Genomic DNA, 108,341 nt, shown 5'->3' with positions numbered 1-108,341 from the left:
TGAATTGTAAAGTCATCTTTACCAAATTTTGGTAGTGAGTGGTGTGTGCAACAATCGATTTTGTTTACATCAATTATCTCTGTTGTCAATTGTTTTTATTTTAATTGTATGCACTTGATCAAAGTTAAACTCAGCACTGATGCTTTGCGGAGATTGCAAACTGGATAAAAGCAGAGTCTATTTACAGCTTTCAGGTAATGCATATCTATTTTTGTTCAATGATGAACGAATACACGCATTATACTAAATTAATTTTGCATGTGGCCTTTAATGTTGTCTTCAACAGTAGCAATGGAGCTGTGTGAAGAATGCAAACTGGCCAGAAACAGAATAAAATTTTCATAAAGTACATACCTGCATAAAACATTATATTTATGGTTTAGGCTAAAACTGTCTTTATTATATATAATGTTAATGTTTAAAGAATGAACAAATGCAATGAGTAAAACACGTTTTTGATGATGCATTTTTCATAAAATATGAACTAATGAATAAATATAAGTATTGGTCCCTGTGGCTTTTCAGCATTGGTTCAGTATCTTATTTTCATTACATTTAATAGAATATACAAATGGTGTGCATTGTTAATAGAAAAGTATTTTAAATATCAGGTTTTTCTGGGCCTCAAGGTTACAAAGAGTGATAATGAGATGCATTAGTTCATTTATTATTTTCATAGCTTACTTTAAAAAATTCTAAGACAAAATGGTGTTTGCTGATTTTTTGAGTCTGTGTCTGTACAAGAAAACTGTTGTATATTGTATGGCCTGGATTATTAGACTAACTTTTTATTTTCAGATCTCACATTTCTGCTACATTTAATTTATAATCGAAATTTGTTTTATGTATGGTGTTTTGGTGCAGGATATAACAGTCTTAGGGTTTGTGGCTTTCAATGTTTAATAAACTGATAATAAAGAGATTTGAATTGGGTGTCAAGTCATTTGTCTTTTTCCATTGTACCCTGTAGTCTAGTCAGAACAATAATAACCTTTTTGTTTGTTTTTTTAAATTCATTTTTACCACACCTTTTTTTCTCCTGGTCTTTTCTGAACTGCTCTTTTTCAGGCACAGTAATAAAGGCATGTGAAAGCAAAATGTTATGATTAGAAAGCATGTTAGAAAAAGTGTCTCTAAAGAAAGTTAATTTATACTTAATTAAGGTAGCTGGATATGGCACAACAGACTATTTTACAATAGAAAAGTCATAAAGAGCTGCACAGACTACGCATGTTAACTTGTGAAAATGTAACCTTTCAGAGAAAGGTAGAAATACATTGATGAATTAATTCCATTATAAAGAGTTGTAGTTGAAAATACTGTATATGGGGGCTTTCTAGCTGGCGTGGGAGATACATGAAGGAATCTTCACACACAGTAGCTTATAGTAATCATTGGATTACAATAGGCTTAGACTGGGTATTCAGATACTACAGACACAGAAGGACAGTAGGTATAATAAATTATGTCAAAGTAGTGTAAAATATTATTTATATGTTTAAGAGCGAAAAATTAAAAAGGTCACCTCAAAACTGTAGAAATAAAACCATTGCAGTATCAGTTATGTTTGATGTTTGAATTCATAAAAACCTCCTTCCTTGATGGCTTATATTTGAAAGAGATGCTGTCTACTTCAAAAATATAATATAAAGTTAATTGGCTGGCCTGTGCAACAATAAAGAATAGAAGGAGTTTGCGAAGATGTCCCTTTAAAAGACAATAAGAACCCCTCAAGTGGCCCTGTAAGAGACTCTAGCCCAAGGAGCTAGAGAGTCAGCAGTTTGCTAAACCATGCAGAGTTTGATGGTGACTCTAGATGGCTAGATAGGATTGGAGATCTCTAGAACGTCAACTCTGGAGTCTTTTAAAACCAGCAAACCTCCCTGCCTTTGTGATATGCTGCTGCACAGAATTTGTATGGGTCAAGTTTCCATTGTCAATTTTGTGACAAACTTTCCAGGTAAAGGTAAACTCCTAATTCTATAAGACAAATGTTAAGTACTAGTAGAAAAGTTTAAAAGACTGCAAGCAAAAAACATCAAATTAAAAAACAAAAACAAAAAGTTCTCCCCTCCTTTTCCTCAAAGTTAACAGCTACCAGGGTCAGATTTGTTAAACTTCCAGAGACACAAAAAGAGGCTTGAAATGTGCGTATGGAAATGTCCCACTCAAACAGTCAGTATTAATAAAAAGAAAACTTGATGGGAGAATGTGCATAAATTTAAGGCAATTCTGACCCATCCATCTGTACGAAACATTTCAGAGAAACAGAGAAATAACAATGCCATTGACAAAGTAGGGAAATGCAGCAAAAATGCAGTTTGATGACTGACTCGTATAATAATCATAATGTGCGTTGATGTAACAAACATATTAAATCTGAAAAATGGTGAATATAAGTCTCTGGTTTAATTCCCTTTAAAGAGAGCCAATGCTGCATAATTGCACTGAAGAACATTCCAATAATGCGCAAGTCATCTGTGATGCCAAAGGCAAATTCGCATTAATCAGATTACTTGCTGACCTTGATGGCTGGCATGTTGGTAAGATAATTGGATGAACCTGCAATGTTTCATATGGCTTATACCACTCATTGTAACTGCAGTCATGTCATTACATGTGCCAGGTGATAGTAACTACCCACTCAGACACTGGCACCTTATGCCTCTCCTAGACCCCTACAGCACAGAGGAGCAGTGCTCCAATGCAGTGTGTGGAATAGCACAGAACATCTCAAATGCAATTGCCAGCCAAAGACTCTCTGTTGCATTATGTATGAGGTTCATACTGTATATGGTTGTTCCATGATGGCAGCCTAGTGAGGTTTGAGGTGCGTTCACATACACACATTTACAAGATGATTGTGATTTATAAAGGAACATTTTGTAGAAATATGCATATGCCAGGTTTTATAAATCTGACTTTTTTTCTATGCATTTTCCTGTTTTTTGCCATGAACTGGAGTCCACACAAAGTTTTATAAAGGAGAGCCCAGGTGATGGAGAAATAATTACTGGTCATTAGATTACTGGTCTGCGGTGGGCTGGCGCCCTGCCCAGGGTTTGTTTCCTACCTTGTGCTCTGTGTTGGCTGGGATTGGCTCCAGCAGACCCCCGTGACCCTGTAGTTAGGATATAGCGGGTTGGATAATGGATGGATGGATGGATAGATTACTGGTTTGAGCCTGGACCAAACAATGAGAGATGTGAGAAAAGACTGAAGAAGTTTAATGTCTTTAGCATACGTTTCCAAACACTGAGATGTGACATGATAGTGCAGGTAAAAATTATAAAGGGGACTGTACTGTAGAAGCTCATTATTTTCATATTTAATCTTCAAATAATAGGACACAGATGGAAATATGCATTTAGCAAAACTATTTCTTCACATAGCACACTCTAAATATATTGACCGAATAGTGTAGCTTTATCCCTGCGTATGTAAACATTCGATAAACAGGAAATGATTAACTGTGATGAACTGAATGATACACTGTTATCAAAACTGTTTCTGAGTTCTTTTTTACATTACATTTATTTATCTGACATTTGATCTAAAGTGGGGTGGCACAGTTGTGCAGTACAGATGAGAGGTGTGCACATTCTCTCTCTGCCTATATCTTTTTTTCTGCAGGTACTCCAGTTTCCCTCCATTGTTAAAGACATGCAGGTTAAATTACTTAGCAATTGCGTAGTGTGAATGGGATGGACTGGTGTCTGGAGAAGGGGCTGTAGCTTTAGCTTCTGCTCAGGACACCACAGTTACGCTTTGGTTGTGAATAAACTAGTAACCCAGTAGGTCGCAGTCAGTCTCTTCACCCACTGGCACACCATGTCACTGTAAATAGTTTAAGGATAAAAAATATCCACAAATTTAAAGTCTTTATGTGCATATATATGTGTATACTGTATATATAGAATGTATGAAGAAGTTCTGTAGATGGCATCAATAATACTGGAAAGGTAAAGCTGAACAAAGCAGCCCTCCTGCTACTGCTTGTTTTATTATAAAAATCAATAGCTTGTGACAATTTTGGTAACAGATGAGAGTTAGCAGCCGCATCTAAAGTGCACAAGCTGTGAAGTAATTCAGCTCGATGTGATATATGTATTTCCTGTGGTCTGCAAGATAAAAATGTAAGATTTGTTTGCACGGCAGCTAAGGTTACTTACTATGTAACAGGCTTTGTTTGTTGTTATATGAAACAACTGCCAGCTAACTGACACAGAAAAAAGACTGCAGTGTGAATTGTGCAACTATTTAAATGTCCTCTTGTCTTTAAAGGTTTTAATCACACCATCCTGTGCCTCTCGCTTAGAACACAGTCTTTACTTGACTTTCTAGAAAGATAATAATCTAACATTTTTAAGTTAGTTATTACTTGTCTGTTTAAAATATTCACACATTTAATTAAAACCTACATACATGCAAGATAAAAGTGACAAAATCAATACTTAAAAAGGATATCTTTACAAAAAACACCAGGGGCCTCATGTATAAAACATGCTTATTATGTCCAGGAACAGCCATAAGCCAATTCTTATGCAAAAGTTGGGATTTATAAAACACAAATTTGATGTGGAAATTAACTTAAACTTAAAGGTTTGACCTTCTGTAAGTCCTATGCAGACTTTTTTTAATGTTGAGCAACTCCAGGCACAGGACAATGAAATGAACATAAAATTCATTTCAACAATGATTAGTTATATTCTCTGTGGTGGGCTGGCGCCCTTCCTGGGGTTTGTTTCCTGCCTTTCACCCTGTGTTGGCTGCGATTGGCTCCAGCAGACCCTCGTGACCCTGTAGTTAGGATATAGCGGGCTGGATAATGGATGGATAGATAGTTAAATTCTGATGCTTGTCCATCCATCCATTTTCTAAACCCGGTTGTCCTAAACCTGTAATGGAACAGGGATTGTGTGATTTCTATTTGATGATCTTTGTAATGTAGGCTCCAATTCACCACACAACTCCAAGAGAGCAGCTCTAGGGTGTCTAAACTGGCTTATAAGCCAGTCAACATCACAAAAAAGGAAAAAAATACCATTAAGAATAATTAAGTGACAAAAAATAACAGTTGTGTTTTTAAGTTTATTTTGTCTCCGTGGCAGAATAATAACTTTCTTATTTTAAAAAGCGTAAAATTTGGCTGGGCTTAGTTATTTACTGTATTTGCCTAAACAAAGCGGAATATATCATATTTTTATTTTATAAATAATTTTCAAAAAGGATATGTGTGATGTGTGTTGCAGATTTACTCAAACCACCATGCTGCTGTTTGTACAGGCTGGCATAAGCCACAGCAACGCACACTACTGTTTAATCACTTGTAGTAACTCATGTAGTCCTGTTCACGATTAGGATCATCTTTCAGTTTTGTAAAAGAGGAAAATATTATATAAAACATATTCAAATTGAAATAATGTTTTTCAAGCTAAATCTGAAACAGAGAACTAGTGTGTAATTGAAACTGTGCAGACTATTTCTCTGTTTGATTTAAGGATTTGCAGTGTGCCAGTGAGAGTTGCTTTGGGTTGAACAGATTATAGTATTTGTTGATCCATCCATCCTCAAAGCCCACTTATCCAGGGCAGAAGACAGCTGAAGCCTATCCTAGAAAGCAACAGGTTTAGGTAAAAAGTTTCTTTGAACAGGTCGCCAGCCCATTAAAGAGTGAAAACAGACACACACACACACTCAAATAACACCACCAACCACACAGATATCAGCCAATTCACCTCACCTGCATGTCTTTGAATTGCAAGAGGAACCCGGAGCACCAGTGCAAACCGACACACACCCACAAGCAAACTCCATGTAGGGAGCACCTGAGATGCACCTCCCTGAGTCTTTACTATGAGGCAGCAACACTACCACTGCGTCACTGTGCACCTAATTCATTGATTAACATATTTACAGTGGGAACAACGTCTCCATCGGTGTGTAGCTGCCCAAGGGAACTACTTTGAAGGGGATAACATTGATGTTTGAAAAAAATAAAAACTTTGGTAAATAAAAAATCAGTCTCATTACTTTTCTGCCACACCTCGTATATGGTGATAAAGTCATGGATATTCAAAAAAGGCATTTGGTGGCTACTGGTGAGAGGTGATGGGGGATAGCTAAGAGCATGTGCATTACTGCATAGTTTTAATTTCATTTAAGATTTATAAAGGAACTTGGCCATGCATACAATTTTATAAATCTGAGTTTATTTTGTGAGTACACCGTTTTTGCAAATCTAGCATAAGCCACACTTTAATATGATACCTGAGCATGACTTTATACACGAGGCCTCGGAAACCAACTTTTAATTTATTTTTCTTCTACTTTCCTATGTAAATTGCAATTAAGTGTTCTTTAATGAGGAAGAAGGTTGTATTTTTGTAGTACTAGGGTGTTGAACCGTGTTAGCCGCTACTACATGGAATTGTCATTTTGCTTGACTTCTCACTACAGGAAGAAGGTTTAAATTCTGTGTATTTTCTTTAATTGAATATACTTTAATAATAATAATAATAATAATTCTTTACATTTGCAAAGAGATTGCACAGGTGGTGAATCAGCTTTGTGGGGGAAGGCTGTAGGGATCTGTGGTATTCGGGGTGAACTTCTCCAGTCCAGGCTGGTGGTAAGGCTGTCCTCCTGGCATTGCATGCAATCTTTGCGTCCATTTGGGAGACTGGCATCATCCCAACTGACTGGAAAACAGGACTTGTCGTCCCTATCTGGAAAGGGAAGCGTGATTGTCTGGATTGCAGCAACTACAGATGAATAACACTGGTCTTAGTGCCGGGTAAGGTCCTTGCTAGGGTCGTCCTCAATAGGATCCGTGATCACTTGCTCACCTACCAGCAACTGGAGCAGTCTGGTTTTATGCCTAAGAAGTCTACCATCAACCGCATCCTGGCACTGAGGGATACCATGGAGCACAAACGTGAATATCGGCAGAGTTTCTTTACAGCCTTTGTCGATTTTCGCAAAGCGTTCAGCTCAGTTGATCGAGCTGCCCTGTTTTACATCCTGAGGCTTCACGGGATCCCCTCGAGGTTGCTGGATATCGTGCCTGGCCTGTACACTAGTACTGTGAGTGCTGTGCAGAGGGGTGTGTTCTTGCTCCTATTCTGCTCAATGCTTGTATGGACTGGATGTTGGGCAAGGTCATGGGGTTCAGTGGCTGTGGGGCATCTGTTGGTGAAGAAAGATTCACAGATCTTGACTTTGCTGACAATGCTGTGATCTGTGCGGAGTCAATGGAGGCTCTGATCGGGGCGCTTGAGAGACTGAGTGAGGAGTTTGAGTGTCTGGGCTTGGGAGTGTTCTGGATAAAAACCAAGATCCAGGCCATTAATGACCTCTTGGGCACAGCCATTAGAGTGTGGACCTTGTCGAGAGGTTTACTTACCTTGGCAATGACATTCATGTCTCTGGTGACTCTTCCTGTGAAGTCAGTAGACGGATTGGGAGAGCATAGGGGGTCATGAGGTCGCTGGAAAGGGGTGTGTGGTGCTCCCGATATCTATGCAAAAGGATGAAGGTCCAAGTCTTTATAGTCCTAGTGCTTCCTGTCTTGCTATATGGTTGCGAGACATGGATGATATCCAGTGACCTGAGACGAAGACTGGACTCTTTTGGTACGTGTCTCTCCGGAAAATCCTTGGATACAGTTTGTTTGACTTTGTGTCGAATGAGTGGTTGCTCATGGTGTCCCGAATGAGACACATTACCTGCATTGTGAAGGAGCGTCAGTTACGGCACTACGGCCATGTGGCATGATCGGGCTAATAAGATCCTCATTGTTGGGGACCTGAGTGGCTGGACCAGGCCAAGGGGTTGCCCACGTAACACTTGGCTGCGGAAGGTAGAGGGTCATTTCCGGAGGGTGGGACTGGACTGCGTGTCTGCCTGGAGGGGTTGCAAACCGGGATCCTGAGTTGTTTCGCCGTGTAGCGGGTGCGGCAACGCACTGTACCAGTGCATGCTCAGCAACTTGACTTGACTTGACATTTGCATAGTGCTTTTCTCACTTCTCAAAACGCTCAGCTGCCACTAATGTGTAGCATCTACCTGGATAAAGCGAAGGCAGCAATTTTTGTGCCTGCACGCTTACCACACATGATCTATTACGAAGTGAAGTGGTTAAAGAGAAAACCAGTTAGTGACACGGGCTGATTAGTGGTCACAGAATAACTAGGCAATGGAGGGCAATTTAGCCTGTACATCGGGATACACCCTGCTCTTTACAAAGGATGTCCAGGGTTTATTTATGACCACAGAGATTCAGGACCTCAGTTTTACGTCTCATCTGAAGGATTGCATGATTTTTACAGCACGGTGTCCATATCACTGCACTGGGGCACTGGGATCCACATTAAGACCACAGGGTAAACACCCCCTACTGGCCTCACCAACAACTCTTCCAGAAGCAACCTAAGCTTTTCCTAGATGGTCTCCCATCCAAATACTGGCCTCAGCTTCCGGTGGATTACCTGTTCTGAAGTGGATGTGGTATGGCTGCTTTAGGATAAATAAAACCTTTTATCAGTCTTATTTCTTATTTCTTATTCAGTCACAATAAATATTTATACTCCCAGCCCTGTTAACCCTGCCCTAACAGTTAGTACATTTCCTGCTGTCAGCAGGCAAATTAGAACTGCTTGCTGTAACTGAAAAAGCAGGTGGGCAGTGTTGCACTAAAAGCTGAAGTTAAACCGAGGACCATTATTAATTTTAATTATGGCTTGAGCAGAAATAAGGGAGGGAGGGAGGAACATAATTCTTACAAATTCTTAGTACCTTAGAACTAAATGAAAATGTAACATTACAATGTTTGGAGTTTTTTTTACATGCTTCATATTTTTGTCAGAGTTAACGTAACTAGAACCCTTGTTAATTTTGCTCTGTTTTCGAGAAAGACCTCTACATCACCTGTTTTTCCAAAAAGATACACTAGAAACTCACTGGTTAATAATCCTCCTCTTGTTTTGAAAAACAATTGCATAAGAACCATACTTAAAGAGAAAAAGGATGTTAGGGCTATGAGCACATCCTATTATATGTTTTCATCTCCAACTTTTGATGTAAATTACCAAATTACTACCTGAAATATAATGATATTACAGATACACACAAGTATTAACTACTAGAAAAACATGTCTTAGTATCAGCCAGTTGTGAAATATTTCACATGTATGATACAATATTCAAAAAGTTTTAGATAAATTTAGAAAAAGCTGAATTGGTATCAGAATACAGATAGAGATGAAAGATATTGATCATAAATTTAGTACATACAGTATATAGAACCTGGGGTCATGGTGACCTCATGTAACAATGTGTCCAAAGTGTACATTGGATTTCGGAAGAAATGATCACTATGCATTCTTAATCTTTACTTGCTGATCCCACCAAATTAGGAAACAAATTTAATATTAAGCGGCAGATGGATCTCTATGTGTACAAAGAAATGTATACTTGCATATCTCCTCAGAACAGTTGACAAAAATATAAAAGTACAATAAATAAAAGGTATACTTGGCACATAACATATATACAGTCATGATCAATATACACAAAATACCATACCATATTACAAGCCTGGTTAACCCTGAGCATGGTTGAGCGGGGCTTAGTAAGCATAGCATGCAAGACAGAAGCAATCCCTTGGACATGACATCAGACCATTGCAGGATGAATACACACGCACACATGTACACACAACACACACACTTAGGGTCGACAATCCACCTGACCTGCATGAAACTCACACAGACATGGTTTGAACTTGCAAGCTCCACACAGAGAGGACCTGGGATACAAACCCTAATGTCCTTACTGCAGGGCAGCAGCAGCACTAATACTGATTGCACAACCGTGCTCCCCTATACAATATATATTTACAAATAGTATATATTTAAACACATTGCTTGTTATGCTACAATATTTATTCCTATTTATAACTGTTCATATAACCTTTCAACTTGTGGGAAGAAGTTATCCTTGACATACTTTAAGGATGTTTTTTATGATCACATCTTACAAGGTTGAGAATATGTTCTACCTGAATATTGTTACAACTAGCGGGCACCCAGCACTGCCCAAGATAGAACTAATTTTAGTGCCAAAGAAAGATTTCACTGATTAAACCAGCTATTAGGCGCAGCTGTGCATAACTATGATGTCCCAAAAATTGTTGTTCATTGACTATAGTTCAGCATTCAATACAATAATACCCTATAAGCTGTTTGTGAAACTGAGGGACTTTGGACTTGACAACTGCTTGTGTACATGGGTGCTGGACTTCCTCACTGGCAGAACACAGGCAGTGAGGGTTGGTAACTGTGTTTCCAACACCATCACCATCAACACAGGAGCTCCTCAAGGGTGTGTTCTTAGCTCCCTGCTGTACTCCCTCTACACCCATGACTGCATGGCCATTTATTCCTCCAACATTATCGTGAAGTTTGCAGATGACACAGTGGTACTGGGCTTCATCGCGAATAACGATGAGACAGCCTACATGGATGAAGTTGCAAACCTGACATTGTGATGTCAGGAAAACTGCCTTCAGCTCAACGTCAGCAAAAAACAAGGAGCTGGTGGTGGACTTCAGCAGGAGACAGCAGCGGGACTATAAGCCCCTCATCATTAACGGGACTCAAGTGGAAAGGGTGAACAGTTTTAAATACCTGGGGGTTCACATCTCTGAGGACCTGACATAGACTGAACACATCCAAGTTCAGACCAAAAGGGCAAAGTGGAGACTCTACCACCTCAGACAGCTTAGGAAGTTTGGGGTTTCTTCCGGGATTCTAAAGATATTCTACTCTGGCGCTGTGGAAAGTATCCTGACACAGAGCATTACATCCTGGTTTGGAAACTGCTGTGTTCAGGACTGTAAAGCCCTACAGAGAGTGATCCGTGCAGCGGAACCCTGCTGCAGGTCAGCTCTACCAGCTATGCAGGACGTTTACAATAGAAGATGAAGGACCAGAGCTCTCAAGATTATCAAAGACTCCTCTCATCCCAGCAATAGCCTGTTTCATATGTTAAAATCAGGCAAAAGGTTTTGTAGCATCCTGGCCAGGACAGATACACTCAGAAGGAGTTTCTATCCTCAAGCCATAAGACTGTTAAATCAAAACTTGCCATCTCATCCATGACCCTCCACATACTTAGACTGGACTGTAAGTTGTACTATGCCGTCTATCCTTACCTTGTTTTGGAATTGGTCTTTCATTTAACTATGCACCTGTCTAACTTTGGTTTTTGCACAATAATCACTGCATTATTGCACCTTAACACTTAATTCTACTTTATTCACATAATTGTGCTTATCTATTATGTTCTACTATACTATTATCTTTCAATCTATGACTTTTTGTTAATCTAACTGATATTCTTCTAACTTTGCACAGTTTTTAATAAACAGATCAGAATACATTTCACTGTGTGTTGTCCTGTATAACTATGCATATGACAAATGAAGAATTTTGAAATGACAGCACAGATATGGTCAAATTTTGGAACAAAACCTAGCCTGAAGTGCTGCCTCTACAAATAGGGAATCTATGCAAAACTGGCAGTGACAGGTTTGACAGTGTGGTATTGGATCTCCGACAAACATACAGTACAAACACAAATTCATCTTTACAGTATATATTAGATATGAATACTGGCTGTAGTTATATTGTAAATTAAACTTAGATAAGAAGGAGAATGTAATATAAATTTATCAAGTATCAAGTATTTGAACTAGAGGTCCTCAGAAGTTTATTATTCCTGCACATTTTACATCACACTCCAGTGTGTACATTTCTCTCCTTCAATTACTGTATACCTGGCGTTTGATGTATAGTATATTATGTGTGTACAACTTTTCAGTTATCTGACGTATGTTGCTTTGCATTTGATGATCTGGACAGTGATCTGCTGTGAAAGGTGCCACACCAGCACAAATCTCTTAAGAAAGAAATTCCCTGAATTTACAGACACAATGCATCTTTAGTGAAATCTATAATCTTCAGATCAGCTTCAGTGAGGAGCTCTGAGATAGCTAAAAATCTAGGTGTTCTGCTCATTTATAGACTCATCTACAATTGTAACTACAACAGACCTTTTGCAACACTCTCCTTTTCAATGGGATGAGTACCTGTTGAAACTTTCAATTTAGATCTTAGTTCAAACTGAGGTCAGTTCTGGGCCTGACTACTGCCATTCCTTTAAAGGTGTTGTTATCAATTTATAATGACTCCACAGCATCCAACCTGATTTACAACTTTTCACCCTGCTCGTGCTGTTATTCCAATTTTGATTTCACTATAAAGCTAACTATGACACCCTACATCAAATTAAAAGCCCTGTCTTACTGAATTGCAAAATAGTGTAACTTTGTATGTTCAGACTGCTGTCACACTGTACGGCCTGATCAGCCTCCACTGACTATGTGATGATGCGGTTTCTTCTGGCCAGCAAATAAAATATGTACTACTTCTCAGGTCTATCATCACAATGGTGGTGCTGTCTACAGATCACAACTATAAGTGGAGATTCTATTTACAATTTATGCAAATAACTGAAAAATGTCACTTTCTGGATTTTGTAACCTTCAGAGGTATGGTTTGGTAACACTTTCAATACCCATTGCTATGGTTACCCATTTCCGTGCTTTTAACTTTTTTCAGTTTCTGTATTAAACGTAGCAGTAGCACTTCCATATTTAAAGCACAAAGCTTTGTTAATTCTATTATGCTACTAATCTTGCCATGTGTCTCATTAGCTAATAATCACCTAAAACCGTAACATGAAATTTTTAGTTAATTGGTTCTCTTGTGCCCTGTTGATAATGAACTCAAGTTAAATAAATATATTGGTAGGAAAATAAACAAAAAAGAAATACTGTACCTAGAATCTAGAAGAAAGTATGATCTCACAAGACAGAAAGCAGAAGAACAAGTTGTAGAATTATCAAAGTGGCCAACAAAGACCATGAGATAAAAAAGCAGAAAAGCTACAAAAAATGGGAAAAAACATTTCTAGTGGGGCCCAGGAAGTATAGCTTCGGTTCATTTTAAAAGATACGAATGCACCAAAAGTGGCATCTTGACACTTTAATCGAATGGAGTAAATACTCGCTAAACCACTGCCTCTTTTGTCTTGGTGAACTAAATGAACAAAATTGTAATTGGCAGGTGCTGCTTCAATTAAAAATAAGATTACAAAAATGAAAATAAATTCCAGTTATTTAATCTCTCTCCCACACACATAAAACAGGCCTTTATAGTGAGTTATGTCTTCCAAACTGCAGGTTTTTGAAATTCATGATAAGAGACCTATACTGTAAGACCTATAAGAGATTAGCAGGCTATAAAAAAACACGTAATGACGTGCAGTGAATCAAACTAGGTCTAGCTTTATTTGTCCAGTGCAAGGCTGTAGTTTTGTTTTCTTGCACCAAAAATAAATGATTGTTTCCTATTTGAACATTTTGCTGAAGTCTGTGCTGCCGTTATTCTACCACTGGTCCATTGTGGTATGTTACAGATGCCCAGTGTATAGATGTGTGAAAATCAGTTACACAGGACATCACAGGAAACATGACTGGGATCATTGGAGTTTTGTTCATTAAATTCATTTAAAACCTTCAATTTGGATGTAAACCCATTTGACTTTAATTTTTCTTTGCACTATCTTTATTCAACAATTCGGCAATTTAAATGTCTGTTCATTTAAAAAAGCTTTGCTATCGTGGGGAAAATCATGGAGTTGCTTTTAAGGCTTTTGATTTCAATCATGATAACAGAAAGATGATCGAGACATTTTCATATGTGACCCTTAAGTATATTCAAATGATTACACATTTAAGTCACTTCCTGTGGCTTCATTCTGCCTTTGGTCAGATATCTGAACACTTACCAGGTTGCTGACAGTGTTTTTGAAATGGCTGAGAAAGTTCTATTACATGTTAACTTACAGGAGGTAAAATATTATGCCATTTACTAAGTGACTATGTGAAAATTATATATTGTGCTCAAATTACACAAACATTTAATTAGAAATTTAACAACATTAATCATCTAAAGCTGTCCCTTAAATTAGGGTTTAATCATTCCATCAGCCAATGCTGCTATTTATGCCATGGTCCTACATCATTATTTCATGCCAATCAAAAACCACAGTTTATTCTAATCAAAGATGATTGACCAATGACATTCACTTTCCATTCACATTTCTAATGGTTTTGTCTCATAAGAAACCAAAAAACTTGGTTATTTAGTGTAGCTTGCCATCTAGTGACGTTGAACGTAATAACAGTCAGAATGCAAGATTCCACTTGCTAATAGGACTTTATTCACATTTACTAACAATACTAATCCACATTTTAAAACTTTCTTTTATTGCATAATTCACCCATCCATCTTCTTAACTTACTTATTTTAATTGTAGGATTTATTTTCTTTTTTAGTGTTGGTGGTATCTGAGTCCTTCTCTCATTAGAGTTCAAGGCAACCTGATCTTATTTAATAAAAAATATCAATCCATTTCCTACACCTGCTTTTTTCTTTACTGGTTCATAGGGAGCTATGAGTCCATATAACATAATCCCAAAGGTTTTTAAAAAGAGATTGAAGAGTAGTAGTGCTTTTGGAGCGTATATACGAGGTGTGGCAGAAAAGTAATGAGACTGATTTTTTATTTACCAAAGTTTTTATTTTTTTCAAACATCAATGTTATCCCCTTCAAAGTAGTTCCCTTGGGCAGCTACACACCGATGGAGACGTTGTTCCCACTGTTGGTAGCAGCGCTGGAAGTCTTCAACCGGTATGGTCTTCAGCATGTCCGTTACACTCTTTTGGATGTTTTCTAAAGTCCAGAAATGATGTCCTTTGAGGACATTTTTCAGTTTAGGAAAAAGGAAAAAGTCACACGGACTGAGGTCAGGTGAATAAGGGGGCTGGGGAACCACAGGAATGCCTTTTGAGGTTAAAAATTCTGTTATGGAGAGGGAAGTGTGACATGGGGCGTTGTCATGATGGAGCATCCATTTGTCTGCAATGTCTGGTCTCACGCGAATGACCCTTTTTCTGAGCCTTTCAAGGATGTCTTTATAAAAATTCTCCAAGCTTAACACAAAATTTAATGGCACAACGTTGCTCCAAATTCCGCTGTTCCATTTTGTGTGACGCACAACCAAAACACAACACAACACACAATAGCAGTCACAAAAATCACGTAGTTAACAGAAGGAGTTGAAACTCGCACTGAACTATGGGAGTGTACTGATACACGTGCTCTATCAAGGACAACAGCGCAGCATTGCCAGATCGCTTGCAGTGTTGCCAGTCTCATTACTTTTCTGCCACACCTCATACACTTTGGTACTGATAAGGAAACATACTGTACATCCCACAAAAGAGAACAAAGGAGATGAATGAGAATTTAGATGAGTTGTTAATGTACAGTATGTGCTTTTTGAGTTCAATCTCTTTGGAGAATGATTTTTTTTTTGCATAGCTTTAGGCATTTTTTGCGAGAAAGATGTTACAAACTAACAAATTAGAATTAAACCATCGAGTTGGTCTCGTCCGATGCGAGAGATGGACGTCTGAAGTGGAGCTCCGCTAGCAGTGGTGCTATTTTTCATATTATTTGCTTATTATTCTGAGATATCCTGTATTTATTCAACCCGAGAGGGACCGCTACAGTATATGTAAACACATATAAACATGGCCAACAAGAAGGGGGGTCCGAAAGAATCGAAGACTAAAGCTACATCCAAGCTGCGATCAGCAAGCCCTAGTTCGAGATACGGCCTCTCAGAGACAGACCTGGATCAGATGGGCGAAAGTACAGACTCCTCGGGACCACGGTCCGCTACATCGTCGCCTGCTGAGAGCGAAAAGGGGAGCGAAGGTGCGATCGTGAGTGCAGATGTGGATAGCTCGCCGATTGGAGAGGATTACCTGAAACTGGAAAAGGCGGGAGGTCCGCGGCTTCAGTTACGCAATCACGCGGGACTGGAGCAGCGGGGACACCGGCTTCAGCAGAGTCTGCTGCTTCATCTACGGTACAAGAAGGCACATTTGAGCTATCTGAACTGAAAGTGTTGCTCGCTGACCTCAGGCAAGATATAAAGAAAAGCGAGAAGGCTAATGAGAAAGCAACGGCAAAGGCACATGAGAGACTGAAACAGGAGATGAAACAGGCCAATGAATGTCTGCGACAGGAAATCCAACAGGCAAATGAAAGGCTTCGTCAAGAGGTACAGCTTGAACTTCGACAGGTGCTGGGTAAAATTGAAGAGCGCATTGAGAAAAACTCGGCTAAACTGAGCACGCTTGCTGATCGATTGGAGCATCTTAGTGAGACATTCACGAATCGGATCGAAATAGCGAACATCTAGCTGCCAGTGCCGAGGAAAGAGCAGTAAATGTCAGTTGAATGTAAAAACTCGGAGAAAAACTTGGAGACAGACTGGCTGCTTTAGAAGATGGGAATAGAAGGGATAATGTCAGAATTGAAGGCTTGCCGGAGAATCGAAAGTTTAAACCCGTGAAATTCGCAACTGAACTTTTTCTAAAATAATCGGGGCGACTTTAAAGCAGAATCTGAGATAGCAGCGGCTTACGCGTCTGATCAAACACCGTCAGACCCGACCAAGATCTTTTATAGTCCGTTTTGAACGATTATCATTTAAGTTAGAGGTGATGGAACTCCTCAGGAAAAAAAGGAAGATATTATATATGAAGATTGCCAATTCGCGTCTTCCCTGACTTCTCTCCAGCAACAGCTATCAAACGCGCCGCCTTCTATAATATTAAACAGCGGCTACGGCAAGCCAATGTCAAATACGGCCTCCTGTATCCGGCAAAACTGAAAGTGGAATGGCAGGGCATTTCTATGTTTTCGCTAGCAAGGAGGAGGCAGAAAATGAGTTAAGAAAGCTGATCCTGGGACTATTCTGATACATAATTGTGAGTCATGGCGGTAAATGATAAAGCTAGGATTAATAATCTACTGTCTGATCTATTTGTTTTAAAATACGGGTTTTTATCAGCATATATTCTCATATTCTTATATTATTTTTACTTACTTTTACTTATCATTACTTAGTATTACTAGGGCGCTAAATGTTTGTGTTTTATTGTGCTTAATTACGTTTTCCTCCTCTTTTTTTTTTTTTTTTTTTCTTTTCTAATTATTTCATGTGTACCCTAAATGAGACTGTTCAATATCATACCCTTGGTTTGCTGTTATTGCTATTACTGCATTAAGACTTGTTATGCTTGTTTTGGACACATCTTTAACACCATCACCTGGGTTTATTATCTGGGGATATCATCTTAATGCACTAAAATTGATGAAGATTATATGTATATGTATGTATGTATATATATATATGTATATATGTATGTATATATGTGTATATATATATATGTATATATATTAAGTGCAAAATTCTTTTCTTTTTTTTTTTTTTTCCTCTTTTAAAGACTATATTGGTAACAGATATCTCTATCTTTTAACCTTAAAGCGCCACTGCATGGGGGCTTGATGTGCTTTGGACGTGCTCTGTCTCTGGGTATGTCAGAGGACTGGGACTGCATGAAGTGGGTTTTAGCCTCACCTGGGGAGGCAAAAAGGGAGGGTGGGGGTTAAGGGGAAGAGAAAGAGAGGCTTGATCTATATCTAATCTATCATCTCAATCTTTATAATTATAACTATCAACGTAATAATAAGCTGCATGGCAACAACTCTTGGGGGAATAGGAAATTAAGACCTAAACTATTTCACTTCCAGTTAAGACTATAATATGACACCAAAAACTCAGAATCAGTGTCTCCATGATGGGACAGTTAACTTCGTAAGCTGGAATGTTAAAGGCCTGAATCACGAATTAAAGAGAAAGAAAGTACTTTCTCACCTAACAGGTCTAAATGCTAAAATAATATTTTTACAGGAAACCCACTTACTAAGTAAGGATCAGTTCCGGCTGCAAAAGACTGGACTGGCCAAATGTTCCATTCTAGTTTTACAAAGAAAACTAGAGGGGTGGGAATTCTCATACATAGAACAGTACCATTTGTAGCATCAGATGTAGTATTGGATCCTGAAGGGAGATATGTGATGGTCATGGGAGACTTATCTAACTGTAAAATGATTTTGATAAATGTTTATGCACCTAATGTTGATGATAAGGAATTTATACAAAATTTATTTGCATCCATTCCCAATCTGAACACTCATAAACTTATAATGGCTGGGGACTTTAATTGTGTTCTAAATCCACTTTTAGATAAGACTTCCTCCACAGGGGGAACGACAACTAACACCGCAAAGATAATTACAAAGTTTATAACTGATCACAACTTATCAGATCCCTGGAGGTTTTTAAACCCAAATTCAAGAACATATTCTTTCTACTCACCAGTACATCATTGCTACTCAAGGATTGATTACTTCTTTATAGATAATAACTTCTTGCCTAAGATTAAATCTTGTAAATACGATGCTATTGTTATTTCAGACCATGCTCCGATGATCTTGGAGCTGAAATTACTAAGCCCCATACACTCACCCGCAGATGGCGTCTCAATCCGCTTCTATTAGCTGACGAGAATTGTACTGAATTTATATCCAAACAAATTGAATTCTTTCTAGAGACAAATACATCCCCTGAGATCTCTGCAGGAACACTCTGGGAAACTCTTAAGGCCTTCTTAAGAGGACAGATTATCTCATATCTTTCCCACAGAAATAAATCCGCGAAGAAAGTAGCAGAGATAAAAGCGAAATTACTAAAATAGATGAAGAACATGCCAGACTACCAAGCGAGACTCTACATAAGAGGAGGCAGGCTCTACATTCAGAATTAAACCTCTTGACAACTAAAGAAACCGAACAACTAATTTACAAATCCAGACATCATTATTATGAACATGGAGAGAAAGCTAATAAGCTTTTAGCGCAACAAATTCACAAGCAAGAAGTGCATAGCAATCTCGGTAATTACTAACACGAATGGAGATAAAATCATCGAACACAAAAATATAATGTGCACTTTTAGAGACTACTATAAATCCCTATATACTACTGAGTTTAAAGAAGACAATATACAATCTAATGCATTTCTGGATAAATTACAGATACCACAAATTGACGCTATTAGTGTGGAGGAGCTCGATAAACCTCTGTCATTATCAGAATTACTGGATGCTATAAAGTCACTCCAAGGTGGAAAAGCAGCAGGCCCTGATGGCTACCCTGCAGAGTTTTACAAGAAATTCTCCGCTCAGCTAGCTCCCTCCTATTAGCAACATTTACAGAAGCCAGAGATAACCAATCTCTTCCACAAACCTTTCGCCAAGCACTAATCACTGTCTTTCCAAAACAAAATAAGGACTTATTACAATGTGCATCATACAGACCAATTTCACTTCTGAATAACGACGTTAAAATACTCTCTAAAATCATAGCTAGAAGGATGGAGAAAGTGCTCCCCTCAATAATATCACAAGACCAAACTGGATTTATTAGGGGCCGACACTTATCTTCAAATCTTCGACGCCTGTTTAATGTAATATACTCACCAACTAAATCAAACACCCCAGAAATATTATTATCATTGGATGCAGAAAAAGCATTCGACATGATTGAATGGAAATACCTTTTTACTATTTTGGAGAAGTTTGGGTTTGGCCCGAACATTTGTGCATGGATTAAATTACTGTATACTAACCCAGAAGCTTCAGTTTGCATCAATAACATTTGCTCAGACTACTTTAAACTAGAGCGTGGCACAAGACAAGGATGCCCTTTGTCACCACTGCTGTTTGCAATTGCCATTGAACCACTGGCAATACATTGTCGAAATACTGATCAGATAAAGGGGATTAGCAGAGAAGGACTGGAACAGAAAATCTCATTATATGCAGATGACATGGTACTGTATATATCGGACCCAGAAAATTCTGTGCCTGCAGTCTTAGCAGCACTCACAGAATTTCAAAAGCTCTCTGGTCTCAGAATTAATCTGAATAAAAGTGTACTCTTTCCGGTGAATTCGCAAGCATATAATATTAGATTAGACACCCTTCCTTTTATCATTGCAGAACAGTTTAAATACCTCGGGGTAAACATCACAAGTAAACATAAAGCTCTTTATCAAAAAATTTCGTCGTCTGTATGGAAAAAATTAAACAAGACTTGCATAGATGGTCAACCCTTCATCTCACACTAGCTGGAAGAATTAACACTGTTAAGATGAATATTCTTCCTAAGCTCCTTTTTATTTCAAAACATACCAATATACATTAATAAATCGTTCTTTAAGCAATTAGATTCAACAATAACCTCATTTATTTGGAATTCTAAACATCCACGCATCAAAAGAGCGACCCTACAAAGACAAAAGGCAGAAGGGGCATGGCTCTACCTAACTTCCAGTTTTATTACTGGGCGCAAATATACAGTCGATAAGAACCTGGACACAAATAGAAGAACATACACAGGCATGGACCGCAATAGAAGTAAAATCCTGCAGTACTTCTTTGTATTCCTTGCTTTGTGCTCCAATAAACACACGTTATCGGCAATACACTAATAACCCAATTGTGCTCCACTCACTTAGAATCTGGAACCAATGTAGAAAGCATTTTAAGACGGAGAAGCTTCTTTCTGTGGCACCCTGCAAAAGAACCACCTCTTTCAACCCTCACAAACATATGCAGTTTTAATATCTGGAAAAATTTGGAATTAACTTGCTTAGAGACCTTTATATAGACAACGTCTTTGCATCCTATGAACAATTACGTTCCAAATTTAACATTCCAGCTACAAATTTCTTTCACTATCTTCAAATCAGGAACTTTGTTAAACAGAACCTTCCAGATTTTCCTCATCTTGCACCCTCATCCACGCTGGAAAAATTATTGCTCAATTTCAAGGAGTTAGACTCCATCTCTACAATATATAAAATCCTTTTACAATCCCTTCCTTTCAAAGATCCAAGAGGACACTGGGAAAATGACCTCTCAATTAATATATCAGAAAAGGAGTGGAAAGTAGCAATGCAGAGAATTCACTCAAGCTCCATATGCAAAGCATACAATTATACAACTCAAAATTATATATCGAGCACATCTGTCTCGACTAAAACTCTCAAAATGTTTCCAGGGCATGATCCAACCTGCGAGCGTTGCAACCAAGCCCCAGCCTCACTAGGTCACATGTTCTGGGCCTGCTCCAAATTAACATTATTCTGGACAAAAATTTTTAATTACCTCTCAGACAGTCTTGGACTCACAATCCCTCCTAACCCATTAACAGCTGTGTTTGGGGTTCTTCCAGAGGGTCTTAAAGTGGAGAAAGACAAACAAACTGTGATTGCATTCACTACACTGTTGGCACGCAGACTTATTCTGATAAACTGGAAGAACCCAAACTCTCCTCTTTAAGTCAGTGGGAAACTGATGTGTTATATTATTTAAAATTGGAAAAAATCAAATACTCAGTTAGAGGATCTGTGCAGACTTTTTCAAAACATGGCAGGATCTAATCAGTAATATTTTGAAATGATTTTATAAAGCACAGAGAATTTGTTGATTTAGGTATTTTTAAAAGCCTTAAATTTTACACCGTTTGGCTTGCTCTCTCTCTCAAGGGTGGGGATCGATCTGTTCTTAGCATAATTCTTTTTTTTTTGTAAAACTTGATTGCTATGTATTGATTGTAATAAAATTAATAAATAAATAAATAAAAAAAAAAAAAAAAAAATTAAACCATCAAATTAAATTATTAGCTTGTGTTTTCAGACAAAACAATCAGACTGTTGCTCAGCATAAAACTACTTCAGTATTTAATTATGAAAAAAAAACCCAACATTTTTCCTTCTGCGGAGCACATAAAATAAGAATTTTTTCGTAAGAATAATAGAAAACTTACAACCATATTCTTCCTGTGATGCAATTTTGAATACTTGTGGGCTCCTCCATTTTATGAGTTTCATGCCAGATGTAGCCTAGGTGATTTCCCAGGAATTCATGGCATATCAGTATGACAAGATAAAATATTTTTATTTGTATTTCTTCCTTATCTGAGTTTAGATCACATTAACGTTTGATGTGTAAATTTCTGTGTGTAAGCCTTAACTAACAAGTTCTGATTTTGTTTCATATTTACTCGTTTACTTAAAAGATCAGTCTCTCTCTCTGATAACTAACTTCACATATATTTATGACCTTGCTTCATCTCCAGACCCCTTTAATTAAAATATTTCTGAGTTCTTCTTAGTTAGAACACTATATTTTTTAACCCTTGTGGCCTGCCATAATTTTACCCCCTTACCTTGCAATATACTGTCACCTTGACCATCTCTCATATTGCCTTTCATGGGAGCAGTCCTGAATTATTTTGTTCAGGTATCAAGCAAGTTGATCTTTTTGGCAAGTAGATTGTTTGCCTTGGAATGTACTATGAAAATACTGTCAACAGTAGCATTTTTCCTTTTGGCTATGAAAGACTCAATTTGTTGAATCGCCATAGTCTTAGACATTTTTTTCCCAGTTGTCAAGTGAGATGTTTTTGCCAAAGCATTTGTTTGCTATGTACATCAGCAGCTGTCCAAAAGTTCATGCCAGACTTGTCAATTTTGCTTGACATGTACTGCTTATCAATGGTTATGTTCTGCTGTGGCTTGTAACATCTGATATAGTTCCATATCAAAATGTGTAAAGTGTCGGATATAGAATCAAATCAAATATGCTATTAGGTGCTATTTAGGGAAAAAAAATATATAACCTGAGTGTGCATATGTAGCCAAACCATTGGATCTATATTTGAGTCAATATGTGCACCAACATTTAAATATACTGTCGGTCAACTCAGTTTTTTTCTTCTATATGGTGCTCCATATGCATCAAGTCCAACATTACTTCAGTCCTGAATTTCGGTCAAAGTAAAAACTCCAGAAAGCAATTATCATACATTACCAGGTCTGTCATATCAGTAAGAGCAGTGTGAGTGGGCTGCCTTCTACAATGGTGCTCTTCAACTATGGCTTGCTCTATTCACTGTCTTTTTCTGTTTCTTCATGTGGAAATTGATGCTAGCTGTGAACTTGAAAAACATCGTGATTCAATTTTAAGTGAATTTACATACTTTTTTTTTTGTCTACCTGAAATAACTGAAGCACCTATAGTTTTTAAGATTTTTAACCTCTTTATAACATGTAGTGACACAATATAAATGATTAACTATGGCATGTTTTGTAGTGATTCTTGTCTAGTTGTCTATTAACGCCTGGGCTGAAACTTTCAATAATGCCAATAACAGTGGAGGAGAGGTTTTATCAAGTTAAAAAGAATATGCAATTGCGGCCACAGGAGTGAATGGAATTTGTAATATCTCAATTTTGGAAAAGTAAAGGAAGGACAGGAATTTAATAATTTACAAAACACAACATGGGGAAGGTGCTATCTAAATAAAATGTATCATTATTATTATTATTATTATTATTATTATTATCCATTTGTGTAGTAAATGGCACTTCTTGTGTTATACACATTCAGGACTGGCAAAACCTCAGAGAGCTATGTTGTTGTTAAGAAATATCTTCTTATATAATACGCTACCGTGGCTGTTTGTTTGTCTGTCCAGGATTTTAAATCACTTGTTTACCATTCAACCATTTAACCTGTTGACCTGAAATTTAGGACACATATACTACACGATGTCTACCATCTGCTTTCAGGGTGATAATTGACCTCCAAGGTTATTCCTCTTTTAATTTTTATTTTATTTTATTGTAGAATCAACTATCTGCAGAGACCAGCAGGGCAACCATTCTCATCTCTACCACCTTAGCCGTCACTTAGCCTATCTCTTCATATCTTAAATCATTCTTGAGGAAGATTGAAGACTTCAGTGCCAGCTTAAGTGAAAAATTAAAGAAAACGTACTAAATAATTGCAACACAAATACTGACTTAATCAGTTTTAACATGAAAAGATACCGACGAAAGAAGAGAAGAAGTGGGCCGTTAGGGTGGAGAAAAGAAGAGCTGCTCAAGAAGCAGCAAGCACATCAACCTCTGAGCAAATGAATGCTAAACATACAGAGAAACAGTATGAAAACTAGGAATGCTCAAGTCAAGTGTATTCACTGCACGTTATGCATTGAAAAATTGTAAGAAATTGCCTAAAAATACACTTTAATCAAGCTAAATTATGAAAACAAGCACTTATTCTGCATGTGAGGGCTTTGGTTGGAGTCTTAACATTGTTGATCAATAGGGAACTTGTCCTGTAGGTATTAAATTATAAAAGATTTTTGTATTTTCTTAGGTAAAACAGAAATTGACATCTGATGTAACAATTTACGTAGAAGTTTATTCTGCATAAACAAAACTAAGATTAACATGCCTTAATTAAAAGAGAGGTTTTGTAAAATGTCTGTGTCTTCAGTTTCTCTGTTTTATAGAGATTTAACAGTATCCAAGGTATATTAGCACTTTCCTATCCATCCTTCCTTCAAACTAGGTTGATCCTAAAAATGTAAATGGGGCACTTGTGGAAAAGTTACATTCATGTGGAAAAGTAAGTAGACCCCATGTGTTTTTCATTTTCAATATATCTAGATTTGAACAGTATCCTTAGATAAAGGTGATATAACAAATGTCATACCATATTTACTGTAGCTGCATTTGACGAGGGTTTTCAAATGGTTAAAAACTTCAAAACAGTTCAAATGCAGCTACCAGGTAGATATTTTTGCACTTGTATGACTTGTCATACAAAAAATATTCCACAGTCCAAGTGTCTTCGTTTTTAACGATTTTAGTGAAATTCAAAGCAAACAGTTCACACAAAAAATAGGGCAAAAAGTTCATAGTACAAGCCCAAATGTAAGGGGAAAAAAAGCAACTTATGATTGTGAAATGACCGTGGAGACTTCAATGAACTTCAATAATCTATTAATAGCAAACTTCAACACATTACAACACATGCACTTGACTGTGAACCAAAAGCAGTGTAACAACATGTGCTTCCCTTTTTATACTTGCTCCACATTCAGTGCATCCTTTAATCACTTCCCCAAAGTTGCCGTAAAACAGTTGGTGAATACCATGTGTTCCTTTTAATTGCTATATATGACAAAGATATTCTGCTTAAGTATCTAGGTTACATTTCTTAAGGGTTCTATGTTCTATGCAGCAGATGATCAGAAAACTATATGCCCTTCTTTCTGGCTATCTAACTTCAGTCTATGGGCTATTCTACTATCACACACAGTTAAGATTACGAACAATCCATTTTCTATAACTTATAGGGGGTTAAACTGACTCTTCCATTATCTATGTTAAGATACTGTATATTATGTTCAAGTTCAAGCTAAGCAAGCTGAAGAAAATTTACCATTAACATTAACTTAAAGGATTTAGCTCTTACATTTACATTTTGTAGTTTATTGTATAATTTAAGTAAAAAAAATTAAGTGAACTTCTGCATTTATCATTACCTCAAATCTGAATCAGGTGCACTAAAAAAGTGTGCAAATGATCAGAACATCATTAGAGAAGATCTTGGAGAACCTGCCTTATTCAAAGCTCAGACATTTATCACCATGCCTAGTTTGAAAGAGCCCTTTGAGGCTTTCAGAAAGAGGGTTATAGGTGCCTTAAAGTTTGAGAAGGAATTGTCCAGAAGATTATCTATCTACAAGTGAAGAAGATTTGAAACAACTGCCAGCTTGTCCAGGCTAGGTCATTGCATCAAGTTCAGAGGAGAACACAAATACTAAAAGAAGTCTCTATGATGCACAGAATTTCATCACGGTCCCTACAGGTACTCTTGCCACTGGTAATTTCAAAATGCACAAGTCTACCAATAGAAAGAGGCTGCATAAAGTAGTATTACATAGGAGATGTACCAGGGGAAACCTTTGCTATCCATAAAGAATGTCAGGGCAAGACTCAAGTTTGTTTATGTACCTGCCTACTCAGTGGTGCCAAGATAATGTAGGAAAGTCAATGATTTTAACTTGCCCAACACCAGAGACAGTGAAATAAATGTGTGAATTTTGAATTTAGCAATGGCATTAATTTACTAAATACTTTGCTAAGGCTCTTACTTTATTCTACTTACCTTTCTCTGTAAAGGCAGTCTTCGGCCATTAGGCTTACATCAAGGTGACTGAAGCACACTCATTTTAAAAAAACAGAACAATACAATTTATTGACAAAGAGAAAGGGACACAAGACAGATGAGACAAACATATAACAAAGATGAGACAGGCTGTTTACTAGCTATCTAGAGTTCAAATTTATCTTGGCACAAATAAACAGTTTTTCAGTATCAAATCTTTAAGGATGGTGGCCAGTGTTGTGCGGAGTTGTTGCTGTTGTTGCTCCGGGTTCAAGTGGAGGATTCTTCTTGCGTTGAAGTGCACTGTTTCTCTTTGAGACATGGTCCTTTGTCCTTGGTGTGCCGTGCCTTTCTCAATTAGGCTCTTTGCTGTGTCCTCTGCAACGTCTTAGTGAACAACCATACTTTAGTTTTACTCTGCTGTTTTTGGTTGCATGCGTTTTCTTTTAACACTTTAATGCACAATTTTGTCATGTAGTGATGATGCATTCTCAGAATATCCTTGGGAAAAATCACGTTTATAGTGGCTTGTCATATTATGTCTGCTACGGAAGGGAAAGTACATTGGCGGAATCTAGGCCTCTACTAACACAACAGGTAACAAGAATGTTTAAAACTTGTCAAATGGACTACAGGGACAAAATGTGAAACATAAGTTTAGATATGAACAGAGAAAGTCTCATGAAGTGAACTACTTGTATGAAAACAGTTAATAATTTAAGTTTACCAAACGTTTTGGAGCAGGTTTAGCGTGCACTAAGAAGGTCAGCATTACAAGAAGTAAGCTGTGTTTCAAGTTTGCAAATTTATAGGTGTGGAGTGTATATATATAGTGTTGGAGAGAACAGATTTAAAAGTCAGTTTTTGAACTTTGAATATGATTTGATCTCAAACAGGAAACCAGGGTAGACAAATCACATACACCTCTTGTAATCTATAGATTTGTAATGGTGAAAAAACATTAAGAGGATTTCAGTAGTCCAAGTATGAGGTAATAATAGCAGGGCAGAACACTGTTTATAATACCTGTTTATAGTACCTGTTTATAATAAGCACACACAGAGTAAGGGAATGTTATCATATAATGAGTTTAATAAACTTTTTAAATTAATAATTACATTTGGTATAAGTATATACAGTACATTTATAAAAGGAAGACAACATTGCTTTCCATGAAAAACAAGGTTTACAGACCCCCCCCTTCCATTTTTAGTAAATAATAAATTGCACAGATATGTAATTAACTTAGTATTTCCAAAATAAAATTGACTGTTTCAAATTGAGAAGAAATTCCCCCACTTGCATACTGCAAGTGATGATTGTATGCATAATTGTGACATTATTACATTTAGAGTCATTCATAAAGATAATGGTAAAGATCTACAAAGGCACCAAAGTAACGCATAGTGTGAGCTACTGTATAATATAGTTTGCTTGCCGCAACACCTTTGATGTAAATAACTTGCATTCCGTCCCTCAGGAACACAAACAATCTGCAGGTGGCAGGACTTAGTACAGTGACGAAACTGCTTCTCCTCTTCCATCCAAAAAGCACCACTTTCTGAGAAGCAATCACATCACATTTCCATATGGCAGCTTTAACAAACCTTGTATTGCAAACAGACTTAAACATTACACAACTCGGCAGATGAATTGTAGATGGAGTTCACTCTTTCCACATAACTTGCATATGGCTCCAGTTCATCCACTTCCTATGAATAAAATAAAATCATCTCTTTAAAGAAATCCTGTGTGTTTTTTTTTTTTTTTTCTGTACTTATATCTAGGCATGTGTTTTAACATATAATCCTCAAATATAAGTATGGTACAGTAATATCACCCGATGTGTCACTGTGATCTCTTAAGAGAATAATGTGGAATTTTGGTGAATTAGAGTCCTTCACTGAATAGCTGTCTATATCTATTCTGTACTATATTACTGTACTGTAGTAAAGCTTAGTTTTCAAAATATATATATCTACACCCTGTAAGAAAAGCGCTATATAGCGCCTGACCCTGCACAGACTGACGCAGAGGCACGTGTAAAATTCACACAGGCTTTATTAGTTCTTCAGCTGTGGGGCACGTCTTCCCCGTGTCCCACAGGCCCAACACAGTCCCAAAGCACTTTACACAACACAAAAGCAACAACTCTCCACCTTGCACCAACAATCCTTCCTCTAGCACCACCACTCCTCTTAGGCAACCTCGTCCTCTTCCTCCCAATTCTGACTCCTCGAGTGGTGGTGGCTGGGCCCTTTTATGGCCCACCTGGAAGCGTTCCAGGTGATTAACCACCTGGTCCTAATTGCACTTCAGGGTGGGGCTGAAGACTCATGCAGCCGGGCAGTTGGATGCAGATAACCCCCCTTGCGGCCACCCCGGGCCCCAACCAAGCTGTGGAGGACTCCATCTCCCATGGAGCCCTGCGGGTGGTTGGGGAATCACCGTCGGCCAGGGAGGCTGCCACCAAGCGTCCCGGGGGAGGTATTGGACTGCCCATGGCGGCTCCCCCGGAACATAAGTAGCAGGGGCATCCCTGCCGGGCATGGGACCCAGCTGTCCTTCACAGCTCGAAATCATGTGCAGTACGAGTAAGATAATAGTAGTAGTATATGGTGTATAATTTAAGGCCAATATATTAAAAGAATAGATAAGTAAAATTTTGATTTTTGTTCCTGCAAAAACTTTCATCAATGCTGCTATAATGTTTACTCAGTCACCAATCTCCTTTGAGGCTAATAATGGACTAGAAGTGAAGGTAACACCAAATAGTGAATTTACTGTCTATCAGTAAGACAGAAATGTGAGTGAGAAACAGGTAGTTATGGCTATCCCATTTTATTCTCTTGCTGGCCTTCTGTGGTGACATTGCTCATTGTGGTCGTTATTTTTCTATATCTTAAAACAGGATTTAGAAATGGATATGTTGTCTTCAGTAACTGACCAAGCATTAGACCATTATTATATTCTGCCAGTAACATTGAGACATCTCCTGATCCCCTTCTTTCGCAGGCTGACTGAGCATATCCTAAATCAAGGCATTGCTGTATAGTTTGAAAACACCACTCTGGTGGAAAAAAGCTCTACTGGAAATCAGTAAAACAGCAGAAAAGATTATACAGTGGTGCTTGAAAGTTTGTGAACCCTTTAGAATTTTCTATATTTCTGCATAAATATAACCTAAAACATCATCAGATTTTCACTCAAGTCCTAAAAGTAGATAAAGAGAAATCAGTTAAACAAATGAGACAAAAATATTATACTTGGTAATTTATTTATTGAGGAAAATGATCGAATATTACATATTTATGAGTGGCAAAAGTATGTGAACCTTTGCTTTCAGTATCTGGTGTGACCCCCCTTTGCAGCAATAACTGCAACTAAACGTTTCCGGTAACTTTTGATCATTCCTGCACACTGGCTTGGAGGAATTTTAGCCCATTCCTCCGTACAGAACAGCTTCAACTCTGGGATGTTGGTGGGTTTCCTCACATTAACTGCTTGCTTCAGGTCCTTCCACAACATTTCAAATTGATTAAGGTCAGGACTTTGACTTGGCCATTCCAAAACATTAACTTTATTCTTCTTTAACCATTCTTTGGTAGAACGACTTGTGTGCTTAGGGTCGTTGTCTTGCTGCATGACCCACCTTCTCTTGAGATTCAGTTCATGGACAGATGGCCTGGCATTTTCCTTTAGAATTCTCTGATATAATTCAGAATTCATTGTTCCATCGATGAAGGCAAGCCATCCTGGCCCAGATGCAGCACAACAGGCCCAAACCATGATACTACCACCACCATGTTTCACAGATGAGATAAGGTTCTTATGCTGGAATGCAGTGTTTTGCTTTCTCCAAACATAACGCTTTTCATTTAAACCAAAAAGTTCTATTTTGGTCTCATCCGTCCAAAAAAAATACTTCCAATAGCCTTCTGGTTTGTCCACGTGATCTTTAGCAAACTGCAGATGAGCAGCAATTTCTTTTTGAAGAACAGTGGCTTTCTCCTTGCAACCCTGCCATGCACACCATTGTTGTTCAGTGTTCTCCTGATGGTGGACTCATGAACATGAACATTAACCCATGTGAGAGAGGCCTTCAGTTGCTTAGAAGTTACCCAGGGGTCCTTTGTGACCTCGCCGACTATTACCGCCTTGCTCTTGGAGTGATCTTTGTTGGTCGACCACTCCTGGGGAGGGTAACAATGGTCTTGAATTTCCTCCATTTGTACACAATCTGTCTGACTGTGGATTGGTGGAGTCCAAACTCTTTACAGATGGTTTTGTAACCTTATCCAGCCTGATGAGCATCAACAACTCTTTTTCTGAAGGTCCTCAGAAATCTCCTTTGTTCGTGCCATGATACACTTCCACAAACATGTGTTGTGAAGATCAGACTTTGATAGATCCCTGTTCTTTAAATAACACAGGGTGCCCACTCACACCTGATTGTCATCCCATTGATTGAAAACACCTGACTTTAATTTCACCTTCAAACAAACTGCTAATCCTAGAGGTTCACATACTTTTGTCACTCACAAATATGTAATATTGTTTTTTCTTATCATAAAACATATAAAAAGTGCAGACATAGTTCTATGCATATATTTTATAGTGTAGTTTATATTGGGCAATGTGTTGGTATTTAATACTGTGTTTTTGTAAGGGCAAAGAAAAAACTGCCTGCCTGTCAAACCAGGACTCCGTGACTTCATTTGTACCAGTACAAGTAAATTAGAGAATGAGATCATTTATGCCATTTAACTTTATATTTTGTTCTCTGATAACAGTTTGCATATAAAAAAGTATTTTTTTATCTAGATGTTTACTTATGTTTATGCTGATTGGTGCAAATAAAATTATTTTTAAAATGTGTTATGCAAATGCACCTAAATAAAAATACTCTGTTAGTTGTCTCCAGTCTGCCATGTTGCATTAAACAACCGCACATTGGACAACAACAACATTTATTTCTATAGCACATTTTCATACAAATGATGTAGCTCAAAGTGCTTTACATGATGAAGAAAGAGAAAAAAGACAAAATAAATAAGAATTAAAATTAGGGAACACTAATTATTCCATCCATCCTCTTCCGCTTATCCGAGGTCGGGTCGCGGGGGCAGCAGCTTAAGCAGAGAGGCCCAGACTTCCCTCTCCTCGGCCACTTCTTCCAGCTCTTTGGGAGAATCCCAAGGCGTTCCCAGGCCAGCCGGGAGACATAGTCCCTCCAGCGTGTCCTGGGTCTTCCCCGGGGCCTCCTCCCGGTTGGACGTGCCCGGAACACCTCACCAGGGAGGCGTCCAGGAGGCATCCTGATCAGATGCCCGAGCCACATCATCTGACTCCTCTCGATGCGGAGGAGCAGCGGCTCTACTCTGAGCCCCTCCCGGATGACTGAGCTTCTCACCCTATCTTTAAGGGTAATTAACATAGAATAAAAGTAAGGTCCGATGGCCAGGGAGGACAGAAAAAACAAAAAAAGAAACTCCAGACGGCTGGCAAAAAAAATAAAATCTGCAGGGGTTCCAGGCCACGAGACCACCCAGCCCCCTCTAGGCATTCTACCTAACATAAATGACCTCAGTCAGTCCTCATTGTATCCAGTTTGTGTAAATAAAGGATATACAGTACATGTTCCAGTTTATTTATAATAATGACTGAAGACTCTTCTTTATCTACCAAGCATTTTCCACAACAGTTTTATGTAATCAGGGGTAGGTTTTGGAAAAAAAACATGTAATATTAGATTTTTAATAAAGTTAATTCAAAGAAAGCAGTAAGATTGGTTGAAGAGAAGTGCAACTGATAGCTTAAGGAGCATAAAGCCTAGCCTTATAGCTATTTCTGCCCAATGACTGGTCTATCCCAGTCCAGAAAGGATACACATGGGGATGGAACTAGAGGTGGAAAAGAAAAAAGGAGAGAAGGGGAGAGATGGGAAAAGACAAAAAGAGAGGAGACAGTCTTGCCGGGAAAAGAAAAGCCCTAGAAAAAGACAAATGAAAAGAAAGACAAAAAATATTCAGGATGACAAAATGTAAGTATTGGTCACACAAAAGTTAATTTACAAAGAGAAAGTGTATAAAATAAAAGCAAGGAAAAAAAATAACCAGTAGGTGAGCATAAGAACTAAAACGATGTGTTGCACAAAGTTTGCAAAGAAAATAGAAAGAGAGATAAAAAAATGAAGATACGCTGGTGGAAGAACAGAGTGTATCAGTTGGTACAAGACACGGAAGGCTTGAAAATATGGTTTCAACTATGAGAACTGTTGGGTAGTGTGGTATTTTCTGATGTTGTTAGACACAGAGTTTAGAGGAGCTGTATGTGGTGAAATGAGAGAAGAGTAAACTGAGTTGCAACAAGGCATATAAGTAAGAAGTCTATTAGTTTCTTTTCTTGTTTGGTTTGAGGTACAACCTTAAGTGAAGGGGACAATTCTGTTTTTGTTTTGTGGCCATCACTCTCTCAAGCTATGATTTGGGCCCCCATCAGAAAGTGTGTAACCAGAACTCAGTGGGTTGTTGTATATTATTATGAATATTTTGTTGCCCACGGGGTTAATTAAATTCCAAATATAACTGTATTATTGTAAAATTTGGATATATTGTAACATTTGGATATCCAGTGCAGCTATTAGAAGCATTTAAGTAGAAAGTTTTTCTTGTTCCAAACCCTTTGGTATATTGTTATTGTGTTGGGTAACACCATATCAAATACCATAAAATATGAGATCATGGTAAAGTGAATGTCAATGTGAATAACACAGGTGAGACACCATATTAAAGAACTCGGGGCCCTGCCCCTTATATATCTAAAAAGGGGTACAATTGTTCCATTTATATAACAATACTATATTTGTAACAGTGTATGCCATGCTTAGTCTATAACCTAAAATATTCCTTATATAAAAAATTGAAATGAATATCATCCTGCCCAGGTATGTTGCCCACCCTATGCCAGGTGTTACCTACAACTCTTAAATGGATAAAGAAGGAAACAATTTTCCATTTGAATAAATTATTTAAAAGAGGCTGAAGTTCAGAAGTGATGGGTTACACAGGTTGATTATACCTTTGTACAATGTAATAGTATAACAAACTGTATATTAAATGAATGAAAGTTTCATTACCAAAGAATACAGTGCAAGATTGAATGAGGATTGAAATTCAACCCTTTATTTTAAACTTTATATACATCCCTGCAAATGTGGTTCTATATTCTGCAACACCTAAGTAGGATAAAAGCATTTTAAATGTTTGCAAATGTCCAGTCTTCTTTTAAAAGAATTAAAATAAAATTATATAATTCTTATATCTTACATTGTATACCTAAGAGGTGAACAAAGCTTTAGCATTATTGCTTCTTCACTAATAAAAATAATGTAACAAAATTGTTTACCATCATTTTGCTGGGGACAGCCACAACAGGAGGAGCTGGTGCAGGCATGGTGGCTTTGTTACAGTTTCTGTATGATCAAAAAGGACACATAATCAGATTAGAAGACGCAAGCACAAAGTTGACCATTGACTTTAGCCCCACAGTACCTTGGTAGTACATACACCTATGCACATTTTTTCCTTCAAGCATGATCTTTGATATGGAAAATTCACAACTTAAACAACATTTTATATCGATTTGTCACTCTAATTCACATCAGCCAGGCCATTCCACAAAATCCCACCCCTCCAAATATCTAAATCATTCCTTACGTAAGCAGTGAAGTTTAAGAGTAGGAACACAGAGTCATTAGATGGTACCCTAACCTCTTCTAGGACTGGGACATTTTTGTGGTGGGAGTGTGATGGGAGGTGATCCTTGGCAATATCTTGTATATGCACCTGATAGGGTTACTGTTGGAAAAAATATTTAATAATCCTTTAGGATCATGGACTCTTAGGTTCATAAGGCTTTTCTGACTGTGCTAACATTGTTTTGTTTTTTTTTTTTCTTTGAAATGCAGCTGTGTTCATCTTATTTTTGAAAGGATACCATATGTAACAAAGGCAATTTACTGTATACTGAGTTTTGCTTTAAAGATTTCAGACACTTCTCTTGGAACCAGTCTCTGCCCTTAAGTCTCAGGAATAAGAATATGTTGCATTTTTCATAAGTTCACCCTATTTTACCCTTTTAAGAAAATGTTCTTAAATATAATTTGCATGCTATCAGCTATATGCTAAAATGTTCTTGTATACTGATATCTATAAAAGCTTTGGCCAAACAAGAGTTAATAGCATTTCTTTGATTATACAGCAAGAACAGAAAGCTTGCTTGTTGTGCTTCAGAGGCTCTTTTCTTAAATATATTTCTTATATAATTCCTGAGAGCCTTTATATTCTATTGAAGAAGTGAACCAGAAATCAAGAGGAATTTGGGATCAAGTGTCCTTTTACCCATGACAAAATGAGGGGAGGAGTTATACAAAGAAGAATTCATTAACTACACTAATGATAGACTTCATTTACTGTAATTAAAGAGATCCTTACCCAGAACAGGAATACCAGAACTCACTGTAAACCTGGTAGCCACATAATAAGGCTCAGTTGGAAAAAGACAGGTGAAACTATCCATAAGAAGGAGGATGAAGGTTTGGTGTACTGCCAGTAAGGCTATAGGCCAAAATGGGATGAATCTTAACATACTAGACCTTGGTAAAGGAAACTGGTTTGTGAACATGTGGAATACTACTACTACTACTATTACTACTACTACTACTGTAACACTGACTAATAATAATAATAATAATAATAATATTAATACTGCTGATTCTGTGCAGACAGCAGCACTGAGGGTTCGCACAGCACATGCTTGACATACTCACTTTAAATGCCAATTATTTTATTCTCATGGTTGCTTGGGTGGAAACTAATGACTTTGGATACAGAACCACTACAAGATGTTTGTCATCTTTGGTGGGCATAAATGTATATCTGTACAAATATATCTGGAATTTATTGATTCCAAATCCGTTTTTTTCAGGAGGGTTAGATATTCCTTTTCTCTCAGTGTGCATGATGTGAATGCTATTGGGGTTTGTAGCATTTTAATCTATCAAAAAAAGTTGTAGTCAAGTTTAATCTGTTTCTGGATGTCCAGCGCTTTTGTACTTTGCTATGAAGTAAGATTTTTTTTTTATTAATGGCATGATATGTTGCAATCAGTGTCTGCTTTGATGGAATCTGCATCTTCATGATAGGCTTTACTAATTGATTATTTTATTGCTTTTCAAAATGCAGTAATGAGGAAAATATCGTACCACCAGACACAAAGAGTGATGTTGTACATTAAAAAAGAATAAATCATAGCTTACCTAAAATTAGATAAATGCTTTCTTATAAAATAAAATGATGTTGCAATAATAAGACAAATGAGGAGAATAACACCAGGAATAGCAATCCAGAAAATCCATGAGTCAAGACCTGCAATGTATAAATACCCAAGTTAGTACAGAAGTAAATTAGTATTACTGGTATTTATATTTTTATATAGTGAACTGTAAAGCAGTTGATTTTATATTATTGTTTTAAAAAAACACATACAGGCTTCTAATGAACTGCTGGTTTGAAAGTTTTTTGTGTTGTGTATTTTATAGAATTTGTTTGAGTTTATAAATGTTTCCAAAGCTTACTCATGAAGAGAAGCTGAATTCCATTTAAAAGATGGTTGCCTCATTAGAAACAGAAAACACTCAATGCTGTTTTAGGACAAAGCAGGCATTGCCCATTCTCCTAGGCTTAAGTGGCACAATATATTATATATTGTAATATAATATTATAAAATAATATTATGAAAGAAGATTTAATAGAGATGAAGGCATCCAGCCATGCCTTCCCCACTTGCATTCCAAATTAAGTGACTGCACTCCATCTTGTATCAGGATCTGCCTGCACTTCATTTGATAACAAGGGTGTAAATAAGAGTTGCCCTGGCATCTCTCTAGAAGCTTCTCTGCAGCTTTCTTTTGTCAGAATGTGCTTAATGGTCTCAAGCAAGGACAAAGACTTTTAATTCAAGGTATGACAACTAAGATGGACAGAAGAAATCTCTTATGAGGACACACTCATTCTGTAACTGGAAGTGACTTTAATCCAATCAGGAGAAGTTACACATTCCTTTAAAACTAGTTACTCTCATTCTCTGGCATATTTCTCTGGACACTCTCACTGAAATCCCAGGAGATTTTCTCAGAGTATCCTCTCTGGGATTCTCCCGTGGAGGGGGAACTCTTCAACATAAGATATATCCTCTGAAACCTGCACTCTAAAATTAAAAAGCTGATGAGCCATTCTCTGTTTGGGGAGCAGGGAACTGACAACCGCTTTCTCTTTCCCTTTTTGGATCAGAAATTGACAATCTCTCTGCCAAAGCAAGCTGTGGGCCAGTGGACTGAGAAACAGTTTTTACTTCAAGAAGGGAATTTCAACATCTAAACTCTTGTGCCAGAAAGTAAAATGATTTTTCCTATGAAGTTGCAGAAGACACATCAAAGGGCTTAGCAGGAGAAAGCAAACTGAGAAAGCAGCTTCACAGACCACCACAAACAAAGGATCATGCAGCAAGGAGAGAGAAGGAACTCTAATGCAAGAAGAATCTTCCACTTGAGCACTAAGCAACAACAAAGCAATAACTCCATACAAGATAGGACATCCTCCTTAAAGACTTGGTATTGTAAAACTATTTATCTGTGCCAAGATAAATCAGAACTCTAAATAGCAAGAAAACAGCCAGCTTTTCTGAGTGTTATATATTTTTCTGTGTAGTCTGTCTGCATCCTGTCTTATATGTCGACATACATATGTAGTTACAATATATCTATAAACATTGTGTTTATCAATAAATTGTATTATTCTGTTTCTTAAACAAGCATGCTTTAGTTACCTTGATGTAAGTCTAAAGGCTGGAGACCCCTTCCTACAACAGAGGAGGTAAGGTAAAGAAAGTAGGAGCCTTGCCAAATTATTTGGTTAATTACCAGTATTACCGAAGGCAAACTTTTAATTAACTAACCAAGTTAAAATTCATTTTTCCATTTCCTACATTTATTGGTACCCCCTTGGTGGGTGTCTTATTGATTATTAATTATCAATTCCTACACTGTCTAGTTTCCCAAGAATTGAATATTGACATGGACCAGGTCATTATAAAATACATTTATTGCTGTATGCTTTTAAAACATACATCAATATAAGTTTTATACAACCTTAGAATATAAGAGTTGATAAATGAGAGGAAACTGTTGAGCCCATCAGTTTCATTTGTTTAATTAATAGGCAGATTATTAGGATAACAGTACAAACCCAAGGTCTGATTTTTTGATATCCTCCAGAGTCAGTTTGTACATTTTCTGACTCTGGTAAACAGAAAACCAGATTATGAAATGCTTTCAAGGCAGGGAACATTCCAATCACACGACACACTCAAACACACACTCACATTTGTGTCATATTTTAAGAACCTAGAAAAAGTTTTCGTGAACAAAAGGACAGTGTGCAGATTTAATAGAGACAGTTATAGGGCCTGGAAAGCCACGAGACAATTAAAAGTTGTCAGTAATGTAGAATATCTTTTGAATATTGGAGAACATTAATTGAATCAGAATCTGAACACAGTGAGAAATGTGCAGATCATTCTGCCAAGGTGTAAATAATTTCAACTTTTGTTAGGAATTTTAGGTAATAGCTTGAAAAGTGTTTAAAGCTACAGGGTCAAATATTAAATTCTGCAAAGGCCAGCATTATATTGCATCCTAAAACTTCATGGAGGTGTATGCATTGTGATACATTTAACATAAGTACATTATGCCCTTGATTATAGCCAAAACGAACAAAGGCAGAAAGTATGCATCCACTGAAAGCAGTCAAACAAAGATCTATCTACAAGTTAAGAGCTAAGTGGCAGCAACATTAGATAATGAAACATGTGTGATACTTTGTGCCTGCAGTCAATGGGCACTGGAAACTTTTGGGGTATATTGTTGTTTGTAACAAAGATCAAGCCAATAGCAAGTGAGGAGACACAGTCAGTTGCTCATTGTCCAAGCTATCCATTTTTATTAACGTGCAAAAGTGCAAGCAAATAGAAAATAAATCAATAATAAAATCATAATAAATAAAATTTCCATTAAATAAAAACAAACAAACAGTATCAGGGAGAGTCAAAACTTGTCCTAAAGGGTATACTCCAGACATGCACACCTGCAACACTCTCACACACAGCTCTGTCACAGTCCTGCCTCTGCTACCCATCGTCCTCAGGATATAGAGTAAAAATCCCAGAAACGCCCACACGCAGCTCCATTACCACATTGCCTCCATAACATATCCTTCACTGCTACTCAGAAAATGTTCAGTAGATCTGGACCATGCTGTAAACATGGTTCCTCCACTCCAGAACACCAGCTCATACTCTATCCTATTGGCTCTTCTGATGCTTACTACTCCTGCTCTTTGGCAGCTCTTAACCTACTTTTTAATTGTAGAGATAATTAGCATTCAACTCTCTGTCAATTTCACGAGTGCACAGGATTGCACATCAACTAACCCTAATAAACGGGTTTAGCTGTCTCATTATTTTGAGCTCGTGGCACGGGGTATAACAACATTGTGCTGCCCTACATTTATTATGTATTTAATAAAACTAAGACAGTCAGAATATACAAAAACTGAAGTTTGATGTTAAAATTATGGCTGTTATCTTCCTCTATCAAAAGGTTCCTTGAGTAATTTAATAGTCTCGATATGTATCGGGGTAAATGGTGAGGCTGGGTAAAATGAAGAGACTAACCACTTATGGTGGGATCACACATAGGAGTACTATGTGAGGATACAAGACACAATGTTTTTTTTTTTTAACAACAGCCCTTTCTATAAATAGCCAATACATTTCCCAGAAGCAAATCTCGACTATCCATTTCTAAAATAATAGTAATAATAGTTTTTGAGTGGTAATTTGCTTTCCATTTTCCCTAAACATTATTGAACCTCAAGTACAAATTCAGAATTCTTAACTGGCAACACACTTTATTTTTATTTAACAACAATAAAATGCTTTGGAGTCTGTCTTCAAAAATTATTTCAGTAATATTCTCCAACCTTTATGTTCTGGAACTGTGAAATTCCTACTCTGTGTTTGGTTCCATGTTTTGTGCTCCACTTTGCAGAAAATATCTTCTAGTGATGTGTTAGCAGGTATAATGATCCAGCTTTCCACTGAAAAGGTACCATTGAGATTTGCAGAATTCGTCTGAGTGGAACCGTCCCCAGTTGTCCAGGAAATGTTTGCTGCTGGTTTCCCATTGGATGCTTGACAAACAAGCTTGAGCTTCCTGTCAGACAAACGCTCAACATTTGTATATATATCTGGAGAGACTGGAAGATATACAAAAATAGAAAAATAAGTAAACAAACATGTTCAAAGTAACATTTGCATTTATTTAATATATTTGATGCTGTTAATATATCTATGGTATTTTTTTTGTATGTAAAAGCACTGATGACACTGTCTCCCCACAAAATAGTAAAGGCAATTACTCATGCAACACTTACTGACTCAGAAGAGACAGGGTATAAAGAATGAAAATGACCAGGTGTGGTGGAGTTATTTCTAGCATATAAGATGATAAATATTGTGTATGTCTTTATTTATAAACCGGACAAAACAATTGTAATATTACCATTTCAGGAGACATGTTTTACTTCATTGATGAGAGCAGAGGTGCTTTAATGTTTACCTAACCAACTCCCCCAGTCTTTAGGACTGACCAGAATGTGAAATTTATGATGAGGGGGCATGGAGCATCAGACCAGCTTGGCAAGGGTGGCTGTGTTTGGACTTAGAGTCTATTAACCATCCACTGCAGGAAAGCCATTAACTGCCTAAACAAAGCATCTGGGGGACAAGTTGTACCTGACCACTTTTATTGGTACCTGGCCCAGAAAGGGACAGATAAACTAATTTTGTCAGTCTAAAGTATGGTTGTTTATGATTGGTTTTGAATTGGTGGCCATTCTGCACTATGACTCCCCATTGGTTTGTGTTTTGTGGTAAGAGTATTATAAAGTTGGTCACCTCTCTCACACCATCTAGACATGAAGACAGAGCCATTATGAAGACAACTCAATCTCGGCAGCCATATTGAGACTGGCATATCCACAAGTCATACAATAATGAGACTAGTCATAATACTAATAAATTTACCAAAAGTAAGAGCAATAGTTTTGATCTCCTGGGTATTCTGGGTATTCATGATTTAATTGAGATAATGAACATGAAACTATTATTAAGGAAAATATATACTGAGCGGATTGGTGAACTTTTCAAAAGAGCAGGTGCAGCTGGTACAGTTTCAAATAAGATGGGCCGTGATGGTAAGATACAGTTTAACTGAAAAAAGCGGAAGCCTTGTTGCATTTGTCATCTGTAGTACAAGCACAGGACCAATGGGCCAATTCTAAACTATGATGTTTAGTACATTGGGTATGCATATAGTGATCAAACAACTCTGGTGTTGGCCTACAGGGGAAATGATGAGGGTTGCATAACCATAATGTCTCATGGTGGTAATGCCAGTCTATTCTGGTAAAGCTTGATGGCAGTCAAGAGTTACACTATGGGTGGAAAAGCACAATTAATTCAACCCCTAATGTACAAATAGTGGCCACAAATGTTAGTTTGGAGGGGCCCATATGGTTTGGGTTTTGTGGTAAGACTATTATTAAGTTGGCCACCTTGTCTTTTCTTTCTTTCTCTTTCACCATCTGGCCATGAAGAGAGGGCCATTATGAAGACAACTCTATCTCAACAGCCATAATTCTGTTAGTCTAAAGTATAGCTGTTTTTTTTATTAATTTTGAATTGGAGGCCATTCTGTACTATGACACCCCATTGGAATGTTAAAGGTCTTGTCAAAGTCAGATTCCCAAAGCCATTTCAGGTTGTTCAGCTTTCGCATCTTGGCTTCCCCAGTCACCCCATAAGACTGACAGAAAAGATGGTCTTATTGTCTTATCTGGTGCATGAGTGAGAAGTGAGAGGGAGAAATTGGATGTACTCGTGGTGCCAACTGTCAAGGTCAAGTTTATGAATCCAGTTCAGGATGGAAAACACACGCAGAAAGTCACCCAGTACCACAAAAGAGATGACTGAATTACACCTGTAAGAAGTATGTGATCTGTTTGCATCTCATGTCCTTGCAAGATACTGATAAACAGAGCCTCAGAGTCAGAATTCTGCTACATTAGATTACACTGGTTCTCTTATCAATACTTAACCTTGCAGAGAAGTAGCATCAAGACTGGGTCAAACATCAAGAGTGCTAAAGGCAAAAGATAACATTTAACAAAAACATAAGTCATTGAAAATAATTAATATAAAACCAATAAGTGAAAATCATTTAACAGTAAAAATCAGCTCTCACAGTCTCAACCATGATCTTAAGGGTAGAGTTAGTATATTTGAAGGAGTGAGGAGCAGTTATAGATGAGCCTGTGATGGTCAGAATTTTTATTCTAACAGTAATAAGGAAACCAGAAGTATAGTAATTTTAATTTGCAAAACAACCACTGATGTAGTGCCTTACACTGAGGGGCAATATATTAATAGAGTTGGGAGTCTATACAAATCTAAATATTTTTTTTTCTTCTAAATTATATTTACTAAGAATGGATGATAGAGAATTCATGCATAAGGGTCTTGCATTGGTTGTCACTTTGAGCAGTTATAATCTTATAATGGCTGCAGCTTTTTATTTTTTGTAATAAATCCAGACTTTGATAGATATTCAGCAATTGCAACCGTAAGATCTAAATCTATGATGTTAATTTTACAGTTTTTAGGATTATAATCTATCTACCTCTTTAGATTTTCATATCTGAACTTTTAAGAATACTGTTCATTTTCACTTTTGCATAACAGTTACTAGAACTGATTACTTTTTATCAAAAATAATTTACTATCCTTTATTAAATCTTGTAAGCATGAACCTGTTGTTATCTCAGGCCATGTAATATTTATTTTGGATCACAAGTTATGATAAACAAATCCAACTCACAACTGGTGACTTAATCCATTAATGTTAGGGAGGTGGCAAGCATTAAGATGACAATTAGGCACAAGCAGCTGTAGTAGCAGACAAGACCGTAAGAAATTAGCTAGCAGCAGATATTCAGTAAGCAAGATTTTCTAGATTGAACAGTACTTAGCGGTGAGGAAAGTAGAGCAGTTAAGAGGACGACAGCGTAAGGGATCATTAATACAAAGGAATACAAATGGTAAGAGTGGAGAGCTTAAAGTAAAGAAATAGAGGAGCTCAGAGTTAGGAAAACAGAAAGAGAAAAGTAAAAACCTGACAGAAGAAGAAACAGCAGGCCATTGAGGGGGAGAATATTATATGAGTTTAAGGGGTCAGAAGGTGTAAAATAACTGTAGCAGTTCTTTAATCAATTTTTTTGGATTGATTTTTGCCATTAAGTTAAATCATTTATATTTACTACAAAACGCTGCACAGTTTTAGTAACCCAAAGACAATTTTAATAATGAATCCAGTGCAATACAAGTCCTGTTGGATGATGGACTTTTTAGAGGACAGCTTGGAGAACCAGTATTCTATGAGAGTTACATCTGCAGGAGATGCCAGCTGATCCAGCACCTCTAGCTCAGGGTCACTGAACTTGGTGGAGGAGTTGGCTGGCTTGTGTTGTAGTAGAGAACTGGCTGACCTGGCCCAGGTGTCCTTCAGAGACATAGTATGCACCCCTAAGGAGGCACGGGAGGAGATTCCAGACCAGAAAGGTAGAGATAGGTGAGTCACAGTCACAAGCCACAAGGTAAAGGGTGCACACTGTCCAGGGACATAAACCCCAGAAATAGAAGTGTCAAACCATTTTCAGGTTCTTGTGGTGTTGGATGGTGTCTCTGAAATGATATGCAAGCACGTGGAACCCCAATGGGCCACCTCAAAAACAGTTCCCAGAATGAGAAAGGTAGTGATAGTTAGGGACTCAATCATTATGGGGATTGAAGCACAGGTTTGCTCCAGAGATGAAGAGTCTTGCACGGTGTGTTGCCTTCTGGGTGCACAATTGAGAGACCTCCAATGGTGGAAAGTCTCTTGGTCAGAGGGGGGATGGATCCAGTTTTCATTATCCATGTTGGAACAAATGACATACTTAAGGGTAGTCTGTCAGTTCTACAATCCAGATTTAAAGAGTGCCAGGATAAAGAGCAGAAATGACAAGGTAGTCTTCTCTGAAGTTCTGCCTGTGCCACTTGCCAGTCCAAGTAAGATTAAGATATGAAGGCTTAATACATGGTTCAGATCTTAGTGTAGTGTAGAAGGGAATAGGCTTATTTGGCATTGGGACTTCTTTAGGAATAGATGGGGACTGTCCCGACAGGTTACATCTGAACTGGAGGGGCACCAATGTGTTTTGGGGCGTATGAGTAGCTTAATTGAGGATTGTTTAAACTAGGGCCTTGGGGGACAGAGAGCTTAGGACAGGCCATATTTAGAACTGTACATGGAGGAACAAATAATAGTGTGAAAATAAAAATGTGTAGTAATGTAAATTCTTTCCCAACATTTAAATGCAAAAGTAAAATAGTAAATAACACATTAAAAATACCATAAATAAAACAAGAGAGTTGGAGTTGTATGTAGCGGAGCATAATTATGATTTTATAGCAATAACAAAAACTAGCTAAATGACAAAAATATGGATGAGCATAAAATAGAAGGATACATATTTTTAGGAAGGATAGATAGAACAGAAAAGGAGGTTGGGTTGCTGTTTATGTCAAACAGAATTTAAACACAAGTCCTATTCAGTTGCATGATTAGCCACACTTAGAGAGGACATGTGACTTCACCTGGAAAGTATTAGTGAAAGAAGTCTTATTTTACAGGGGGATATTATAGTCATGGGGGACTTTAACTACCCGAACATTAATTGGGATAACCTTGCAAAAAGTGGAGTATGGCTGTATGTTAAAGCACCAACATGGGGGATGCCTGACTGGATTGAGTATTTTGTAATTATCAGGATAGACTTTAAGGTGTAGAGGTGATTAAACCATTAGGGTCCATAGTGATTATATTATAAGTGACCATAAAATAATACAGTTTTCAGTGTTTTAAAAGACTAAAACTGTTAAGTTTAACTTTGGTAGAGCAAATTTTGAACAGATGTACAAAATTTAAGTAGGATTGATGGGAATAAGCTTTTAAGTGTGGATACAATCTGCAGTGGGATAGCAAAGAGTTGAAAAGGAAGCTGCAAAGGAAAAAAACAGCTGTATAAGGTGTATAAGACTAATAACTCCAATGTAAATCGTAGGGTGCATGAGAACATGAGGGCAACCATTAAGAAGGATATTAGGCAGGCTAAAAGGCATTTAGAGAGAAGTCACTGTACACTGGGGAAGAACTGAAAAATGGTAAATATTATCCCGGTATATAAAAAAGGTTACCAGGCAGATCCAAGTAACTAGTGACTAGTAAGCTTAATGTGCATCACAGAAAAATTAAATGGAAGGAATTATTAAAGATAAGATTGAGCAGCACATGGCAAGAACGGGAGTTTTACTAAACAGTGAGCAAGTGTTCAAAAGAAGTAGGTCATGTTTTACCAACATGCTGGAATTCTATGAGGAAGCAGCAAAATGGTATGATCAAAACATATGATATTTATGTTGACTTTCAAAATGCATTTGATAAGGTGCCACAGGAAAAATCAAATTAAAAGAAGTGAGACTTAAGAGTGATGTTTGTAGATGGGTGCAAAATTGGATCAGACTCAGGATGCAGAAGATGTGATGAACCTTATCAGAATTAGCTAATGTTAAGAGTGGTGCTCCACAGGGGTCAGTGCCAGGGGCACTGCTATTTTTAAAATATATATAAATGATTTGGATAGAAATATAAATAACAAGCTGGTAAAGTTTACAGATGATACCAAAATAGTTGGATTAGCAGATAATCTGGAATCTGTTGAATCATTACAGAGGGACTTGGACAGCATATAAGCTTGGGGAGATTTGTGGCAGATGAAATTTAAATTCAGTAAATGTAAAGTATTACATGTAGGAAGTAAAATTCTATGCACAATGCAAGGTCTGAAAATCGAAAGTACATCTTATAAGAAGAATTTAGGAGTTGTAGTGGACTCAACACTATCAACTACCAGAGAGTGTTCTGAAGCCATTAAGAAGACACACAGAATATTAGGTTATATAGCATGATCTGTAGAGTACAAGTCCAAGAAGGTTCTGCTCAAGCTTTATAATGCACTGGTGAGACCTCATCTGGAGTACTGTGTGCAGTTTTGGTCTCCAGGCTACAAAAAGGGCATAACAATGTTAGAAAAAATCCGTAGAAGAGCGACTAGGCTGATTCTAGGGCTATAGGGGATTAATTAGAAAGATTAAAAGAGGTGAGACTTTTCAGTTTAAGCAAAAGAAGATTAAGGGGTGACATGATTGAGGTGTTTAAAATTATGAAGGGAATTAGTACAATGGACAAGAACATGGGGAAACAATTGGAGACTTGTTATGGGTAAATTTCACACAAACATTAGGAAGTTAATTTTTTGCACAGAGAACCATTGACATTTGGAATAAGCTAACACTTATTGTGATAGACAGTAAAACTTTTTTAGAAGAATTAACTGGATAGGACTGGCAAGCTTTGTTGAGCTGAATGGCTTGTTCACGTCTAGTTTGTTCTAATGTTCTAATACTATAACTTGTTATATTCCTTGCAATTTAAAGAAAATAAGGCTCAAGTCAAGAATCTCATTTATAAAATATATTCTGTATAGAGAAGTTTGAAAAATTATTGAGACTTTCTCATAATGTTATAAATTCATTGCAAAGTTGGAAAGCTGCAGATACTTATAGTCAGCCAGTGAAATTTTGTTAATTGTGAAAATGTTTATTCAAGCAACAGAAAATAAAATGCTACCAAAAACATTACATGAAGTGTCCATTACTGTACATCCAAAATAAAATAAAATAAACTTGCAAGAATGTACATCATATATATCAATTTCAAATCCAAATTAGATACTGACAAAATGTTATGAGTTGACTAGAGAAAGTGTGCCCCATTATAATACTGCAAGATCAAACTGGACACCAATACTTAGTATCCAATCTTTGCCAGTTGCTTAATGTAAAATGTTATCCTACAGAATCTTATTTTCCCAAAGTTTTAATATCTTTAGATTTAGAAGAAGCCTTTGCTAGAGTTGAATGTGGTTATCTACTTACTGTATTGTGCAAATGTGGGTTTAATCCCAATATATTTGCACAGAATTGCTGAATTTTAGTCCAGAAGCCTCATTCTGTATAAAAATATTATTTTTGATTAATACAAATTATAATGTAGAAGTAAACAAGGATTTCCATTATCATCAACTCTTATTTGCCCATCACTGGAAACAGTAATAGACAAAAGAGATCATGAAGGAAGTGCTTGAAGAGAAAATATAATTTTATGCCAATGATACGGCGCTTTACATTTCAGATCCATACATTTTAGTCATTGGTATTGCTCTTATTAGCAGAATTCCATAACATCTCTAAATTTAAATTGAATTTGAATAAGAGTATATATTTTCAATTTAAATATACTTTTTTTAGCTTAATTCTCTTGCATGGTAGACTATGTCAGATTACCTTTTACTGAATGTATAGAAAAGTTACAATATCTGAGAAATATTATTACAAAAACAAAACAAAAAATCGATTTAAACACAATGTCAGTAATATGGTTGAAAAATGTTAAATAAAATGTTCATACATGGTCCTCCCAATATCTTATTTTGGCTAGGAGAATTAGTATCTTCAAGATGAAAATCCCAAAGCTTCTCTTTCTTTTGATTAATTAGCAACTCCTTCATTAAAAGGTTAGACTTGATTTTAACATCATTTATCCAGAAATAGCCCCATAAGAAAAAGGCAACTTTACAGAGATATACAGTAAAGCTGAAGGCAGCACGGCACTAACTTTAAATTTTATTACTGCGCTGCAAACATTTCTCCAGTAAAACACGAAAAAACTGGCAAAAGTTCACAAAATTGCAACTGCTTGGTAGTCCACTGAGAGGAAATCTGGCGCAAAATCCTCCTTGTACTCTTTGCTTTGTGCTCTAGTCAGCTATTACCATTAGTTTGTTGTGACTTTGGATGACAGAGGACTGAAGAAAGAAGACAGAAAATGCAAGGTTTAATAATGATCAGGATTTATAAGTTACCCTGCAGGGAAAGCTATTGAAAAGAGTTGATGAGTTTAAATATATAGGTTCAGTGGCAGCCCAAGATGGAGAATTAGATGCAGATATCCCATAGAGTGCAGTATGGATGGAACAATTGGAAGATGGTATCAATAGTATTGTGTGTTTGAAGAATTAGGCATATGTTAAAGGTAAAATTTATAAGAGAATAATAAAACCAGAAATGATGTATGGAGCTCAAGCACAGGAGAAGCTAGATGTGGCAGAAATGGGAATGATGAAATGGATGTGTGGAGTTATAATATCCTACCACATTTTTGGTAGACTTATTTTGGTGAACTAACAAAACTGTAACACATTCTGTAACTCTGTGGGAAAGTAAAGTTCTGCATCTCAAATTGTAAAAAAAAAGTTTTCTTTATAAGGATTAGTTGAGAGTTTTTTCAAAATTTCACAAGAATTCAATGAATTCAGTTCTAAGATAATCTAGCTAGGTCTTTGCTGAGCCTTTTCATCTTATATGCTGTTTTATTCCTTACTAGCTGTCCCCCATGGCTCTACCTGTGTGGTAGTGAGATAGGAAAAACTTTAAAAATCAATGAAAACATTTAAAAAAATGTAATGTGTATTGAACTGAGGGCCTTTTGACATACAATATTTTTGGTTTTGCTGTAAAAAAGTTGGCAAGGTATCTCTGGTCAAGCGGAAATTAGTTACGCTCCAACGTTAAATGTTGGCACTGTTTCTGATCGTGTTCAGCTCTGATGAGAGAGCGTCCCTTGCATGGGAGGAAGAGCACGTGGCCGTGATATCTCTGCCAATGAGCAGCTACCCTCTGTGATCTCTCACTCTCTCAAAAACATCAAACATTACTCCTTAACAATCTTAAAATGATAATCTCTGCTGAACAAACAGGTATGGTTAGCTAAGTGGAGGCAAGGTACACTCCAACACATGGTGAGAGGTAGAGCGACTCGAATGGAGGCTGGCGTATGAGTGAGGTTGGTCCCGCCTGGCTCCCTACTCCTGAGGTCCCACCTTCTCCTCCCCTCAGCCCGCGGCCTGTCTCTCAGATTCACATGAATAAATCAGTGCCAAAACCAAACTATGATACTTAGCATGATGCAAGAAGTTGCAAACTCAACCAGAATGTTCAAGCAAATTATAGAAAAACCTCAAGCTAAATCCATTAAGCTGCAGACAGACAGACATTGAATTTTATATAGAGAAAGATAAAGATCCACTGTAGATTTGTGCTCTCTTGTATAGCTCTCTAAGTTGAATTGGGGCTGAGTTTTATGGATTGACTTTGGAATAAACCATTGTTTTTGCTTAGTTTTTATTGGATTGTGTTTAGTTCTTTAAAATAATAAAAATAACAATAAGATATGATTGTCTTATATTTCAAATTAAGACTCTGTTTGCAGGACTGGCCAAAATAGTGCCATGATTTGGAAGTTCTTTTCTGCTTGATAACTTTAATCATTTGTAATTACCAAAACAAAGATTAGTTTTTTTTGCATTTTATTGGTGACTCACAATATACAGTATGTTTGCTAGCTAAAGGTACAGCACATAAGGATAATTTTAAAAAAGTGGACTTATAAGCAAACCCTTCTTCAAAATGCATGCAGGGAATAAATTCAATATACAGGTAAAGCTAATTGAAAATTCATATGTAATCAATATTGAGAAGATAAAAGATTAGAGCAGGTCATTCGTTAAAGATAAACTTAAGAAGTTACAGAAGAATTTCAATAAAAAATGTTTCTGTCAACCAAAATTCCTCCATAGATCTGGAATTGGTTGATCAGCAATAGCAAGAAACATTTGTGTGCAATTACTGTATTACATGTAATAGAGTTGCATTTTATTATTTAATATTAAAGGACATGTACCTTTTTGCACAAGATATTTGTGATGGATGATATTGTTTGTGATGTAATTGACATAAGCACAAAAAGAACATTTTCAACATTTTGTTACTGTAAAGCTGCTAAAAGACTGTATGTAGATGTGATAAGTGCAGCGCTGCACAGAAACAGAAGAAGGTGGTTTGGGTAATTGGGTAAAATGCTGAGGGGTGAGCCAAGTGAGAAGCCAAGAGACATGTAATTGGAGGAGATGTCTGATGATATTAAAAGAATGCCCAAGACTATGGAGAGCAGAAGAAAACAATTTGGAACAACCTGGGTAAATCTGGAAAATGACCATTAAGACAGAGATTATGGTGATTACTGATAATCCATCCATCCATTTTCTAACCCGCTGAATCCGAATACAGGGTCACGGGGGTCTGCTGGAGCCAATCCCAGCCAACACAGGGTACAAGGCAGGAACCAATCCTGGGCAGGGTGCCAACCCACCGCAGTGATTACTGATAATGTTCCTGTAAAAATACTTATAAAACTGTAACAGTCCTTTTCAAGATTTTCTATTATTGATTTATGATTTAATAAAGAGTTAATTTAGGTAACATTTAGGTAAAATTTAGAAATGACAATGTGTCTTACCAGTAGCATTTAAATAAATATGTTCTTTCCAGGCACCCCCATTGTAAACAGCTTCACACTTGTAAATTCCTTCATATTTAAATTCCAGCTCAGGGATGTGCAGGTAAAACTGCTCTTCAGTATTATTTCTTCCTATTTTACTTTTAACTTGTCTTCTATCCTTACAGCTGTCTTCAGGTGGGTGTATTTTGCTCATTGCAAGACGGCAAGAATTTCCAACATATGGTTGAATTTCCCATATCACATGCAAAATGTTTTTATTAGTGAAATTACCACATGTCAGATTAATTGATTTGCCCAGCTCAACATCCATATGATATATGGCTGTAATGAAATAAATAAAAACAGAAATTATGTTTATATTTCAATACATAATTGTGGTTATTTTTTGTATTTGCTAGGATTTAGAGAGCGCATTATGACACTGCACTTACCCACTTACTTACCTTTATTTTCAGCCAGGCCAAACACTTTTTGAAATATAAAGTAAAAACTATTATTTCATCAACATTTGATGACATATTTAATATTTTATTATTAAATTATATTAAAGTTACATTTAATATTCCTATTAATGAAAGGTTTATGTTTCAGTATAACAATAAATAAAGAATGACTACTGTACTCTCCATGTGTATTATGTTTTAAATGGAGCTTATTGTGTTCAGAATTGCTGAGTGCTATCTCCAGATCTAAAAGTGGAAAAAAAAAATGTGCATGGGATATTTAAATGCAAAATACCAAATCATTTTAACTTCATTTTAATTAAAAAGTAATATTTATTGTAAACTTGCAATAATATCTATCTATCTATCTATCTATCTATCTGTCTATCTATCTATTTATCTATTTGTCTATATGTCTGTCTGTTATATAGTGCCTTTCATTATCTATCTATCTATCTATCTATCTATCTATCTATCTATCTATCTATCTATCTATCTAATGTATTTCTATTCAAGCCAAATGTCCATAACTTTGCAAATTTACTACTGTTAAACTTACTGAAATGATATTTAAATAATATAAGGGGTAGGTGGCTGGCAAGGGGTTTCCAGTAGTATAAGTATAAAGAGGTAATAGATACTGTAGCTCAAGCCTGAATTTTAGTGTAAGACAGGATCCCATATAGGTGACTGATTTAAAAGGTTCCTTTGAAGTTCTTAGAGGGAACTAAAAGTAAAAGAGAAATGGAATGGATGATTAGTAGAAGATCAATAAGAAAATTCCAGAGTAGCATGTGGTAGCAGAAGGCGCTCATTTGGGACAGGTAGTGTCTTTCTGAATGTTATAAAAGGAACCAGTTTGTAGTGTGCTAGGGGCTCCTGGGTCTTAAATTAGGAACTGCAAGAACACCCATTGCTATTGGTTGGAGAGCTGAGAAGATGGACCCTTGTGTAGATAACCTGGATAAAGTCAGTACTGCTAATGCATACATTTATTATAGTTTTACTTATTTAAAATAATACAATAATGTATTGCTGAAAGCATCACTGCTACAGTAACTTAGCTAAAACATGAAACTAATGTGATTAATTAGAGAATGCACAAAGGAAAAGAACAATTAAAATAATATCTTATCAGACCAGACATCTGGTAACAACATAAAGCATTACAGAAATATTTATGTCTACTTTAATTGAATAAAGAAACATATTATATATTATTGAATAATTACCAATAAATTCCTCTTTAGTTGTTGGAGATATTGAGCTTGAGACTGAGGCATGCAAAGTGGTTAATGAAGTTTCTATAGAAAGAAGTAAAGTTATTTCAATTAGAGTATAAAAAATAGTCATATTAGTTATTAGTAAAGTCAAAAGCATTTTCCAAATAAGTAATTGAGAGCATTCCACATTCCATCTAGCCATTCATTCATCTTGTTTATTCAGGCAAGTTAACAATATGCAGACAAAACAGTTTCTCTGAATTTACATGCATTTACATTTAACTAGCAGCCAGTCTTGTTTGGTTTAAGTGTATATAAATGCTTACCTTCACTTCTTATAGGTGGATTATATTTTGATTATATCAGTGATTAATAACATACAGACTTACTAGAATTTTTAGCCTAAGTAAGTCACTTTTGTTTTATAACATTCCTGCAGTACATGGCTACTGGAGTATTCTGCCTGACGTACTAAGCTCATCATTTGTGGAAGATATTTTGAGCTTGAGCTGCTCAACATAATTACACTAAGAGTGGTTTAGCACTTTGCCAAACTGACTCCCTCCAAGTTAGTCTGCTTGCTGTCAGTTCTCAGCAGTAGCTCATCTATAAAAGGTCAAATTGCTCTCCTTCTTGAGTATGAAACTCACCTTCTTAGACACTTCTCTTAACCCTTAAACACTAAGCCTGGAACTTAAATGATGTCAACCTAATACTTTATAGAACAATATGTTTATTTTCATATGTAAATTAAACTGATCTTCCTTGAATTTCAGCAGAGGCCAACATTATTTCATATAGCGTTTTGGCAAACACTATCCTAAGGCATTAAATGATGTGATCATAGTCGCAGTGGCATATTCACAGATGGTTGTGAGCATTATGGTTAAAACTTCAGTTCCTTACCCTCTATGCCACTCTACCTTCTTTTTACAAGTCTTAATAGCTGAATATTGTATACTGTTTAGAGTATAAGGGAAATTCTGATTGCTATAGTATTAACTTGATTATAATATTGAAAGATTGAATCAATATCTTTTTATGTTCTAATATTAACATTAATTTAAAACAACCTTTAATGAAAGATCCGAATACTGACACCTACAGAATTAATTTGGAGTTAGAGCATGCTGATGAAGAGCACTTATACCACACGATGCATTATATTTTAACTACCGTATATACTCGCGGATAAGTCGGGACTTGATTTTACAGTATGATTTCTGGTATTTTATAATGTCGGTCGTATAAGTTGAATGCAGAAAACTTACGCTATTGGTACAAAGGATTATGATATGCTAACGCCCACCTGACAGAGTAACCACAGAGCACACTTTTTTCTATGTGGGTGCGGCAATGGGCTGTATCAGCGCGTGCTCCTAATATCTCTCTCGCTCTCTATTGTGTGTGTTTTTTGTATCTCACACCTTCATACATCTTTATCGTAAGAGCATCCCTTATCAACGATGGAGTGTTTGATCAGAAGAAAATATGAAGCTGGTTTTAAATTAAACGTAGCCGAAGAAATTGTTAACTGCGCTGCTGCAACAAATTCGATGCATCCAAAAAACTGATGCAAGATTGGAGGAGGCAAGAAGAAGCATTTTTGAATGCGCGTCTAAGTCGGAGTATGATTTTATGATGGATTTTTTAAATTTCGAAACCCGATTTATACGTGAGCATATACTGTCATCAGTTCTTTATTTAAATTTCAAGCAGGCTTCAGTTTGTGGTTTTAATGTTTTCAAGCAGTTAATTGATAAATATTAGTCCTAAGAGATTATGTTTGAAGATCAAACATGGCCAACATGACCAGTTAGTGGCAAATTTATTTTGTTGACTCAAAGGAGACTGTGCTATGTCAAAGAGTATTGTAGTTTCTGGTATTTTAGACAAATATGAAGAAGTTAAAAGTTATACATACAGATTGATATTCAGTGGTCAAACACCTATCAGTTCTCCATTTTGCTGAACTCTCTTGTATGTAATAAAATATGTATATATATAATTTTAATTACTAACCCTAATACAGCCCAAGGATTTTTGAAAAGACAGTGTATTTTTCTGAGCATGTGTCTGATAAAACAGAGATGATACATAACTGCTCAAGTACTGAGTGCAAGTAATGATAACATTTATTTATTAATTTATCTTTAATGGATGTCTATATAAAGCAATACTACATGCCAATGGCAATTTTTTTTTCAGGTTCTTATCTACTGCAGACACCTGTGTGTGTTCTTTTTTTAAAGTGTTTGACCATGTTTGTTTTACAATTCAAACACGGCCACTTCCACGGCAGATATTCTTTAAAGGCTTGAAGGCACCTGTTCCTAAAATCAAAACCTTCCCACATGCTGTCATATTTGAGGGTTGGACATTTAAGTCAATTAGTACTGTTTATTGAGCAAAACCATTTTAAAATCATGACAGCAGCAAACAAGAAAGCATGAGCAAACGCAAAATGAGTCAAAACCTTTTAAGTAGGAAGTCTAGCCATATATGTATTCTGTTCTTACTTAAAATTATTTATTTTTATAAAGATGATACAAAATGTATACAATATATATTGTCTAATATTTTTAAGTTCATTAGGTCTAAACAGGTTAAATCATCAATGTCAAATCAACCCATCAAATGCCTACAGCACACAAATTCTTTTCAGGATTATTAAAGTTTATATTCATTTAGCACAGGGTTTAAAATTGTGTTATTTTGTTCTATTTTGGCTTAAAAATGTCTCCTCATGCCTTAAAATTAAGAAAGTTTCATTAGCTACAGTTGTTGGTGCATATCTGTAGACTCATTATTTCACTTTAAGGGTTGGTTTTAGTATCTGGTTTAACCAAGTTGTATTTGTTTTTCACACATTTTGTGTTTTGACCTTTCACATCACTCACTAAGGAGAATATTTCATTACTATTACAGGTGATGTAGTGAGCAGGTTAGAAAAGTCTATTAAAAAACACTAAAAGTAATCATATTTTGATCCTCACAGATGACTATCAATTTGTACCTTGCAGATTCATTAAACTTTCCTTTGCTCTGCTGATGGACATACAATAACATCAATTCAAAAAGTAATTTGTATTTTGTTTTGGATAATCATATCTTGCCAATAAATTTATATAATTTCAGATTGTGTTGTTCCTCCCAGTATATACAATGACTTTCTATCTGTGTTCAGCTAATAAGTCATGATGTGCCTTGCCACAGCACTTAGTGATTTTTCAATAAAATAAAGAAAATCCTGAGAAGTTGTCTCTAAAAAAGAAGTCACAGGAAAATTAATTGAGTGTCATTCATTTGTTTATTCACACAAATGACCTTATACAAAGTGGCATAAATGAAATATAACACAATTCTTCTCTCCGATTCTCTCCTTCCACTCCTCCAGGCAAGCGTCATCGTCTTCCACCCAAGTCTAACTTACCTGGATTCGGTCGAGTGGCTCATTTTATCTTGGACCTAGGAGTACTTCCGGTGCCAGGACATAGCCCGATAGAAGTACTTCCAGGTCAGTCCCAAAAAGTAGGAATTGTGAATCACTATGGAACCCAGCATGGCTGCCCCATGATACTACATGCCCCAGCATGCACTGCAAGCTTCTGTGTGGGAATCCTAAACCAGGCAGACTGCCTCCAAGTGTATTGTTTGAGAGAATAATCAGAAATCCACATCTCCCCTGGTCCTTCCATTGTAGTGGCCTCCCGGCCAGATAAGGGTCCATGTTCAACCCTGGCTGGGATGCTAGTCCCTGCATGCTGTCTATTACACAACACAACACTTAATATTTTCATGCTCACAAATGTGTACATTCATTACACATTTACACAAAGAATGATAGACACTTGGAATAAGCTACCAAGTAGTGTGGTAGAAAGTAAGATGTTAGGGACTTTCAAAACTCGACTTGATGTTTTCTTTGAAGAAATAAGTGAATAGGACTGATGAGCTTTGTTGGGCTGAATGGCCTGTTCTCGTCTAGAGTGTTCTAATGTTCATAAAGCTTTGGCTCGCTAAAGTTCTGTGTTTGATTAGGGGGGTGGATGAATATTCATTATAGGACAATCTGATACAAAGGTAAATTGCTCCTCTTCCTTCCATCCTTTTCTGGGAGAGGGCTATTTACTTTACTTACAGTGGAACACCAAAAGGTGGTGTTTATTCGGTCAGTATATTACATGGGGTAAGCATATATTCATAAATGAAAAGCCAAAAAGTAAAGAAGCAAATCATTTAAGGTGGTGCAACATTCATAGACAAATTAATTTGTATTGCTTGTTATTTTCTATGCAGACTCAAGAGACACACTATCACACCATAATGAAGAAGAGAGATAAAAAAAGACTGTAGCATCAGAATAATTTTTAATTAATGACCCATTAATTTAATTGCCAGTTAATTTTGCCTTCTTATTGACACAGTTAAAGAGAGAATCATACCCAACCAAAGAGTTGATTGTGGTGTTGTGAGTTGTCCCTTTTAATAAGTACTGTACAATGCATGACTGTAATGTCTTGATAGTATTAGGAACATTTTGAAAATCTTAAAATTAAATAACCTGAGCTAATCTAAAAGTCTAGATAGATAGATAGATAGATAGATAGATAGATAGATAGATAGATAGATAGATAGATAGATAGATAGATAGATAGATAGATAGATAGATAGATAGATAGATAGATAGATAGATAGATAGATAGATAGATAGATACTTTATTTGTCTCCAGGGGAAATTTGGCTTAGTGTCACATATTCAAATCAGAGGCTCACCTTCCAGGCTCATCAGATGTATGTAAGATGGGGGGCACTGTCGTTTACTTTGTTACCTGTTTCTACTTACACAGCTCTGTGAAGATGCCCAGCGAGGGCAACTGATTCTGCCCCTCCCATGGCCAGGTCCTAGAAGGCTGGGCATCCCCAGAAGGAGGCATCTCACTTTGACCTGAGCCAACCTCAAAGATGAACCTGCTCAACCAAGCAGCATTATAAGAGAAGTCTATGGCCTGTGTTTTTGCCGTCCAGTGCTATTGAGTGTTTATTTTTGTTTTGATTAATTTGTTCAATTAAACAGGATGACCTAACCGGTGTCCCAGCATTTGTTTTGGATCCGGTTGTTAGTACCGTTTGACCACAATAGATAGTGGACTGTTTCATTTAGTTGAGTTTTTGAGCATGCATTCAAAGCATGAATAAAATAATTAATTTTAACTCATTCATGCTGTACTGAGTTATTAGGATTGAGGTACTGAATAATTTTTAAAAGTTAATATTGCTGATGGAACAGTTTAACCAAATAAAATTTGAACAGTATAAACTCAAATGGTAATTGATTGAGATTAAAATGTTTTTGATGTTATATACAATGGTTAGATTCAGATCAAATACTAACAAATAGGTGATTTGTGTTAAAATTATAACTCAAATGACACCTATCCTGAATAATCCTGATTGCTTAATATTGTCTATGCACTGTTCACCCTGGTTTTACACCTTATACGCTTTTGATAATTTATTTTCTCTCGCTCTCTCCCCTTTAGGTTTAGGTGATCATAATGGCACAAAACTAGTTTTTTAGCTTTTTCACAGCAGTGAAAACAGCAGCATATAGGTAAATAAAAGTTTATAGTTCATTTTGTGCTGAGAGTTTTAGAGCATGCTACATTGTTATTCAGTAGAACATTTAAACAATTGTCTAAGATTGATCAAATGTCAGTGCATCACACTAACCAGGGTGTATAATTCATTGCAAGAGTAAATGTCTGACCAGGATCACAAGTGCCTATGACTCTATCCAGGTCAAATGCTATCAACAACATGTTTAATTTAAACAAGCCTAATGTTTTAAATCACAATTCTTCTTGTTTGCAGTCCCACTCTTTACTGGTTATTCACAGCACTAAACTAGGATTATAACTGAAGGTGACATTAGTTCAAATAAGGGCACACACAGTCACACATCTCATTGTACTGAGTCAGTATAAATACTGAAATCAGTCAGACAGTGTGTATTTGGACTGTTTAATTTCCATCCATCCATCAACCAACCCACTATATCCTAACTACAGGGTCACGGGGGTCTGCTGGAGCCAATCCCAACCAAAACAGGGCGCAAGGCAGGAAACAAACCCTGGGCAGGGCGCCAGCCCACCGCAGGACTGTTTCATTTGCCTGAAACAAATCCACATTAAATAGTTTAATTTAATTTGGCCTTTTTGATACATACTGATCAACAGAAAAAGACTCTTTACAGCCGAACTGAAAACAAATCACCACAAAGTGGTCTAAATTAAATACAAATATAAATATAAAAGTATTAATTCCCTTTAATATGACACACCTAAATTACCACTAGTGCACCTAGTGCATCCAACTGGATTTAGATGTTACATAATTAGATCAATGGGGATAACTTGTGTATAGTCAAGGGTTTTCAGGTAGGGAATCCATTCCCAGATGGGTTTATCCATTCCCAGGAATTCGGGAATCCCACATATCATTCCCGGGAATCCTGGGCTCCTGGGTATGACACAGTGCACAAGCATCTCATTTGTGAACGGTTTTAGAACAACTGACACTTATTTTTTAATAAAACTACTGCAATATGTTGACACCAATAACAGACTAACCTTATCTACAAGAAGTTCATGCTGTCATATAAGTACATGTATCTAGTTCAGGGGTGCCCAATGCGTCGATTGCGATCGACTGGTTGATTGCAAAGGTAGTGCAGGTAGATCGCGTTGCATTAAAAAAAACATTTTTTTAATATTAGTCTATCATATATCCTCCCTATGGCATTTGCCACTTGATTGACATACAGGGCGGCCAGTCTGAGATCTCTTTTCTTCTAACACACCAGTCATCCCACACGCACGATCAAACACGCAAGTTACTGCAAAACTCCGGCTAAGTGATCTAGTTAGCCTTCCAATTTATATCGACTAAAGAAGAGACTAAAAAAAAATTGTTTGCTGAGGGTACGGGCTGAATGTAGAATTGAGAGAGGATTTCTTTTTCTCACAATATCACAATCGAAGTGCATTTGTCTAATCTGTCAATCTATCATTGCTATTCCAAAGAAGGAAAATGTGGAAAGGCACTTTCGAACTGTTCATGGCAGTGGCCACGTCCTCTCATAAAGAGCATCCCAGCTCCGTCCCTGTGGCCCCCAAATAGCCCCGAGCGGCTGCCCTCTCGTGGCCGAGGAGTAACATTGTCCAAGTCGGGGACTATCCAGGCGTCCCAGCTGGGCAGTGTCCCCGGACATCTGTGACAATAGATAGATAGATAGATAGATAGATAGATAGATAGATAGATAGATAGATAGATACTTTATTTGTCTCCAGGGGAAATTTGGCTTTTTACAGAAGCTCTTTAAATAAATAAATGCATATAGTAAATAGATACAAAAGTAACTAAATAAATAACTTTACACACATAATTTAGTCTGAACACATACTGGAATAACTATAAAGCAAAAAAAATTTAAAATATAGAAAACTTCTGACTTGGCTGTCCCAGTCACATTGACGCACTATGCCGACATATAGTTTTTGGTATAAAGGAGCCCCAGATGCATTTCCTGAAACACTTCTGCTGAGTAATTCATTGGCTGAAAGTCTTCACTGTTAGTGTGTCACAGAGAGGATGTGCTGCATTGTTCATAATGGCACTCACTTTGTTCAATATAATTACAGCTGATTTTTCCACCACCTCCGAAATCTTTGAAACAGTGACAAATAGTGCCTACTTAGGAAATTTAAATCATTTTCTGTTTTTGCATAAGTGTATATGAGCCATCTGGAGATAACATAAAATACAGAAACTTTACATTAAAAAGACAGCATAAACCCACTTTTAAGGATTTTAAAAAATGACTAATCTTCAATAAACCTTAAAATGCAAACTGTAAATACTGTTTATATTATCATTCAGTCAGTCGTTATCCAACCCGCTATATCCTAACACAGGGTCACGGGGGTCTGCTGGAGCCAATCCCAGCCAGCACAGGGCGCAAGGCAGGAACAAATCCCGGGCAGGGTGCCAGCCCACTGCAGTATTGTCATTCATCTTATTAAAAGAATATTTAATATGGTAGCCATTGTCTTTATCATAAACAGATAGATATTAAGAACTTTTAATTTAATTTCAAGGCTAATGTTACAATACATAATAGTCCTGTAGCATGCAATTAAAACCAATGCTATCGTGCTGTGAAAGAACAGCCACTAGAGGGGAGTGTTAGACTTTATCTGTCGTAAACAGTATAAAATTAAAGAAGTAAAAAGACACCTTTTAAAGTGACTGTGATAATTCTTTATAAGGTGAAATATCCAAGCAAAACAAGTAGCGATCGAGTAAGAGATTGACACACATATGTGCTCTACATTCCAGCCTAGAATTTGAGGTTACAGATTCTAATGTTACTCTGGAATGGTGTCTCTGACTAAGTTACTTAACCCACTTGTGCAGTTAACATAATAAACTATGATAAACTGGGTTATAGTCTTCATTATGTAAAGTTATCTTCAAAAGGGGTTTCGAATCAGATTGATTTTTAAATAAAGACCACAGAAATTTCTGTTTCATAAAGTTCAGATTTTGTACAAAGCTTATAAATTTGAATTAACAGCATACAGTGGTGTGAAAAACTATTTGCCCCCTTCCTGATTTCTTATTCTTTTGCACGTTTGTCACACAAAATGTTTCTGATCATCAAACACATTTAACCATTAGTCAAATATAACACAAGTAAACACAAAACGCAGTTTTTAAATGATGGTTTTTATTATTTAGGGAGAAAAAAAATCCAAACCTACATGGCCCTGTGTGAAAAAGTAATTGCCCCCTGAACCTAATAACTGGTTGGGCCACCCTTAGCAGCAATAACTGCAATCAAGTGTTTGCGATAACTTGCAATGAGTCTTTTACAGCGCTCTGGAGGAATTTTGGCCCACTAATCTTTGCAGAATTGTTGTAATTCAGCATTATTTGAGGGTTTTCTAGCATGAACCACCTTTTTAAGGTCATGCCATAGCATCTCAATTGGATTCAGGTCAGGACTTTGACTAGGCCACTCCAATGTCTTCATTTTGTTTTTCTTCAGCCATTCAGAGGTGGATTTGCTGGTGTGTTTTGGGTCATTGTCCTGTTGCAGCACCCAAGGTCGCTTCAGCTTGAGTTGACGAACAGATGGCCAGACAGTCTCCTTCAGGATTTTTTCGGTAGACAGTAGAATTCATGGTTCCATCTATCACAGCAAGCCTTCCAGGTCCTGAGGCAGCAAAACAACCCCAGACCATCACACTACCACCACCATATTTTACTGTTGGTATGATGTTCTTTTCTGAAATGCTGTGTTCCTTTTACGCCAGATATAACGGGACATTTGCCTTCCAAAAGTTCAACTTTTGTCTCATCAGTCCACAAGGTATTTTCCCAAAAGTCTTGGCAATCATTGAGATGTTTCTTAGCAAAATTGAGACGAGCCCTAATGCTCTTTTGCTTAACAGTGGTTTGCGTCTTGGAAATCTGACATGCAGGCCGTTTTTGCCCAGTCTCTTTCTTATGGTGGAGTCGTGAACACTGACCTTAATTGAGGCAAGTGAGGCCTGCAGTTCTTTAGACGTTGTCCTGGGGTCTTTTGTGACCTCTCGGATGAGTCATCTCTGCGCTCTTGGGGTAATTTTGGTCGGCCGGCCACTCCTGGGAAGGTTCACCACTGTTCCATGTTTTTGCCATTTGTGGATAATGGCTCTCACTGTGGTTCGCTGGAGTCCCAAAGCTTTAGAAATGGCTTTATAACCTTTACCAGACTGATAGATCTCAATTACTTCTGTTCTCATTTGTTCCTGAATTTCTTTGGATCTTGGCATGATGTCTAGCTTTTGAGGTGCTTTTGGTCTACTTCTCTGTGTCAGGCAGCTCCTATTTAAGTGATTTCTTGATTGAAACAGGTGTGGCAGTAATCAGGCCTAGGGGTGGCTACGGAAATTGAACTCAGGTGTGATACACCACAGTTAGGTGATTTTTTAACAAGGGGGCAATTACTTTTTCACACAGGGCCATGTAGGTTTGGATTTTTTTTTCTCCCTAAATAATAAAAACCATCATTTAAAAACTGCATTTTGTGTTTACTTGTGTTATATTTGACTAATGGTTAAATGTGTTTGATGATCAGAAACATTTTGTGTGACAAACATGCAAAAGAATAAGAAATCAGGAAGGGGGCAAATAGTTTTTCACACCACTGTATAATGATAATCAAAAATGGTACTGTTAGACAAATAAGCAATTTTTATGTTTTTACATATCAGTCTCAAACCTTCTCTATCCAGTTCAGGACTATGGTGAATCAGCTGAAGCAGCATCACTAAGCTTTGAACTGTTAAGCAATGCTGCATGTTATGAAGTAATTATTAACGATCAGCGTGAAACCCTTCTTGATGACACTTATTTAAAATGTTTTCATGTTTCTGCCATTGACTTAGTGATTTAAGTTTGATGACTTCATTTCTAATTAATTCTCTACCTCTAGATATACCATGTCCCACCAAAGTCTATTTTTAATGCTGAATCTCTATAAAAAAGAAAATTTCAAAAATCAAAAAGTGTCATTGGAACAAATAATATTTTCTAGTCACACAAGTGATACCAAAAGATAAATCCCTTTAAGCATGTTGCTTTCAAAGCTGTTGTCTTTTTAATTTTTTGTTGAAATGATAACAGTACATGTAAACAGGTAAATATTTATTCACCCGGTTCTTTTGTGCAGAACTCAATGTTGTGTGAGACAGTTCCCATTAGAATAAGATTCTAAACAAGGCCAAAATTCACAAGCCACTGGAATAAGAAAAAGAAAATCTGCTTGTTTGAACCAAGCTGCTAATACTAAATGGATGTTATGTTCATGCAATTACAATACATTACCTGTAAATATTAAGAAAAAGAATTCAAATTAAATTTTAACGGACAGCTTTGTCTATGTAGAGCTTGAGCTTGTGAACAGAACAGTACACACAGTTCTGTTTCACTCAGTTCCCTTTTCCATTGTCTATGTTAAACTTTTAAATTGTGTCACTCTATCTTCTGAGACCCGAGAAAAGCATTCCTTTTTGATCTTCTTGTCATAAATAAGTTTAAAGAGAACATGTTGTTTGGTGTCAGTGGATGAGTATGATACAAGAATTCTGGTAAAATTAAAAAACCTTTCTCACTCTTTAAGATTTTTGAAATCCAATTTCAATACTTTTTATGAGAAGAAAGACTCTGGAAAATCTGTTAGCAGCTGCATGAAAAATACAGAAGCAGTAAGTTGCTATGGGACATTCAATTTCTTATTTGTTCACTGGATGGTGGTCTGATTCCATCCAGAATTAAAATATGAAGAATTTGATCAAGTATTTTGTGCTTTGTCTAAAAGCTTGTGGCATTAAACAGGGCCTGTAATATGTCATTATTAATCTGAATATGCACTCTTTCTTAATGAAATGCCATTGTATATAAAAACCTCATCTAGGACAGAATATCTCTGTCCTAAAGTATTATGGATAATTAAAAATATAGAAGTATTGGTATTCAGCATTCATTATCCATCAGTTAGACATTGGTATAGGATTCCAGCTGGCCAAGAGGACCACAGTCAAAAGTACTGTCCTTCAAACTATATGACTTATCAAGGGACAAATCAGTCTTCCAAACATTTCTTTTTGCCCTCCATATTGGTAAATTGCAAAACCTGCTGGAATATTACTACAAAAAATGATAAGCAAGTGTGGGAACATCTGTTAGGAAATTAAGTAAAAGTAGGTGTAAGCTGCAGGAGTGTAAGGCAAGTTTAAGCACAGGTAAAACGTATGCCAAAAGAAATCTCACCATCCAAAAGTTTGTTTTAAAATATTTAGTGAAAATTCAATTCAAATAATCCACGCAATAATAAAGAAAAAAGGTTGTTACACACATAGAATAAAAGGCATAAAATTAGAAAAAATGTATCTTCTTTAAACTTAGTTTTTCTTGTCAAACTTTAGTTGTTTCTAAACTTAATGATGCTTTACTTCTTCTTTTTTACACTTTAAACGTACACTGTACATTCAATAAAGTATGTTGTTTTTCATGTTACTTGTCATTTAATGTATGCAAGGCACAGTTTAAAACCATGTGCTCTCTACGCTTTACACATGGTTAACTGAGTATAATATGTAGTTAGAGAGGCTAGAAATACTGAAATAGCTAGAACATACCAATTCAACTTATAGGGGTTGTGGGAACCTCCCATAGAATATGCACTAATGTTTAGGCAAACATCTATATAACTTAAATAACTAGCAAATTCCTCTTACAGTAGGGATATTTGAGAAGCAGGTATAAAGATCTGAAAGAATTATTTGTAAAACACATGGTAATCTACATACCCTGTATATAATTCACTAAGGCAAGACACTCATGGAAAGCACGCCGGAAGAGGCGTGGATTCACTAAGCCGCCGACAAGTAAGACACCTATGGCGTACGCAGGAAGGAGCCATGCCCACCAACTCCAAGACTATTGGATACGATGACAACTCGCAGAGCTACGCATACCAACTAAGACGCGACGACACAGAAAAACCGGCGTCATTTACATTCGTCTGTCGTAGAGGCTACATGCAGCTCTGAGCCACGTTGACTGTTCATAGAGGCATGTTTCTCGCGGAGGTGAATCGCCATATGCAGCGTGTAAAACGGTTTTCGAGGGGTATCCAATGGGATCCTTAAAACAATCCTTTACAACTGAGGTTAAAACACAATGATGTAAGCAGTCTTTAAAAACCGAGTTTTCGGTTATGACGCATGACCGCGTGGACCATAGCAAACTGTTTTACATGCTACATACAGCAATTTGCATCTTCGACAAACATGCGTCTTCTTCACTCACGGACAATTATATGTTGCTCTCTCCAGAGTTCCATCTTTTCATTCACTTTCTGTTGTATCCTCAAACCCTCCCTTTTTAGACAACTGTGTCTTTCCAGAAGTGTTCAACCATCAATAAATAATTATGCAGCGTTTGTTATGCCGCGGCTTCACTATTGTGTTGTATTTTGCTCTCTCCAGAGTTCCATCTTTTCATTCACTTACTGTTGTATTTTCACACCAACCCATTTTAGACAACCGTGTCTTTCCAGAAGTGTTTAGCGTTCAATAAATAACTATACATGAGATTGAGCGTGTGTCTACCCAGCGCAGAGAGGCGTGGGTAAGCCGTTGAACCCCATTCGGGCTACAAACTGTGGAATTCCCACTAAGTGCGACTCATAAGCTTCCACTGGTTACGTCCCTACCCTTTGTACACACCCCCCCTCCCACCTTGCTACTACCGTGGTCGAGTGTCTTGGTGGATTGTATATAGAAAAGCAGCCAAAACCGCACAGAGCAATGAAAAGTCTACGTGAGTCACAGGTGCATCTGGACTGTGTAAAGACAACAACGATTCATGTGACAAGTTGAAGGTGGGCACATGAGCGGGCAGTGAGTGCCGTGCACCCCCATCCCTCCGTCTGGCAGGAGAAGGCGCAATGGCGGTCCGCCAGTTTTCAGTCATGGACGATTGTGTGTTGGTTCGTTCTGTGAATTGTTACAATGTTGCTTTTCTTGCTGATTTATTACATTACCGATTTTTCAAATGTTAATTTTGTCCCTGTGCTTAAAAATCATTAAAAAACCGGCCTGATTATGCGGCGTATGGTACGCCACGGGTTGGCTAGTTTTATATAAAAACACAATCAGTAGAATGTTAGCAGTTAGAAATGGTGTCTCTTCAGAGGTTGGTTTTCAGACAAATTTTTCAATTGGGGAAACACAACATTAACTTTCATTAGTATCCTAATGACACTAATCTGTATTTATTATTTAAACCAAATAATTCTTCTTCATTTACATTATTAATTAAACTACTTTATTGATTTTAAACAAGTGACGAATGATAATTATTTGTATTTAAAGCAAAAAAATAGATATTTTTGTGGGTGGTGAACCTGGATAGAAAGAAAGTACTCAGTACTCTTACCTCAAAAAGCCTGAATTTTGGCTTAGCTGAATCCATTCAAAATGTAGGTATTATCTTTGAATTTAATGCAACATTTAGTCATCATTTTGGTACTTTTTAAAATTTCCTTTCACCTGCTATAAAATACTACAAAATTGAGGTGGCCTTTTAAGCTGCAAGATTTGTAAGTTTTGTTGAATCCTTTGTTTCTTGTGGAATTGACTGTGGAATTACTTTATGGCCACAGTGTATAAATTGCACACTAGAATTAAGAAGTATAGTCACATAACTCCAGACCTTAAAACAATTTATGGGCTTCCAGTAAAGCTTTACTTTTAAATTCTCCTTCTCTTACATAAAAAGCTGTAAATGGTTCAGACTCCCTCACCACAGAGAAGGTAGTTGTGAAATTATTGTATGCATTGTGATTGCAAGATGCAGGGCTCCTTAAAATTCCAATAATAAAAAAATTAAAGTGACTTTAACTATAGGACATACAAACATACAAAGTGGACTACTTGTCAGTATTAGAGAAGAGAGGGGCCGTCAATGTCAGCATTTAAATTAAGCCTGAATACTCACAATAATAGCTTAGCATACTCCCATTACAGACATTGCTTAGACTGTATCATATTATCCTGTTATATTACTTTTTAATTGTAGTAATTGTTTTCACTTTGATATTATGGTTTTTTTTTCATTTTCTTTCTCTTTTCTGACTGCCTTAGAGTCAATACATTGTCACACAGCAGCCATACCACATGAACTTCTGAAGAGGTCATCCACTTGAAGCTAAATATGTTTGGGCCCACCCAGTACTTGGATGGAAGACCAGTCAAGAAAAGCTTGGGATGCTGCTGGAAGAGGTGTTGGCAAGGCCAGCAGGTGGTTCTTACATTGTGGTCTTAATGTGGATCCCAATTCCCCAGTGTAGTGACGGGAACACTGCTGTAAAAATGGTGCGGTCCTTCAGATGAGACATAAAGTTGAGGTCCTGACTCTCTTTGGTCACAAAAGATCCCTGGGCATCCTTCATAAAGAGTAGAGTATAGCCCGGTGACCTGGCTAAATTACCCACATCTGCTTAGTCATTCTGGCCCCCTAATCACCCCCTGTTTTGATTGGCTATCTATCTCTCACCCCTTCACCACCTTACAGCTAATGTGTGGTAGTGTACTGGGGCCAAAATGGCTGCCATTGCATCACTCAAGTGGATGCCAACACATTAGTGGTGGTTGAAGTGGCTCACCGCTCACTATATAAAAAAGTGCTTTGAGTAGTGAGAAAAGCATTATATAAATATAAAGAATAATTATTTATTATTACATATAATGAGCCTATTTTTTAGATGTCTCCCATGGAATTATCATTGTTTATCTGTGGAATGATCCTTTCAAGAATGTTGCTTACCTAGAACTCCTTAAACTTGTACTTAAAACAAAAATACATATGTATATGCCTACTGTATTCATTTGGCATGTAAATTTTGAATTATGGCATTTGAAATTCATATGAATTTTGGATATATTGCATGAAGGAAAGTTTCACTCTTTAAGTTTTGCAGTTAATCTGCTGCTTTTGTCCATATTCTATTCCAAATGAATGTATGGTGCACTGAGCTCATAAATAAAAGTGCAATTAACAAGGATAAACTTGGAGTTAAATATAATAAAGACAAAAAAAATCTCCTTAGTAGGTCAGTAACAGAAAAGTACTAATTCAGTCCCTTCATTAGTTTAAGGAAATAGCAACATTAAATTAAGACCTATCTAAAGAGAACAATGATTAATCAGGAATCTTTGAAATGTCAAAAGCTTAGCTAGAGAGAATAATGAGGTTATGCAAAATTCTGTCCTAAAACTTTCTTTCAGTATTTAAGTTGCAAGGGAATGATTATGAAATGCATTAAAAATGGAATGGGAAACACAAACTGAAAAATAAATGTATCCCTTATGAAGAGGTTAGCAGCTTACCATAATAAAATATTCAGGTTATGTTTAATAATAGATATTAGAGAAGGCATGTTAGAGATATTAAGAAAAAAAAATTACAAACAAATGAACCACTGGAAAACTAATTTAAAAGCGGGCGATGTGTAACTCTCATGTGAGAGTACATCTCAAAATTTTTCCAGGAATACAAAATCCTACCTACTGTACAGGCCAGATAAAAGCGGCTGAATCAGTTGTGCCTTTGCAAAACTGGAATGAAAAAGTGAATTCGCACAAAAAAAAAAATGATGAAAGTAAAGATTGAGGTTGCCAATTGTTACTTCACAAAGGGGTCAGGGGATCAATGTTGGTTAAAAGTCTATTTTTCTCAAACGTTAGAATATACGACTTTGTAAAAAGAAAGGTTGATGCTTATATTTAACCATTAATGTAGAAGTTCAAGTAAAAAAGAACCTCTGACATCTTCATGCCTCAACTTTGGCTACACCAAGTCAATTAGAACTAGCACATTATGATGGTATTCATGATATTCTCGTTGTTTTTATCATGAAAACATTCACATTGACATGAAAATAATATGTTTTTAATAAGTTCTTGTTGAAATAATACGTTAAAAATGTAAACTATTGAATTTCATGAATAAACATTTAAAAATAATTTATAGCTGTAAAAATGTTATGCAGTATACACATTCTTTTTCTGAACTTTCTTATTCCATTATGAGGAAGAAGTTCTTGTATTGAGTCAATGGCAGGAGTTAATGGTGTAAGAGATGCACGTCCACTGTTGGGTACACCCACAACACACACACACACGCACACACACACACACACACACACACATTAAGCCTGTCAGCACACTGCATGACTTTAAATCAAAGTGCATTATCAATCTTAATGACTGCAGTTGCTGAATCTCATTGCCTTAAGACAGCAACACCCAACTGGTGGCCCAGCACATGGTCTCCTTTTGTAATTAGTTAGAAATGTATAACATAGTCAAATTTTGAACAGAACTGTTTTCAACTTCACATAGTTATCAGTAGAGAGAAGGAACAAGCACAATGTTGTCATTCATTGACCGCATGCAAGTGATCTTCTCCACATGATGGAGTTATTAAAAAGAAAACAAAACTCTTATACTTTGAGAACAATTCTACTGCATTTACTAGGCAAGTATTTCCCTCATGTGTGCTGTCCCATTACAGAAAACCACTGCAACATTACTTTTTTTTTTTTTTAATGCAGAGCTAGTTAAGAACTGTACCCTGGTAATAGTGGAGGAGCATTTTTCATGTGACAAAATATGAATGACTTTGTTAACCGTGTTAATCATGTCTCTCTTTTGGTTTCCACAGCAATGAGATGTATGGTGAGAATCTATGAAGATTGCATTTCTAAACCGATTAGGCTGCTGAACTTAGATCTACTGGTCATTTCTCTCTAGCCATTGACAAATCAACTAACAGATATGGTCACATATCAATGTTTGTCCAATATTTTAATGGAGACTTTTTCAGATAAGAGTTATTGTACCTGTTGTCACTGAAAAGGCACCTAACAGGTAAAATGGGGGTAGCATGGTGGCGCAATGGGTAGCGCTGCTGCCTCGCAGTTAGGAGACCCAGGTTCGCTTCCTGGGTCCTACCTGCGTGGAGTTTGCATGTTCTCCCTGTGTCTGCGTGGGTTTACTTTGGGAAAAAACGATTTTTTTTTAACAGTCCTATCTTCTTTTCTCTTAACACCAGGTCACATCAATTGCAGAAATTTTTAGATGATTCTGCACTTATGGGGTGAATTGATAAGGCGGTTGGGTTGTGCGCAGTGGTAGGGTTAGTGGTGGGGTGATCCAATTTCCTCTCACAGTCCAAAAACATGCAGATTAGGTGCATTGACAATGCTAAATTGTCTCTAGTGTGTGCTTGGTGTGTGGGTGTGTGTGCCCTGTGGTGGGCTGGAGCCCTGCCCAGGATTTGTTCCTGCCTTGCGCCCTGTTTTGGCTGGGATTGGCTCCAGCAGATCCCCGTGACCCTGTATTAGGATATAGTGGGTTGGATAATGGATGGATGGATGATAAGGGGAGTGAAAAAGATTAGAGAAGTTTGGTGGAGAAGTTTGTTTCTTGATGCAAAGAGAATTGTCTGTACTTTAATATCAGCAAAACCAAAGAATTGACTTTTGCTGTAGTAATGAGCCTCTCTGTCCAGTCTCTGTTCAAAGAGTGGATGTATAGGTGGTCCAATTCTACAAGTACTTGAGTGTCCACATTAATAACAGGTTGGACTGGTCTCAGAACACAGAGGAATTACATAAGAATGTTCAGAGCAAGCTCTTTTCCCTTAGAAGACTGCGTTCCTTAAATGTGGGATGTGACATTGTTCACATCTTCTATAACTCTGTGATGGCCAGTGCGATTTTCTACACTGTGGTGTGCTGGGTTGGTAAGGCCCACTGAATCAAAAAGCTAATTAAAAAGGCAAGCTTAGTTATGGAACATACTCTGGAACCCCAGGAGTGAGTAAGAAAGGACAGAGTTAAAACAAAACTGAGTACAATTATGTACAATGGTGCACATCTTTCCTCTGACACACTAACACTGAGTTCTTGCCAACAGCCAACAAATTATTCAGAAAAAGTGCATCAATAAGGCTCCTTTATACCAATAGCAATACGGTACACCTGCATTATGCCTCTCTAGGACTGTGATGGTTAAGTCAGAAATTTTCTCTCTTTTTAAATTTTCTTCATTTTTAGTGTTACTAGTTTGTTCAAACCAAGTTTCTGTGTGTATACATTTATTTATCCACTTATTTAAAAAGCTTTTGTATAAAGCCAAAATTTCCCCTAGGGACAAATAAAGTTCTAATCTATCTATCTATCTATCTATCTATCTATCTATCTATCTATCTATCTATCTATCTATCTATCTATCTATCTATCTATCTATCTATCTAGACAGACTGCAATAAAAATACAGCAATGTTTAATATAATAACATTTCCTTGGATGGAAAGGTTTTTTTTAAGGCAAAAGTTTGGATTGCTTCCTCTCCTTTCTCCTGTGAAAGATGGTCTGTTTATCAAGCAATAAATGAAAAGGTTTGTTGGCCGTTTCTTCTGTTTACATTGTTGTAACCCATGTCATCTCTACCTATATGTTGAGTAACTGTGGGTTGTTTCCACACCAGGGATGTAACCAAAGCTCTTTGTGTGAGTTTGTACATGAAAGGTCATACCAGAAAAGGGAAACCCCCAACACAAGGCATGATCTTTGGCGCTTTGTTAGAGGACACAACTCAGATTTGTGTGCATCAGGCTGAAGAAGATATATCCCCTATAAGGAACACAAGCATATAACTGCTAGGAGGTAGGAATCTAATTATAAGTGCCCTGTTACCATGAATACAGTGGTAATAAAAAAATGGAGTAATTTCATGAGAGGCTTGCTTATAGCTCCAGATCTATAAAATTTAACTATGAAGTACAAGAACTACTGGGGGCCTGCTGTTTTTGCAATAAATATATAAATAAATACATAGATAAATAAATGAAATCTACTTGAATTTTCATGGGCATTTATAGAATGCCAGAAGACTCCATGGCCTGGTTACTCTCTAGACAAGTGTACCCTGACTAGGGAAAAAGCTCCTAGTATGCCCTGGAAGTAAAGCCACAGGTGTGAACAAAAGCAGGACTTTGTAGGCAGATGAGTTAGGGTAACCTTAGGATAAGGGATGTGAGAATATGTGGAAGATTGTTTTGATTTTAATTTTAAATGATTTGAAGTATGTAGATTGTCTCACTGGCACACTGTACTTAACCTTGGTGTTTACTGTGTGGTTCTTTGCACTGTTAATCTTCATTGGTATTCAGATGAAGGATAAACAGCATTGCATTTTGAGTTAATTGGTGTCATGACTTCATATTGTGTTCCGGATTCAAGCAAAGAGGTGTGGGTATCTGGAACAATTATCTCTACTGTTGAGTCACATAGTTAAAATCATGACAGTTGTCAAAAGTAGCTAAACCAATGAGCTTGATGCATTAAAGGGTCACCTCTCACTTGTCAGACATCTTATGTTGAATCCTGGGTAGGATTTTGATTGTAGCAGTAAGAAGTTCTTACTAACTAACTTCTTATCAAAATGACATTTGCACCCCAGTTCAAAGACAGAAACTGAAATGTAGTAAGATAAATGCAATAAGGATCTGACGGAAGAAAGAGAATTAAAGCCCTGAAAAAACTAAGATGACACAATGACAAAGAAGTTAGCATAGTTGTCTCACAAGTCCTAGATCATGGATTTGAGGCCGTTCCTTGTATGTGTACAGTTTGCACATTCCTCCCATATTTGCGCAGATTTTCCTCTCACATTCCAGAGATGTGCTAGTGAGGTTCATTGGTAATTGGTTTGCATTGGCACTCTTTCTTGATTTGCTTCTTGCCATGCAAACAGTGCTGCATAGATAGGCTATGGAGCCCCAACACAATATGATTTACATCGAGTGCCTTTCAAAATGTTTAGATTTATAAGAATAAATAGCAAAATAGTATATCCCACCTTAATACTATATATAAGTAAAAATAAAATATGCATATAAGAAATCAAGATTAACAGAGTTTAACAGATTAAGTATGTGGGGATGCAATGGGAATGGATTGGGGTTGCTTCCATCGTCAATATCACAGAACCTAAAAAACCTAACAGGAGCTGAACTATTTTTGAGAAACTTAATTTATGTAATAAGTGGTGTTTTTTACTGTATTTTTGTATGCAACACCTTGTGAATGCTTCAAGTTTACGAGATAGATAATTAGGTTCAGTCCCTAAAATTATTAAGCATTCTGATTTCTTCACAATGCAATCCCCTTTTTCTTTAAAAAAAAAGATGGAGTTTTCTTTTATTAGTATGCAGTGACATTTGTATAGATGAACAAAGACAATTCTCAGAAGGAACTATCAGACTTTTATATAGATGACTGCTCTTTGAATGTATCATGTAGAACATATTAGGCAGACGTAAAGTAGTCCATATACTGTCCATCTGATCGCTAGATCAACAGTTAGTATGATGCCATCACTAATAGGCATACATTTGTCATTGTCCCATAACTTATTTGTACACTGTCTATAAAAATTATCCCCCATCAAAATACTTGAAAGTCCTGGAGGGAAATCTGATTCAGTCTGCAAGAAACTTGTGCTTTAGAAGATTTATTTTCCAGCAAAACCATGGCCTCAAAGATAATGCCAAGGCTACATAAGAAGGGTTTAAAACAACATTTTTTTTTTGTTTTAAGCATTTTATTGATTTTATTAAAATCAAATAACATTATATACAAGCAAGTCAAGTTTAATAAAACTAGGTTTGAAACAAATCAACCCCCACCCATGAGAAAGAGAACTAGGCCTGCACTTTAAACTAGTAAAAATAAGTAAATACATAAATTAATAAATTAATAAAAATAAATAGAATAAAAAAGAGCAGACACAATCTGCTTCCTCAATGCTTATACTAAAATAAAACAACAATGTTTATGTCCCGGAGTGGCCAAGTAAAGGTTAAGATTTCAATCTAACTGAGAATCTGTGGAATTACTGATTGTTTATCTGGTTGCCAAAGGCACATCTGCTAAGTGCTCAATTGAAGGTTGTGAACACGTATGAATTATTATGTCATTATTTTATACTATTTTGCAGAGATCTGTTTTCATTTTCACTTTTCTGATGATAAGTGCCAAAATGCCACATTAAATCCAATTTTCAATAACAATAACATGTGAAACCTTCTGACTGAGTGCATACTTTTCATAAGCATCGTATTTAAGTATACTTATAAAATACTTTGAATACAATAAAGCAAAGTTCAATAATGCACTGTGCTTAGGCAGTTATTTAAGGATCATTTTTATGGAAGTATGATGTAACTAGCTGTGTTACCTGGCTTCACCCAAGATATTTCCTAAGAAAATGGACCTCAGTTATAGTGCCAAAGGTTAATCGGATGAAGCAGATGTACTAAGTAATTAACTGAGTACTTTTCTGTATATAGCATTTGTATTTTTTCCTCCACATTGGGCTAATATTATTAGTTCACTAGAGTTCCTTAGTCTTCAGCATACCATACCATTTTCTAAGCCCGATTAATCCTGAACAATGTTGCAGGGGAGCTGGAGTCTAACTCTAGCAAGCATTGGGCACAAGGCATTATCAATCACAAGACAGAGTGTCAGCCCATAACAGAGTGAATACACACAGGCACACTCCTTGGCCAATTTAGCATCACCAATCCACCTATCCACCATGTCTTTGGAATGTGGGAGGATACCAGAGCATCCAGAGAAAACCCACACAGTCATGGAGAGATTTCAAACTCCACACAGGGAGGACCTGGGACTACCACTACCACTTTGCCACCGTGCTGCCCACTCTGGAAAAGGCTACTGTACATACAAGTAGAAGATTTCTGCCATAGATCAGTTCTTTCTTTTCTTAGTTGACTTGGCTTTTGTTGATGGTGTGAAGCCCAGGGGCGAGTACAGCCACCCTAACCTCGACACAGATAGGCAGGACACTAATTGCCACACAACACACAGTTTATTTATATTTGCACTCCACAGCTCAAGGGAAAACACAGTCTTTTTTGCCACTGCCTTCAGTCCTCCACACAGACTTTGTCCACTTCCTCCCAACTCTGGCCGTTGAATGCTGGCGACTCGCACACTTTTATAGGGCACCCAAAATGACTCCAGGCGCCCAACAAGCTTCTTCCAGCAGCACTTCCAGGTATGGCAAAAGTGCTGCCAAATAGGGCCCCGCAAATGTACATGCGCCCCTTGGCGGTGGACCTGTTGGAAATCAAGGGGTCTGCCCTTTGTCGGTCTGGTGGGAGAAACTGTTCATATTCAGGGTGTCACTTCTAAGTAAGGGCCCTGACTGTCCCCCACAATGGTCACAATGCACTGGGTAAACTGTAAATATAATTTCACACTATAGCAGATCTTATAATAGTATCAGACTTGATTATAATCCTTTGATCTGTAATCTTATGTGTTTACAAAGTTTTGAGGTGTCCTGGTGTGCTGTACTGGCATGTGCCTGTTTGTGCTTTGCAAACCGGAGTGTAGTGGTACATTGCAGTCTGACCTCAAAGGGGACACCCAGCTCTCTGCAATATTGCATGAGTTTTACCACCAAACTGCACAACCAAACCCCCGCTATTTGAAGTTTATGGATATAAGAACACTTGACAGTCCAATCTGGTATCAGTCTGATTATATTTTATACTACACTGAGAGGAGTACAAAGAAGAAGAAGAATACTGAGTACTGTGTGTACTCTAAGACACTTGAAAACCATGTCTTTGAGCTTCACTTAAATTTTTTCTTTTTTTGTCCACTTCACATCTCATACGCTATGCAGCTCGCCACCTTGTCTCCTTTTACTATGCAGGGCAGCTGCCCTCTTTCACCCGCTGCTAGCCCCTGTATGATCTGCGTGATTACAGCATCAGTAGCGCTGTTCTGCTTATGAACTGCACTCCCAACCTCTCTGTGTGATCATAGCTGAAGCAAAAGAGGATGTGCTACCTAAAAATAGCATACATGTAAAAGATTATTGGCAAATATTGAGAAATAAAAAATGTGTCAGCTAATTTTTTTTTTTCATAGCATCACCAAATTTCAATCAGTTCCCTCAAGACATTTTTTGGGATTTTGGAGGATTTCGTTTTTCTATTGTAGTTGCGGGGCTTTTACCACTAAATACATATATATATATATATATATATATATATATATATATATATATATATATATATATATATATATATATATATATATCAAAATGTCCTTTCTTAGTGGAAACCTACTGACTTAGATGTACCATCCTGCCAAATTTCAGTTTTTTAACTAAAAGGGAAATAATGTTTTGTTGATGAGTGAGTGAGTGAGTCAACTTTGCATTATGTATATGTAGATTAGAGAAATCTAAATAAAGTGACCATTTAAGTCAATATTTTGGTCAAAGTCCATATCTCCCTCTCTTTAATTTGTACATCTTTTTTTTATTTGAGAAGAAGTATCTCTGAAGGGGGTAGCATGGTGGCGCAATGGGTAGCGCTGCTGCCTCGCAGTTAGGAGACCCAGGTTCGCTTCCTGGGTCCTACCTGCGTGGAGTTTGCATGTTCTCCCTGTGTCTGCGTGGGTTTACTTTGGGAAAAAACGATTTTTTTTTAACAGTCCTGTCTCCTTTTCTCTTAACACCAGGTCACATCAATTGCAGAAATTCTCAGATGATTCTGCACTTATGGGGTGAATTGATAAGGCGGGGGAAGGGTGGCGCAGTGGTCAGGTGCATTGGTGATTCTAAATTGTCCCTAGTGTGTGCTTGATGGGTGTGTGTGTGCACCCTGCGTTGTGCCATGTGTTGGCTGGGATTGGCTCCAGCAGACCCCTGTGACCCTTTAGTTAGGATATAGCGGGATGGATATCTCTGAATGGGACACCAGTTTATCAGAGAGCAATCTGAAACATGACAAACCAATTCAGAATGACCAACTCATTTTATAGCGTGTGAGTGGAGAATAGTGTGCCCAGAAACTCTGGTGAGGGGCAACTTAACTTGAAATCCTGTAAGAACAGTGGAAGAGCATGCAGGCCCAAGGCACATGATAATCATCACTTTACTAAAATTCAGGTCACTGAAGTCACAAAGTACAATTGCAAATGACTGTATAATGACTTACCATTATGCTATTTTGAATTTTTGAAACCCAAAACTAACTGCGACTAATGATACATTGTTGTACAGTAACACTCTGTATTTATTACTGCTGAAAGAATCATAACTTTAGAATGTCACTGTAGATGGATAGGTAGATTGATCACTACTGCAGTAAGCCACATTTGAAGTGATGTAAAATAATATGTTTGAAATGTTCAAATCTCTTATCATTAACTTAATCTTAGCATACAGTGTCTCTTGGCAGTTAATGTGATCAGTTTTGTTTTCCTTAACAGATCTAGTGGCTTTATTATTCTTGGTACCCATTTAAGAAGGACTTCAGCGATACACAGGATGCATTATAAATTGGTAATGTATCATAAGAAATAATTTCAACTTTGAGAAGAAAGAAAACATCCATTTATCAAGGAAACAGTAGAGTAGAGGACTTTGTGAGAAAGGTGATATTTATTTACGCTGTGTGAAGATACAGAAGTGAAGGTGCTTGCAGAGAGCAGATTGTGTGTTGTGGCTGTATCATTAAAAACACAGAAGTCATGGTGCTATAGACAAAACTAAAAACATTTGACAGACTCCACTTGTGGGTCCAATTGTAAAAAGAACATAACAGCAGAAAAAGAAGAATTTGTTCTTATCACTAAGTTCTCAATAAATTGATTTATTTGCTTTCAAAAGTACACTGATGCCCTTTCTAAAGGGAAGATAGTCCTTTTCCTCACATTTTGAATCTAACCCTAACTAAAACCCTAACTAGATTTTATATGAAGACTCCATTGAAAAGTTTGTCTTGTAATGTGCTGTTTTTGCACATTTTACAAAGCAAGTATGTAGATGATAATAACTAAATACATAAAATAAAAACTGACTAACCTGCATACAACTGATTGAATGAATCAATTCTATCATATGTTCCCAATAAAAGTGTGATTTGACAAGACAAAGCATTATTTGAAGTCTATTTTTTTTTAAAAGCAATAGAGTTATGATTTTTCAAGTAAATAGATTATTTAGCAAAACCAGCACATTTCTTCTAAGAAAATCCACCACACCATGATTAGCATCAGTACACTTGCAAGTTTAAGGATCTACACCCAGTTTCCTGTTTTATTTGAATTTGCCAGAGAAGAAGATGTAAAGTAAATGTTCTATTTGTACTTACTAACATACAGACAATAAAATAGTGTATTCTTTTAAAAGTGCCAGTCTAATACATCTGTTTTTCATTGCTTTTCTTTTAGTGTAAAGGCATGTGGGACAGAGCATACTAGTTAACCACACCGGTCATATGCAAAGTGTGTGGATTACTCATGACTCAATCCTAGAAATAAACTGAATCCACTGTTATATATTCATATGTATAATGATTGGCTTCTAGCAAGCAATGATGGAGGGATGGACAATGTTTACATATTGGACTTTAATTTTTTACTGAACAGTTTGTGCCCTGGAAACTTAAATTTCCGGGAAAAGTTTGTGATACTTAACATGAGAAACTTGAAATGATGATGAAATCATTACAGTTAGTCCAATGATTACTGTGAATTATTGGTTTGAGGACGAATCTGCTGATGAATGAGTTACAATTGACAACACCTTTCTTGTGTTTGAAGAATTCAGTTATATTGGGTGACCTAATAATGTTAATGTTAATGGCAAAGTTGTTAGTGCACCTGGAAATTTACAGATAGAAAGCCTCGAGAAACAATACTGGTCTGAGGTGGGAAAGTGAAGCAACCTCAACACTGGGTAAGTGAGGGCACAACACTGTACTTAATGAGATGAATGTGACATAGTCTCGTTTCTGTGTATTATTATAGTAGTCAGAAGCAAACAGCATGTCAGTGCTGAGACTATGGAAGCAAAAAATGAAAAACTCTCCAAAAGGCTCCTATTATTAGACTGAACCAGACAGAAATTTAACAAGGTACCCTCCTAGATCAGACTGTAGTATAATATACTGTTTAATTACCTCAATTTATTTTAAAGTAAATTTTTGGAATGCTCACTAAAAGGAGATTACAAAACAAGGAGATGACAAAAACTGCAGCTGAAAACTTGGGGTATATTATACAGGTGTTTCAGAGATAGCCCTGAAAACAAAACTTCATTTGACAAGGAACAGCATTTTAAAGTCATCCTGGTATGAAACCCATGAGTTACGACATTATCAGCTATGGTCAGAAGCACTTTGATTGTGATGATGATGCACATGGATTAGTTTGAAAACTGCAAATTTCAATCGAGGGCACACACAAGCAGTAGAACTCTCTAGTACCAGGGTGCAGTCAACAAACCACTGAACACACTTATAATGGTTTTTATGGTACCGGTGTTAAGACAGAAGAATTGCTTAAAGGATGTCCTCCATACAGAGGAAAGTAAACATGAACCACCTACCCAAAGAACCCTTCAAATACTTGCTCCCATGCCACAGCCTTCTCAATTAATAAATCCATTCCAGCAAATAAAACAGACATTGAATGGTTTAGGAGAAAATTTCATTTATCTCTATTAACGATGCATGTGCTGACTTGTTGTCAAGTAACTGTGGTTTACTGATTAGTAACAAGTACAGAAAATGAAACAAATACTAAAGGTACTACACTTCACATTTATGGATTAATTTTTTACTCCGTATGTGAAATGAGTGCACTTTAGAGTACTACTCTGCACTATTGAAGCTGTTGTATGATTCCCAACACCTCACTAAGTGTCCTTCACTGATAGGCACTTGGAGGAGAGACTAACTCCTCTTTCCGAGTGCTCCTCTTGTTCTTTAAGCTGTGCATCTGCCCTCTTTTACCTCCAAGCTTCCCATCTTAGCATGCTGAGTGGGAACTGACATAATGAATACATATTTATCTAAGATGAACAGTTATTTCATTGAACGCAGAAACACAAACAAACAGACACACACACACCTTAATTCATTGACCAGAAAGCATGTGATTGGCTTGTACAGAGAAATGTTAGATCTCAGAGAAAATCCACAGAACCATGAGAAATATATATATACTAGCCATGTGCGCCCAACTACGTTGCGCATGTTAAAGTTGTGTGTGAAGGGCTCCCTGTTTAAACGCGGCTGCCAGTCGTGAACTAAGCCCTTCGTTGCACAGCATTATGATTTTTTATAAGGGTAACAAAATTACAAAATAAAACATTGGACATTGATTCGATAGAAACGGCCTACTCGGAATCACTGTCCGAATAGTAATTATGTGGTGGTGTAGGACCATTTCTGCTTCTGTCCGTTCACAGTCCGTCTCATTTTCACGACAATGTCGTTTCCTCTCACGATGTCTTCTCAACCTTTCTCCAGTCTCGCAGGTTGCTTTGTGGCAATCCAAAGAGTAAGGCAATATAAAAGGTTATAAAAGGGGGACACATAGGTATCCAGGCTCTTTAAAGCATAAATAGGGATCACTTCACTGACATGTGAGCAAGCCACGGTACAACTGTTGAGATGTGCAGCACTCGCCGGCTACAACGTAGCAATAATAATTTCCGGAACGTGCTGTTACGTTGTCATTTATTTTACCCACTGTCTTTCTTTCATTCATATGTTACGTAGGCACGTACCTTTTATCTTCAGCAATCTCATTCTCTAACCAGGCCTCAGGAGCTAACTAGCGTAATGCTGTCCACCACCCCTTTCGTTATTCCGGCACACTGTTGACATCCGTGAGTAACAACAACGTACTAAACTGGAAGGTGGTCTACGCATGTGTGGAATTTGCGGACAAACAAAGATCAAGATGTAAATGAAGATCTCTTTAGTTAATTTAAAGCACAATTTGTTTAGTTTGAATGTCTGTGTTTTGAGGTGTGACTGGAGTACTACAGTCTTCAGCAGTATAAGCCTGGAGGAGATTCTTAATGCAATGCCTATGTTTTAGCTGTCTCTCTATTGCCATCTAGTGCTTCTTCTAATTCATTCGCGGACAAACAAAGATCAAGATCCAAATGAAGATTATATATAGAGATATTCTGTGGTCAGAATTCACAAATGGGACACTTCTATGGACCCTGCACTTTTGCAATGACATAATGAATACATTTCTATGTATTTATCTAAGATGAACAGTTAGTTTATCATTGAATGCAGAAACACAAACAAATAACATAAAATATGAATATCAATGAAATACAGCTTGTTTTAATGGAGACACAGAACGCTTATAAACAGTGCATCACCTGATTATAGACTTTTTCAACTACAAGTAAAACAGGTCCATGTACGTAATGTAATACTATCAAGAGTGATGTGTCTGCATTTACTGTGAGAAATGCCACTTTTATAATTCCAAGTTAGCAATCTTATCTGACACTGAGAGAAGTGTTCTTTCAGTATCATGGGAGCTTTGCATTAGCACTATCAAGATTAGCGTGAGAAGGAGAGAACAGCAAAGAGTGACACTAAAATGACATGGAGTTTTGTGGCAATGGCATGCTGAGAGCTCATTCTGATATGGCACAGCAATAATGGTTCGAACGGAAATCAGAGTCTAATCTGCTATCTGACATTTATAAAATCATGTGTTGCATATAACATCTCCAGAGGTCAAGACTGACAAAAGCTTGAACTGGAATTTGGTAGATTTGGAGTCTGTCTTTTTTATGAAATATTTATAAAGTGTAAATATTCAGAATATAATGCTACTGCAATGCCAATTGAGTAAAGGAGGTGACTCGGAAACATTCTACCCTTTCATCAGGGACATTTTTGGTCAACTATTCTCATACATTGCAACAGCTCTACTCTTTTTTACTCTACTATACTCACCCTCACAACAAATCATAACTAGGGAACCATTAACAAAAACCATGTAAAATTTCAACAATACTTTTTGTTCATTCACATGTGTAACACATAATTTTGAAATCTCTCTAATAAATAGGGCATGATCACAGTGGTATAGGCCAGCATTTTAATAACCTGATATGAAGAGTATGATACTGACTGAGCAGTGAAAGGTTTTATGATGAAGGCTAAGGTTTCTGTTATTTTGGAGCTATGTTAATTGATAGAAAATCAGAGAGTGAACACATTTAAATAGCAGAGGCCAAAAGTTTTCATATCATACCATGTCAGGACAGTATTGGATATTTGGATTTTTAAGGAGGATTGAAGTCCTACACAACAGGCTCATTATTCAAAACTGTCTTGTCCTAAAGAGATGTAATGTTTTAAATCAATCAAATTACATGGACACTGTTTATTCAATGGCAGGCATCGATGTTGCCAAATCATCGAAAGGTGAGAGAGATGCCCATAGAGGTGCTATGTCAAACAAGAATATGCAAGTATATAAATAAGAAATATATTAATCTAGTGGGCTATAGTACCATTTTTTTGTGCTTGGGTAAAATGACAAAATTGTAATGTGATTTTCTGTACACTTCTCCAAATTGGATACAGTTTAAATTTTGAAGATGGGAACTGTAGTCCTTCAACTGTGGCAATGGACTGAATGAAGTGGTACTATCTGCATCAAAAATAAATCAAGTAATGAAAAAATGACTAGAATGTCTTTCACAAGCTTGGCATTACTGATCCAACTGAAAAAAACTTTTTTGTAAGAGAAAAATGTACTTGGAAACTGCCTGCCTGTTTAACTAGAACGTCCTGACATTTGTACCAGCACATTTTAGATTAGAAAATAAGATCATCTATGACATTTAACTTTGTGTTTTGTTTTCTTTTAACAGTTTGGAAATACAAAGTCTTATTTCTAGTTTTCAATGTTAAACTGTTTTGGGACTTTACATAATACTTAATTCAGAGGTGTGTTTCTAGAGTATACCATTTATCTAAAGCTGATTGGTGAAAATTAAAAAATATTGAAATGCAGTATGTAAATTAACCTAACTGATAAAAGTAGGCTTTCCATTAGATTTCTTTAGTCTACCATGTTACTCTGAAGAAGGTACTTGGGGGCTTCACCTATAGGTACAAAAAAATGGCGGCCATGTTTGAATTTCACATCTAATGATATAATGATTTGACAGCTCAAGACTCTGTTTTATTCAGTATTTTTTGCAACAGCCGCTTAGAATAGAGGTTGTAAACTATGACCTATACATGTTGGTAACATAAGATGTTTTGAATTTTCCTGTAATTGTTGACTTAATACCTTAATTCTGTAGATGCTTTCAGAGCCAAGAGACTGATGTTTCCTCTAAATGCCTCAAGTTTTTCCAAACTAGTAAATATGGTCCTTGAATCAGTATTTTTCTTTACCAATATTTAGAAGGTCTGTGCTTATTATATATTACTCATTTGCCAGTCTATTAAAAAGAAAAATGTTAATGCTGAATATGTGGCCTTTTGCCATGAAACAAACCAATTGTGCCCAAGCATATGTAGTGTTAGTTTATTAATCATAATTTACTTTATTTTGAACCTAACAGTCTCACATTTATCAAAATTGTTTACATTAACTGACAACTTTACACCTATTTCTTTATTGATTTGTCATCTAGAAGATGTCTCTATTCATTTATCTAGATATGCGTTTAATTAAATTTTAATGTTTAGGTGATTTAGGTGCATTGTGATTGTAAATTGTCCTTGGTGTGTGGGTGTGTGTGTGTGTGTGCCCTGCGGTGGGCTGGCACCCTGCCCGGGGTTTGTTTCCTGCACAGTTTGTTGGCTGGGATTGGCTCCAGCAGACCCCTGTGACCCTGTAGTTCAGATATAGCAGGTTGGATAATGGATGGATGGATGGATGGGAACTACTAACATCTGATACAATATAAAACCAGCCCAGAACATGACACCAGTCCATTTCAGGGCACACACAAGCAAAGCCAACACACATTCAAATTAGTCAACTTCATTCTAGCTAAATAGCCTTAACTGTACATTTTGAAAAGTAGGAAGAATGGTTCAAGTTAATGTTTCGTTGTAGTGCTTTGGCACGTGAAGGTCATAGCTCTGAATATTAGATTCTTGAAGTATTTTCAAATGATGCATGCCACAAGCTCTTAGGACATTAATAGACATTTACAGTTATATTGTCCTGAACATATATTGTATACTGTGAAATCTATAGTGCCAGTTGTTTTCTGTACATGATATATACTACTATACTGTGGGAGATAGTGGTCATTACAAAATGTGTGATATAAAAATGACTAACTGACAGATTACGTAGCATGATTATTTATAATGCACCATGTAAATTCATTTCTAACATCCTCCAGCACCCCCTCACTGCATGTCTTTAACACCAGTGGTTTGTGGTAGTCAAAGACCACCAAAGAGGTTAGAGAGGCTGTACAACTGATTTTTTTTCTCTTTTCCTGATGTCACTGCTTCATGGCACGCAACCTGTAAACAAATATAATTGCATCATGTTGTGCATGTTTTGGTCCTCAGTTTTTCAAAATTTGTCTATCATTGTTTTATAAAAGTTCTACAACTTTTTACTTTTTGCAAATACATTATTTATTCATTGATTTTCTGATTGCATTTTTTCATTCTGGTGTTTGCAGTCTCTGAATGTGATCCCTGGCCTCTCTGAGAACCTTTAATCACAGTTTTTTTATGCATTCAGACCCCAGCAAATACAAGTTATCAATTTGCAAACACTAGGTATGTGGGGGTGCTACCCTCTGCACTGCCATGCTGGCCTGTTGTAAATTATCAATCCATCATCTAACCTGCTTAGTGCAGTTCATGGTTCATGGACCTGAGCTCATCCTGATAGTATCAAGATTGGATGGAGCATGAGTGTTCAACAGTGCTATACTATTCTGAATTTATAAAAGTATATTAAGAGCAGAGCTTACGTCTACCCAACGGCCCTCATTATTACACATTTCAAAACTGAATGAATGCAAAGAAAAATTTGTACTATATGGTGTTTCACAAAAAAAGAAAACAAAGAATAAAGGTGCTTAAATATATTACGTTAATGTTATTTTTAAGGTACCACAGATAAATCTTAAAGCATTACAAGCTGTTCTTCCTCACCAAAGTTTTGTAGCTTTAATTAATGCCCAACTTAATCTCTACTTTTTAAATAATATTTGTCACCCTCTAAAAGGTTAGTTTTGGAATTTGGTGTACGTCAGGTGTTCTTTCACGTGATTAAAATAAATGCAGAATAACTCTATAGCTAGTTTTAAAATATTCCTTAAAATGTATTGCATTTCAGAAACAGTGAGTAATTTTAAAAAAATGACTGCTCATTATGGACACTATTTCTACAGGTAAGACTAAAATACAGGATTGCTTCATTTTACTGCAGGGACTCCATCACTGTAAATGTACTACTTAAATCTGACATATTCTTTACAATTTATTAGTTCATTTTATTTTTTTAAAATACACCAATATACCCTTATTAAATAAAAGAGAAACACTCCCTGTGATTTAATAAAGAGGAGAAGATCTGTATTTAACAGGACTATAAAAACGAATGATCAGTTCAGTGTAGATCAGAGTGATAAGAACATTAGCACAAAGGAGTTACACGTTATTAAAAACACAACCTCAAGTGACAACCCAATCCATGCCTTAAAACCATATAATCTGGTGTTCTGGTGCACTAAAGTTGTTACAGGTAATAGGATCACTCATTAAATCCTGTTTAACTGAGAAGTCCTGAATTTTAGGAACAGAGTCATTTCATTTACTGACTTTCCAATCCACTTATATATTCTACACATGTGTAACGAGTAAAGCCAGAAAATTGTATAAACTTAGCATTACCCGGGTAAAGCTTACATTATCTGGTAGATCTGGGTAAAGCTGGAATAACATTCGAGTTTCGAGCTTTACCCGGGTAATGCTTGGTTAATCCAATGTCTGGCTTTACTCGTAACATAAGGCAAAACAGTTCTATAAGCATTCTTAAGAGCAAGGTAACTTGGACTGTTTATTTTTAAATAAACTAGGGGGCTCCACCCCCTGCTCGCTTAGCTTGCCCACCCCCAGGTTTGTTTTACTGGATATACATTTTAAAGAGATTGTTATTTTCATGGGAAATGTTACATATGCATTATTTTCACTATTACTTTAAAACTTTGTGTAAAAACAATACTTGTCCTTTATTTCCTGCCTCAAGCGTGGTTAAATCTCTTTCTCGCAGGACGTATAATGCTGCTCGCATTGTGAAGGGGGTTCGGCTGAACGCACGCTAAGGAGATGCCGTCGGATCAGCTGCTGTCTCTCTGTTGCTGCTGCTGGCAAGCTGCCTGTTCTGCATGTCGCGCTGCGTATCGATCATTTCAAAGCCTCTACAGCAGCTGTCCTTTTGCGACTATGCATCTTTGCCACTCGCGTTGTTGGAGGGGGTGGGTGATGGTGTTGTATGGCTTGAACGCACACTAAGGAGAAGTGATTGGATCATCTGTTAGCTTGCTGCTGCTGCTGCACTTAGAGGGCTGTGTGTTCTGCTTGTCGCTTGTTGTTGTTTTAAGAGCTGGGAGCACATGAAGCATGTCTGCCAAAAGCATTCCAACAACTGCTAGGTTAGATGTCCATGAACTTGTTTTAAATGTTGTCTCACTGCCTTCTCTCACGGGACGTTAAAGTGTCTCTCGCGGGATGTCAAATTGTCTTCTGAGAAGATCATGTCTCGTCTCTTCTCCCAAGATTCCCAGTTTTTTTTTTTTTATAACAGAGAGATATAAAAAAATAAATAAATAATGCAATTGATAACGTTTATCTAATCTACTCTAAAGGATTTCAAATTAAGCATTAATGTACAGAAATAATTAAAATGAAAGAAAATGTAGTGTGGTTTTCCTCCCATATTCCAAAGAAAAATAATTATTCTAGTATCCCTGGACACTTTTTACACATTTTTACTATTTTACTATTTGACATGGATTTTTACACTCCGAGAATTGCCTATTCAAGTAGTCAGCTTAAAGCACTGAGAAGAAATGCTTATGCCGGTGTGGTTCCTTATTTACCTGACGAGGTAAGAAGACGATATCGGGCAGCCGGCGGCAAAGATAAAAATAAGATTAAATCGAGACAACTTGAGAGAAAATGGCGTTATAAACCGTCGGTGCCTTCTGTGATCCTGGGAAATGTAAACTCACTACCAAATAAGATCGACGAACTGGCTGTGCTGGTGAAAAATGTCAGAACCTACAGAGAATGCAGCTTGCTGTGTTTTAGTGAAACGTGGCTAACGTCTATCATCCCAGATGCTAACGTGGAGCTACCCGGGTTTAGCACAGTTAGAGCGGACAGAGACGCAAGTACCTGTGGAAAGAAGAAAGGAGGAGGACTCGCTCTCTATGTCAATACAAAGTGGTGCAACTCAGGACATGTAAACGTTAAAATCTCCACTTGCTGCAGGGACATCGAACTGTTGACCGTAAGTCTGCACCCCTATTACTTGCCCAGAGAGTTTGGACACGTGATTGCTGTTATTGTTTACATCCCCCCTCAAGCGAACGCGGAGATGGCGAGTGACATCATCCATTCCGCAGTTGCTAAGTTACAAATGCAGCACCCTGAGGCACTTGTGCTAATCGCTGGAGACTTTAACCATGTAGCGCTGGATAAAACATTACCTGCCTTCTCCCAGTATGTGGATTGTAACACTCGGGGAAACAGGACTATTGACCTACTATATGCAAACGTTAAAGACGCATACAGTGCCACCCCATTGCCTGCGCTTGGGAAAGCAGATCATAACCTGGTTCTGCTTCAGCCACAATACAAACCAAGAGTGAGGGCGCTACCTACAACCACACGCTCATTCAGGAAGTGGTCCCTGAGGCAGAGCAGGCTCTGAGAGACTGCTTTGGAACTACAGACTGGGATATATTGCTGGGTCACATAGTGAGAACATTGAAGAGGCTGTTGAATGCACAACTGATTACATCAACTTCTGTATGGACATTGTAGTTCCAGTAAGAACAGTATGCTGCTATGCTAACAACAAGCCATGGATTACAAGTGACATCAAGGGCCTTTTGAACCAGAAGAAAAGGGCTTTTAAAGGTGGTGATAAGCATGAGCTGAAGTGCGTGCAGAAGGAACTCGAGTCCAGCTCAGGGCGCGAAAGAGCAGTACAGGAGAAAGCTGGAGCAGAAGTTGCAGAACAACAGTATGAAGGAAGTGTGGGATGGGATGAAGATTATCACTGGCTGCAGCTCGAGCGGGTGCCGCCATCGAGACAGACGTGGAGAGAGCAAACCAAATGAACAACTTCTTTAATAGGTTTGATCACAGTAACCCACTCTCACCTCGGAGTACTGCATCCTCCAACCATCCTTCTGCTGATACCAGCATAGGTGAGACATCCCCACCCACAATTACAGCAGCCCAGGTGAGCAGAGAGCTGAAAAGACTTTGTGCCAGCAAAGCAGCGGGTCCAGATGGTGTATCGCCAGGATTGCTGAAGGCCTGTGCTTTGAACTGGGGAGTCCTCTACAGCGCATCTTCAACCTGAGCCTGGAACAGGGAGAGTCCCAGGCTTTGGAAAACATCTTGTATCACTCCTGTCCCAAAGGTATCACGTCCTAGTGAGCTGAATGACTTCCGCCTGTTGCTCTGACGTCACATCTGATGAAGACCATGGAGCGGCTGCTGCTTCACCACCTGAGGCCACAGGTCCGTCACGCCCTCGACCCTCTGCAGTTCGCATACCAGGAGAAGGTGGGAGCGGAGGATGCCATCATCTATATGCTTCATCGATCCCTCTCCCACCTGGACAGAGGCAGTGGTGCTGTAAGAATTATGTTTTGGACTTCTCTAGTGCCTTCAACACCATCCAACCTCTGCTCCTTAGGGATAAGCTGACTGAGATGGGAGTAGATTCACACCTGTGGCATGGATTGTGGACTATCTTACAGACAGACCTCAATATGTGCGTCTTGGGAACTGCAGGTCTGACATTGTGTCAGCAATACAGGGGCCCGCAGGGGACTGTACTTTCTCCGGTCCTGTTCAATCTATATACATCAGACTTCCAATATGACTCGAGTCCTGCCACGTGCAAAAGTTCGCTGATGACACTGCTATTGTGGGCTGCATCAGGAGTGGGCAGGAGGAGGAGTACAGAAAGTTAATCAAAGACTTTGTTAAATGGTGCGACTCAAACCACTTACACCTTAACACCAGCAAGACCAAGGAGCTGGTGGTGGATTTTAGGAGGCCCAGGCCCCTCATGGACCCTGTGATCATCAGAGGTGACTGTGTGCAGAGGGTGCAGACCTATAAATATCTGGGAGTGCAGCTGGATGACAAATTGGACTGGACTGCCAATACTGATGCTCTATGTAAGAAAGCTCAGAGCAGACTATACTTTCTGAGAAGGTTGGCATCCTTCAACATCTGCAGTAAGATGCTGCAGATGTTCTACCAGACGGTTGTGGCGAGTGCCCTCTTCTACGCGGTGGTGTGCTGGGGTGGCAGCATAAAGATGAAAGACGCCTCACGCCTGGACAAACTTGTTAAGAAGGCAGGCTCCATTGTAGGATTAAAGTTGGACAGTTTAACATCTGTGGCAGAGCGACGGGCACTAAGCAAACTCCTGTCAATCATGAAGAATCCACTGCATCCATTTAACAGTGATCATCTCCAGGCAGAGGAGTAGCTTCAGTGACAGACTTTTGTCACTGTCCTGTTCCACTGACAGACTGAGGAGATCATTCCTCCCCCACACTATGCGACTCTTCAATTCCACCCGGGGGAGTAAATGCTAACATTAATTTTATTTTAATTCTTTTCATTTTATTACTATTTAATTTAATATTGTTTCTTTGTATCAGTATACTGCTGCTGGATTATGTGAATTTCCCCTTGGGATTAATAAAGTATCTATCTATCTATCTATCTATCTATCTATCTATCTATCTATCTATCTATCTATCTATCTATCTATCTATCTATCTATCTATCTATCTATCTATCTATCTATCTATCTATCTATCTATCTATCTATCTATCTATCTATCTATCTATCTATCTATCTATCTATTAGTGAATGTACCTTGCAATAGTCTGCTTCCACATCCTGCGTTTTGCTTGGTGCTTCATAAAATAAGATAAAAACACTTATAATTGTAAATAGGGGTTATGGAACCTATTATACGCACAAAAAGATTAATTTGTACAATATGCCTCTTATGGAATCTCAATTAGCTGAAATATTTTAGTGAACTACATTGCATGTACATTTACAAATTTTCTCCCAAACACTGGCATGCATTGATGGGTACATTTTTCATTCAACATGCATTTAATACAATTGACATATATATTTTAATAGAGTTAATAAGAGAACTTTTTCAAAAATTAGTATGGATTGGTCCATAAACTGCTTCTAAGCAAATTATATTTTGGTGATTCTGCAGGAAATCACTCAGAAGAAGTTTTTATAATACATTGACTGTACTGTACTATAATACAGAATCAAACACATTAACTTATATAATATTCTGAAATAAATGTAGAGTAAAATTAATAGGAAATTGAATCATAGACAACCTCAATAGAATTTAATTTAAAATTAAACACATTGGGTCAAATGAACTCAATAAGCTGTATAGACAGACAGATTGGTACAGGGGTCACTAAATGCCACTGTGCACTTCGACCTTAAAAAATGCAGATGTGGGTGTGTTTGCGGGTGTTCATTTCTTTCTCTTCATCATTAGGCATTTACTCTGGCATGGCAAAAAAGCTGTCAGCTATCTTCAGTTACTTTGACTTTGTGTGTGGGAATGTGAGCATACACTTGTGTGTGCTCTCTGTGACTGTGTATATGTACTGTATTTTTAAAGAGATTATGCATCTCAAACATTACCTGTGCCAAAAATTTGGAAAATAATAGGCTTAGTCCCATGACTAAGCAAAGCAGAATGCAGAAACCCTGATTAAATTAAACAATTTCTATGGCAGTTATCATTGGACATAGGTCAAAAAGTTTAGGTGGGGTATGAGAATAAGTTTTGGTCCAAAAACTATAGCCTGGGTCCTGTTTACAATGTAAGCATTGAAGCAGATCTGGCAGTTTTTTCAGAAGTTATCATTGTGCATAGGTATCGGCATTTAGGGTGGATATCTTGGAAAACACTTTTCTAAAATGTTCTGTCTTTGCTGGAATGTTGTCATCCAGGAGCACTACACAAAATGTAAAAACAACACATCATGTTACAACAAAAGTTATAATTTTAAGATGTGCAAATCAATTTCAATTTCCAACACACATACATAGACACACATACAGACACTATGCTGAAATGAACTTTTCTTAATGTTTAGAACATAATAGAATCAGAATCTGAACTTAAGTTGATGGTGAATTTTTGACCCTATCACCAAACTCCCACTTACATGGAAGTTAAAAAAAGGAAACAATCATCACAGCCTCACACTTAACAGCAATAGTGTCCTTCAGCTTATTTGTTTAATCAAAAATTGAATTCAATAGTGACATTTAACTTTTTTTAACTATTTAAATAGAGTGGAAATATCTCCTTCTGCAATTACGTGCAGTGGGGGTGTCAAACGGGGCACAGCATTGTCTGAAGGTTCTTTCCAGACACTTTCTTAGTTGGTAACCATTTACTGATTCTAACTGACTACTTTTGCTTATCTTGATTTGCTTTTTCAGACTCAGAAACCCTACTTGTTTCTTTTTCCCTTAACTAGCAACTGAGCAATAATGAAATTCTGTCTTAAAATTTTCCACAAAAAATGTTTTTGACCCAGCAACACTATACACCTTTGTTCACAAAGAATAAACTTTGAGTTATGTAAAGATTCCAAAAAAGACGTTATAGAAAAAAAATGAAAATCTAGCAGGGAATAGTAAGAGAATTTGGAAAATGAAAAAGACGCTGAAAATGTTTTTCATTAATCAAAATTGACAATTATTAGCTTTAATTAAACAGTGCAGTTTGAAAATAAACACTCAGAGCAAATTGACACAATTAACATATAAAGACTAAGAATGAATTAATAAATATGGAAAACAAAATAATATTAACAATATAAATAGGTGACTCACACTCTGTAAATAAGCAATAAGACAAACATAGTGGTGTTACTCCAATTTAAATATTAAATCTCAGTAATTTTCAGGCCAGTAGCACTTTTGAAGCAGATGTTTGCCTCCGGTCATGGCTTAAAAGTAAAATTTTTCTCTCTTATTCTCCAGTCTTCATACTTTGAATACTATTGTGTTTCCTCTGATTTTGACTTTAGTGTATGCTTTCTAGCTGATGATTTCTCTCAAGATTTATTTGATGATCACTTTAGTGTCAACTACTTGCTTTTGGGTAAAACTCCGTTATTGCTGTTCATTCTTGTGTGCCATTATATGCCCTTCTGCTCCGTGACTCTGCCTTTTTCAGTGTTGTATAGGATGAACAAAATTCCACGTGCTAACTTCTATCATCTTTGAACTAAGAGAAGTCCACTGGATCTACTTATACTGGGAAGCTTAAATGAAGGTAAAGCATGTTCATGCAAGATGAAGTGAAAATTAAGAGGTAAGTCTATTTAGTTCATTTATAATTTTACAATATTAGTAATACCACTGTTGCATAGAAAATGTAAATTTATAAACAGAGAGAGATGGAAAATGAAACTGATTTATACCACCATTGAATGTGGTAATATAAAAAACATAAATTGACAGACATTTTCAAGGATTAATTACCTTTTAGAACATTAGAACAATCTAGACGTGACCAGACCATTCAGCCTAGCAAAGATCACCAATTCTGTACACTTAATTCTTCCAAAATAACAGCAAGTAAAGTTTTGATAGTTCCTAACATTGTACTGTATACCACACTACTTGGTAGCTCATTCATTGTATTTATGGTTCTTTGCAGCAAGAAAAACTTCCTAATGTTTTTGTGAAATTTACCCTTAACAAGTTTCCAACTGTGTCCCCGTGTTCTTGATGAACTCATTTTAAAATATCAGTCTCGATCCACTGTACTAATTCCTTTCATAATTTTAAACACTTCAGTCTCGTCACCTTTTAATCTTCTTTTGCTTAAACTGTATAGGCTCAGCTCTTTTAATCATAATTGATCCCCTGTAGCCCTGGAATAAGTCTAGTTGCTCTTCTCTGGACTTTTTCTAGTGCTGTTATGTCATTTTCGCTGAGCCTCTGTGCACATGATTGTTTTCAAATTAAATAAGTATCAACCAATGTTCATACTTCCTTCATTTCAGTAAGTGTTGTGCAAGACAAGCAAAATTCAATTAGGAGTTGTAGATAACCTGAGGATAGTTAGGTATTTTGACCTAATCCGTTTGCCGTACCTGAGTATATATCTATATACATTTGTGTGTTATATACGTCATTTTGTTCTATTGAGTCTTGGCATATAAGTTCGCTGTTCCTTTATTAAAGCCAAGTTAACTAAACAACTGCTTCATCATTATTATACTGGTGATCATAAAACAGGAGTAATGTGAAAAATGCAAGAAAATATTTCTAACAGAAAAAGAGCTAGGATTATCAAAACCAGTTTGGGTACAGCTGATACTAGTGCATAGTGGAAAATAGTCAGCTATTAATGGTCAAGCAAGAATTGGTTTGGTTATTCCAAGTGTGAGTTGTCATTTTAAAACTTTTATAACCTCGATTCAACTCTTTTTAGGGACATTACTACAAAAATGGGCCAATTTACATTTTATAATTACTCATTTACTGATTGAAATATTAGAGTGTAACCATCTTGAATTTGAGCATGAAAGAAATAATTTCAATTACTAAATCACCACAACCCTGATCAAAAACAAGTCCCACACTAAAAATAAATAAAGCAATTAATAATGTCCTGTCACAGTATGATGATATGAAGCTTCCAGTCACATCCATCACTGCACCCCAAATAACAAACTGCACAGAAAACTTGAATCATTATCCTACATTATTATAAACATAATCCAAGTATATTTTCTCTAGGCAAACTGTTGTTTCCATTCATTAGAAACTTAATAAAAGTGTTAGCCAGCACAGTTTGTTTAGCTGAGAATCTGCTAAACAGACAAATGTTTTTCTGAGCATTATCACATTAATATACAGTAGTCTCTTTGTCTAATCTACAGTATCTTGCATCCTAACACTGGGCTCCCTTTTCAATCATTTTCAGTTGAGCATCCACCTGTAATATATGCATATTATATATATGCTACTACATATGCACTGTCCCATACTTAAGTATGTATTGCCAAAAAACTGTCATAAATATTTGAGACAGCATGAGTTACAGGACTGTGTAAATGTTGGGTGAGTAGAAAATTGTCAGGTTTGTCTCCTTTTTCAAAATAGCAGGTGCGTGTGCTGCTCTGAGACAAGTTTGGGACGTGGACTCTTTAAATAATCGGGCAAGTTTTAGGAAATACAAAATTCATACTAAGTACCAAGGCATTCTCTAGAATTACTCTTTGTTTTACCTCCACTTCTTATTCCAGTAAACAATCCTAATCTATGCTTTATGAGACCAACATTTTCCTGAGTTTTCAGTAATTTCCAGCTGGGAAGTAAAAGTCACAGATGTGGTGTTAGTTATAGTAGTGGTGGAGATGATGATTTTCTTAGAAGTAAAGATCTTGTGAGAAGACCTTAAAGGGAAAGCAAATAAATTACCTTTTCTGAAGAGGCATTTATTTGTTAACAAAAGTCTTACAATTTTACATACAGCAGGGCCTCAGTACTAGCATGAGTCACGGAGAGGCTCTTGGTATTCTTGCGTAACTATGTACTGTATATATATATGTGTGTATTTTTTTTTTTTGTAATATACATTAAAATGTTAAGCACACATCCAGATATTTTCAGGGAAATATAACCACATACATTGTCAGAGTATCTAAGAGCTTTTCTCTAAAACAACTGGTTCAAAACAGGAACTAGGACTAATTTTGGTCCATGTTCCTCAAGAACAGGACGAAAATGACATATCATTTTGACCAACATTCCTATTGAATACACTATAGACCATACTGCATGATTTAAACCTGGATTTGCGATTGTTTGTTTGGTTTGATTAGTAATATTTTAAACATAGATTCAGAAGAACAGCATTGTGTTACATAAGAAAACATCTATCTTTTGGTGATAACAGACACTAAACAGCATTCCTTTTTCATGTACCATTTTCAAATTATTATTAAGTCTACATTTACAAATCCATAAGATGCTATTTCCAACTATGCTTCTTTTCCATTTGTATCTTTTGTTCTCGATAAAGACATAAATATGAGTATTTTTCTGTTTATTTTTATGTAAAGCTTATTTATTCCAATCTATTATAATATTGTGTTCTATCATAAATAGGCACAATTCAGATACAAATTTTGCGGAATTTCAAGCTGCATCGTTAATATGACAGCAATATAGAATAAACAAAGAACTAACCTGAAAGCTTATCTTTGGATTATATTTAAGCAAACATTACTGTCACATATAGAAGTCATCCACAAGGCATCAATCCTCACTGAAAATGTTAAAGTATCCACTTTGACTCTTGGACACATCTACATTTCAACAGAAACATGCATAATTTGTCACATTCTTCACTATTCTTGATTAACAAAAATATATATATATTAATATAACTTGCTCATAGTTAGTTACACTCACTCCACTTTGACTGACCTTAAATGCACCATCGTCCCCGTTGCACTACGATCATCGCTCCCCTTGCTAAAAAAAGCCCACCCAGCTGCCTGAATGATTACAAACCAGTAGCACTCACTCCAATCATCATGGTGTTTTTGAGAGAGTGGTGCTGGCCCACATTCAGAGCAGCATACTAGACACTCTGGACCCCCTGCAGTATGCCTACCGGCCCAACAGGTCCACCTCAGATGCCATCGTGGCTGAACTACATTATTCCCTCTCCCATCTGGAGATCAAAGACTCCTATATCAGGATGCTCTTTGTTGAATACAACTCTGTCTTTAACATGGTTATCCCCCATGAACTCACCCATAAACTGTCTACACTTGGCCTGCAACCCCAAAACCCCCGTGAAAAATACTTTCTTACTGGCAGGCCCCAGTCTGTCAGGATTGGTAATAGGATTTCAGCCACCATTATCACAAACACAGGCACCCCACAGGGATGCGTCCTCAGCCCCATCCCCTACACCCTGTTCACTCATGATTGTGTTGCCTCCCACAAATATAACATCATCCTAAAGTTTGCAGATGACACTGCAGTGACTGGACACATCACTGGTGGGGATGAGGTGGCCTACAAGATGGAGGCGGACAGTCTGGCATCATGGTGTGAGGACAACAACCTCACCCTCAACACAGACAAGACAAAGGAGATAATAGTGGACATGAGGAAGTAGAAGAGAGAGAACACAGACAAGATGAAGGAGATGATAGTGGACATGAGGAAGGATAGGAGACCTCACTGGCCACTGTTCATCTGAGGGCTTGAAGTGGAGAGGGTGAGCAGCATTAAATACCTGGGTGTCTACATCAGTGAGGACCTCACTTGGACACTTAACACCACACAGCTGATCAAGAGGGTTCAACAGTGGCTGTACTTTCTGAGGAGGCTGAGGAAGTGTGGTATGTTGACTAAGATCCTCAGCAACTTTTACAGCTGCATTGTTGAGAGTATCTTGACCAGCTGCATCACCGTGTGGTACTGCAACACTAGTGCTATGGACAGCAAACGCCTGCAGAAAGTGCAAAAGACTACTGAGAAGATCACCAGGACCCCACTGCCCTCTCTGCAGAGCATCTACAACTGCAGAGTTCGAAGGAGAACTGCCTCGATATTCAGGGACCCCAACCACCCCAAACATGAAGTGTTCACATTTCTACCCTCAGGCAGGAGGTATAGAAGTATGAAATGCAGGACTTCCAGGCTAAAGAACTCTTTCTTTCCCAAGGCCATTAGACTCCTAAATAACTGACTGGAGTTTATAACCGTGGTTCACCTCATTCTATCTACCTCACACAACTGTATTTGACTTGTCCATCACACAGCTACCAGCACAATTACACTTTATACTTCTATTCTGTTTTTATACTTTATGCTGCTTCTGTTACTTATTATATATCTCCTATTTATTATTAATGTTTATCTTTATATGTTGGTTTTGTCATTTGGTGTGGACAGCAAAGGAAGAATTTCATTGTACAGAGAAATGTGTTTCCTTACTATGCACATGACAATAAACTTTGAACTTTTGATATGTAGAATTTATTTTACATAGTGGTATTTGGAGGCAGTAGAGGAGACTGTTAACAGATTTAATAAGACAGTCAGGTAAGGAAACTCTGTTTTGGGACAGCAAAGGGTGTTGGCTAAGCTGCTGGGTGCTCAGTGCCTCATCAATAATACCTCACACTATCTGAATCTGGACAAGCTTTGGAGCTCCTATAGCACACAGCTAATTCAACCACAATTCTTCTAATTGATACACTCAAACTGCAGTCACCGATATAAATGTATGACAGTTCTCTGTAGGAATTATCTGTTATTTATCTATAAACAATGTCACTATATGCTAATAAAACAAAACTCAATGAGATGCATTATCTACATCCTTCCATTTTCTCATCACAATTTCTCCATTATGGGATCATGGGGATTTACTTTACATTGAATTCAGTGTTATTTCAAATCATATAAAGAGAAAACAAACTACATTTGCAATTTCATAGTTTTAGATAGCATAATTGTTATAAGGATAGAGAAGAGAATGTGAATGCAGAATACTTAATGATTTTAGGGTCTGAACTTAATTTGTCATTTATTATGTTGTATCAAACTGCAAACCAACTGTATATATTTATTTTTCTTTCCAATGACTCTGTCCTACATGTCTGCGGGCGATCGACCAGATTACACAGTGAAAACCCATTGTAGACACAGGGAGAATGTGACAGCAACAGGGTGAGGATTTGAAACCAATTGAGGAGTGAGGTTGCAGCTCTAAGCACTGTGCCTGTATATAATTATAAACAGTATGTCTTCTTCTTCTTCTTTCGGCTGCTCCCGTTAGGGGTTGCCACAGTGGATCATCTTCTTCCATAAACTATACAAAGTATATACAGTATGGTATGTCTCAAAAAACAAATAAACATTGACCTAGTGAAGGTGGAATTGGAAATGGATGGCCATGTCAGCATACATGCAAAAGATGACTTTAATCACAATTAAATATTCAGAAGTCATAACGTCAGGCACTGTCATCCCAGCAGATTCTGTAATGTGAACACTAATTGCAGCCATTAGCAGCATCTGCCATAGGCTCACTAAATGCCATTACATTTACATCTGAACAGAATTCTTCTCTTTTACAGTTAGATATGTTTTTGATACACCCTGTTTATATATCTTTAAAAAGTCTCCAGTTTTAAAAGCTGGATTGAGAAATTAGCAATATTTTTTACATTTTAGGATTAAATAATTTATAGAAAATTCCAGAACATTTGACAAATCTGTATATTACTAATCTTTATACCAATGTGAAATTCAATCTGGAAAGACATAAAAAGGTGCAGCCACTTAAAACTACAGAGAGCCTGGGTCTGAGTTTCAGGAAATGAAAGTTTGATGACTAATAATGGAGTTCATTATAGATATGAAAGAATTGCAACAATGAACTTGCAGAGCTCTCTTTGTGAATATCAACCCATTTCATGTGCAGGGATATAATTAGCATACAATTACAGTAAACACAATACCAGACGTAGGAAAAAATCAACTTGGAAATAAAAAGAAATAACCGCAAACTCAGAAAACTTGGACAGAAGAAACAAAAAGAAATATCAACTATATCAACAAATCCTTTTCAATTAAGCTGCCATTTTCTAAGTGCGTTTGTAGACTGTTTCTGACAAATTGACCTTTGATTAAGTAGAATTATTTAAATTTCATGGAACTGCGTTAACTAAGCAATTATGATACAAAATGTGGCAGAGCAAAATAAAGCCAGGAAGAACAGAAGACTCTAACATTTGTTCCTCTTTTCTTCTTTTATAAATGGAAAATAAAGGTAGACTTACTTAAATAAAAGCCAATGAGTCATGACAGCTACACCAACAATATGAGAATACCAATAAAGATAAAGCTTTTTTTGTTAAAAAAAGGAAGTCAACAGCCTACCCACGTATATTATCTACTGTAACTGTGGAATTATTTGCATTCACATGTTCCATGAAAAATATTATTTACTACTTCAATTATTCTCATGATAATGTACATTTTAATCGTGTGTATTTCTGAAACATTCAGTGAAAAATGTCTTCATTGTGGGTGAAAGCTGGTGCCTTTACATTCTTTCCTTTAGTATATAGATTGTGAGAATTCTTCCAAAAACATTTTTTCGACAAGCCAAAAATATTTCTTTGTGGTTACTCAGTAATTGGAGTCTATATAAACACTGCCTTGTTCACCCAGAGGATGAGCCGCATAACACATGACTCCTCATCAGACAGCTAAATGCGTATGAACATCTGCAAAAGTAACTTCAGCTTCTGTTACGTTAGTCCCAATACTTCCATTTTTTAAAATTAAAGGATGCGACTGGAAACAAAGTGACATGATGTTTCTAAAACTCAAGGCTCTCATGGCAAATGAAAAACTTCAATAGACACTCAAGAATTCAGTATTTTGATTTTCCCTAGAAGGACTTGGCACACTTCACTCTATTAGAACATCACAGGCTTTACTGGAAACCAGCTGCCAGGAATCCCTGAGTCTGATTCTGAAGAGGACGTCATTCAGTAAGTCCTGGTTGCCTGAGTGGAACACTCTTCTGTTCTGAAGAACCACTGTGAATTTTGCTCTCTTAGCATGAAAGAAAAATTTTCTTAAGTTTCTCCCATCCCCAGGTTTGGATGTAAAATGGATGAAAGTGGGAACTATCAAGCACACAAAAATAATTTGGGTTAAAGTCCTTATAGCCGCACAGAACCCAGTATAGAGATAACATCTACAAACAACATAATGTCCTCCAACCACTTAGTCAAATATTGACCTGAACAGAGTGCCAGTCCATTGCGGGATCCACTTGTTTATGCCTACACTCACACTGAGTGAATAAGGAATGACCAATCGACGGGACACTTGGTCACAAAACCCACACAGACACAATAAGGTGAAGGATTAAAAACAGGGTGCTGGGACCATTTGCCAGCTGAAGCAAAAACCTACCACCCACATATATACTGATATATTTTACAGTATATCTACATTGATATATTTTATAGTACTAGAGGTTTGTACCATGTTAGCCATTAAGGATGTAATAAGAAATCAAGCAAAATGACACATTTTATTAACTAACTAAAAAGATTACAATATGCAAGCTTTCGAGGCAACTCAGGCCCCTTGTTCAGGCAAGATGATATATATATTCACACACACATTATATAACTGATATATGCAAACACCATATATCAAGGTCAGATAACAAGACTATTCTGGAATCTGGGACTTTGTTTCAAGACAGACTTTTATCTGCTATGCAAAACACTAAATATTCCTGACAAAACATTAATGCATAATATAATTAGTATTATGCAATTAAGTACATTTTAAATTAAGTGGAAAACACACCAAATCGGTGCACAAAAACTCTGGCATATCACAGTGTTTTCATAAACTATATGACATTTGTCATCTGTATTATTATATTATTTTCTATTAAAAAACGGAGGTTTATACTGTTGTTTTTCAACCACACTAAAGCAAAATGTTGTCGCTACAAATTAAAATATTTCCTTGGTGTCTGGGAACCCATCTTTCCAGACTTACCTTTAAATGCAACAAAAGAACTTTATCGTTATTGGTACCACATTCACACATAATACATGAAGCATAAAGTAAGTAAGGGAATGTTAAATCAAACCAATATTACAAAAAACTTCAGTCTAAAATAACTTATGTTTTTTATGTACTATGTGGCATTTGTCATCAGTATTATTATATTATTTACTATTTAAAAAACTGGGGTCAACCATTTGCTTTTCAGCCACACTAAAGAACAATTTAACAACAACAAAGAAAATATTTCTTTAAAAATCCAGTAACATATTTCTATCATAAGGCAGAATTGTTTATTGGCATTATTTTTGTGCAGGATCTATGTATGTGTGTATGTATATGTGTATGTACAGTGTGCCTTGCCTTTTTCTTCCCTACCCTCTAGTTTTACACACAGAAATACAACATTCAAATCAACAGAAAGGAAGAGTAGCCTAGCCATAACATATGGTGTTTGCAAAGTTCAACCAAGTGCTTTTGTTTGTTTTTTTATTTGGATTTACGAGTGCAGAGCACTTCCACTTTAACAAAATTGCTACTACTAATTTTGAGAAAAGCACATAAAATAATGCAAAATGTTTCTATATTTATATTTTCTGTTAATCTTACTATCAATACTTTCTTTTAGCACCTAAGTACAAATAATATATACATACATCTTTGCTTGAGTAAAAGAAAGAGTTTCAGAATTAACATTGGAATGTTATGACTATTTTTTTAAATATAGTTTATCATTCTATTATAGGTATATGTAGTATCTAATAATTAAAAAGTTTATTTACACAGAAGTCACAAAAACCTCATTTTGATCAAAAGAATTATGGCAAGTTGTATTTCTAGAAAATATGTATTATAAGTAAGAAATCAACAGCACCTTTATTTCCACCTTCTGATTTTTAAAAAAGTATTCAAATTGCATGTATGATTCAATGGAAATATGTGTCCCTAAACTTTCTTTGTCATTTTGAATACAGATTACCTTACCTGTTCGTGAAGCGAAAGTCAGAGAAACAAGCAAAATACAAATAAAGCAGAATCCTGTGAAAGTTGTCATTCTTCATTGGTGAAGTGCTGCCTGCTCTTTGTCAAAATTAATTTGGTGGTGTTATGTGCTTTCTTTTTCACCAGAGGAGCTCTTATTTTAGGTCTTTAAGAGTGCAACTTCTGGAAGCAGCATGTTCATTTTTTTTCCTTTAGATAACATACTATGACACTCATTTCCTGCCATGTGTATAAGTGTGACCACAATACACACGTGGTGTTTAATTGGTGGCACAAAAAAGGGAATAAAGGCGGCTTGTGAAGTAGTGAGGATCGTTAATAAGAATAACAAAGAAGCTATTGGAATAGTACATTTTTTTCACATGAAAAAAAATTGTATATAATTTAAAAGTATTAATATAGTAAGTTATCTTTCTTCTGAGATGCATCATGGAGTAGAAACACTGCACCATTGTGAGTGAGCAAAATTGTTAGATCAAAGACCCTTAGAACTTTGTTTCTCTTCCTATGGCAATTTGCTATGCAGTATATAAATTGGGAGAAAGTGCATGCACTGAATTGCTTTTGCCTGTGTCAAGTATGGTTGCAGTCTAGTGATTAAACAGTTGGACATTAAACTAAACAGCTGATGGTCCATTCTCAGTAACTCTAAATCAGTCAAATGATCTGCTGGCAATTATGTTGTAAAAAACATGCCCAGTGTTGAAACCATTTTTTAAACTGGGAAAATGTACTACTTAACTGATAACATATCTCTGATAATGAAATGATATTCATTAAAGAATTGTAGGTACAATGAAAATTAAAAATGTTTTTGGAAAGGCCAAGCACTACTGCTCAAAGCAACAGGCATTGTACCTTCCATATTGTCGGACTTTTCAGAAAGGAGAAGAACTTTTCTTGTGACTTTTAAAAATTGACCTTTACAAAGATGCTTTATTCCTTTCTATGCTGAAACAGTCTGTTATGCTAAAATGGATTGTTACTTGGCTACTGAAAATTATACTTTGTAAATGCTTTTGTGTTTGCTTAACACTTACATGATAATTAAATAGAATGTGTAATAAGCTCCGCTTTATTGTGAGTCTAAGGTATTGCTTGGCTATGCATGTTTTGTTGATCGGAGATAAGTGGCGGTATAAATCAGATGTATAATGCAAAAGTGCTAAACTAATACATATATAGTTTTAAAAGCTCTTTCTAAGTTATACGAACATGCCACTCTGTTCATAAATTATACAAATAAACTGGGCTTTTGGCTCCCATTTATGATACCGGAAATGTGAGCTAAAGTAGCTTATTTTGTAAATATGAGTTTAGTTTTATGAACTTTAGATAATGGCAATGAGCTTTACAAGATCAGTGAAAGAACTGAACACAAAAATGGACCACCTGGAAAGACTAAACATCCAGCACTACCTGGTTGTTTGGTTTTCACACTTTATTTTGCTTCGTCGTTTATAGTACTATCTATTTGAGTAAGGCATATTTACTAGGGTGGCGCAGTGGGTAGCACTGCTGCCTCTGGTTCGCTTCCCGGGTCCTCACTGCGTGGAGTTTGCATGTTCTCCCCGTGTCAGCGTGGGTTTCCTCCAGGTGCTCCGGTTTCCTCCCAAAGACATGCAGGTTAGGTGCATTTGTGATAGTAAATTGTCCTTGGTGTGTGCTTGGTGTGTGTGTGTGTGTGTGTGCGCCCTGTGATGGGCTGATGCCCTGCCCGGAGTTTGTTTCCTGCCCTGCGCCCTGTGTTGGTTGGGATTGGCTCCAGCAGACCGAAGTGACCCTGTAGTTAGGATATAGCAGGTTGGATAATGGATGGATAGTTGAACAAAGTAAGTTGTCACATTAGATAATGACATAGTTCTAAAAAGGACCTTTGTGAAATGCAAGCAACAAAGCCATCACTGAACCCATATAATGCCAAGGAGGCAAAGAAGCACAAAAAGGACTTAATTATTATAACAGAAAGTACACACATATAGAATAACATGAGAGGTAACAAAAAAGGCAAAGTAAACAATGCAGAATTTATTGTCTTCTGAACATGGCCGAAGAATATTTGTACCTTAGTCTACAAGGTAAGTTGTCCAGTGAACTTTTCACCTAAAAGCTATACCACTATCTTCCTTCTTAGAGTTGAGCCCTTGTCTCTAAAGTTCTTCTTTACTCTAGGCTCAGTACAGTAATGTGAAAAGGGTCCCAAACAGAGGCCATATTTGCCATTTAGAAGCCCTATAGCCACATGTTCCCCACCTAACATTTAAAGTGGGAAGATCCTCAGGTAGTCTGTCATTCCCAATGGTCATTTTGGATCAGAGTGTAATTACATGGTTTCCCATCATGCCCTTAACTGGAATGAGTGACTACCAACATCGTCCCCTAGTGATCTCTAGTCAGTTATAAACCCCACGAGTATCTGAGTATCAGGCTCCAACTACTGTCACATGGACAAAGTTTATTCTTGGTTCTGGCATGATACAGCTCTGACACTATCATTAAGCGTGCAAATGACACAATGGTGGTAGGTCTCGTCAACAATGGGTTAAAGTCAGTTTACACAATCGAAATACAACAATTAGCAGACTAGTGCATGTACAACAATCTGTGTCATATTTTGGACAAGACTAAGGAGATTATTGCTGACTTCAGGAAGGCCTATGCTGTTTATACCCCACTGCATATTGAGGGTTCTGCATTGGAATTGGTTTATCATTGGACCTTTCTTGATCAATTAACACCACCTTCATAGCCAAGAAGGTACATCAGCATCTCTACTTCATTTGGTGGCTGAAGAAGGCAGGCTTAAATATATGCCCCTATTCTAAACATATTCTACTGGGACACCATTGACAGCAATCTGACCAGCTGCATGCTATATTGGCTTTTTTAAAGTCATTCAGGATTGACTTTAAAATTCTGCTTATGGTTTATAAAGCCTTAAATAATCTCGCTCCATCTTATATATCGGAATGTCTGACACCTTTTATTACAAATCGTAACCTCAGATCCTCAAATGAGTGTCTCCTTAGAATTCCAAGAACAAAACTTAAAAGAAGTGGTGAGGCGGCCTTCTGCTGCTATGCACCTAAAATCTGGAATAGCCTGCCAATAAGAATTCGCCAGGCTAAGACAGTAGAGCACTTTAAAACACTGCTGAGAATACATTACTTTGACATGGCCTTCTCATAACTTCAACTTAATACTGATACTCTGTGTATTCAGTTCATTATAATAACTATTCATGGTGGCTCTAAAATACTAACCCCTACTCTCTCTTCTGTTTCCTTTTCTACTCAAAGCGCCGTGATGTTCCAGAAGTCTGTATGACCATTAACATCAAGTGACTCCGTGAGAACCCTAAATACAAAGAGGACTGTTTCATTTATGTTAGGTAGAATGCCTAACTGAGGGGACTGGGTGGTCCCGTGGCCTGGAACCCCTGCAGATTTTATTTTTTTTCTCCAGCCGTCTGGAGTTTTTTTTTCTGTTTTTTCTGTCCACCCTGGCCACTGGACCTTACTCCTTTTCTATGTTAACTAATGTTGTCTTATTTTAAGTTCTTATTTTGTCTTTTATTTTTCTATTCTTCATTATGTAAAGCACTTTGAGCTAGTTTTTGTTTGAAAATGTGCTATATAAATAAATGTTATTGTTGTTGTTGCAGATGCAACACTTTATAAAGATGTCTTTAATGGAGGATACACTCTCTTTGTCCCACTCCCATCTGGCAGAAGGCATTGTAGCATCCTAATCAGTTCTGCCTGGTTTTGCAACAACTTCTACCTCTCAGCTATCTGGACTCTGAACTTTGAGCTGCCCCCCTGTCCTCAGATCTACTCCTAGTAGCTTATTTACATAAAGTACATTTGTTACACTTGTTACCACTGATAAATTGTTGCTTTTATTTATTACTATCTATTTTAAACTTTTACTGTCTATTCTTTTATCAATTATTTATTTATATATAGTATTGCATAGTCCATCCATCCATCCATTATCCAACCCGCCATATCCTACCTACAGGGTCAAAGCAGATTTTGTTACTTTTTTTTGTTATGTTTTTGCCATGCTGTCAGGAATATTTTATAAGGTCACATTGTGTTCTAATATTTTTTTGTGTATTTTTGTGTATTTTGTGTGCTTAAGGTGCCTAAAGCTCCTGTTGTTAGGAATGCAGAAGGGCACATCTGTAGAACAATGTTAATACTACTTATTGTGCGCATATAATAATAATAAAAATAATAATAATAATTCTTTAATAATTCTTTGCATTTATATAGCGCTTTTCTCACTACTCAAAGCGCTCAGCAATTACAGGTTAAGGGCCTTGCTTAAGGGCCCAACAGAGCAGAGTTCCTTTTGGCATTTACGGGATTCGAACCAGCAACCTTCCGATTTCCAGTGCAGATCCCTAGCCTCAGAGAAGTAAAATGCTGTGTTTTAATTCTGCACTCTTTCTTTTTCATGTGTCTTAAGAAACTGAAAAGACCTTAAATAATCAGTGTTATCATCACTGCTCTTTTCGAAAAGGTCCGGTCATATCACACATATCTCTCTACTTTCTATCTCTTTTTTTACTGTTCTTGGCTCATGACTATTTAACATCCACAATCCATTTTAATTTCTTTACATCATTGGCACATCTGTTCCCTTCTCACTCTTATCATGCACTAAGTGATCTTGTATTTTATATTTACACTTTTATTAACGGAAATATGAATACATTGTAGAGCACTGGGAGCTTGATGAATTGCGCATTTTAAAATAAAGTATGTTTGGTTGATGCTAACCTGCCTTCAGGTTCTCGTATCACCAGAAACCCTCTTAAAGTATGATCATTTAATTTTATGACAGTGGTATTGAAAAACTTTACATTGGCTGTTCATTACATTTATGGCTTATCCACTCTTTTTAATTACTATTAAACTGCTTGCTTTTCACCTTTCTGAATCTCTGAATATCCTTTCTGAATTTTCCAGTCTGTGGGGCTCAGTATGTTGCCCTTCACATTACCACCTTAAACATGCTTCATTTGCCTTAATTTTTGTCTAACTTATGTGACATTTAATCAATTGTAATATTTAAACTCTAAATTGGTATGGATTACTTAAGCTTCATGTTCATTTGGTAATGGTATAATGGTCTGCAGTGAGGTTCCTTAGAAGAGTGAAAAAACATAAATAAAGCATTTATGGGAATACAAAAATCAGCATGCACATTTTTGCATGACTTGCAGAAATAATTTACTAAATATAGAATAGAAATATGAAATACACATTTAACTATTTCTATGTAAGCAGCATGTGTAATAGTTAAATCTTCAAAAGGGTGGCCGAAGAGGAAGAAAACCTTTTAAAACATTAAATTTAAACCAATACTGTGAGTTCTGTGGCTATATGGACTGAGGGAAGAAGCTGTCTCTGCAATGGGTGAAGCGTGTGGTGAGGCTCTGGTAATGCTTTCCAGAAGGCAGAAGTGAAAGCTGGGGATGAGCTGGTCATTAGCAATGATGGATTCAGCTTTCCTTAGACATCCGGTTGAGTAGATGGTATGAAGCCATAATAATAATAATTCTTTAATAATAATAATTCTTTGCATTTATATAGCACTTTTCTCACTACTCAAAGGGCCTTGCTCAAGGACCCAACAGATCAGAGTCCCTTTTGGCATTTACAGGATTTGAACCAGCAAACTTCCGACTGCCAGTGCAGATCCCTAGCCTCAGAGCCACGAAAGCTCAGCCCCAATGATTTTAGAAGATGTACAGAAAGTCATTTGGAGGAGTTTGCAATCCTGACAAGTCAGGTTACCAAACCATACTGTGAGGTATCTAGTCCACTTGGCATAACCCTATTGTCTCTAGCCTGGAATGTCTTTTCAGCATGTACTTTAAATTAGACAATGATCATTGATTTAAGATACCCAGTAAACTGTTCACACTATTCTAGGAGGAGAATGGGCATCCCAGCCAGGAAGGAGGATGTTTTACTACCCGGACGGGAGGACAAAATGGAAGGACAGATGGGATGCCTGGATGGATGAGGAAAAAACATTACGCTTGGTCGGACTAATATGTAGGATGGACAAGCAGAAGCTAAGATTTGGGAGTGGTTCCATCCCCCATATGCTAGGTAGCAATGGTCCTTGTATGGGAACCCAGCTGGGACAGCTGCAGGGGTTCTTGGGAGATGGAGCCTGGGAGGTCAGCTCTGTCAGGGTCTCTTTGGATCGAGAGAGGGCACTGTCAGGGTTGGACATTCTTACTTTTCTTATGACCCAGAAGTGCTCTCCAGAAGACACGGCATGGCACCAGAAGCATTCCTGGGTCCAACATAAAAGGAAGTCCGTTGCCACACATGAATGAGTCAGAATCGGGAAGCATTGGGCGACATTCAGTGGAGGTTAAAAGGAGGAAGAATAATTGTGATTTACTGTTTATTTGTGGCTTATTACTGGGGAGGTGATTGTAGAATATGCTTTGGTGAAATAAAAATCCTTTATTTTATTTGTATAGTGAGTGCTGTATTACTGTGTCTGTGGTTTGGGATTCTCTGTTACCCCCTTGTGGTAGCAACCATAAGCAATTATTATGGTTTCATAAGGGCCGGCACAGTGTTGCAGTGGTAATACTGTAAGGAGACCAGGGTCCCCTGCATGAAGTTGTATGTTCTCCCCCTGTCTGTCTGGGTCTCCTCAGGGGGTGCTTTGGATTTCTCCCGCAGTCCAAAGACATGCAGGTTAGTTGGATTGACTAAATTCACACTAGTGTGTGTTTGTGTTCACCCGGCAATTGACTAGGACCCTGTTCAGAGGTTGTTCCTACCTTATGCCCTATGCTGGCTGTGGTAGGATCCATCCCACCGTAACCCTACTCAGGATTAAGTGGACTTATAAAATGGTATGCTGTTTTATGGTTTCATATTTCATGTCCACTCTACAAGTAAAGACAGTAAGTAAAGAAACAAAAACTGTCACTTTCTGGCTACACTAATTACTAAACCAATGCATTCCATTTTTGATCTTGCAGATATAACTGGCTATGGATATCTTTTTTGATTTGCAAGGTTTTATATAAGATGGAAAGTGGTTGTAACCTTTAATCTAAAAATGGCCGTTTTAGCTATTCTTCTACTAAGTTCAAAACGGTCTGCAAATGTTTCTGTTTTGCAAAATGGAACAAAAAAAGGCATATATGAAACTTCAGAGGCATTATCAATATTAACACAGCCGACTTCCTGTGCTGCCGAGCTGAGCACACAGGACATGTGGCAGACTGTTTTTTTTTCCTTTCACTTTAGTGAA

The 108,341-nt window shown here is 37.0% G+C and overlaps 1 protein-coding gene across 2 annotated transcripts; it reads right to left on the bottom strand.

The window, feature by feature from the left end:
* Positions 1 to 27,213: 27,213 nt before the first annotated feature.
* si:ch211-214p13.9 (cell surface glycoprotein CD200 receptor 1-A) lies at positions 27,214 to 101,220 on the bottom strand. 2 transcript variants are annotated; one of them, XM_039743646.1, is made up of 7 exons: positions 101,022 to 101,220; positions 51,572 to 51,643; positions 49,894 to 50,217; positions 39,242 to 39,517; positions 35,461 to 35,569; positions 33,549 to 33,615; positions 27,214 to 27,853 (listed from the first exon to the last, which is right to left on the bottom strand). In XM_039743646.1, exons 1-7 carry the CDS (start codon positions 101,089 to 101,091, stop codon positions 27,767 to 27,769), a joined length of 1,005 nt encoding a protein of 334 aa, XP_039599580.1. In that variant the 5' UTR covers positions 101,092 to 101,220; the 3' UTR covers positions 27,214 to 27,766. The 2 variants fall into 2 exon arrangements, with proteins under 2 accessions (XP_039599580.1, XP_039599581.1); XM_039743647.1 differs by lacking the exon at positions 51,572 to 51,643.
* Positions 101,221 to 108,341: the final 7,121 nt, after the last annotated feature.

This window comes from Polypterus senegalus, chromosome 2 (assembly GCF_016835505.1).
Source record: "Polypterus senegalus isolate Bchr_013 chromosome 2, ASM1683550v1, whole genome shotgun sequence".
Classification (NCBI taxonomy): domain Eukaryota; kingdom Metazoa; phylum Chordata; class Cladistia; order Polypteriformes; family Polypteridae; genus Polypterus; species Polypterus senegalus.
This window is presented reverse-complemented; position numbering and strand designations above follow the sequence as displayed.

Bases quoted from the DNA above. Each gene is read 5' to 3' on its own strand.
- si:ch211-214p13.9 (XM_039743646.1), bottom strand. From the start codon at position 101,091: ATGACAACTTTCACAGGATTCTGCTTTATTTGTATTTTGCTTGTTTCT. The intron at 51,644-101,021 runs GTAAGGTAATCT...TTCTTTCTATAG, and splicing joins GACTTTCGCTTCACGAACAG to AAACTTCATTAACCACTTTG. The intron at 50,218-51,571 runs GTAATTATTCAA...ATTTCATTACAG, and splicing joins AACTAAAGAGGAATTTATTG to CCATATATCATATGGATGTT.